Consider the following 144,179-nt stretch of genomic DNA (forward strand, 5'->3'; position numbering starts at 1 on the left):
TTGGGGGTGCTGGGCAATGAGAAACTGAACATGAGCTGGCAGTGTGCGCTCACAGCCCAGAAAGCCAACTGTATCCTGGGCTGCATTAAAAGGAGTGTGACCAGCAGGTCGAAGGAGGCGATCCTGACCCTCTACTCTGCTCTCGTGAGACCTCACTTGGAGTATTGTGTGCAGTTCTGGTGTCCTCAACATAAAAAGGACATGGAACTGTTGGAAGAAACCCAGAGCAGGGCCACGAGGATGATCAGGGGACTGGAGCACCTCCCGTATGAAGAGAGGCTGAGAAAGTTGGGGCTGTTGAGCCTGGAGAAGGGAAGGCTGCGTGGAAACCTCATAGCAGCCTTCCAGTATCTGAAGGGGGCCTGCAAGGATGCTGGAGAGGAACTCTTCGCTAGGCACTGTAGTGATAGGACAAGGGGTAATGGGTTTAAAACTTAAACAGGGGAAGTTTAGATTGGGTATAAGGAAGAAGTTCTTTACTGTGAGGATGGTGAGGCACTGGAATGGGTTGCCCAGGGAAGTTGTGAATGCTCTATCCCTGGTGGTGTTCAAGGCCAGGTTGAACAGAGCCTTGGGTGACATGGTTTAGTGGGAGGTGTCCCTGCCCATGGCAGAAGGGTTGGAACTAGATAATCTCAAGGTCCTTTCCAACCCTAACTATTCTATGATTCTATGATTCTAATATAAATGGCTAGTGCCTGGTACTGAAACATCCTTCTCTCCTCTCCAGTTAGGTTTAGTGAAACAGTCTCAGGTAATAGCTTTTGAGTAAAAGATCTATGCTAATACAATTTGGGTAGATTTAAAAACAGGTCTCATAAATCAGTTCTCCAGTGGTGTTTATTTTTGTCTTTTTTCCTGATTCTTGTCATGCAAACATTAGTCTTGTAGGATGTGTCAGCCTTTGTTATAGCCTTGATTTATTTCATGTAAGAGAAAGTAACTTGTCATAGCATTAAAAGTTAATGGACTCTTTAGTTTGCTATGCAAGTTTCTAAAATTTGAGCCAATAAGGTCCCAAATAATCCCAGCATGTATTGCATTACCATCTTTAAATATATATAATTATATTCTCCATTAATTAAAATGTTAATTTCACACATTCTGCAGTACTGTGCAGAAGAGCTCAGACTAACCTACAATAAATGGTTGGAAGGAAACTTGAAGGTGACACTGAATTTAGCTAGCACAGACATGAGGGACTAAGAAACAGAGAGAAAAGGCAGGGTTCCACTGAGCGCTGGGTGGCAGCAGAAAAAGATCTGAAGAGCCAAGCTTGTTTGTGACTGTTACTGCTGACTGCCAGTAGCAGTCAGCAGCTGTAGTTGGTCTAAAACCTTGCTTACCCCATGGCAGTAGTAGCAGCTTAACAGAAACAACAGCAAGGCCCACTTCTCAAGGACCGGATGTAGGCAAAACAGATAGTGGTAACATTGCTGTTCCATTTCCAAAAGTAATGTTCTAATTCAGACAGCTGCTTCCTTCCTTCTGGCTAGGAATGGTTTCAGGACAGATGAATCTGATTCTGAATGAAAACTGCCAGATGAACAGCTCTAGGACATGAATTTCTCATACATCTCAGGACAGGTGTAGCATATACAGTGGAAATATATGCTCCATAAATGAGCTCTGTTTGAAATGTAACCATGGAGAATCTGGGTTATGTAAGTCTAATATTCTTAGTCCAATACCTTATGCAGTGTCAGCCATTCTGACTTGGTAATTTTTGCAAGGGTTTAGATAGCTACTTCTGCATGACATTCTGTCAGGGAATGTGTGCCCTTAAGGCATAAGATCAATGATCTTCTAGAAATGTATATATTTTGGCTATATATATTAAAAAAAAAAAAAAAAAAAAGAAAAATGGACAAAACATGTAAAAAAATTATCTCTGGTCCTTCCTATTCCACAGTATTTATTTCTTGCTGCTGAAAGTCTTACATCTGTAATACAAAAATATTATACAAGATTAAGTGATTTAAGTCAAGTCACCTGGCAAGGCTGTGTCAGAAATACGAAAATAATGTCAACTTCTTACTTCCCAGTTAACTGAATATATTTCTAGATTATTAAAGAATCAGGTGTCCAGCATGCTAGGCTATCTTATTCAAAATCTAGATAAGCATACCTTACCCTGAGGAAGTAATATCATAGATAGCATGTATGAGGAATAGACAAGGTCAAAGTTGCATTTCTCAGCAGAATTAATTCTTACTTATTGTGTTTACCATTCTCCCTAAATATGTGTGTAAATCCTCAAAAGTGCACTCTATAAATTACTTCAGTAATTTTAAATTTGAGGTCAACCATCCAAAAGGACTAAGATGCACAACAGAAAAGCACACGGCCTCCAGGATTGAGCATATCTTTTCTGAGTCTGGTTGTACATGAATTGTTTGTAACACCTCTGATTTAACTTTGTATTATTGTCCTTGTTAGGTTTTTATGTCAAAATATTGGTGTTATTTTAAAATACCATTATCCTGAGGGTGTTCCTGTGAGTACATAACGCACACAATAAAAAGGTCGATAATGACTTCCAGCAACACCATCAGCCTGATTCTCCAGGGCTGTTAATCTTCTACATCTACTTAAATTTGTGTCAAGAGCATACAAAATGTTACAATGGGCATCAGTGAGTAGAGAATACTCACTGGGTCATGGACCACAAACTCTCTGCCTAGGTGAATTACAGAGTCTCTTCACGCGACTACCTAAACTGAATGGGAGCAAAGAATGAGGCCTATTGCTTCTGATGAGGCAATTACAGAATGGTCACAATATTTTATTTTGCTTTCCATCAATGTCTGATTCCACTATTAAATCTTGGAAAGTGGTAGCTAACCATCTTACTGATGGGCATGTGTAACTTGAACTCACACACCTAGGAAGCCCCAAAGAATATAAGGCTGCTAATTCCAAAAGTTCAAACACTCGCTCCGTAATGGAAAAGCAAACACAGGAGCAATTTTATGGGCTGTCATTCTTGTTGGATTATCTTACGCACTGAAGCCATGCCACTCTGCTTAGACTGACAAGGCAACCTGTGATTATATAGTAAATTTACTGTTTGAATAGGATGAGCATCAAAATGGCAGAAAATGCCACTGACTGCAGTTTCAAATTCCAATAAAGCCTAGCACACTCCACTGCCTATGAGCATCTCTGAAGTAAAACACTGTAGTTAAGCTTTCACCTTGCATGCTGGTCAAGAATTCATAGAAAGAACAGGAAAGAAATCATAATAAAAAGCCCTAGCTATTGTTCAGATTTACTGTTTTACTGTTGGTGAGACAGCATATTTAGATGCTTCTCAGTATTCACTTTTTCACTCTGCTTCCCTCTCCTGACCTCCACTCTTTTAAAAGTATTGTCTATAGTGCAGCCTAGAAAACATAGTATAGGGTGGAAATTTGTTGGGTAAGGGGTTCAATGTCTTCCATGTGAAACAAGCTTAGTAGAAAACAATCAGCATACAAAACACCCTATTGCAGCAATTATAGAACAGAAAGACTCTCTAGATATAATTTAGTTACTTATTATAGACTACTGGTAGCCACTGAAGATAGTAATGCAAACAGAACTATTTTATCATGTTACGATGCTATGTAAGTGTGTATTTTTCTTCTTCACAAGATGCTATCCAGTGACATAGTAAGATCTGATGAGCCCATACTGTCTTCAAACTGCTAAGGCATGTCCTCCATCGTCCTCTAATTTAGACTCAGAAAAATCTTGCTTCAGTTTCCATGGACAAACAAGCCAGGATTTCAGTAATAATTCCCTCCAAATCTCAACCCACCAGTATTCTAACTTTACTGAATTACAATGTAGGCTGAACTGAGAACAGCTGTACAAAGCCACTGCTGATTAAGGTCAGATAGAAAAATATAATTTTCTCAATTATATAAAGAAAAGTTAACTAGGAAATTAAACTGATGGAAACTGTAGATGCCCCATAACAAGCACCTACAATTATGCAACACATAAATTATACAGCTGAATTCAGAAAACCCTGACCTATTTTCTTGCATGCTGCCTCTTTTTCCAAGGTGACTATACTATATTTCCCTCCATTCCAGGTCATTAAATGGTTAGCAAAATATATTGGGTCATAATAGAAGGACAGCAAAACATAATCTCAAAATTACAAATCTGCATTTTAGAGTTACTTTATTTTCATTCAGGCTTCAGTTTCCAGACATTTCATTAAGTCATTCTCCACTAAACAGCCTTTTCCTACAAAGTACTTTTTTATTTTGAAAATACTCATACACTGTGAGAAATGCCACCTCTCCATCTTCCCTGGTGATCAACTAATTTGGCTAACCTCTTTTGTGTCTCTCTATTAAGTAATAATCTCCAATTCACATACATAGATGTTTTGTTTCTGGTTTTGCACTGTCAGAAGGTTTTCAACATTCTTTTGAAGAACATGAGTACTGGAACTTCACACAGAATTTCAGTATCACACTTACCTGTAGCAAAAAGAGATGAAAGTCCTTCCCTTCTCACAATCTCCACTGTAAACAGCCAAGGACCCCCTTAAACCTCTTTCCATAGCTTTGTCTTGAAAGCTCATTTTTGTTTATCCACCTGGACATCTATATTTCTTACACAATTAACCTTTTTAAAGATAGAAAGACTCATATGGGATTAATATTCACCATCCACACCTAATAAACTGATGAAATTATTTTTCTGATCAGAGACAGAATAATACAATGTAGCTTAGGTAATTACTGATCAAAAAGGCAGAAGTTGAGAGCTCTTAATATTCTCCCATAATTTCTCTTTAGCACCATACAATACTCTTGGCAGCCATGTCTTGTAAAAGTCAACATGTTAATAAGCCAGGGAGGGATGGAAAGAGGAGGAAAGGAGGAACGAAGGACATGCTGTGTCACGAGGCTGTCAAAAGAAAGCCTTCCTACCTAAACCTCTGCTTAGGCAACCAATTTAATTTATTTTTTTTTTTTTTCATAGTATCTGGCCAAAACAGAATTAAGGGGTTTCTATGAAGAGAACTGGAAACTGGGTTGCACTTGGCAGAAAAGCTATGCTAGTAAAGAGGTGAATTCACATGGGTCAACGAAACAGTTTGGATAGCTTATTTATTTCCCTGTAGAACAAGGAAAAATAAATTAAAGGAGAAAAAATTAGTACTGTATTTGCTCACTACCTCTTTCTGACACGACACAACATAGTATAACTTGGAGAGACCAAGGATAAGAGTGAGTCTTGAATACTTTCAGTGATAATGGCTTGTTTAATTAAGAGACACCATCACCATTCTTAGCTCTATATAGCCTGTTGAAACCACCCAGAAAATGACTCTATAAGAGATGAAGAAACATCAGCTATCTTTTTGTATGTATTTCTCTTGTTCTATGTTTTTGACAAAAATCAGAACAGCAAGAATGTTTCAGTGTTCCTGCCTCTAAAAGGTCAAATGGGTCCCCCAAATCCATCATCTCTCTTACTTAATGTCTTCTAACTAAATAAGCATAGATTAGTTCCATTTTACAACCTGTCACATGTTTGTATCAAAGTTGCAAGAATTTAAGCCTCAATTTGAGCTCAAGGTAGAATCATTTCATGTTTAAGTAGACCTCAACAGTTAAGTACCATGAACCAGAGGAACCAATAGGGAAATATACTTCATGCACAATGCTGTTAAAGGTTAAAATGACTGAAGCATGACATCAACCTGAGAAATAGTTGTCTTTATTCTCTCCAAAAGTACTTACTTAGGAGCACCTCTTGCTGAAAAGTCCTAGCCAGTCGTATTAATTCTGCTGCTGCAGCTAATTGTCTGGATCTGCTACTTGTTTCCTTCTCCAGTGGCATGGACAGTCTGTGTGGTATGTATGTATGAGGGTCATTTCCACATCTTATCAGCTGTTTTTCAATCAAAAAGTTTTTCAGCTGCTCTATTAACAAAGCATTCTTCACTCAGTTGCTGAATACATAAATAAGTAATGTCATGTTTGAACTTGTCAACTTTTTATTCCTTTCAAGTTCTTTAGATGGTTGATGCCACAATAAATGCAAGGGTATGGAGTGGACTCATTCTTTGATGTTTAACAAGTTATGTGGTCATGAAAAAATAAATAACAATGATTCTAAATTCATCTTATTTACAAGCGAGGGATAATCAAGTAGGATAGCCCTTTATTATTCTGACACAGCTAAACGACTTCATTCTTTTGGCAGGATCAGTTTTGTGACTGGACAATGGAGAAACAGTTTTTCCATATATTTGCCTGGTATTTATTTTTAATTTTTATTCTCCAAACAGCCTAAATGTCTGTTTACTTTTTCATCAGACAGGGAAGAACGGAAGAACAAAAGAACTGTCTAAGCTTCAACACTCATAGATCTTCAAGTGTCCTTTTCAGAAGCCAAAGAAAAGGCAGTTTTTATGGAAAAATCTTCCCTCTTAAATCGGAGAAAACTCCAGGAACAAACTTGCCAACAAAGTTTTCAAGTTGACAAGCAGGTATTCTTTATTGCGGCGACAGGAGACACAGGGGATAGCTCCTCCTAACATGTGTCCCCCTACTGCTACACAAGCCATCCTTATATAGTCACTGGGCATACATACATATTCATGAGTTTATGTATGGATTACATAATTTTCCAGAAAGTTCCCTGTATGCGTACAAAATTGTGGTGGTGGTCTCTGAGGGTCGTTTACTTCTTCCAACAATCTTCAACACTTCTGGCAGCCTTTGAAACACGCACAGTAGATGCTTATACCAGCTTAACTGGTTCGTTAGCACCACAGACATAATAATCCTCCTATCCTCCTACTTATCAGTTAGCTTAACCGCAGCCCATCCTGGACACCTGCCATTCTCAGATACTCCTTATCCCTGCGTCCTGTTCTTCTAGACTGCTTTTCTTACATTCATTTTGTACTAAAGGTCATAGGGCCTAAACCTACGCCAACTACAACAGTTTATCTTATACAAGAATTCTCAGTATGTTCTCTAGCTGTACTCTTATTTCTTTTCCTGTGAATCATGCACCTCAGTAATTTTCTATTGCTACTGTTACAAAGCCATCAAACTTAACATTACTTAAAAGTGATTCTAAAGGTTTATATATTTCATTTTGTAATTTTGTGTCCCTCCTTGTCTCACTCTGTGGTAGGAGGGTCAACACTTATCTCTGTCAGACATCACTCCTTTCTCATTTTTTTTGAGTACATTTGCAAATTGCACTGCAGAAAGTACAGGCTGAACACAAGAGAAAAATATTTTTACAGGAAGATAGCACAGCACTGGACAGGTGACCAGAGAGACTGGAGGATTTCCAGCTTTTGAGGTTTTATGACACTCAGATAGACAAAGCCTCAAGTAGCCCGATCCTCTGTTGTCCGAAGTCCTATTTTGAGCAGAAACTTGGACTTCATGATCACTAAAGATCACTCCTGGTCAAAATTTAAATGATTCTGTGTAATTGCAGGCAAACCACAGGTCCAACATAAATTCCTCTTTTGGCACATTTCCAAACCTTGACTCAGACAGTCGTAGTGCAGCCTTCCTTTTCTGCAACCCAGATTTAGCATATTTAATCTCTAATTTGTGCCTCAGTTTCTCTATGTGTAAATTGGGATTGATATATTGCCCAAGAGCAGCTCTCAGGATGACACAGCTAAAGAATGTGAAGTGCTTTGATGCTTCGAGTCTTTCTTCCAAAAGGAATTTGAACTCTCAACCCACCTATGCCACAGCACTATCATCATTATATTTCAACTGCTTGGGGAAAAGACAAAACCAAAGGATTTAAAGGTGGCAAACACTTTCTTTTCACTGACCATTGGTAGTACAGGAAAACACAATTTCTTTACAGAGACTGATGAACATCTCATCATACCCACACAACCTGCAAAATTCCTGAGGCATTCACTGCACATACAAACATGTTCTAACACATTTTTTCATTAAATATTTTTCTTAAAATAAGGCAAAATAAGTCACCTTCCCCCCAAAATAAACTAAACCACAAAAAAAAAAAAATTGGACAATAATTTTTTTTTTTAATTATTGCTATACTTAGAAACATAGAATGATTAGGGTTGGAAAGGACCTTAAGATCATCTAGAGCCAACCTTCCTGCCCTGGGCAGGGACAACTCACACTAAACCATGTCACCCAAGGCTCTCTCCAACCTGGACTTGAACACTGCCAGGGATGAAGCATTTACCACTTCTCTGGGTAACCTGTTCCAGTGCCCCACCACCCTCACAATAAAGAACTTCTAATGGGAACTTCCCCTGTTGAAGTTTAAACTCAATACCCCTTGTCCCTATCGCTACAGTCCGTAATGAAGAGTCTCTCCCCAGCATCCTTGTAGGCCCCCTTCCGTTATTTTGGAAGGCTGCTATGAGGTCTCCACACAGCCTTCTCTTCTCCAGACTGAGCAGCCCCAACTTTCTCAGCCTATCTTCATAAGGGAGGTGCTTCAGCCCCTGATCACCCTTGTGGCCCTCCTCTGGACTTGCTCCAACAGCTCAATGTCCTTCTTATGTTGAGGACACCAGAACTGTACACAGTACTCCAAGTGAGGTCTCACAAGAGCAGAGTAGAGGGGCAGGATCAACTCCTTCAACTGCTGGTCATAATCCTTTTGATGCAGCCCAGGATACGGTTGGCTTTCTGGGCTGTCAGCACACACTGAAGCTAGCTCATGTTCAGTTTCTTGCCTAGCAAGACCCCCAAGTCCTTCTCTGCAGGGCTGCTCTGAATAATTTCTCTGCCCAACATGGAGCTGTGCCTGGGATTGCCCTGACCCAGGTGCAGACTTGTTAAAGTCTGTTTGCTAATTTACAGGCAGCCAATATAAAGAAGATGAGAGGTCTAATCTGCTCAGGATTGTTCAGGACCAGAGAACAAATATGTCCTTGAATTCTGAAGAAGCATAACCAGAGCAGCTACTCTGCTGGAAGCCTGACTGAAGGGGAATTGCAATAAATCAAGCACTGTGCTTATGAGGAAAATGTCTTGCAGTTGCCAGGTCAGCACAGGACAAATAAGAGCACAGGACAAGCAAAATGTACTGAGAAATTTTCATACCACATCAAGCAAACAGGGCTTACCACAGAAAATTTTAAGTGACAGAAAATTATACAGTGACAGAAAATGATAAGATGACTGCAATGTCAGTCTTCAGTAGTAAAATAAAGTAGGCAAACTACTACATTCTTTACATATCTATAGCATCACTATTGTTTGTGTCAAAAAAGTCTTGTGTCCTTGCAACAATACTCTGTAAGCTTGTCTGGGCAGGGAACATGCATTTATGTATCCATTGATAAAAGACACCCTGAATGACCTCCCCTTAGCAGCCAGGCTAATGTTTTTGTAAAACTAAGAACAAAATAATTTGTATGCATCCAGATGGCAATGTCATGTAAGCAATTCTCCAGAGAAGAGACTAAGCTCCACAGGGTACAAGATACACAGCTGTGCATTATGAGAGTGCTGATGTTATTCTATGCTGTGTTAGGAAACAATTTTGTCTAGAGGCTTCACATATCCTTTGAGCAATAAAGGTTTGGAGACATCTTTGAAATATGTCATTTTTCATACCTCTGGGCACCATTTCCACAGTTTGATTATTTCTCACTGGTCTTGAGAGGATAAGTCCTAATACTCCAGAAGCATCTCTTAGTTGCTGAAGCAATCACCCATGATGAGTCATATCAGATGTTGCTGAAGCATCTGCTCTAAAACACCTATATCTTTTGAATCTCCAGTTAGATGGAACACCTGCCTGAAAAGCTGCTGGTGCCTCAGAAGTGATGAGTAAAGAAACATACTCTCTTTTTCACAAAGTGAAAAACCTAAGCGGAAACTGATAGACCAATAGATGGTTTCTGAGCAAAATGTCAAGGTCCTTGCTAAAAGCTGTCAGCATTATTCCAGCTCTCCAGAATACATTTTTAATGTATCATGGCCATTTTTTCAAGCAGCTAAGTATATACCACAGTCAGAACTGCACATACCACACCTCTTAGTTATTTTTCACTTCTTACTTGCCCATATAAAGCCAAGCAAATCTGAACCTCCCCTGAAGGAACTTGAGACTATTTCCTCTTGTTAGTTGCAAGAAGAGACTGACACCCACCTCGCTACAACTTCAGGTAGCTGTACAGGGTGGTAATGTCTCCCCTGAGCCTTCTTTCCTCCAGACTAAACAACCCCAGTTCCCTCGACTGCTCCTCCTAAGACTTCTGCTCTAGATCCTTCACCACCTTTGCTGGTCTTCTTTGGACACACTCCAGCACCTCAGTCTGGTAGTTACGGGACTAAAAGTGAGCACAATATTCAAGCAGTGGCCTCACCAGTGCTGAGTATAGAGGGACAACCACTTCCCTATCCCTGCTGGCACACTATTTCTGATACAAGCCAGAATACTACTGGCCTTCCTGGCCACAAGCTGGCTCATGTTCAGCTGGCTGTCAACCAGCACCCCAGGGCCTTACCTGCAAAGCAGCTTTCCAGCCACTCTTCCCCAGGCCTGTAGTGTTGCATGGAGTTGCTACGGCCCAAGTTCAGGTAGGAGCATTTTGCCTGTTGAACCTCATACCATTGGCCACAGCCCATCTATCCAGTCTGTCCAGATCCCTCTTCAGACTCTCCCTACCAAGATCAACACTGCCACCCAACTTGGTGTCACCTGCAAACTTACTGAAGGTGCACTCAATCCCCTCATCCAGATCACCGATAAAGATATTAAACAGAACTGGCCCCAATACTAAGCCCTTGAGAACACCACTTGTGACTGGGCACCAACTGGATTTAACTGCATTCAACACCACTCTTTCGGCTTGACCATCCAGTCAGTTTTTTACCCAGTGAAAAGTACACCCCTCCAAGCCATGAGCAGCCAGTTTCTACAGGAGAATGCTGTGGGAAACAGTGCCAAAGGCTTTACTAAAGTCTAGGTAGACAATACCCACAGCCTTTCCCTCATCCACTAAGTGGGTCACTTTGTCATAGAAAGAGATCAAGTTAGTTAAGCAGAACCTGTCTTTCACAAACCAATGCTGACTGGGCCTGATCACCTGGTTGTCCTGTATGTGTCACATAATGGCACTCAAGATAATCTGCTCCATAACCTTCCCGGCACGGAAGTCAGACTGACAGGCCTGTAGTTCCCTAGACCCTTATTTCGGTCATTCTTGTAGATGAACATCACATTTGCTAACCTCCAGTCAACTGGAGCCTCCCTCATTAGCCAGGACTGCTGGTAAATGATTGAAAGTAGCTTGGTGAGCACCTCTGCTAGCTGCCTCAGTACCCCTGGCTGGATGCCATCCAGGCCCACAGACTTGTATATGTCTAAGCGGTGTAGCAGGTGACTGACTATTTGCCATTGGATAATGAGACTTCATTCTGCTTCCTGTCCCTGTCTTCAGGGGGCTGGGTATACAGACAACAACTGGCAAAGACTGAGGCAAAGAAGGCATTATGCACAGGAATAATTTAGACATATCTGTGTTGTGTCATGGGCACAGTTTACCCCAGAGTGGATACAATCTAAATAAAAACCACTGTAGGGAACCCTTGGTTACCTACCTGGCCAAACACAGACACATTTAATTGCTTTGTGGAACCTATATTTAACTTGTGAAGTGTTACACACATAAATGAGTATGCATGAAGGATGTTATTATTTACCTGATAATACTACTAAGATCCTAGTTGTCAGCATTTTCAAGTGACTATTTTTCTTCTTTCTTTTTCCTCTTGAGACTTAACGTAGAATATCTCCTACAAATTACATTGAGGAACTGTTTCAGGGGTAATTATTCTGATTCTTCTTATTCATCACCTGTCACTGGTCCCGATTTTCAAGTAAAAAGAGTACACAGATCTGAATAAGCTTACACTTCTTTTAAATAGAAGCAGTTAATTCAGACAATAACCACACAAGAATGGATCAGAAATAGTTAACTCCTTTAAACCAAAACCTTGCCATAATACAAATGAACTTTAGCAGATTAGACCTTCAGTATGTTCAGTTTCACATCAATGACAATCCTAAGATCTTGTAGCTTGTGAAACAGCAGGGATGAAATGTGAACATTCAACCACTGAAGGAAACTGGTTTGACAGGTGCAGGGAAGTTAAAAAACATAACTGCAGTAACCACAACGTCTCTAGTCTTAAAAGTATTTTATACATTAGCACTTCTACAGAATTACATTGAAAGTCTTGGCAGTAGGTTACTTAGAAGGCTGGGGCTAACATTTACAAAAAACACGTAGATCCCCCAGCAGGACGTATTTTGCATCTGGAGCACAGGGCAAGATCCTGAGAGGACTTTAGCCATCTTTAACGCTGCTGTGCCATTATGCATTCTATCAATATGCATACAATTTCTTTCAACTAAGGAACAGAATTAGTCATTAAAAACATAATACAAATAGGCTCTACTCAGAAGCAGAACAGTTTTTATTCTGGTACCAGAAAGAAATGGACTTCCAGCATGAACAATTTGAGAAACCTTGTTCCCGTACTGTGGTTTTGCTGCCCTTGGCATTGGTTGTGGTACAATAGCACTCTGTCATGACTTGCAGTTTGAGGCACATGCAGAACGGATCACAATGATATTAAAATAAAATAATTAAAAAAAAAAAGGGCAACAACAAAACAGGGGTGAGAAATCGAGTGAGGCACCAGCTCTGCTAACATAATAAGCTCAATAGTGACACCTGCTGAAAATAAGTTCAAAGTATTTGTCTCTCTGTGGCCAGTGGCTCGTTCAGACAGTATGCCTCATTTTACGCCATCCACACTGCTCATAGTTCTATCTTTTCTCAGTTCTGCTTTGCATAACATACCACAATTAGGCTCCCTTCCCCAGCCGGGTTTCATCCTCTTTTAGAGGTGAACAGACACAAATGAGGACAGCATCTATCTAGCAGTTGTCTAGAAATCAGTCTCAGCTGAGGTGCAAATGAGCTGCGGATTGAGAAGGTGACATGCTATCTGTGTCTTCCTCACATTACAAGAAGAAGTTTAAAGGATCTATCTTCAAATCAGTCTTTATTCTCCTCTCTTAGCTTAATCAGGCTTTTGTCATCGTATATTAATAATGCTAGCAGCCCAAGGAATAGGAGCTCTTTTCCTTCATTACTGCTAAGAGACAAATTATTCAGAGGAGGATACAGCCAGTGTGCATGAAGGTAAGGAAGGGAAACAGACACAAAACATAGTTTCCACTGTCAAGCTCAAAATTGAGAAGACTGCAGATCTCCTTCTGTAAGTGAACGCTTATGTTTTCACATCAAAAGATCTCAATCTAAGTCCACACTGCACAGCTTCTACACCAGTTAACATAGCCCTCCTATTAAACCTCAAAAAGAGATTCTTATAGTTAAGGTCATGAATCCACAAAGGGCAAATACTGAGCTGAAGATCTAAATCTTCTTCGGGGCTGGACTTACTTCACCCTAGTGCCATGGCCACTCAGAAACAGGAAAGAATATTTTCAAGCACCTGAATGGAGTCCATGCATCAGAAATTTTGCATATCTCCAAAAGATATGGACTACTCTTTGTAAGACATAGCCTGCTGTTCCTATATGCCATATACTTAGCATTACCCTTGACATAGATTGCCCTGGAAAGGATGGATAATTCAGGATCCTGAAGCACATACATTTTGCTTTTTGTTCCCTGCAACATCTTCTCATGGTTAAGTAAAACAAAAGGGGGGAAATCCACAAACAACATTATCTCTTTTCAAAGTAATGGAACTATAAAGAAGGATGACAAGGCTACAGACAGAGTGATCTGTTTCACAGTTTGCAAACTGTGCTTCCTAGTGTGGAAATGAAGCCTACATGAATACCCTATTAGCAAGTCTAACTCAGGAAATGTTCTGAAGAGAAAAATCAAGTGCAGCTCTAACAGTTCACAGTACACAGCTTCTAGAAGTATGAGGAAGGGCATCTTAACCCACACATCTGAAAATGAAACTGGTAAACTCAGTCAACTGCCAGGATCTATCATGCCATAGAAACCTGCAGAAAGCACCCTGTTTCGGGGGGGGGGGGGGGGGGGGGGGTTTGCTTTCAAATACAGTGTTCCAAAACTCACTTCACCAAAACTGCTTGATCCCCTCCTTCACTATGGCACTTTTAAATTGTTAGTCTACAACACCATTCAGAGAGAAAAAGTGGTTATTTCCCATAAACATGCAAGTTCTTAAGTGGCAGTCATGTACATTGACGATACCTGCAAGTTACTAAGTGAATTATCTATTGGAGGGTGTACTAGACTTGGCCACGCTCTTCACTTACTAACAATTCTCCTGAAAAAGTAGTCTTCTCCTTTTCTGATGTGATGAATGAATTACAGTCTGAAAGCAGATGCCAAGAGTGTGTTGACTATTTATATCAAATAACAGGCAGACTACCAATGATCTTCACGGTATTTTCCTAATCTTTCCAACTTTCAGGGTACCCACAGGAATACAGTGTGTGAAAGCTTCCAAATGTGATGTGCAGAATTATTTTCATAAGTATTTTGAATTTTATTATCTCTGGTATGCCATGTAAGATATCCTGTATTACAAGAAAATTTTTTCAAAGGAGGAGAAAGTCCTGTTGTGCCATGAGTCTTCTGAATTCTCTCACTATATGCAAGCAAATGCAATGCTATTTTGGAGAAGCATTAATCTGTCAGGCACATGCTCCTTATTTTCCAAGACATGTTTCAATCTGCACTAATTCTATCTTGATGACTATTCTTGTCAAAATACAATTTCCCCTTTAGTTTCATATGATGAGGAAATTTTCTTATAGCTTTGATCAGGATGACACTGTCAGCTTACTCTGATTTGCTTATGCAAATGTGAATGTACAAGTAAACATGGAATATATGCATTGAAGTGACCAGCTAGGCAGGTAACCACTAATTTCTGTGGGACAATTTACATAAAATGTTATCTTAAATAATAAACCAACACATCTATTCAGTTCCATGCCAAAGGCATCAATAGCAAACTAGTAAATTCTGTACCCTATAAATTGTGTGGTGGAAACGTAAAGGTAGAACCCAGAGATCTACATTTCCCTGAGAGGTAATACATCACCTAAGTGGGTTGCTATGTGTTAAAGTTCCCTGACATACATCTAAAAAACCAATAAGCAAGCTCAAACTTTGGCTTACAATTCAAGTCAGTGTTATTTTTCTTCAGGCTGTTTAAGTAGCTTCTTCTAAGTCAGCTGCATACCTAAGACAGTAGAATTGCGGCCTCATCATTTTGCCTAAACTTGCTTTTTTATTCGCTCTATAACACCTCCAGAATTGCATAGTACTATTCTGCCAGAAATGGAATAGAGGATAAAGGGAATCACATCCAAAACAGCGAGGACAGATGGAATAATCTTGAAGACATAATCATACAAAGTAACTCCTAAATCATCTCTTTCATTTATGACTTGGTTTTCCCTTACACTTCCAAAGGGGACAATATGAATTTGTTTGAGTTCAATATCATTTAAACCTCAGGCCTCATTAGTTGTCAAAACAATGGTAGAGTGAATCTTTTAAGCCTTTTGGCCTTGAAAGGATTTTTCTGCTGATAGGAATTTAAGGGAAATTTTGCAAAGAAAAGTTTCACTCATTTTTCAAGATAACTTTTTTCTGCCTCTGGATGGTGCTGGCAGAAGGAATAAAAAGCTTCTCTGTATGAAATTTTTGCTCTCCATACTGGTGAGAAATTTTTGCTCTCCATATTGGTGAGGCATGCAAGCAGCCTGATGAACAGAATCATGGAAGCATCTGTTCTTATTAACAACTTTAATATATTTAGATTTCCAAGAGAACATAAAAAAACATAGTCAGTGGATGCCAGGGCTATTTATATAAGCACATTGCCATGAAATGCAGACGGATGTTCTAACTCAGAACAGCAGTACCAATCATGCTAACAGCCAGAAGGACCACGCATAGCTGGGCATTGAGAGGCACTCAGTAGCTGCCCTTTCACAACAGGTGCAATACTTGTACTATTCCCACTCTATAAACAGCACTAAGCCATAGAACCTAAGTAATTTGCCAGAGGAATCAAACCTTTGATTACAGCTCAGACAAAGGCTGAGCTTAATAAATTAGATTTCAATTAGATCACCTCAAATCTTAGGCGTTTCAGTTCGATATGGGCAAAGATGCACCTTTTGACAAAATTCTGTACTTTCAGAAAGCTGCCCCTACCACCTACCAGAGGATGGCTGTTCCCACCCCACAATTCTCCCACCCCCACCCCCTTCTTCACATTCTACGCCCAATGCAACTATGAGATAAAATGTTCCCAAAAGATTATTTTGGACTGTTGTTCTTCACTATTATACCAAATTAGATCAAGATGATACAAATCATGGTTATAAGGGCTAACCAACTTTCAAATAAACCAACACATCTTTGACTTTTTTAATATCCACCTATAACACTTTCCACTGATCTGTTCCTGATCACATAGTAATTTCATGGGCAACAACAACAAAACACTGTAATATTTAAATTGGATGGATGAAGGGACAGAATTATCAGACTCTAGAAAGCAACAGCAAGTCCAGCTCTTTTTGGTGTACATGTAAAGCCAGCTACTCGTCATGGCTTATAACCAGCCAGCAACTAAGTACCACATAGGGCATCGGTGTGTTACTAGCATTATTCTCAGATTAAAGCCAAAACACAGCCCTGTACCAACTACTAGAAGAAAATTAATTCTATCTCAGGCGAAACAAGGACTTTACATAAAATATCCAGATCCACTCCAAAACTCCTTATAGGACTCATTCAAGTTCTATTTCATGTCCTATTCTCAGGGCTGAACAGCACAAACACACTGAATATGCGTTGATCAGCAAAGTCACCACATGCAAAGAAAAGTGATCATACCTTTAAAGACAGTGAGAATATTTATTTTGTTTGGTAACAAGAACTTTCAAAATGTGAGGTTTCCCTGCAGAACTTTAATAGAGAACACGATTCTATCTAAATGTTGCTTTACCTGTACTCAGGATTTTACCTGAACCATTTGTCCTTGCTATAAAATACCATATGATTGCAAAACCTAATAAATTTCATCTACTAAATTTTATCTAAGATCACAAGCAGTGTCCTCACTGCTGTGTTTGGGATTTTGTCACCAGCTTCAGTAAGGACTGGCTTTACTCTAAATTAGTTTTAAAGCCATTTTTGTTCCATTACAATGGATGCTGCAAGACTCACTCATATTAAAATGTCCTGAACAATATTAGACTAGAATATATATTTTAAAACCATGTGGATAAAAGAAATGAATACTTGACTGGAAGAAGCCAGGAATGTTCTCAGAGGTACTCATTAAGAAGGATGTGTTTCCGGAGCCTACACACTGAAAATAGGGAAGAAGCATGAACAATAGTAAAGTGCATTATCAGATGTGGAGACTGAATGAGCCAGGATAAGAGCACCATGATATGTAGTCATGAGGACTTCATTTGAAATTCAGTGTTTCTATTTACCCACTCACACTAAGGGGACAAAACAGCAATAACCCACTTACTAGTTTATAGTCTTTCTAGATCAGGGTCTTTTGAGGAACCTGACCAGGAACATCCACCCACTAGGAACATCACATATATTAAACACACAACATTCCCCCCAGAAACGCTAGTCAACAAAGTTCTGTTATGTGATTAGCCATCAACACTACTTCCACAGCTATGTAATCTATTATTTTGACAGGCCTGTAATCTCCCCAAATCTGCAAACAGAAGTCATAGTACAACAGCTTTGGTGTTGTGTAAAGGAGACATTCACCCTACCATTCATTCCATACCACACCAGAAAATTATGGAACATTGGCAAATACTAGAAAGGAACTTGGAACAGTATGAAATCACAACTACAAACAGCAATGCCTATGAAGGCAGGTATGCAGTGATCAAAAGTCAATGTTACAAAATCGATTATCCTTCACACAACTGGATGTGAGAAAAAGCTGCAATATATCAGGGACATCTCGTACGGTACAAGGTTTCATCTTGCAAGCTATTGGTGACTACAGTTAGGACTTTCCCTTTTTTTCCAGTTTCCCCATTCTTGACCTCATCACAGACATTTATCAGTTTCCCAGGCTTCTTTGGGAAGATTTTTTTATTTCTAAATCTAAAGTCAAACTACAGTGAAAGCTTAGGGCTTTCTTCCCTGTTTTGGCAATAGACATATGTTAATTGTTTGCCTTTTCTTTTTTTTTTTTTTTAAAGATTGTAACTTTGTTCTTTTTGAGCTGCTTAAATATTCAGCATTGTCTAACTGGTATTCAGTTAGGGTTTTTTTCCTATGTGCCTCCAAGACGTCTACTGAAGTATAACAGCGATTACCTAAAACAATACACAAGATCTTCCCAATTCACTTTCAGTTCTATTGACCTCACTTTGCTGGCTGCCTACAGAAATTCTTGATGGTAATAGAAGTAGATGAAAGACTGTAAGAATTCTCTATGTAGAGGCTCAGGGCAGATTGAAATCAAATACACAGGACTCCCAGAGAATTGATTAAGGGTCTTGAGCCTCAACCACGGGTATTAGAGCCAGATGAAATAGAGGAAAACAGCTTGATTACTCTGTGTTCTAGTCCCAGCCGAAGCAGGATGAAGCTATGTCTCTATTATGACAACTATCCCAGGCACACCTACAGGTTGGGCAGAGAAGAGATTCAGAGCAGCCCTGCACAGAAGGACTTGGGGGTGTTGGTTGATGAGAAAATGAACGTGAGACAGCAGTGTGCGCTCACAGCCCAGAAAGCCAACTGTATCCTGGGATGCATCAAAAGGAGTGTGACCAGCAGGTCGAAGGAGGTGATCCTGACCCTCTACTCTGCTCTCACGAGACCTCACTTGGAGTATTGTGTACAGTTCTGGTGTCCTCAACATAAAAACGACATGGAACTGTTGGAACAAGTCCAGAGAAGGGCCACGAGGATAATCAGGGAACTGGAGCACCTCCTGTATGAAGACAGGCTGAGAAAGTTGGGGCTGTTCAGCCTGGAGAAGAGAAGGCTGCGTGGAGACTTCATAGCAGCCTTCTAGTACCTCAAGGGGGCCTACAAGGATGCTGGGGAGGGACTCTTCATTACGGACTGTAGTGACAGGACAAGGGGTAAAGGGTTAAAACTTAAACAGGGCAGTTTAGATACGGTAAGGAGGAAGTTCTTTACTGTAAGGGTGGTGAGGCACTGGAATGGGTTGCCCAGAGAAGCTGTGAATGCTCCACCCTTGGCGGCGTTCAAGGTCAGGTTGGATGAGGCCTTGGGTGGCATGGCTTAGTGTGGGGTGTCCCTGCCCATGGCAGGGGGGTTGGAACTAGATGATCTTAAGGTCCTTTCCAACCCTAACTATTATATGATTCTATGCTACTGTAGTATGAACTTCATAACAGTTGCTTGTAAGCATGTTCTCCAAGAATGTAGGAATGCAAATACCCAAGTTCCACTACAACTACTTCAAGTATCAACAGCTGCATGAGACTGCAGATAATACTCATAATGACTTCAGTATGTAAGAAAAATACACTGAGCTCCTCAAGGTATTCTTCTAAGTAATGTTTCATTCTTCACTTTAATGTCAGCTAAGCCAGCATAATTTACTTATTTTCAGTATTTTCATGATGCATCTCTACAGTTTCTCAGTTCACCAAGCAAAAAATTAATCAAAGGGTTCTTGAATGTTATTAGTCTATAAGTATCATTCTGAATGATTACCCATTTGGCTCATACTGAATGAATGTTTAGCAAGGTGCAAGAAAAAAATCTAGTCTAGTTAGACTAGTCTAAAGCATGGAACTATTTTTATATTACTCTGGGACTGTTGTACACATACCATCTCCTTTCTGTATTAACTATTAACAATATCCTCTAGGTTAAACGTTCTCCCTTAGTTAATTTTATGAATGAGACACTAGTTTCATTTTGAAGGTTAGTTAACATACCTTCTTCCTATATAATAACTGAGATTTCAGACTGAGAACAAACAGAATTAGTAATTCCACTTGCCCGTCTCCAACACAAGCATGTCAAAATTCATAATTACAAAAAATCACCGAGTAAAAAAGCTCTTAATAGAAACAGCAATTACAACAACAGCATGAAGAATTTTTGAAGTCCTTTTACAGTGCTAGGCTATCAAATCAGCCTCTAAGATGCACCGACTGCAAATCACTGAAATTAATGGAAGCAATCTTGAGATACTGGTTGATTCAGACAGAAATACTGCATGAAAAAACAGCACCAGACTGCAGCGGCCTGAAAGACATGGACTCAGTGCATGATCTAAGTCATTTATTCTTTTTCTCTTGTCCTTTTTATAGGTACAGTCGAGGATCTTGACTATGCAGCCATACAGGATATTCACGTACTCAGCAATCTCACCTCCTCAAAAACATGCAAACATTGTTCCAGTGTTCTGGAATAGAAAGTCATCAGTTTTGCCCCAGTGTTCTAGAAACAGGTCAAGTCAGCACAATAATCACACTCTTTCTCACATGTTCCTACGCACACTCCTTTTACACACACAGCTGTGCACTTTTGAATTCCTGATAGTGGCTGGCCAAGAACCCGTTATTATCTATAATCTTGCTTGGTTTTAGAGAGGTCTGAGAGAGACACGACTGCACGTCCTCAGTTTTGAAACATTCCCACACCATACCTTTTCAGCTGTCGTTCTCCATGTTGTTATGATGAGGAAGAAAAAAGTCATGCTGTAAAACTGCAGTCATAAGGTTTCTGCTAGGAGCTATAAAGAAGGTTTTCTGTCTCACATCTCCAGCTTGAAGAAGGTCCTCTAGTGAACACATGAAAATTAATGATCGTATTGATTTACCATCCATAAAGCCACGTTAATGTTTCAGAGAACAGTAGCTTTTGACTTAACATAAAAATTGAACATGTGGCTTGTAACATCTGATGTTACCAAAAAGAAGAGTGTTTTGTCTTCAGTATATCTATGCTCTTGCATCTATCCAGGCACATCTTAGTAGAAGCACATTGTTTTACAAGAAACTTTAATTTCAAGGCCTAATGAACATGATGAAGTCTTGGGTAATAAAACATATCACAGCTTGAGTGTTGTTCTTCTCTTTCAACACATAAAAAGATGTTTGCTTCTCAGTTATCAGAAATATGAACCCCCACAGGCTAGAAGAACCAGTTATTGTAGCTGTAGCCATTTGTTCTATTGAAGAATTTCTGAAATGTTGGAAAGAATTTTCTCAAAATTAACAGTGTGATGAAAGACCACATATTAGGAGAGTGGAATCAGTTTTGGAACGCTGGAGTTGAGTTGGAAAACATAGGTTTGGGAAAAAATACTGAATTCTCCAAACATTCTCTGCTTAATATTAAAAGCAGAAATTAAGCCTTTGATGTAGAAATCAGTATTTACAATTAAAGTAGGAGGCTATTATTATCTTGCTTTCCTTTCTTAATTCAATCCTTTTGACTGAGCATTCTGAAAGAAAAATAACACATTTTATCTGAACTACTGGTGAAAGACACGATTATCCATTTTTAAGTTTGCTTTTAATTGCTGCTTAATGTTCATTAGTTATTTCCATGTCTAAAAGGCTTTTTCTCCCCTATAATGCTAAAGCTTAATTCCAAGATAAACTGTAGCTCCTGAAAAGGAAACCTTGCATATCAACTTTGTTTGTCTTAGTGTCCATGCTTCTGTTGTTATAAGTTCATGTGAGAAATCCTCAGATTGTGTACACTGACACAATTCAACTGATTCTACGGAAGCTGGACAACTTGCACTGAAGGTCTGACATTTCATTATGAGAATTTGCAAAACTCTGTTCTGTTGCAAGACTCCAACTGAGTTCTCAGTTCAGAATAGAGTATTGGCTATTTCTAGATGCCTTGCTCCAAGCTGTATATTGATAATCTCATTAGTCATTGGGATTGTTTCAAAATAAATCCTGCTTTTAGAGTGCTTTGTCTAACCCTGTAGCAATCTCATCCTCCCACAAAGATTCTCACTGAAAATGAAGCAGTGGTCAGAATACCTTAGGGAAAAAAAAAGTTGACAAAGATTTGCTTTATTCCCTTGCAACTGATACATTTCACCTACAATAGTAAAGCCACAGGACTCTTGCCAGAGCTTCTTAAGGGCATACTTTCCCCCCATTGTGACAAAATATTAACTAGTGTCAGTCACCATTTCAGCACATTAAAAAAAAACTCCGATATTTAACTGATCTTTGAGTTGATCTTTGAGTTGAGATGAAAACATCAGGAACAGTGCTTTGACACCACTCAGCCAGGATTACCATCTCAATATACTACCATGCTTTCTTGAGGTCTTATGCAAGACCTCTGTAATTTTCCTTGCATGACATTCAGAGATATGATTTATATATCAACATCAAGCGCTTAACAGTTTTCCCTGACCACCCTTGAGGACTTAGATATGCTCTGAATCATTTTCACCAAATACTTGCAGCAGGCTGAATATACTGAACATATACTTACTCCTTTGCTCTCACTTTATCTGCTTGCACATATCCACTGACAATGGCTAGGCTCTAACAATGCAGGCATTCTTCTTTCAATTCTTAAATAAATATTAGCAAATAATCACCCATGCAACAACATTGTTGCTCTGGCAATTTAAAATAAGAACTACAAATTTAGCTTTTGCAACTTCATTAACTCATGCTTTATTATTTTGATATCACTTTCTACCATCTTACTAAATGGGATACTTCTTGTAACATGTATTTCATTAAAACCATCTTAATTTACCCACTAGATTGTGATCTAAAAGCAGACTACATCAAATGCATGATATCTAACAGAAATACAGACATCCCTGTGCTCTTGCTCCCCTGTCCCTGAAATATGGAAAAGGCAAACAGTCTGTTGATGGTTGAGGGATTGTGGGCCGTGTTTGCAGTTCCAAATTAATTTATACAAACTACACAAACGGTCTTAGATTTACTTAAGAGCAAAAATCATTAAATTACTGTAATTAGATAATTCAGGCTGGGAGTATGGCTTTTCTGTACTAACAGTTTGCAGTATTTTCTGCATGCTCTTATCCTGAGAAGGAGGTTTGGCTACTTGGCAGTCACAGTCAGAGCTCACATTTTTCTGAGATACTTCTGTTCATTCCCTTCTTAAGTTTAGGATGTGGAAATGAAAATAATTAACCAACATTCTGTACCTTGCAAATTCACTTACATCTATGTATAATGTGGAACCTTAGCAAGTAATTCATCCATTTTACAGTATACAAGTAAATTTCCATCTCTAATAACATTCCTTTAGGTATATTTTTAAAATATTGATCTAACAAGATAGTTCTGAAAATTTTATATTGTTCTGTGGGCTCTATTCTGCTTTTTCTGAAGTTATTTTCTTCATATAAAGATTTTAGGGACTACCTGAATACATGCAGGCATGCATACGCAGCTAGTGATAGCTAGGAGAGAAATGCAACAAGCTTGCAAGGTAAATAAAATTACAGCTGTAAGGAGCTCCCCTAGAAACATGGATGTATACACTTGTACCTCTGGATCAGAAACCAAACCTGATTTTTAAGGAAAAGTATGACTGAGATTTCAAAAGCAGAAGGGGAAAATATTAACCTATTTTTAAAAGAGTAAAGGAGTACCTGAAAATCACAGATCACCCAGCCTTATCTGATACCTAGGAGGATCCTGGAAAAGTTGCTAAGCATTCTCACAATACTGGTAAGCAGATAAAATAATCCCCTCCATGATGTATGGTCTCATCAAAAACGTCTTACTAGAACAATTAAATTTCCTTGTAGGTAGCTTAATGAACAAAGTTAAGCAGTAGTTTCTCGAGACCTCAGTTTCAGTGAGGTATTTGACTTTGTGACATTATAATAAAGTGGAAGTATTTGCAGAATGGTAAGCAAAATAGTAATCTCAAAAGCTAATAGTTTATGTCTAATGACTAACAGTCATTAGCAGACTGAGGTCTGTCCTGAGATATTTAATTTTTTTTTTAACTATACAAGCCTTAATATCTGTAAACTATTTGAGTAATGAAATAAACACATAAAATTCACACATGGCATTGTACTGGGAGAATTTACAAACATTTTGGAGGAGATGATCACAATTTGAAATAACCCTGGTAGATCAGAAAAATGGCTTAAAGTCAGTAAGGTAAATTCTTTTAGGATTAGTGTGAAGCACTGCCCTTAATAGGAAGGGGAAATAAAGCACATAAATACAAAGAAAGGAAACAATCATTATGTCAGGAAAGAGTCTGGTTGTTAAGATTAAACCTGAAAAATGTCAGCCATACAGGACACTTATTCTGAACTGTACTAACAGGAATATTGCAAATTTGAAATAGAGCAAATTGCTTTGCTTTTCTTCATCCTGGCAAGGGCTCAGCTAGAACACTGACTATAGTTTGGCCACTCTGCTTAAGGCAGACAAGAGCAAATTGTCTGAGTCCTGAAGAGAACATTAAGAGTAATAAAAGGTTTTAAAAATGTGAACTAAAAGGAAAAGCTGAAAAAATTCAGTAGGGTTAGCCTAAAGAAGAGAAATCTTAAAGGTAACATGGCATCAGTTCTCTAATGTCAAGGTAGGTAAAGATGTTGTATATAAATTGCTCTGCATTCTCACTGGAAGAAGGGAAAGAAACAAACTCTGGTTGCAGAAGAGATTTCAGCTAGACACTGAAAGAAGTTTTCTAATTCAGAATGTTTTTTGTGTTTACAGTGGCCAGAGAACTTCTGTCACTGCTTAGACAATGAAAGACAAAATAGCTGTCATTACTCCCATCTCATTGAAAGGAGATCAGCTACATAAAGGTCCCTTACTAATGTTACATTTCTAAGATTTGTATGTGTTCTTTCACTAAAAGACACAAAACTAAACACTGAAAAATACTGTACAATACAGGTATTTGCAGTTTTGCAGTTAACATGTCAAGCAGCTGTTTCTCCATCTTAAAATAACTGAAAAGTCCAGATGGTCCGTGAAGCGCTCAAATTGTATTGATCTGTTCTGCATACAGACTACATTGCTTTGCACATTTAAAGTGTGAACACCATATACATTCATGCAGCTTTACAATAAGAATGATAGGTAATAGTAATCTTTGGTTAATGCATATGCCACTCCTGAATAGAAATTTTGACCATAAGAAGCTTATTTGCTTGCTTCTAAGGCTTATTCTTAAGTCTTTGAAAGAGTTTGTGTAACAGCTAAGCCATTTTCTGCTATTCAAAACAAATAGTTTAAATCTGTCTGGTGTTTTGTATGTGAATCTTGTAAAAAAAAAAAAAAAAAAAAAAAAAAAAAAACCAAACCAACAAAAAAGTACAATGTATTCACAGTGGACAGGTTCTTTTTTAAATCCTGATTCACAATGTCCATTGGTATTGCATATATGAAACCCATAGAACCTGATGCTGATAATGTTTTTTCTCTGTTTAATTACCTGTGTTTTGAGGAAAAACCTGGTTTTAATGTTGGTTTCTCAGGTAAATGACAATACCATATAACTTCTTTCAAACGATATTTGGGGGAACAGTGCCATTTTCTTAATTCTTAATTAGTAAATATGATTAATAATGCTATGCTATTCAAGCCATTATGTCTTAGCAGTCCTGTGGTGTATTACAAACATACTCCCAAAATGCCGGGCTGTTTAGCAATCTTACTATCTGTCCTAGGTTCAGCTGGGATAGAGCTATTTTTCTTCCCAGCAGCTGGTGCAGTGCTGTGTTTTGGCTTAGTATGAGAGCAGTGCTGATAACACACCCATGTTTTAGTTGTTGCTAAGTAGCACTTACCCTGATCAAAAACTTTTCAGTCTCTCATCCTCTGCCAGTGAGGAGGGGCACAAGAACCTGGGAGGGAGCAGAGACAAGACACCTGACCCAAACTAGCCAAAGGGGTATTCCATACCACAGCACGTCATGCCCAGTATATAAACTGCAGGGAGTTGCCCAGAAGGGAGCGGTCACTGCTCAGGTCAGGCTGGGTATCCATCAGCGGGTGGTAAGCAATTGTATTGGGTGGGTATCACTTGTTTTTTTTTCCCTTTACTCCTCTCTCTCTTCCACCTGCCCCCCCCCCTTTTCATCACAACTGTTATATATTATTATATTTTAATTTATTTCAATTATTAAAATGTTCTTATATCAACCCATAGGTTTTATCTTTTTCCAGTTCTCCCCGTCCTTTCACTCTCCATCCCCTCTGGGGTTTGGGGAGCAAGGAGCCATCAAGCAGCTGCATGATACTTAGTTGCCGGCTGGGGTTAAACCATGACACTGTCTCTGCAAGTATTCACTGAAGATATGCAAATAAACAAACATATATGGCTGCATTCTGTTGATCACATAAGGAGTCACATCATCCTCCACTGCCAAACACCCTCCAGTTATTCCCTTGATTAAGTTAATAAATCGCAGTTTTTCTCAGTTAGGAATCTCTTGATCAAGTTGTGGGAGAAAGTCAGGAGAACATACCAAAAACAAATAATAAAAAACCCTTCACAAAAAAAAAAATCTATTGCAGCTGGTACAGTGCGGTGTTTTGGATTTAGTAAATAAATCTATTGTTTGTGTGGTTTTATTGTCTTCATCCAATCTTGGTAGCATAGCCAGAGGGTTACAAGGTATATTAGAAAAATGAGTTGATTACACAAATTCAGTTTCTCTGAATACAGAAGTAAAGGAAGGGAGGAAAAGAGAAAAAACTTTTATTCAAAACAGTCAACAGCCTGCTAATTATTAAAACAGCAACTTGATGTAGTAGACCGAAATTCAAGTTCTTCTTTTAAGTCACCTTTCAGTGGTCTTCATGGAGTTAGCTCTTTTCAATAGTCATTACAATTGTGAAACCCTGAGTAACCTTCTTTCACATTTTTAATTAAACTTTCAAATACTGAAATGAATTTGAAATATCAAAAATAAAAATAGTATTTTTAGTCCATCACAGTCTTCATGAAAAAAAGAAATAGCTTTCCTAAGAGCACTTACCTAAAGACCTTGAAAGCTTACACTATTGAAAGAACAACTCTTTGCAGAGATAAAGTAGAAGAGAAGAAGCAGCAGCAACAAATGAAAACGGGGCAAGAACTTTAGCCTGACTCCTAGATGAAATTACTGCTTAGGGACTTGCTAGCAGAGACTGATTTTTCTTTTCCTTTCAGTCTTTGACGATTTTTACCTCACACAGAAGTTTCCCATATGTTCCCATCAAAAGAAAGAGAGAGAATGAGGAGAGGTCCCAGATTTACATCAGCCAACAGACGTACTGGTGGGACAAAATGGCACTCATAGTATCATAGAATAGTTAGGGCTGGAAAGGACCTTAAGATCATCTAGTTCCAACCCCCCTGCCATGGGCAGGGACACCTCACACGAAACCATGTCACCCAAGGCTCTGTCCAACCTGGCCTTGAACACCGCCAGGAATGGAGCACTCACAACCTCCCTGGGCAACCCATTCCAGTGCCTCACCACTCTCACAGTAAAGAACTTCTTCCTTATATCATTCCTTGTATGTCCCCTGAGGTACACCACTCATTACTGTTTTCCAGCTGGACACTGACCCGTTGACCACAACTCTTTGTGTGCAGCCATCCATCCAGTTCTTTATCCACCAAGTGGCCCATCTATCAAAGTGATGTCTCTCCAATTTAGAGACAAGGATCATCTTTTCCATCCCACCTGAGTACCAGGGCTCTAGCAGCTGTTATCCTCTAATTGCTCCACATCCACTTAAGGGTGAAGCAGCCAAACAAGATGATGCATTTCTTAGCATTCCTCTCCTTTGTAGGCAAACACATTTCTGTTTCTGCACAACCAACTTCTTCTCTACACATCACTGGATCAGGAGCAGCATTTACTGTTTTGGCAACACATCCCTGCATCTTCCCAAAAAGAGGGTAGTGGGCCAGATAGATAGAAGCTCTATTCTCTCTCTTGATTAGGCTGGCTTACAGCATTGCATCTGTGTACTATATTTAATATATGCAAAAATTATCCACCAAAAGGGAGACCATCAATTCAGCATTATTGTTGATAACCATATTCCAGATACTTAATTTTCCTTAGAAGCTCAAATCAAGATGTGTTGAGAAGCATTTTATCAAATAATGAGGAAAAAAAGACTGTTGAAAAATGACTAAAGAGTTTAGATGTCCCAATTTTTCACCTGAAATCATTTGAAAGGATTTGTTCTGCAAAGCACTAAAACCTCACGAAATGTCTCTAACTAACAAAACAAGGCAAGGCAAAACCACTTATCATATTTGAAAAGTTGGGCTGTAGTATGTTCCCAACCAAGACTGTGCCTGAAATATACACTGAGATACAAATATATGAACTTGTAGAGCGCTGTCTGCCAAGATGATCAATCCTGTGTGTTATATTTCTTGGAAGAAAATATAACCATCCTAGCTCATAAATGGGCACTGTTTCTACAAAATAAGTTTTGTCTTGTCCTCTGGCTTTAATTTCATAAGCATAACATCAAGTGCAAGCCAAATGCTATTAGAATATTTAATTTAAAAGTGTGCTGTCTGCTTGTCTCTCAGGTAGAAGGGTGATGAGAAAGTGAACTCACTTGCATTTCAGTACCATGCCTTTTCCATTGACACACTAGCTAAGGAGGATTTTGTGCCTGTCCCAATTTTAATGTGATCAGAAATATTTCAAGTAGCTGTGTCTGCCAAACCCTGAGAAGATTTTAATTGTGAACATTCAGACAAAACCAGAATGCAACCTACTTGACTCCCTGCCTGTCAAAACTACACTCATCATGTATTTGGTCAGTTATGCACCTTTGTCAAATGTTAGCAGAATATTGCAGCAAGGGTTCCCTATCTTGTAAGAAGACTGTACTCCAATATATGTATTTGCAAAACAAAGCCAGCTACAACGGGATGCTACAGTCACCCAAAAGTCTCCTATTATATAGATTAAAAATGTGGAAAAAAAATTATGTGCCAGCCTGGTTTGGTAAAATACTGTTTTTAAAGATGTGGTAACTAGCCAAAGTACTGGGATTGTGCAAGCAGGACAATCTCAATTCAGCAAACTTGTCTCAGTGACTAAACCTCTTGAAAATTTGAATAAATACTATCATATACAAAAATGGGTTTAGAAGAAGGCTTACATGAAATATATTAACAAAGACTTGAGAATAACTATCACTGTTGAATTACACACATTGAACAAAACCAAGAAGCACGTTGATGCACCTTAAAAAAAAAAAAAAAGAAAAAAAAAAGGAAGAGAAAGTGGAACAACTCTGGCAAAACCTCTTCCCTCTTTCTTCCTTCTTCACCTTTGGCCCACCAGGAGTTTCGTGACTCCAGCATTATGAGTTATATATTATCATCAAGCTGAGCACCAAAAATGATGAGCTGGGCTTAACAATTCATGCCCAGTGTCAGAGCCAAGTTAATACATACTCTCTTAGTTCAGCATTTATGAGCTTAACTCAGCACTATGCTCACTGACTTCAGATCTCTAAGCACAGAGGAATATATTCATGTCTGCTTGCAGCAGGAATATGCAAAGAGTTTGCTAATATCCATGTGAATAAGGATATTTAGACGATATTATATGCTCATTTTCAGATTCTGTGCACTAGTCTGAAAAGGAAAGAAGTTAGATATGCCAAACTTTAGAGAGAGTTAGTTTTTCAAAGCCCTTCTCTTTACATCAGTTTTGATGAGGTTTTAACTACCCTTTTCTTTGAGCACTGCATACCTTTTTACAAACTCAATAATTTAAATTTTAATAAATTAATTTACAAACTCAATAATTTTAATGTTTGTGTAACATTAAAAAAACCCTCTTAGCAAAGCAAACATTTGGCACCTAACATTTTGTATTAAAATATTTAGTGTTTGACTTAAAATTGTGCCATCGTTAACTTATTGCTGTAGTGGACCTTCACTGGAATGAAGCCCATCATGTAGCAAATGCTCTTTCCAATTCTGTTTCCAGCCCACATCCAACTGCCTTGTTCTACAGGTTGTGGAAACAGATGCTCATGGCAAGGTGCCATTACAGTTTTCCCAGTATACCAAGTTCGCCTGCACAGCCACTCAGAAGGTTCAAACAGCATGTAAGATCTGCACTGATTGTGGGCTCAAAACAGTATATAACATCTGCACTGATTGTGCACTCATCTTCTAAATGGGGCTGAATTTTTCTCTGGTATGACAAGAGGACTAGGCAATGTCAAGAGAAGAAAATAATCTAAATCCCTATGTAGGAAATTAATTTAAGCTGAGCATTATGTTCTTTAGAGACATTATATGCAAGGCATAGACTATGGAAATAGCTTGACATGCATTTACTTGTATACCTTAGAGAAGCTGTTGTGGTGATCATCAAACCTTAGAGCCCCATTTTTAAACCTTAAGCTCTGCTTTCCACATCTTGCATACTCTCTCATGGAGTTATTTAAGTAAGCCCAGCCCTAGCTGTTTCCAACTCTGCTTAAGTGTTAAATGAGACATACCACTGCAATCTTCTAACCTGTACTTGTAGCAGAAAGTGTATCGAGATTCAACTCTGCAATACACTGTCAACATTACTGACTGCTCAATTATGGACCATGACTGAAAGTTTAGAAGGAAAAAGAAGGTAGAAAAAAAATCATAAAATACTTTCAGGAACCATAAGATTGGCAAAAAAAGCTGTGCAGACAGTCCAGGCTTTAGTGAAGTCAACCAGAGGTCTACTAACTTTCATCAGGAGCATGGAATATGTTATAAAAAAAAGAATGTATATGATTGAAACTTAGCTACTATTCATGAATCTGATTTTAAAATATACTGGTATTTGAGAACAACTTTGACGCACAGTTGTGGCACTGCTTTACTCAGACTGGATCATTTCTGGAAGTCATAGAATCACAGAATAGCTATGATTGGAAAAGACCTTAAGATCATCTAGCTCCATCTCCCCTGTCATGGGCAGGGACACCTCACACGAAACCATGCCATCCAAAGCTCTGTCCAACCTGGCCTTGAACACTGCCAGGGATGGAGCATTCACAACTTCCCTGGGCAACCCATTCCAGTGCCTCACCACCCTAACTGTGAAGAATTTCTTCCTTATATCCAATCTAAACTTCCCCTGTTTAAGTTTGAACCCTTTACCCCTTGTCCTGTCACTACAGTCCCTAATGAAGAGTCCCTCCCCAGGACTCCTATAGTCCCCCTTCAGATACTGGAAGGCTGCTATGAAGTCTCCACGCAGCCTTCTCTTCTCCAGGCTCAACAGCCCCAACTTTCTCAGCCTGTCTTCATACAGGAGGTGCTCCAGTCCCCTGATCATCCTCGTGGCCCTTCTCTGGGCTTCTTCCCAACAGTTCTATGTCCTTCTTATGTTGAGGACACCAGAACTGTACACAATACTCCAAGCAAGGTCTCACAAGAGCAGAGTAGAGAAGCAGGATCACCTCCTTCGACCTGCTGGTCACACTCCTCTTCATGCAGCCCAGGATACGGTTGGCTTTCTGGGCTGTGAGCACACACTGCTGTCTCATGTTCATTTTCTCATCAACCAACACCCCCAAGTCCTTCTCTGCAGGGCTGCTCTGAATCTCTAATCTAGATTTGTCTCAAATCTACACAATTTTGGTTCAAAAATTTGAGACACATTTCCTTTCAAAAACAACTGTGTTTGAAGGCCTCTTCAAATTCAAAGTAAACACCCAGAAACATGCAAGTTACCACTCAATAACTTGCATGTTACTGAGTGTTTACTTGTAAGCAACAATACCTAAGGTGTAGTTAGGAGATGATTCTACAAGATCACTTTCATCATTACTCTTTTGGCAAAAAAATTACAGAACCACTTACCTCCTGGTAAACTTTTTTTTTTTTTTTACAGTTATATTTTATGAGCTCTCCTAATACTTCACATATGACTGACTGGCTAGCAGCTTGCACCAGATAACCTAGACTTGCCCTTTTGAGTTATTCATTCAAGGACAGCTCAGTTCAGGCTGATGACCTATGGAAGTTAATGTAAGATGAGCTGTCTCACATTAATAAGATTTCCAGTAAACAGCTACCTAATCACCAGTCAGAAAACATCAGCAGGTAAGTCAAAAGCATAAAGCCAAAATCATCTTCCCAGTTACAAAATCTACAGAACCTTGATGAACTGTACATTAACATGGTACTGAATGCTCAAAACTGCAGTTAAACAAGCTTGCATTCTTCAGTCCAACACCAGTGCCTATCACTATGCTCACACTTTGTCTTGAATATCACCACATTTTCACATAGTGGTTTTTTCACTGACTTTCTCTGCTTCTCGTACGGGTCTAGCTTCTCTGCCAATTAAGTCAATGGGAATTTTACAGCTGACCTACATCGCAGAAATACTGGCTTCAGACCTACTGAGTTACAATTTCCATACAAGTAACAATAGAGAGGTGGTTTTTACACTTCAAGCAAAGTAGAGAGCATTTAAGGAATATGTGTAAATGAATAAGGTAACTAAGCACATGATTAATTTAGTTACATTCAAGGTCCTAGTCAGAGCAAAACAATTTCATAAACAATAATAGACTCTTATTCAGAAAATAAATGGTACCTGAACACATATTAAAGGATTTTGTATCTTTTACAGTGATGAAAGATAGGGAATTAAGAATATCTTTAAATAGTTTCATTTAAAACACTATTAAAATCAAAGTAAGTCCCTTGTCCAGCAGGAGTTTCTAAACCCTTCATTTGAGTTTATTAGGCATGAAAAAACCCCAAAGATCCATCTTGCATTAAACTGTATTTTGTTTGGTGCTGGTGGGATTGCTACAAGATAAAAGGTTTGTGAGGATATGGATTTGAAGTATTACGAATATCAAGACCATTTTTTTTGATAATGAGGGATTTGCTGACTATTTACCACCGACATTTGGAGCTGTTGTTCTGTAATCCAAAATGATCTCCTACTGTGCAGCATTCACTTTTAAGCTAGGATCCAGAGGGAAAAAAGTAGGCTTTCAGCACAGCGTAGCATTTTGATATATTCTGAAGAGTTATTAAAGGACTTACCATCTAAAGCAGCAGGATAGATTATAAAATACATAAGGACATTTTCATTAAGAGATTGGCTGTTCTCAAAAAGCTCAAACATTTTTATATGAAACACAAGAGTTCTGACACTCATCTGAAATTGTTTCATGGAATTCACATCTTTGGGGTCCATCAAATTTATTCCTAGAAAGGTCTTCTTTTGAGACTTCCCATTCTTTATATATCTTCTTGTATGAGACATTTAACAAGTTGGAAAATTTAGATAATAGCAGACTTGCATGGATTTCCAGGAGTTCTGGATCAGGCAGGCGCTAACAGAGCATTCCTTAAATACTCAGTTCAAAACTAGTAAGAACCAGGAATTTAGGAGAGCCCAAGGGGAGACTGGAACTGGAGGCACTGAGCTTTTCTTAAACTTCAAAAGAGTTCTGGTATTGTTATATATAAAACCAGAACTACTTCAGTTTGCCTGAAATTGATTTCCTTTGTTTAACTAAATTATCTGAGGGTTTTTTTTCTCTACTTTTCTACAGTAACTTTTCTATAATTACTATTCTAGTACAGTTTCCAAAAGAATTCTTCAAGCACACTTTAATGGTGCACTCAAGTGACTAAACTTACTGGCAACACTAGACTGTAGAAAAAAAAGCCATGAGAAGAATCAAGAAGTGGAAGATATCTATATCTCTGAAAAAAAGCAGAAGATCCTGGGCCTGGAAAACTGAGCAACAAGAATAATCAAGTAGAAACACTGAACCAGTTCATAGGCTGAGTTGTGCTACAATTAACTGTTTATTGGTCCAGAAAGCATAGCTCCTTTTATAGTCTTACGATTACTGTTGATGAGGAACTCCCATAATGTGTGTCTAAATAGATAGGCAAGAACTGTAGCACCTTCTGTACCTCAGTATAGGCTCAAAATTTATTATTTTACATTTATACAACTAATTTTTCCAATATGATGCACGTACATTGTACATACAAAGTTATATACAATGTCTGAGACTTCAGTTTGGCTACTTCTATTGTGGTGCCAAAATGTGAATTTTGGATCCTAGATCTGGACATGCAACTAAGACTTTTTTTTTTTTTTACCATAGTATAATGTAATAATTACTTATGTTCCTTTAGGAAGTAAAAGAACACAAGAAAAACAATAAACAAGATGTCAATTTCACACCACAAATTCACTGCCTGAAAGGAAAGATCACCAACAAGGAAGCTAATAACACTGGTCTACTAGCCTTCCTGAGACATCACTCAGATGCTAATATAAATTCATTGGGTAGACATAAATCTATTGTAATATTTATTTATTTCCCTATTGTCAACAGTGACAAATTCCTTCCTTGCATTCTCTGGCTAGAAATGGGCTGGGTTTTTTGTTTTGTTTTTTTTTCTTATTTACCTCCTAAGACCCCAGGCACTTTCTCAGTCACATCTGTAGCTGTTACAGAACTCATACGTAACAGTATTTTATCAGAAGTGCAACAACAGCAGTCACTGTAAAATACACAGCTTAAAGAAGAAACTCCACCTGCTGCACTAAAATGAAGCCTTCAACAAATCCTCTGTTATCCATCAAATATGTTTTTAAATAATAATAAAAAAAAAAAAAACCAAACAAAAAACAAAAAACAAGACCTACCACAAACACCTCTGTATCTCTATTACATAAAAATTATGAGATTTAATACTGCAAACATGCCAAGAATTCCCAGCTGGCTTCTGTAAAATACTTTTCAGCCTCTTTCAGTAGAACTTCTGCCCCTATTCACACACAATGAATTCTAGCAGCTCTAGTGTAATCTGCGATAAAATAAAAAAGCATATGGCAAAACCTTTACTGAAAGATGAGCTCCAAGAATAATCATCTGAAAGAAATTCACAAGGACAGATATGAAAATGTATTGGTTATACCAATAAATTAGCTATAGTCCTGAAGATGGAAAAATAAAATAATCCCAGAATCTGAAAGATTAAAATAAAATTGAGCAAACTTCACACAAATCCAGGGAAGCCATCCTAAAATTTTAGTACAAACATGACTTCCAAAGACACCCTATAACCTTAAATTATTTTGTGATTCTACAATCCTTCCATTCTGAGCTAAAAGGAGTTTCCTTTCTTTCATGTCATGGGTGACTTTTTAACTCATGTTGTGCTGTGCAAAATGAAGGCAGGAGATTCTTCATCTTTTACCTGATGTTTCTAATCAACTACAATTACAATATCATATGTCTACGTTTCATTTTCTCTGTTGTACTCCTTATTTTGTTGAAAATTAAATTAACATGGAAAAAAACCACAAAATATTAAATAAGTATCAACATTTCATCTGAACTATTTAAGAAGATGCAACTTCAGTTAGATATTCTCTAGCTTGTTCTTCCCTACTGAAAAGATGCATATTAAGATCACCTTAGAAAAAGAAATCAAAACAGAACAATGTCATTGTAAAAAACAGGCATCACTATATTCTTGGTAGCTATTTACAATATTTCTTTTTATGCTCACGCTTTATTACTGAGCATTATTTCAGTATGTATTGTTTTTTGAAAGTTTATAAACTGTATCAAAGCATGTCAAATCAACTAGAACATAATTGTTTGCCACCCTACTTTCTCTACCCCAACAATTCTATTTTAGCAATTTCTTATTTTGACATTTTCAAGTCTTTAGACAGTTTTCCCTCTCCTGTATACAAAATTGGTTTTAGTGCTGTGTGGAGCAAGGTGTTAGTGATAAGATTTAAATTTGTATTTTGAGAGACTGATACACTTTAATTCGTTGAACAGAAACAGTTCCATTAATGGAAACACAAGCCGCCCTGATAAGTGTGTGTGCCAGCTGTGACTGTGAAGTTGAGAAGGCAGATTTATCTTCTTTTGCATTCAAGGTCTCATCCAACGCCCACTGGAAACATTGGAAAACATTTGCATTTTGTAACTATCCTCAATACTGAACTAATATTTGATTTTGTTTTAGTGACTCATGGACATACAAACATGCTGGATTTTTTTTTTTTTTTCCCTTTAGATTCTTTCTACATCAGACTTGAACTTTAGACCTGGTTAACACTTGGGCCAGTGAACACTAACCTCCTTAGCAATGACTGAGGGGTTTTCTGTTTCAAAAATCAGCCAGTATCTTTCCTGCATTCCAGCACCATTACCCTGGCAATTCTAGGAAGTTAAGCCAAACAACAACAAAAAATGCATCTTACCTTTCAGTCGACCTGAATCAGGTTAATATTATTGGAGAAGATGGTTCCTTCCCCTTGTCTTTGGAGGCAACATAGCAGCTTCCTTTCTTATGGCCTTCCCATTCTTGTTGTGCAGCCACAAGGAGCACAACTGAGTGAGTCTTCTTCAGTAACTAAAGAGTTCTTTAACCAGGATAGTTCAGCATTTCTCCATGTATTTCCTACTGCCAGTGTTATCTTGTCAATCTGTAAATTATCAGCTGAGAGAAATCAATCCATGAAAAAAGCTTTTATCAGGCCTGCATTTCGGGCTCAGTACATAGGAGGCTTTTGGCATATGAAAACTACTGTTGAAAGTTTTCTCCAGTAAACCGACAAGACTAAGCCCTCAACCTCCGAGGCTTCACTTTGGAGCATTCATGAGCAAACTAAGCCACAACACCTCCAGCCCTCATCCTCCTCCACTGCTTCTGTGGCCACCAGCTCCTTCAGCCACCCTGACAGTTCTAAAGCACCTCATCCCAAATTCAGAGTGACAAGGCTAAGCTAGAGGAAGCAGCTAGAGGACGCAGTTCCTCCGTGCAGCTGCCTCACTGAGACACTGGGGGCCAGGGGACCAGGAGAACAAAAACAGCCAAGTCTGTCAAAACCGGTGACACAAAGAAAACCTGGCAATCAATCCAGACAAATCAGGTGAATTTAAGTCAATTCAATTAATTTTACCCAATGCAAAACAAGCACTGTTTTACTTATCCCTTTCTTTAATCTTTCAAAAACGCTGTTTGTTTTGTTTTCATAATGGTTAAAATAATAACAGATTTCAAGCGTTAAGCCTAACGGTCTCATTTGGGAAAGGCCAAAATGAAGTGGCCTTTCACAAAACGCACGTGCTGCGGGGCTCCCGGCTGGACGGTGGGAAGGACGGAAGGAGGAAGAAAAGGACGGCACAGCCGACCCGCGCTTTTCAGCTGAGAGACCTGGCAGCCGCGCGAGGGCGGGGAGGGGCCCTTGAGGGGCGGCCGTCAGCCGGGCTGCGCGGGCGGGGCCGTTCAACAAATAAATAAGCTTTAGCACTCAAAACCTAATTGTTCTCAAAAAGACGCGGAGGAATCTAAAAGCAACGGAAAGCCGCGATTTGTGAGGAGGTTTAATTTTAAGGAACTCTCCAGAAAGACTGTTTTGCCCGCATCATGCCGCAGGCTGATGCTGCCCTCACGTTTTACGCACTAGATCTTCCTCGTCAATGAGCCTATGCCCAGCTCTGCGATCCGCTTGCCCTCAGCGGTGCCACCCTGCTGCGCCGGTGCGCCCCATGATAGACAACACGCAGCCGCAGCTCTACCTATGCATGAAGTTGCGTGCAACTTGCAGCATAAGCCTGGAGCTGTCAGGAAAAGGTTTATACTTCCTCCTAGGCTATTTAAGCTTGAGTAGAAGTAATTTTCGTTTGTCATATGCTTTTTAGTCATCTATAGTAGCAAAATTAATGAGAAATCCCATGTAATTACTTCACATGGCTTTGAGGACCACAAAGAAATCATTTCTACAAGGGAATGAAATAGTTTAGTTGCTTTGCTGTACAGATGGCTCCAAGACAATGTAAGGGTTGTTGGAGCTTCTCAAGATCTGTAAATTTCTTCATCTGAGATAGATACAGACTAGCAGGATTTAGGCAGTGGCAGCCCAGGTACCCCCTCTGTGTTGAGTTGACAGACAAGACAATTGTACTTCACAAACTGTTCTGAGGTGGGTGCGATGGTTGGTATTATTCCTGCAGTGCTGTGGGATTATTCTGACAACAATACAGGCTAGTCCTGCAGTTTTAAATACAGGAACTGAGTTCATGACCTCGTTGTACTTCCCTCTGCATGGTTAATTACTGCATTACCTTGGAGAGTTTTATACCGTTTCAGATCCTGCCTGACTCCCCAGGTAGTACTCCAGGAGTTAGTGTGTTCCTTGCTACATCTGTGCAGCATTTACATTTACAAAGATCCAGCTACCAGCTTCAAGCCCCACATTTTTCAATTGTCTCCCGCATTTCTAATGTTAAACTAAGTTCATTAATGCATTTAATCTTTATTACAGCTGATCACAAGGATGCCACCATTGTGCAGAAACAAAGTTATCAAAGAAAAAAATCTGAATATTATCCTTCTAGTCTTTGAAAATTTCACTTGAAACAGGTAAAGCAACATTAATTCAGTCTCAAGCACTCCATTCATTGATTTGCTGTTGATACAAAATGAACCACCAAAGACATTGATAAAAAAGCGTTACAAACGGATTTGGCAAGTGATCATCAATTACTAAAGTGTAACTTGAAATGAACTTTAGCACCATGGGGAGGTGCAGACACAGTTTTACAAACAGAGTATTAGCCAGGAGGCAGGTTCTCCTTGGCTGTTGTGAATTTGGTTCATTATTGATAGGTCTGGGGGAGGAGGAGAGGAGAACATAAAATTAAAAATAAAAAAAAAGAAAGCCTTGGTGCCTATCTGCAGACTGTGGCCCAAAGTAAATGCATACAAGCCTTTTCAAATCACCTTGACTGTCTCCTTGGCAGACAGAGTATTTGTCGTGGTTTAAGCCCAGGCCGTAAATCAGAACCACGCAGTCTACTTCCCCCCCCCTCACTCCCCAGAGGGATGGGGAGGAGAATCGAAAGAATGTAACTCCCACGGGTTGAGATAAGAACAGTCCAGTAACTCAGGTATAACACAAATCACTACTGCTGCCACCAATAATAATAATGATAAGAGAAATAACAAGGGAAGAAAATATGATACCGCTCGCCGGAAAAGAGCCCGACCGAAAAAAGGACGTGCCCTTCCGGGTAGCTCCCAGTTACATCCCCGGGCATGACATGCTGTGGTATGGAATACCTCTTTGGCTAGTTTGGGTCAGGCGTCCTGTCCCTGCTTCCTCCCGGCCCCTCCTCCTCCCTGGCAGAGCATGAGACTCACAAAGTCCTTGGTCAGTCTAAACATCGGTGTTATCAGCTCTGTTCCGAGGCTGAAAGTCAAAAACACAGTGCTGCAACAGCTACTAAGAAGGAGAAAAACTGACTGCTACTGCTGAACCCAGGACAGTATTTTTAGTCCATCGGATTTTAACAACTTCCCAGAACAGCTGGGTTAGCACTTCACAACTGTATGTGCAGTGCTGTAGAACAGAATGAATAAAAAATGACCCAACTGTGAAATCCTTATTCCCCACTTAGTTCTCATTGACTTCAACAAATTGTCTAAATGTCTACTCATCAATAGGAAAACAGTTTCACAAAGCCTCCTTTTTTTCATTTGCAAACTGACTCTTATCTAGGGTGGGGAAGAGGAAGTTGGCTTTTTTTCCTGTCATGGAAATATTCAAGTTTTCCAAAGTTTTCACATTTTCTCCTGACCCCTTGTCTCCTCAAATAACCAGTGATCTTTGACAGAGGAGCTGATACCAGACTGACCTGGAACTCTGGATGAAGTCAGTTTCTAGTCCAACCCTAAGGTGAACAGCTGAAGTCCAAGCTATTCATTTTTGCTACACAGCAGTGGCTATTCTATGGGATGTTTTGCATTTGCATGCAACTGTTTCCTTGCAAATGTTTCTATTTGGTATTCAAATTTGTAGTCAGAACTTTCTATTTCTTAATCAGAGACCTTCATCCAGGAGGAGATACCTGTTGTGGTCAGTCACAATGACACTTTAGAAAATTAGATCCTTCTTCCTGCAAAAGTTCATGAATAGGCTTAGTTTTTCACATAACCATAGGGTTGATTGATAAAATTAGTCTTTTTCAGAGAAACTGGAATAGCAGACTTAATTTCCATTATGTTATTTATTCCATTTGATTATTTTTCATCACTTACACTTTTTAGTAATGTATAAATGGAAATTATACTGTGAGGATCCAAGCATGTAACACAAAATATTCAAAACTGAGAACAAGATACATCAGTTCTTTTTTTCTGAACTCACTTGCTAGATTGATTTCGGGGTTTTTTTGAGGAAACATCATTTGGGGTCTTATTTATAACTTCATAAATTTATTTCAAGCATCAAATTGGATATTTAATGGGCTTGACATTTTGAATAACTGTTCCCTGGGTATTTCCATTCTCCTTTAAAAGGAAATGCATTAACGAAGAGAATGGATACCTAATGAAATGTCAAAAACATTGCATATCTGTACTGACTTTGGAGCCCAATGCAGCATGTTTTCTTTTAGGGCTGACTGAAAAATGGGGGGGGGGGGGGTATGTTAAATTTAGGTATACTTTTCATATTTTCTCCAATTAAAAATGCCTTCAGACACTTATAATCTTTTTTACACTAAAAAATTGAAACAATTTCATGAGGGTTTGCATTTTGGAAACAGAATGTTTCTCCATTAAAAAGTGTCAATGGAAGATTTTAGAGTACCTCGGTTTCTTTCTGGGGGAAGTGAAAAGTGATTCTCACAGGCAATGCTTACAAAAAAAATCTATATTATTTTTTGAGAATTTAAGAACTCCAGTGGATGTTGTAGGGCTCAGCAGTGGAATTTGGTGAACATTTTCCTCCCATAGAACAGTTTGCTCACACACACAGCTCTTTACTGTTTTGTTATTTAAAAATGTAGATAGGTTCTAATGTAGCACATAGCATACTGAAATTCAAAATGAACGGTGTGCTGTGAGTACAGCACATAAATGGTAACAGAATACTGTCTAGCAGTCAGACCAGAACTGTATGCATTTAGTCATATCTTAGATATTTCCATTTTTTCTGGGATTCCTTAAGGACAAATGTTAATGGTAAAAATTATAATGAAACATATACCTTAATACATCTTCCATAAAGCTGGATTTGAATGACTTACTTACTTACTAAACCAATATTTCTCATTAGCATCAGGCTATCAAAAGCAAGAGGAGTTTGAGAACCAAGAACAAGCAGAAGTGCAACTCTTACTAACTGGAGTTTTACTAACTGGAGTGCAGTGTTCAGCATATGGCTCTCTGAAATGAATTGGTGTAATATTTAAGTCCATTATTAAGCTTAAACTCCTAGATGAGAAGACATTTTCCTGTCTACAATATTAAGTGCATTTCCTACATAAGAGGAGTATAACTGGGGATAGGCTTTATTGTTTGTTGAGAAGTTAATTATGCTTTATGCGGTGAACAGTGTTTAGCTTCTACATTCTCATATTCTGATAGTCATGCATAATACAATTTAAAGTTCTCTGCCCAAAATATCATGCAGTAATGCTTATTAACTCTTTTCGAAGACAAGTATTTCTGATTTTTCTTTTAGGCAATCTATGTTCCATGAATTTGCGGAATAGGAAATACATTAAGATTGGCTATATCTTCACATGCATTGACCATTAATGACAATTGTATAATTAAAAGAATTAACTTCAACCAAACATGAATTTCTAATCACTCCTAGCTCTACACACATATATACAAAATATGTCTTTACCATGTTCTTGATCTGCACTACTGTGTCATTCCACTCCATTTGGGCCCTTTTCACATCCAGTATGAATACCCTCCTGTTGCCGTTGTGTAAGGGAAAAGCAGTGATGATAGGTCTCAGAGGCTCTGAATGCTAAGCAGGAAGAACACTGCATCCTAGGAAATACTTTATTGAAGACTTTGCCTGCTCTTACATGTAAAATTCCATGAAATAAGACAGTCCTATCTCCTCTCCTTTCTCTCCATTGCTCGTGAGTGTATGATCTTCTCCCACATACCGTTCTTACTAAAACTAAGAACAGGGAAGTAATGGCAGCTAAACTTTAAAGAACACATTCACATGATAAGTGCTTCCTTTACACATAGATCAAATGACACGATTTGGACCAAACTAGATGTCCAGTCTCTTTTGAAGTTATTTCTCCTCCATAAGAAAAATCAGCTACTGATGTTTAATAAAGATACCATAAAATGATATTATCTTCATTTAAAACTACTGAAAGAAATTCCAAGAGAGAAGAAACAAACTCATTGAAGGCTCCAGTCTAGCAGAAAATTCACATTAGCTATGGGTCATAGTGTAAATATGCAAGCTACAGGACTAATCACTAGCAGTAAACAAATATTTGAAGAGAAGGTTTCACACATACTTGCATGGCAAGAAATCAGCTATAAACATCAATTACACATCATTATCATTAGACAGTATGTATCTGGAAGGTTCATCTCAGGAAACACAAATCAAACGTCTGGTCAAATGCAAACACCTTATTCTGCAATTGATAGCCCATAGAGGGATGCATTATTACTTCACAGAGGTCAGTAGCATTGTCCTCTTGGGAAAGGAAAAAGGAATCTTAAAACAAAGGCATAATGAAACAGAAAAGAAAGCCAGTCCTTGGAAACCATTGAAAAATAAACTCCAACCTGTAAAATAATTTGCAAAATAAATTGCAAACAAATTTATTCATACAAAGGAAGAGACAAATTTCTCCCACTGTGAACTACCACATTTCACCTGAGACCAGGTTTGTATTGTGACATTATGTAAGAAGAATAATTTAGGCTGCAGTGAAATGTGGTGTAACTCCATTATTGTTCTATATTCAGGTCTGTGGGGATGCAGGGGAAGAATGAGCAGAAGTAGATTCCTAGTTTGTTCAAAACTGAATTGTTTTACTGTAGTCAGTGTATTAATCTTGGCTCACCTCAGCAAAGAAATAGGCTTTATTCATTCGATTCAAAGTAATTTAAATCCAGTGGAAATTCTTACTTTGAATCTGGTCTTTGGAAACAATTTCTATTCAGTAAGTCTGAAAATAATCTCTGTTATATCTAAAGGTTTTAGATATGTCTTTCTTGAGGCAGGAGTTATTTTCTTTTGCTCAGTACTTGTTCAGCACAGTAGGGATTTAGTACTTAATAGTTGTCCTGTATTAGTCTTTTATAAAAACCAATATGTAAATACTCATATATAATTATTTCATTACAGTAATTATAATAGGTAATAGGCTGACATCTACATTATTTGAGTAGCCTTGAAAATCTCATCCATGACTGCTTGCCCATTTCTTAGTTTTTATTGTTATGCTGGTTTTGTTTGGGTACAGGTCATTTTTTGCACAGCAGCTATATAGGGATATATTTTGGATTTGTGCAATGTTGCTAACACAGGGACATTTTCTTTGTTGCTGAGCAGTGCTAACATAGTGTCAAGGCCTTTTCTGCTTCTCACCCCACCCCACCACCGAGTAGGCTGGGGGTGCACAAGAACAGCTGACCCCAACTGACCCAAGTAGTATCCTAGACCATACCAGATAAGAGCAGATCATGTTCAACATATAAAGCTGGGGGAAGAAGGAGAAAGGGAAGGACGTTTCGAGTGAGGATGTTTGTCTTCCCAAGTAACCATTACATGTGATGGAGCCCTGCTGTCATGGGAAAGGCTGAACACCTGCCTGCAGATGGGAAGCCGTGAGTGAATCCCTTGTTTTGCTTTGCATGTGTGTGCAGCTTTTGCTTTACCTATTAAACTGTCTTTATCTCAACCCATGTATTTTCTCACTTTTGCTCTTCCAATTCTCTCCCCAGTCCCAATCCAGGGGTAGTGAGCAAGAAGCTGAGTGGCACTTAGTTGCCAGCTGGGGTTAAACCACAACAGTTCTCTTTCAGAGAAGACAGTGGTATTAAACTGGAGATGCCTATCTACAATAACAAATTAAAACAAAATTAGAACAGATGCATCTGTGGATCTATGAAGAAGCAAGAATAAATCCTCAAGAGCTGCTTTTTTCAAAGATACATGCAAACAAGCTTGGGACCTTGTGTGCCATATTTTATTACTGTGAAACAGGTATGAAAAAAAGTTCAATTAATTTAAAAGTCTAAAGTTTCCTTTATTGCTGTAGCATTTTTCCTTATGAACTAGAATTACTGTAATAGGCCTCTCAGGTACTCCTGGTGGTCTCATTGACAAGAAATATAGACAGGAAATCTTATAATGAAAATCCATAACATACACCTCTTACAATGCAACAATAGCTACCACTACAAAAACAGATCAGAAAGCAAAACCTGAAGGTCATTGTGTAATAGAATAAAACTAGCCATTCCGGACAATAAAGCTGCAGCACTAAAAAGATTTTGTATACAGTGATGAACAGCTTCAGAGATCACTAAATATAGAGGCAAGCAGCGTGAAGCAGATGCAGCATTCAGGGCTGCAGTATGGACCAGCCTAAATCTTACAGACTGTGAGTGTAAAGTCTAGCTCCAAGGTAAATTTAGCTCAAAGCTGAAATCTTGGAGACTTGCAGAGCAAAAGGGAGGTAGCGGTGCCCAGTCTTCCTCCCAGAGTAGCAAAAATCTGAAATGCCTTCAAAACAACAGGTTTAGCACATTTCTCCCTTTTTATTTTCTTATTTTTCCATATTTACTCCTTTACTGCTTTCCCTTCTATTTTTGTACAATTTGGTTACCTTTTCATAGTACATTTATTTCCTATGTAAGGCAACAAGAAGCACTTGCTGCCTTAGAAAACATCTGCACTCTTGTACTTCGCCCACAGCTCTCAAGTGTATTGACAGCAGCTGCATGTCTCTATCAAGGAAAGCTTCTGTTCTTAACTTCTGCTTGCTATGATCTCCTTTTGTTTCCTTCAAAATTTATCTTCAGTTAAGTTGCACTGTATTTTATTGCTGCTGCTAGTTATGTATTGTTGAGTTTTTCTTTCCTTGTAACTCTATGAATTGCCTGGCTATTTTTCATTATTTCTGTGGGGCTATGGAAACAAAAAGCAATTCCTTTACTTGAGAATTCTGACATTTATTAGCATAATAAAACTCTTAGACGAAATTGCAGTTTTCCAAGTAATTTCATTTGCAGGGAAACTTACAAGGGATTTATTTTAAAGCCAGGTAAAACCTAGAATGAGAAATTGATGGAATTTGGACAGAAACATTCAGAAAATTTGAAGTAGGAAATGTGCTCTGGAGTGAAAATGAGGATGCTGTTGTGATGTTAATTACATCACAAAAGGACAGAAACTCAAGAGCTGATGTTCCCAAGCCTTTGTATCAGCTAAACAAAATGCAAGCAGTTGCTGGGAAGTGTGTCACCAGAAATAGCTAGCTGTATTATTATCAGTCTCTGAACGTGAATTCCTTATGGAACAAGTTGTTCAATATCCTGTCTGTAAACACTCTAAGAATTGTGTGCAATGCAGTAATCTTCCAAAACCTTTGGAAATTGCATGTCTTCTTTTCTAGCATGCCTAGCACGTTTTCCAAAGAAAAGGCAGCATTTTATGTCCTCTCTTTTTTATTTTTTACAGTACGTAAAGGCAGAAGAGTCTGCAAAGATATCTAGGTGTCTAAATACCGCCTTAATTACTCAGTACCACCTTTAGACCCTCAGTCCTATGCAGCCATCTACTGCTGTCTGGTCTTAGAGGTAAATCTGTGGATACATAGATCTTTTTTAACTTTAAATGGTCCATTCTCCTGTGAAGTAGGTGGTGGAACATGTGCAGCTTTGAATAACCTGAGACTGAGGTGGTTCTTGAGATGCCTATATAGAGGGAGCAAGCGCAGAGCCAGCTTCTCAGAGGAAGCGGCTGGTAGATCCTGGCGCTGTTTGGAGGAGGTAGATTGCACTTACCAAATGTTCTCCTGGAAAAAAGCAACTTTGTGATTATTTTACAGAGTTCACATTTGAAGCAAAAAGAATTACTCTGTGCTGAGGTCCACATTCTGGCAGGTGGATTCAACAACTGTATATACCCAGTACCAGCTGTATTCTGATCTCGGGTCACACACACAAGGCTTCTTACTTAATGAAGAAAATAGATCCTACAAGAGGCCTACATAAATGTTACTATGTTTGGAATTGCAGAGACGCATTCCCTGTCTGGAATCCAGCCCGTTGTGACCTGCAAAGGATCACACTTTAAAAAAATTTCAAGACCACTTGGGTATATTGATCCTTTATCTAGCTGCCAAGTCATTTTGTTTCTTAAGGTATCAGACACATTGCTAAAGAATCTCCTACCTCTGTAAGCCTACCTCCTATGAAAAGCCCAGCTGTCTTATCTGAGCTCTGTGCACCAAGAACAGCCTGCTCCAGCTAATAAGCATTGCTTATTTGCAGGGTACTGATTTGCTTTGTTATGAGGTGCTAACAGTAACTATTTAAAACCTCCTGAGCCAGTGTCTCAAGTGATTAATACAGAAACTCTAAGTCTCTGTGGAAAGTTCATTACAACTTTCTTTTCATGGGTCACAAGCATTGATGGATTAAATCACACAAAAAGCAGTGTTAATGAAAGAATATTTTCTTGAACAACAATGATGTTTGTGTGCAAAAATCTGTATTTTAATATGGGTTAACTGTAGAATTAATTACAAAAAATTGTTGCTATTATTACCACAGGTTTTTATTATTATTGTAGCACCTTAAATGTCCAAGCTTATAAAGCACCTCATACAAGACAAGTGTCTTTTCCCAGATGAGCTTACCATTCAGATTGCGCAAAGTATAGAAGGGAACAGTGATTCAAGAGAAATGACTGTGTGAGGAGAGATGGATTTACCCAGGTTTCAGGAGGGAAGTCTACAGTGGGATTTGAAAGAGAACCACACAGGAATTCAGGGACTGCCCAAAGCAGTAGCATATAGAAGTACACATAGTGTGCCTTTCCTGTGTGTTCAGAGATTTCCAGGAAAAAATTAAGTGTGAAGGTACAGTAACACATATGGATTGGTCCACTTTACATCTCAAAATACACATTATGTATGAAAAGGTATTGAGAAACTGCTTATTAAGAGCATGGCTATAAGACTAACCAATAGGTTCACAACTGCCTCCATCATGTCCCACTTCACTCTTGAAACAAATCAGTTGCACAGAAAACTGTCACAACCCTGTTATTTGGAATATTGCCCTGCGAAATGAATGTTTGGAGCTAAAATGAACATTTCTATACCCAGCAGTTTCTACATAGCCATTTATGGGAATAGAGCAAGGAGCACAGGAGGGTAATAGTAACAGTTTTGCAGTTTTTCACTCCATTCCCTGAATTGGCTGCCTCAGTAGTATCCAGCTTACCTGTGAAACAATGCAGGACTGCATCAATACCATGTGACAGCCAGATTGCAAGAACTGCTAAGACACAAATTTCAGGAGAGCATATTGACTACTGTGATGAGAGGAGCTGCTGTTGGTCCAAATCAAACTGCTTTCATTAGAATAAATTTCATTAGAATAAACTGACCACTTTCTGGACAGGAAATTCTTTCCAAGGCTGTTGCACTGCATGAAAATGTAAATAAAATGTATATGACCTTATACTGTCTCTGCTGTGGTGAAATTTGTAGGTTTGAATTCAAAAGCACAATGGCAAGTTTCCAGCTACATCTAAACATTTAAGCAATTACAAACTTCAAAAAGATGTTTTAAGACTGCTTCTCTTATCAGAAGTGCACTGCCAAGTAATGAGATTGTCAACAGAAACTGACAAAGACTGCTTTGGAAAAAAGATTCTAATCACCAATATTGGTACTTCATTCAATACTCTATGAGTAGTTCCCAGTCATACTTCTTGCTGCATTTTGTTTTTTCAGACATTAAGAAAATTAAGATAGGAACTTAGCATTCAGCAATTGGCCATGACCCCTTGAAAAATTCCTGGGAATAGTCCTCATTTGTAATGTGCCAGTAACTTCTCACATTTGAAATGTCAGCAATATGAATAACGATGATAGTTCAGACGCAAAACAGAAATATTGTGAGCCTTCTAATGAGGATGCATTTTGGCCACAAGACCAGTGGCATTGGAAGTTCATTAACTAGTTTTCAGTAGTTACTTTTTGTAGTTATCTATTACTACAGCTATTCAGAATGCATTCCTGTTAGTCCTGAATCAGTTATTCAAATAAAGGGCTGTAGTCTGGTGGATTCTTCTGCTGTCCACATGGCTCCAGTAGTAGCTCCCCACCTGAGGATGTGATGATTTCTTCCTAGAAAGACAAAATCAATTAAAATATCAAAGGTCTAAGCTATTCCCTGTCTTCTAAAAAAAGCAACTGATAGGAACAAAGACCATCACTCCACTGTAATTGGTAACCAATTATGAATAAATGCTCGATAAAATAAGTACAGGCCATCAACTATTCATATTCTTCATGCTTTGTTTATCTCTTACTTATGCCAGTAGTAACTTGTGATAGTATCAAACAGTGAAATCAAGCAGTTGGCGTACAAGAAAGGCTGTGATATGTACTACCCATAAGTTCCTACACTACGTAAAAGAAACAGCTTCAGATGCCTACAAAGGATATTCTCAAGGGTTAATTTAACAGACATATGCCAGTCCTACTATGCTACTTCCATAGCCATTGGGATGAAAGAAGCTTCCCCAGGCAGACTGAGCAAGAGCTCAATGTTGAGTGCTCCCACATAACAGTAACAGCTTTCTGACTGATTATAGAGAAGTGAAAGATACTAACCTTGCTAGGATAAAGACAGTCTTTACAAATAGCACTTATTCTCATTAAATACCCACATGGCAAGCCTGTCATTTCAGTAATTGATTACCAACATAGATAAAAAAAAAAGAAAAACTTACTGGAAAAATGGAGAACTTGGTCTTTGCACTTATTCCTACAGTAATGATAATTCACTTTTTTTTTTTTTTTTGGTAGAAGTTTGAGATTTCTAGAGGCACCAAATTGAGCCAGAATCCAGAATTATATTGACTAAAATAGCAATCCTTCATCTGAAACTTTAGATCCAACTTATGGATCTGTATGGGCCTAACGTTTTCAAAACTCATCCAGTTTCTATTGAAATTCAATGAAAAATTTGCTGTCTCATATATTCCTCAGAATATGTGGAGGCTCCCTTGTGTGGTTCCATCCCAATCACTACCTCAGACTAAGAATAAGTACAGAAAGTTACTACTCAAATTAAGTGCTTATGAGAAGGTTATGAGGAAGTAAATACAAAGATTTAACAATGATTTTGGGTATGTTATTGCTGCTTTCCACACAGTATTTAAATGCAAATTATAAGAGAAAATGCTCACTTACACCCTCTTCTGTAAGAATTTATTTTCTTCCAGCTAATGGTTAGCACCCCCTTGTATCTGTCACCTTGAGTGATCTTTTCTCAATTTTTTAAAAACAAAATGAAGCAGTGTTAGATGAATAAGTGTAAGCAACTAAAAAAATAGTTATGCCAGCTATGCCAGCCATGCTTATTTTCATTGAAAGTGAGAAGGACCCTCAGAGAGAAGCCCGTGCAACTTTTGGGGTGGGGAAGTGTAATTTTGCCAAAAATAGTCGTGAGGAAGCAGCAACTTTTCCAAACAATATAGCAATAGCTACAAGAGAAAATGTGCCTGCAGCACAACCATTTACATAAAGATTGCGTAGCTGGTTACAAAAAGGCTTTGGGACACTTGACATTGTACTCTACCAGAAAGGGCAGGCAGAAAAGCTTCAAAGAACACCATGCAAGAGACAGGATAAGATACCTCCTGAAGTGATTGCCAAAGAAACCAGTTTTAATATAGCTATTATCTTAGACAGTTCAAGGAGAAATGTGTGGGGACTTTCAACCAATTCAATTGGTTCTCCAATTGGCTTACTGCAGAGGGAGCTATTAACTATTGTCAGGGGACAGGTAAGAAAACTTTTGCTTGCTTTAAATGTTAGAAACTAAAAGCCATTCTGATTCTGACAAATACTCTGTTGCTGTCTGCAAATAGGTGTGTTTCTAGTGCAGTGACTGCCTAGGGTGAGCTGTGATGAAAATATGGGAACATAGCTGGAACAGAGATGGCTGGGATTGGTTGTCACCATCACTCCTCCCCAGAAGTATATGGAATACTACTTTAGCCAGAGCTCCTACATCCAGTGCCTGATAGTCTGCATTTGGTGTGTTGTATGTGTGCTTTTCTTTCCCTGGCATGGCTCTGGTTAGACTCTTTCCAGTTGTCCTGGGTCTGTCTGGGATGGAGTTAACTTTCTCCACATCAGTCTGCATGGTGGTATGTTTTGAATTTGTGGCTAAAACAGTGTTGGTTAACACACTAATGTTTTGGCTATTGCTGATCTGTGCCTGCACAGCATCAAGGCTTTCTCTTTTTTCCACTCAGGTGCTGCTGGCAGGAAGTAGGCTGGGAACAAGTGAGAAGTTGTGAGGGGACACAGCCCAGCTGTTTGACCCAGATGATCTTTTTGACCCAAATACAGATATTCTGTATCATAAAATGTCATCCTTAGCAATAAAAATAGGATTAAGGAAGAAGAGGGAGTGGGGATTGGCTTCCAACATAGCCTTTGAGAGAGAATTTCAGCAAATTAGGGGAGGGTGTATTTTTTTTGTCAGATATGACACCTAGTATCCTCCCATGTGGAAATACAATTTGTGAAAATATAATGTCATAGTGATCTATGAGGGGACACTAAAACACTCAAGAGATGTTGCAAACTAGCTGAAATAAAAGAAAGATTTAAAAGAGATGGAAAATTGAAAGAAAAATAACCACTGTTTAGTGTTTGTGAGACTGAATAATAAAAAAAAATGAAGTCTTTGAAGAAAAAGAGGAGAAAAAAATTCAACAGAATTAGTTTGAAATGAGTAAGAAAAGGATAAGAAAGGAAAGGGACCTAGAAAAGAGAGGATGAAGAGAAATTCTGAGGGTGGCTAAGAAAAAAGCAGAATTAAAACTGCATCTGAGAGAGATGCGACATGATGGAAACAATCTATACTATCGGAAAGCTGAGTCACACTCTGGCAACAAGAAACACAAATCAGAGGCAAAATAATTCAAACCCATCTAAAGTCAAAGATGAGTAGTAAATTACTCTTGCAAGATTGTTTTGGGTGATATGGAGTGACCTTTACAACATCCCCAAAAGAAAACCCCTCCACGTTCCCTTCTTTACTGCAGGGCCTCACTCCATTGCTTTTGCACATTCAAAGTGCATCACATCAAAGTTTGGAAAAATGCTGAAATTTCATTGAAAGACCTTTCTGTGGTATTTCCAATCCAGTTTTGCACAACAAAGATGATCCAAATGTTAGCTGTGTCAATCCTTATTAGCCCATTTTTAGCCCAGAAGAGCGCACATTGTGTAAGAATCTACTTAGAAGGGGACACAAATAATGTTGAAGCATTTGACTGAATGGTAAAAGCCTTCTGATTCATTGCAACAAAGACACAAACTAGAAATGTTACTAGAAATGCCAGGCTAACTGCAGAATATATACATATATTCTTTCCCCCACTATGGTTGTTACTGGTTTCTGATGTGTTTTCAAATTACATGGTTCCTCTCTAAATTATTAATCTGTTCCACTCAGCTATTGATCTCTACCTAGCAAGTGTTACCTTGTGAAAATCAATAAGATCTGTCAGTGTTGCATGTCGGTTTGGATCTACCCCCAAGAAGCTGTAGAAATCCCCCGAAGCATCAATGAGAAAGTGTTTGAACCCACTTTGCTGGCGATAAGACAATGCATAGCCCCAGATTTTCTCACTGACTCGCACAAGGAATGTTCCTTCAGATTTATTCATCAACAACTCTTCTGCCTCCTGGCGGCTGATAATACCTGGCAAGAAAAGAAATGCACAAAAACTAAGGTTATGCAGATAGCAGTCAAGGTAAATCAAATGCAACAAATACAGAGCAGAAGTGAAATTCAAATGGCATAACTTCTCAAGATTTAAATGTTTATAGGAGGAGTTAGAGCTACGGAGACAATGTTTATGCCATTTGTTTCTGAAGAATAGCTAAAAGGGTTTTGATTGTGTCTAGTGAGATATGCTTTTTAATTGTCTGATTCAGAATTGCTTACTGCTTTTTCAAAGGAAGTGCATAAATGCAACCGGCCTATCAGACTAGCAAATTCTGTACATGGGATCATTTAGCAGACTAGCATGGTTTGGCATTGCAATTTGAATTTGCAGTACACTGCTGATATTGAATTGCAGTATATCTGACTTGTTGCCTTACAACTGTTTTATAGGTCCTGAAGAAAGAACATAAAGCAAGTGCTAGGAGAAAAAGCATTTGTCTGCTTTTGTACACCCCTACACATATGCATCCCTAGATGCATATAAATAAATTGGAACACAAAGAAAGAAAATCCTGCAACTAACAGAGCTGCTAAGAGAGATGAGCATGTTAGATTACTTATTCACAAGCTTGCATTTCTAGGGAACATTGTCACAGAGGAAAACAAGAAACAAAGAAAGCTCATAGCCCTTTCCTTCTGGGACCTTTCAGGCTTGATATCAGAGAAAGAGTCTCCTCTAATTAAAAACTGTAGCCACGAGCTAAAGCAACAGAAATATTGAATATTGCATTTGTCAACCAGAAGCGACAAATTCAAACAAATTCTTTACAATTCATAATGAACAATGAGTTATGCACCTCGCTCTGGGACAAGAGAAGACAAAATTAATTGGGGCTCCTTGCAGTATGTAACTATCATCCTGTGGTAATTTTCTCTATGAGCCAACTTATTTCTCTGGACAAACTCAACCAGGGAACAAAGTCTTTCCCCATATCCTGGACACCAAGTGGTTGTTTTATAGATGAATTAATTCCTTTGCTGTATGACAAATACATTTGTCAGGGCCAAAGAAGGATCACAAATTTAGATTTTCAGAGTAAACAAGAGAAAAAGTGTAACAGGAGTAGAACTTTCAAGAATTTTCCCATTTTATGCTTCTGTGTTAGAAGAATCTTCATCTCTCTTTTCCTTTCTGATCCGTGGATGCAACACAGAAGTTGCTGGTACTTCTGCCTGCAAACAGGGTATAGCAAATAAACCCTATTCTGATCACACTCCATGTAAAAAGGTGTGATCAGGATTGCACCCAGCACTGAACCAGGTCCATCCACTTAGAGACCCTGGTTCAAATTTGCCTGGTAGGCCTAGAGAGATGAGTAAGCTCATCTCTCATAATTATCTGTGAAATACCAGATGCTCACTTTAATCAGGAACAGATGTTGAATTAGGCCATCCTGAATGCGAACATGGCACAAATGTCGATAAATAATACATGTACATGTTCCAAAGTTACTCTCTGTGAAGCTAAACTTTCTTGAAACAATATAATACTGCTTGTTATTGTAGAAGCTTACACATGTCCTAGTGAGAGTTCCATGGGGTCCAGGTACTGAAAAGCCACACTGGTGTAGCATAATAATAACCATAGCCCAGGGATTACCAATTTGTACAAAGAAGTACCTACCTGAAAGACCAAAGTTTGGGATGTTTTAATTAAGCCCACAAGGAAAATTATGCCTCTGGGAGACACAGGAAGGAACTGAGGAGATCTGGGTCCTAAAAGCAAGCACTGTGTGATGTTAGGAAACAAAGAAAAGCATCTCTTTCTTTCAGTTTTTGTCTACTTTGAGATAATAAACTCCTTTTACAGTTTTACTTGGTGCAATGAGGAACACAACAAGGGCTCAATCTCAGTGGGGCCCAAAGTTCCTTCCTGAAATATCTTCAGTAATTATTAAGATGAAACATACACATATATACTCTGCTGAATAAGGTAAAGCTTCTGGAGGATATTGCATCATTTTTGCATCAGAAATGCAAAACAGGCAGCAATCATGCAAACATAAGCTTTTGTTTAGAAACAGCAGGCAATGGCTCAGCCAATAGTCAATTGCTGCACCTTGCAAAACTAAAAACAGTTTTATTGGAGGCATTCCAAGATTAATTGTTTAAAATTCTTGAACTCTGTTCAAATGAAAAGATAGTACTAATATGAATCCATATGATACAGCATATTATGTGAAGCTGTATCACTAGCATCCCAATACTAGGTGCCCTGTGCCAAGAATTACACAAAAATTGATTCTGAAATCATACTATTTGTTAATCCACTCTTCTCCCAAATTGCCTTAGTTTAAATATACAATGAAAGGTTTCATTAGTGATTATGATGCATACTTCCTTGTTAAACCTTTGCTAGAAATACATGTAGACAAGCCACACTAACAAGCTGAGAGCATTTAATGATACAGGAAAGGATAAACAATTCCATTAGCAGCAAATGCGACATTAATTCCAATAATCAAAATTTATACTGTAATTCTAGATTGAAACCATGCTGTTAACTTTCAAGATAGGAATTGGGTGCTGTTACAACTACCCCTTCTCTAAGCAGTGTCAGAATTGTCATGCAGCCCTGCTAGGGAGTGAGGTGGCATAGACAATTTGCCACTTAAAAAATAAAGGGTTTATAAAAAAACAGAGTTGTAAAAAAGAAGGTTTGTATTTTATGGTGAACATTATTCTTAGGATATTTCTAGGGTTAGAATGACCATCACTATCAGGCATATAATACAAAATTCATTTAGCACCAATTAATTCAATGCTAAACAATCCGTTCACCTGCTTTCAACTCCCACCAGTAGAACTAAACCACTGCAGGCTTCCACATGATGTTATATTCTTTGCCAGACCTTATTTTTGTTCTGGGCACTTTATACCATTGAGTAGATGAGAAATGCCACATTGCTCACAGCTAAGTTCTTTTCTGCTTTAATTCTCTTTTCTGCTAAAATGGTGTAATAAATTATCAGCCAGCTGTTTTCTTCCCTTTTTCTCTCCTGATTCTGTTAACAGCTCATGAGAAACCATCTCTCCCCACCACCTCCTCCCTCTCTCTGCCTTCCAGTTATTTTATTTCTGGTTCAATGCTTTAATGTGTGGTGATTGCAGCAATGAAAGTCTCCCCTCACCCTTTAAAAAATGGTATGCTGTTCTCTAGACAACTAGAAAAAGAGCGGCACTGTTCACTCCTGAGACAGCTGTAGGGAAATACACAACATCTGAGAAAACCCTACATGAGCATTTAAAACTGTTTGAACTGAAGTCAGGAAACTGGTTTCCCAGGGCTCTGGTAAGAGGTTTAGAATCACCGATGCTCTTATTTGTGCTCGTTAGGATATTAATTGGAAATATTATCTCAAAAAGAAACCACTGAGGCTTTGAAAGCTAATTTTCCCCTCTCGCTAATCCTTGCTAATCTCTTAAAAAAAAAGGGAAAAAAAAAGAGGCAACATCTTCACTTGATATAAAGCAATGCTGTGTTAAACAAAAGCAGTAATCCTGTAATGTCAGCACAACTTTGCAAACCAGTCATTCAAATAAATACCTCACAATTAATCAATCTATCATCAGTATCATTATTTTAACTCATCATGTGACCATATACACAAATACAGAGTATTTGGATAGCAGTTAGCAACCCCACTGAAACTCCCTTAGATCTTCTCCCTGTCACGCTGAACGATTTCTCCCAGAGTGTACAAACTGCTGTTGTCTATAACAAAGTGTAAAAGGGCAGTAGGATTTTTTCGATCCTCTGGGAGAGGATCAAAGGAGTAACTAGCTCCTCTTAAAAGCATGGAAACTCATCAGCTGGTTTGAGTTTTAGGCCCCCCTCCCAGATTCACAGTATGCATCTATCATGTTGCATGCATCTACCTGTCCATTTTAAACATTCTAGTTTTGCAGTGTTTATTAACGTAAGTTATTAAGTTAAATGTTAATATTCATTTTGCAATGCATATTAACATTTTGGGTTCTTAGCAAGAGAGTAACATTTTGGAAGACAGTTATTTTAAATCACAGGACATTCGTCATCAACTGACATGTTCCTCATTAACATTTTCATTTTTAAATACAGTGCCTGTAATGAGAATTTGTGGATGACAGTCAATTCTTAACATTTTGTTGTAATTATGGTCTTTTTACTGCTACCAATCTTCAGTCAGCTGCTCCAAAAAAGGAAAAAGAACATCCTAACATTTAGGGTATGTTAAGCCCACATGGGAACTAGAGAGTCCATTATAAACTTACTGGGCACAGCTAAGAAATCTTGATACTGCCTTCCAAGTTTACAGCAGCCTCAATAGCAGAAAATGCTATTCTGAAATGTTATAAGATGACACTTCAGCTTCCCACTCTTCTCTCAGCATTATCCTACCTACATCCTTGAGTGAAACTCAGGAGATGAAATACATAAATATTTGCTAAGAGAATGCCATAACAAGCATGAATTCAAACTACAATAGCTGATAAACTTTGCCAACAAGGCAAGACTATGTATTAGAAGTCTAAAGTTATTTTTTTATTATACAGATAAAATTACATCATGTCCATTGTTGTCATCTATCTGTGGTCTAATGTGCCACATGTAATAACAATGTCAATACATAAAGATAATTTGGCCTTTAATGATCATTATACTTTTGACATGGATAAGTGCATTTATGTATGCCAAGAGGTTAACTAAGACTGGAGGGACAGCAGGTACAAACACAGCCCAGAAGCATTCATTTACCCTCCTGCAATAGAAGCTATTTGCTTAGTCAATGTTTTCTCTTTTCATATTTTTTCATTAGACTGATCTCAAACACTCTAGTGCATGAGGCTTTATTTACAGAGCAAAAGCATCACAAATACTGGCATGAATAAATAGTAATGAAAGCGTTCATGCAAAAGTGTTTTCATGACCATTATGGAAAGCCTTCTATTTCACAAAATTGATTTGTTGAACAATTATGAATATACACAGGTAATCAATAAAGAGGAAAGAGACTCATCCTTTTTATACAAGTTAAGACATCTAGCCAGGAAAGTGTGTGATTTAGGTCACCAGCCAAAACTAGGATCCAAAACACAGAGAAGCCAATACCAGCATCTCTTCTGTTTTCAACAGAATTAGGTCAAAGCCCATGTATACAAATATTCCTAGCCATCATTATGTGAATAATTCATATGCTAAAGGTCATACAAACGCATTACACCTAGAGCAAGTGTAAACAATAAATAAATGAGTAAATACAAGGAATTTTGAAGAATTAGGAGATAATTCCCAAATAATGTAAAGGACTATATTTGTCCAGTTATACAGGCAGATCTAAGTAGTAATTTGAAAGGCAGTTATAAAATGGCACAAGGGTTAAAAGGATCAGTTTTCTAAGCACCAGCCAATTCCTTCCAACTTTTGGAACTGAAAAACTAAGCTAGACAGACATACTACTATAACTATACCAATTGGAATAAAATGTTTCTCAAAAGAAAATACACAAGCAAATATTCAAAAAGTTTCCAAATAAATTTCCTCTTTCTAAGACTTACTTTGAGAATCAAAAGTTGGATTACCTTGCAAAAAAGCTTAAATAAATTTCAGACAATGGCTGTAAAAGCCTGAAAAGAAATATGGATTGAGCAGATTTTTTGTCTTGGGTACTTTTAATTAAAAGAAAAACGTTCCAGTTTGAGAAGAGGAAAACACATTACAGGTTTTTCTGCATACATCACTATAATAATAAAAATCACGTAGTTGGAATTAAAGACCCCACCCACTTGGGACCAAAATACAATTAAAGGCAACCAGTTTTGAAAGAAATAATCAGAAATGTAAACAGAAATTCAGATGGGATTAATCCAGCTGCAGCCAGTGTGGTTTCAGAAGAGCTGACAGCCTGTGATAGCATGCCAGCATTAACATAAATCACTGTCAGGAAGTACAAAAGCAGCTTGTAAGAACACTGGTCTATGAACCTAATGGAGGGGGTCATAGATTTCAGAGTTCACAGCAAAGGAAGATATACATGAGGAATAAACACAAACTAAGATGAAAGCTGAAGCTGGAGAACTAAGGTTTAGAATAAAGCTGACCTTTTATGATCCCATAAGGTGGGACAATAAAGGCTTGAAACAAATTGTTGAATTCATGATACTAGAAACCAGCTCTGGTCTAGGAGAAGGTGAAAAATCCATCTCCTTCAACCACTCAGAAAGATCAAAAGCATTAAAGAATGGAAGATGAAATGATTGCTTCCCTGCAGTGCAAAAACTAGAGCAGCTATAGTTTACGTTCTCAAGGAAAAGCAGTCTCTACATCACTCAAAGCAATAGTTTCCTAGGGCTGTTTTTTTTTCAATTCTCTCCCACAGGTGCAAGTCTATATGTGGACTCTTAAGCTGAGAACATACTTATGGTTGTTCATTGGAAAGGGCACAATTAGTTCACAAAACTATGATGTTTAGTCTGAATATGTTATGAGAAAACCAATGCCATGTATAATTTATAGATCACTGTTATCAGTTATGGTGGTTTATGGACTGATCTGCAACTGAAATAGCTAAAAGATAATGTACATATCTAGGTCACACCTTCTCATTTTTCCAGGTGCTACAGCAGGAGTAGCATGCACAATTACATGCATAAATATTTGCAGGAGTAGGCTTTTACAGTATGCCACTATTAAAAAGGTTTCATTCTCTCCTTCCTTTTGGTCACAGTACTTTTTTGGGTAGTGCAACAAAACAAGTAATGAAAAGAGAAGATCAATAGCATTGTGTGAGAAAAGCTATGGCAGAGAGATAACAATAGCTCTGCCTATGCTATTTCAGAATGGAAGCATTAAAGACTGAAAAGCAAAGAAAGGGAGTAAATCAAAGACGGCTGGTAACAGAAACAAAGCTGTTGAAGCTATTTATCATCTGCTTTTAAGGCAGGATAAACTCTCATGGGACTAGATCTTCAAAAGAGTTCTGTTCCATTTAGGCATTGAAATAAATGGCCAGGCTTAAAAAAAAAAAAAAAAAAAAAAACAAAAAAAACACACAAAAAAACCCCCAAAAAACCCCAGCACAATGACTGAGATTTTGTGGTTGGGTTTTGTTTTTTCCAAAACCTGGCCAAAAGCGTCACAGCAAGAGCCCAAGAGCTGAATTCCTATGAAATGCTTTTCCTTCTTACAGCTGGTGAGAATGTAGATATTTCATGCTGTGCTGCATGTTGGTAATCTGATTTAAGTCCGAGTAAATAGCACAGTATCCATAAATATTACTAAGGGACTATAGGCCTCTGTGCTGGTAATAGAGAGAAAATGCGCAATAGGTTACAAAAAGCAGAACCTAAAATACAAGTAAATAAACTAAAACCTCCCTGTCTGCACATAAGTGCAATGGGAAGCAAAGCTTGGATGCATTTAGAAATCAACAGGTAAAATGCATATTTGAAATACAGTGGCCATGTCACAGATAAGTTTATCTGAGTACTCAGTGGTCAGTACAGGGCTGGTCTCCTCCCGAAGCTGCACAGGCAAAGTGAAGTGACACTGGTTAGAGAGTCTGGAGAGATCTTTCTTTGTTCCACATTCACCTCCTTTTCTTCTGTGCAAGCTCAGGAACAAAGCATGCAGCATTCCATACCTAAGACAGAGATAGATCTGTGCTTTTGAAAGGTAAGCAGGAGTCCATTACCCATTCTTCACCATTCCTCTCCTTTGTCACCATCCTGGTACATTTAAGATACATGCCATATTGGGAAAAATCACACCAGTGAATTTCACCTACCTCACCAGCAGGCCTTGCTCAGTATAGAAAGTATCCTCTGGGCTACAAACAGAAATATATAGAAAACAAAGGCCCAGAGGAATAATGCTTTTCTAGCAGCAAGAGATCTCTTCAGGCAAGGATGAGGTATATTGATAATATACCATGCCCTAAACAAGCTCTTCTTGAAGACTTATGTGGTGCATAGTACTATCTTGATCCTCTATACAAAGGAGAAATTCACCAAGGAAAAGCATCATATGTAAAAAAGTATAGGCCTCTCTGGTGGTGTTTTGTATTTTGTTGGGGTTTGGGTTTTGTTTGTTTTTGTTGCTGTTGTGGTTTTGTTTTGTTTCTAATAATATGCATTAATCTCTCTGCTCTGTCAGCATAAAGCTGTTCTAAGAATAAAAAAAAATTATACCTCAAAAGGTTTCTTAATTCCCTAAGGCTGAGATTCCTTAAAACAATTAAAACCCTCCTGAAATTCTGAAGGAAATGGGTGCCTTACTGCCCTGGGTATCTTTGAAAATGCTACCTAAAGGAGTAATGGAGTTATAATGAGTCTTTTTCTTCAGGTTTACAGAAATTCAGATGTGCTACATCCATTGTTGCTAGTGTGGCTTACAGTTAATTCCCTATGCACTCTGCAGAAAATATACCCCTTAATTGTCTCCTTTAAAGTTCATTCTATATCCAAATTCTCAAGTACTGTAAAAACCCTTTATACCCACTGTCAAAATATTTACACCAATGATATATTCACTAATGAGCAGTGCAGCACAAAAAGGTAGGTCTGAATACACCACGGGTATAATAGAGCTATAAATTTTTCTGCTAATGCCTTCTCAAAGCATAGTGTTGATTTCTTTCTTTCCTTCAAGATCAGCCTAGACTGCATTAGAGAGGAGGAAAACAAATATTTCAGACTGTCTCTTCTCTTGGTACATTGTTAATTGTCATATGTTAGGGGAGAAATGTAGCACAAAAGACCTTTAACCTTTTATCTCAGATATATATGTCTTGATTTTTTTTATAAAGATGGACTCTTCTGCCCTGAAATCCCTGCAATAAGCCTCTGTTAGTACCCTTTAATTTTTCTGAGGTTTCTCTTACCATCTGAACAGCTTCTGAAAAATCATTTTAAAAAATGGAACAGTTAACCATTCCATTTTCAGTGGTTTCTCAGGCTACATTCTCTGAGTGTAGTTTACCATGCATGATCAGTAAATTGACAGAAATTGAGGGGCAAGAATATTTCATTTTGTATTGTTCTCACTGACTACAATTGGAGGCTTCTATGGTCTAGTGAAGTCAATAGAAGATCGACATGGAGGTTCCAAGCACCTAAATAGGATGCCTTACATAAACAGTACAAATATTCTTGATAATGATGTTATTTACTTTGCTGATAGGCTGACTGGATAATAAGAAAATGATTGCTTTAAAAAAAATAAAATTAAATCAGTAATACTCCCAGGCCTATATAGGCATCCTAAATGCTGTTATAGATAGTTGACATTTCCTGCAAATAGCATGGAAAGTAAGTGTACTCATAAGGATGTCTGCAAACTCCAAATAAGAAACAAACATGCTTTGAGAAAATATTAGTACACTAATCCAAATAGGGAATTTTGTTACAAATATTATTCCTGTAGGATGCATTCACATTCTTACAGTACAGATGGGATTGAATTTTTATTTCTTTTATGTGTGAAAAAGATAGCCAACTATACAGACTATCAATCAGCTCTTGTGATAGATGCGTTACATGACACATGCAAAGTAGATATTAAAACCTTACTGGATCTTCCAAAACATTAAAATTTACTTAATCAGTAAAGCACACAGAAATACCCTTCCAAAGCAGCCTAACAGGGCTAGAAATAGTACAGTGATGTAATACATAACCTACTGTAGAGCCAAGTACCTGATTTAAGCTCTGATCCTGGTCCAGACAAAGAGAAACACATCAGTTCTGGTACAATAGTCACTGATACTCTGTTTTGTGTGAAAACTGAAAAGCATAGCAGTTTTTTTAGAGCATTAGTGGCCAGTATTCACCATCCTTTCTCCAGGCAGACAAAATATTTGCATTCAGTCAGTCTTGGTCTTGCAAGCAACAGAGAATAAAGAAAGGGAAATTCTAGCTTGTGGGCATCGATTACAAGCACTTCTTATCCACTTCACTTGTTTACATTACTCACCCTGTTACTTATTTAAATCCTCAAATATTGCTGAATTTGAAAATGAGAGAGAAAATCTTCTGGTATGCAAACAAGATCTAAATCAAAGAACAAAATGAGAAAGTTGATCTGTGAGAAAGAGGATAAGAGCGCAAAATCCCTCCTGGGAGCTATATATATTCTTGTAACTCCAGCCATCATAAGTCCTTGTTCCTTTGAAATACTTCTAAGGGCAGCATGGACGTTAAAAACCATGGAAGACTGAGCTTTTGCCAAACCAACTGCACAATGCAAAATAAAGCCCATAGTGAAATTTTTGTTTGCTTTAGATTTCTGTGAAAAGGCAAACTAGAAGAATTAGTTAAAGGTAGCCTCTTTGTAGACCTTTCCTGGCTTTGTAGAACCCATTCTGAGGCAACAATGCCAGGTGACACTCCAGAGGGAACACATGAACCAAAGGCAATAGCTACTAAATAGCCTTGGCTAGGATGACATTCCTGCAGAGGCATGTTTTCAAAGAGCCCATTACTGGCTAATGGATAGTTGCTGATGAAGAGTGGGAAGGTATAGTTCGGAACACACAGAAACTGAGAGGAGTTTGTAAGGTTGGAGGGAATTCTTTCTTGAATAAAGGGCTCCTTTAAAAAAGAATTTAAAGAAATAGTCATTTAAAATTAGAAATTATTTGCCATTCAAACTCATCAATTGCTGGACACTTTAAATGCTGAAAGCATTGGCATTAGAATCAGATTTGAGTGCAAGTTCTCTGATTTGCCATGCAAACTGAATTGGAACTCAAACCTTTACACACCTGCTAACTTAGTGAGTGTAAATGTTACCATTTCGCACTTTCTGCAAGGAGAAGACAAGTATGAAAAATTGAATTAAAACTACTGCCAGTCTCAGAGTGCTTTTGGAAAAAACATGTCAGATTTTGATCAGCTTGCTGCTTCTCCCTTCACTCAAGTGTATATATGAACATTTAACCACCACAATTTTCTTTAAAAAACAGTGCCAGAAGAAATACTTGTACTTGCAAATCAACAGGTGTTTAATCTCAACAAGACAGTCAAGTCAAGACGAAACTTCTACCTAGAAGGATAAATGATGCAATCCTTTAAACCAGCGTACATAATTTACTAGCTCTGAAATAAGCATTTCTGACTGGAGTGTGGAATACTTCACAAAACATGCAATCCCATAAGAACTATTTAAAAAAATAAATGATAAAAAATGTACAATATATTTGTTTTAGCACCAGCACATTTTAATATACTGATGTTTCTTTAGGAGCAAGAAGTTTCTTTCAGTCCTCAAAAAATCTTTGACATAAGAAAAACACAATATGCTAAACCCAATTATATATGGTTCCACTTACAGTACTGGTATATAAATCATTTTTGATGCTTCTGAATTGTGAATACATGGATGCTTAGGCAAACAACCATTTTTGTTTGCAAATACAGACAGGATCCTGTGCGTAACCATCCCCTCCTCTCATAACATGGCCACATTTAAGGGTGTATAGAACAGAGAACAATAATGCACGTTCATTAAAAAAGTCCACTGTGATTACTCCCCCATTTGTATGATCTGTCATGAATATACCATTTCTAGAGGAAAACGGGATTTAATTAAGTGCCTGTGAAATTCCTAATGTGTAGGTTGTGACTACGATTTACATTTTACTGAACATACCATAAAACAAATCAACAAACTCCGACAGAACAGTTAGGGCCTGATTTGCTTTTGCCTTGTATATTGTGCAGTCACTTATTCTGGGATAGTTTTGTGAGCTGTTATACTAATTTTTGCATCATGTAATTGAGTACAGAAAATACAGAACATTAAAAAATCAGGCTGTCAACATAGACTGGACTAAGACAACTGTCTGCCAAAAAGCTTTCTAATACTAATAGTAACAGATTACTGAGAACTGTAATATGCTACGATTTTATTTCAAAAGAAATAAGACACCAACATTGAGTCCTAACACAGTTTTCCTGTGCCATTATTGCCATAGCTGTAAGTACCTATGAAGCATAGCCACTGGATTTACTAAAAAAGTAAAAAATTAGGTACTAGGAAGCTATGGGCAAATTTCATCAAGCCAAGGGAGAAGTAGCAAAATGAACAAGAAGAAGATTCTTAAATTATGAGTCAATTGCACTGGAGGCTGCATGATGCAGAAATTGACTATAAAAAAGACAAAACCAAAATAGCCCAATCTATATCACCACATTTTATGGGTACTTCTGCCTTTATCAGAGCATCTCCAAAACCCATGCAAAAAAATACAGCAGAGAAAAACAGCACATTCAGTCATGAGCTAAATTGTAAAAAGCCTGCTATTTTTGATGGTTAAAACTCAGAAAAAATTAGCAGTGCCAAATTCTCAAACTCATTCCTGGGGGTGGGGGGAGAATGGAGCAATTCTCAGGCATTCTTTCCTTCTCTATATTGCCATAAAGCTCATTGACATGGCTTGCACAAAAGCGGTATATTTTCTTCATTACAAAACCAAAACACATTAAAGAATATCTTCAATTCATACTTAAGTTTCCCACATTTTTTGTGAATTAAAATAAAGCCCAACATTTCAAATTTGGACTTAGAAACTGAACTTACTTTCTTTATTAGAGGGTTGATGTATTTTATTTGGGTGCAATAAAGCAACCAAAATTATAGATTAAGCTTCAGGCAATCAGGAAACATACCCTAGCCATATTTAGAATAAAACTTAAATAAATAAATGAGATGTACTGACACAAAGCACATCTTAAGAATATCTGAAAAGCAGTGATTATGTTAGTGGCAGAAAAAGGAAGACAACTGAATTGTCTTTAGGCTAGCAGATGTCACTGGTACTTCTATGGGTCCAGTTTTCTATACGATGCATCTCTGCAAGAAAAAGAATATTTAATAAATACCTACTGAATAAATACTGCAAATTAATATGCAGATCTATCAAAACCAAAGAAGCTTCACAATTACAACTGTGAAACAGAGAAGTAAGATTTTGACATGAGTAAGGACTATTAGGTATTCAAAATTTGCTTGTATGTAAACTGAAAACCAAATCTTTTCATATATCCATACTTAGTTTTATGCAAATATCAAGTTTGTATGAACAAACATCTTGAATAGTGTAATACAAAATGCACAGCTGTTTGGGAAAGGTTTTGTAATTCCACTGGTTAACAAGAGAGAGGTGATATCTAGGATGATCATGTTTTTGAGCATTTAGAATGTTCAGAACCTTCTTCATGAATCTTCCTGGTATATCGCTAGTTTAAGTGGCTTTAATTTATGCTAGTATTGATTTGTCATTCAGTACACTGGGAATGCATTATGAATACAACTTCACTAATTTAGTGGGCTCACTGTAAGAGCATTTGCCCAATAGATGGACACTGAAATGTTCAGAAGTTTATTGAGTTACATGGCAGCAAACAGAATATCACATTACAGCCTCTGACAACTTGCTAATTTGCTAGAGTTGCTGATATTTTCCACTGGCCTTTTTGTATTGATGCTGATTTCTATTGATTTCCTATTGATATTCTGCTATTTTAATTTCAATGTGCTTTTTATCTGAGTATATGGAAGCTAGATTTCATTCTTCGTTGCACCCAACAAGGCTTATTAAACCTCTAGTTCAACCTCCAGCTCCATAAACAACAAGAGTTGACTTTCTGTTTCTGGGGTCCATTTCTGTTGCATAGGGTCCATTCTATATCAGCTTTTTAGAGCTGATGTAGAATGGACTCCTAGAAAGGCACCCAAGGCTCATTCAGGTGGAGAGGGACCAGAACAGCATTGTCACTAGGGTGCAGTAAACTCCAGCTTCTGTGTTCCCATGGAATATTTTCTAAGGGTTGCTGTACATTTCTAGCATGAAACCATTAATTTCAGGAAGAACCTAGACCATTGTTATAAATTTTCCCCACAGTTTACAGCTAATTTGACACACTATCATAAATACAGTCAGTAGGTATCAGCTGATAATGGTAATTATATAGTGCAATAGGCTCTGCAAACATCACAACAATTTGTGAGTATAAGGTATAATAACTTCTCAGGAGACTTTAACAATAACGTTCTTGATTGTGAATTAGAAGAAAAGCAGTTCAATGTATTCTCCATTTGTTTTTAAGTATCAAAACCTCCCAGCCTTGGTTATTAACCAAAATATGACACACACTCAAAAATAACCAACCAACCCTTCTCCATTTTTAGAATCAGAATCATAGAATAGTTAGGGTTGGAAGGGACCTTCTAGTTCCAACCTTCCTGCCATGGGCAGAGACACCTCACACTAAACCATGCCATCCAAAGCTCTGACCAGCCTGCCTTGAACACTGCCACGGATGAAGCATTCACAACTTCCCTGGGAAACCCATTCCAGTGCCTCACCACCCTTACAGTAAAGAACTTTCTCCTTATACCCAATCTAAACTTCGCCTGTTTAAGTTTTAACTCGTTACCCCTTGTCCTATCACTACAGACCCTAATGAAGAGTCTCTCCCCAGCATCCCGATGGCCCCCCTTCAGATGGAGGCTATGAGGCCTCCACACAGCCTTCTCTTCTCCAGGCTCAACAGCCCCAACTTTCTCAGCCTATCCTCATACGGGAGGTGCTCCAGCCCCCTGATCATCCTCGTGGCCCTGCTCTGGGTTTCTTCCAACCGTTCCATGTCCTTTTTATGTTGAGGACACCAGAACTGCACACAATACTCCAAGTGAGGTCTCACAAGAGCAGAGTAGAGGGGCAGGATCACCCCCTTTGACCTGCTGGTCACACTCCTCTTGATGCAGCCCAGGATACAGTTGGCTTTCTGGGCTGCGAGCACACACTGCCGGCTCACATTCATTTTCTCATCGACCAACATCCCCAAGTCCTTCTCCGCAGGGCTGCTCTGAATCTCTTCTCTGCCCAACCTGTAGCTGTGCCTGGGATTGCTCCAACCCAGGTGTAGGACCTTGTACTTGGCATGGTTAAACTTCATAAGGCTGGCATCAGCCCACCTCACAAGCGTGTCGAGGTCCCTCTGGATGGCATCCCTTCCCTCCAGCGGATCAACCGAACCACACAGCTTGGTGTCATCGGCAAACTTGCTGAGGGCGCACTCAATCCCATTGTCCATGTCACCGACAAAGATGTTGAACAAGACTGGTCCCAACACCAATCCCTGAGGGACACCACTCGTTACTGGTCTCCAGCCAGACACTGAGCCATTGATCACAGCTCTTTGCATGTGGCCATCCAGCCAGTTCTTTATCCACCGAGTGGTCCACCCATCAAATTGATGTCTCTCCAATTACAGAGACAAGGATGTCATGCAGGACAGTGTCGAACACTTTGCACAAGTCCAGGTAGATGACATCAGTTCCTCTGCCCCTGTCCATCAGTTCCTTAGCCCCATCATAGAAGGCCAACAAATTGGTCAGGCAGGATTTCCCCTCAGTGAAGCCATGCTGCCTGTCACCAACCACCTTGTAGTTTTTCACGTGCCTTAGCATGCCTTCCAGGAGAATCCTGATGTTTGCTGGAAGGACTACTCAGCTACCCAGCCACAGTCCAGGAGGTTGCTCCAGTGTATGGATGATAACTTCCTCATCCAAATGGTGGATGAGCCAACCAGGAGAGGAGCGCTGCTGGATCTCATCCTCACTAACAAGGAGGGTCTGGTCGAAGCAGTAAAGGTTGAGGGCTGCCTTGGTTGCAGCGACCACGAGATGGTGGAATTCAGGATCTTGTGTGGTAGGACCAGTACAATAGCAAGTAGAATTGCAACCCTGGACTTTAGCAAGGCAAACTTTGGCCTTTTCAAGCAATTGCTAGGGGAAATCCCATGGGCAAGGCTGCTTGAAGGTAAAGGGGCCCAAGATAGTTGGTTGGCATTCAAGGATTGCTTATTCTGAGCTCAAGAGCAGAGCATCCCGACACGTAGGAAGTCAAGGATGAGGGCCCGGAGACCTGCGTGGCTAAGTAGGGAACTACTGGGTATGCTCAAGTGGAAGAGGAGAGTTTACAGGTCATGGCAGGAGGGGCTAGCCACTTGGGAGGAATATAAGGCTGCTGCTAGAGGATGTAGGAAGGCAGCTAGGATGGCTAAGGCCTCCTTAGAATTAAATCTGGCGAGAGGGGTCAAAGACAGCAGAAAGAGCTTTTTCAAATACATGGCAGATAAAACTAACACCAGAGGCACTGTAGGCCCACTGGTGAACGGGATGGGTGCCCTGGTGACAGAAGATACTGAGATGGCAGAGTTATTGAATGCCTTCTTTGTCTCTGTCTACTCTGCTGGAGGCAGTCCTGAAGAGCCCTGTACCCCTGAGACCTCAGATGAAGTCAGGTCACTGGAGCAGTTTGCCTTAGTCGATGAGGAATGGGTTAGAGACCAGCTGAGCAATCTGGACATCCATAAATCCATGGGTCCAGATGGGATGCACCCGCGGGTGCTGAGGGAACTGATGGAAGTCATTGCTAGACCACTCTCCATCATCTTTACCAAGTCTTGGGAAACGGGAGAGGTGCCTGAGGACTGGAGGAAAGCAAATGTCACTCCAGTCTTCAAAAAGAGCAAGGAGGACCTGGGTAACTATAGACCGGTCAGCCTCACCTCCATCCCTGGGAAAGTGATGGAACACCTTATCCTTGATGCCATCTTAAGGCATGTCAAGGATAAGAGGGTTATGAGGGGCAGTCAACATGGCTTTACCAAGGGGAAGTCATGCTTGACCAACCTCATAGCCTTTTATGAGGAAATAACATTGTGGATGGATGATGGCAGAGCGGTGGATGTGGTCTACCTTGACTTCAGCAAGGCATTTGACACAGTCTCCCACAGCATCCTCATAGCTAAATTGAAGAAGTGTGGTCTGGATGATCAGGTAGTGAGGTGGACTGTGAACTGGCTGAAGGAGAGAAGCCAGAGAGTTGTAGTCTATGGGGCGGAGTCTAGTTGGAAGCCTGTATCTAGTGGAGTGCCTCAAGGGTCAGTACTGGGACCAGTATTATTTAATATATTCATCAATGATTTAGATGAGGGAATTGAGTGTACTATCAGCAAGTTTGCTGATGACACTAAGCTGGGAGGAGTGGCTGACACGCCAGAAGGCTGTGCTGCCATCCAGCGGGACCTGGACAGGCTGGAGAGTTGGGCAGGGAGAAACTTGATGAAATATAACAAGGGAAAGTGTAAAGTCCTGCATCTGGGCAGGAACAACCCCAGGTTCTAGTATAGGTTGGGGAACGACCTGTTAGAGAGTAGTGTAGGGGAGAAGGACCTGGGGGTCCTAGTGGATGGCAGGATGACCATGAGCCAACACTGTGCCCTTGTGGCCAAGAAGGCCAATGGCATCCTGGGGTGTATTAGAAGGGGGGTGGTCAGTAGGTCGAGAGAGGTCCTCCTTCCCCTCTACTCTGCCCTGGTGAGACCGCATCTGGAATATTGTGTCCAGTTCTGGGCCCCTCAGTTCAAGAAGGACAGGGACCTGCTGGAGAGAGTCCAGCGCAGGGCAACTAAGATGATTAAGGGAGTGGAGCATCTCCCTTATGAGGAAAGGCTGAGGGATCTGGGTCTCTATAGTTTGGAGAAGAGGAGACTGAGGGGTGACCTTATTAGTGTATATAAATATATAAAGGGGGAGTGTCACAAGGATGGAGCCAGGCTCTTCTCAGTGGCAAACAATGATAGGACAAGGGGTAATGGGTACAAACTGGAACACAAGAGGTTCCACTTGAGAAGAAACTTCTTCTCAGTGAGGGTGACGGAACACTGGAACAGGCTGCCCAGGGGGGTTGTGGAGTCGCCTTCTCTGGAGACATTCAAAACCCGCCTGGACACATTCCTGTGTAACCTCATCTAGGTGTTCCTGCTCCGGCAGGGGGATTGGACTAGATGATCTTTTGAGGTCCCTTCCAATCTCTAGCACACTGTGATACTGTGATACTGTAATCTGCTCCAAGATTTTGCCAGGCACGGAGGTGAGACTGACTGGTAATTTCCCGGGTCATCCATTTTCCCCTTCTTGAAAATGGGGGTTATATTTCCCTTTTTCCAGTCATCAGGAACTTCACCTGACTGCCATGATTTTTCAAATATGATGGGCAGTGGCTTAGCAACTTCATTTGCCAGCTCCTTCAGGACCCGCAGATGGATTTCATCAGGTCCCATGGACTTGTGTACTTTCAGGTTCTTAAGATGGTCTCGAACCAGATCCTCTCCTACAGTGGGCCTAGGGTCTTCATTCTCACAGTCCCTGTGTCTGCCTTCCAAGACTTGGGTGGTGTGGTCAAAGCCTTTGCCAGTGAAGACCGAGGCAAAGAATTCATTAAGAACCTCAGCCTTCTCCAAATCCAGGCCAGCCAGTTCTCCCGATAGCTTCCGAAGGGGGCCTACGTTGTCCCTAGTCTGTCTTTTATTCACTATATGTACCTATAGAATCCCTTCCTTTTATCCTTAACATCCCTAGCCAAGTTCAATTCTAACTGGGCCTTAGCTTTCCTAACCTGGTCCCTAGCTTCCCAGATGACATCCCTGTATTCTTCCCTGGCCGCCCATCCTCACTTTCACCTTTTGTAAGCCTCTTTTTTCCTTTGAATTTTCCTGAGCAGCTCCTTATCCATCCAAGGAGGTCTCCTGGCCCTCCTGCTGCACTTCCTTCTAGTTGGGATGCAACACTCCTGAGCTTGTAGTAGGTGATCCTTGAATATTAACCAACAATCTTGGGCCCTCCTGCCCTCTAGGGCTTTATCCCATGGAATATTACTAAGCAGGTTCCTGAAGAGGCCAAAGTCTGCTCTCTTGAAGTCCAGGGCAGTGAGCTTGCTGCACGCTCTTCTCACTGTCCTAAGGATCTTGAATTCAACCATCTCACGATCGCTACAACCAAGGCTGCCCTGGAGCGTCACATTTCCAACCAGCTATTCCCTGTTGGTGAGCACGAGGTCAAGCATGGCACCATTCCTTGTCGGCTCCTCTATTACTTGCAGAAGGAAGTTGTCTTCCACACAATCGAGGAACCTCCTGGATTGCTTGTGCTGGGCCGTACTGTTCCTCCAACAGATGTCAGGGTGGTTGAAGTACCCCATGAGAACAAGGGCCTGCAAGCGTGAGGCTGTTCCTATCTGCCTGTAGAGTGCTTCATCCGCAGGTTCCTCTTGATCAGGTGGTCTGTAACAAATCCCCATAATAATGGCTCCCATAGCTGTTCTCCCTTTAACCCTGACCCACAAACTCTCTGTTGATTGCTCACCCGTCCCCAGACAGAGTTCCATACTCTCCAGCCTATACCTAACATAAATAGCAACTCCCCCTCCCCGCCTGCCAGGCCTGTCTTTTCTAAAGAGCCTGTAACCTTCCATTCCAACACTCCAGTCATAGGAGCCATCCCACCATGTTTCTGTGATGCCTATTATATCATACCCCCGTAGACATGCACACATCTCTGATTCCTCTTGTTTGTTCCCCATGCTACGGGCGTTTGTATAGGAGCATCTGAGCTGAGCTCCAAATGAAGCCAACTCACTGGCTGGAGCGGCTGGAATATCTCTACATTGCTCCAAGCATTTATTATAGGTGTTGGCACCTGACTGGGTGTGTTGGGATGGAATGATGCTCCTCTCCCCCAACACATCTAGATTAAAGCATCCTCGACCAGTCTGGCAAGCCTCCTACCAAAACCGCTCTTCCCCTTCTTTGTCAGAGCAGCTCCACCAGCCCCCAGTAGACCTGGCCTACTAATTTGGCTCCTGTGTTCAAGGCACCCAAACCCCTGACTATAGCTCCACCCTTCTAACCGTTTATTAACCTGGCCAATCCTCCTAGCCTTTTTGGGGTCCTTCCCTGTATCCTGGAGAATTGCTGAAAAGACAATGTGAGCACCAGAGCCCCTAACCACCTCTCCCAGGGCTCTGTAGTCCTCCTTTATGTTCTTCAGGCTACTGCTATCTATATCACTAGCACCCACATGGATCACTAGAAGTGGGTAGTAGTCAGTGGAGCTTACTAGAGCAGGCAGCCTCTCTGCAATAATTTTTTTATTATTTTTTTATCTCTGCAATAATATTTTTATAATAAAAATAACAGATCTAATACGTAGGAAAACTTCACATGTACACAAATACATTCACATGCATGTTATGGTTTTCAAAAGCACATATATCATACAGCTTACATAGAATACTGTAATCTCATAGGCACCAAATAAGCTGTCAAGATACATTTTCCATGAACCTAAATGACAACTGTAAGAGTAAATCACAGTGTCAGCAGAGCTCACTCAATAAAAGGAAAAAAATAGAAGTCAGTGTTAACATGGAGCCCTGGAATTCAAATTTTACGGCTGGTGTTACAGACAGATAACTAAGCAGAAAATATATTGTGTTCTTTGCTTTTCATGCTTTTTTCATTTGTGAAGAAAAATTATTTTGCTTCACATATATTCCATCTGTGTAAGGTTTAAGAATACATACATTGTTTAGGTACATTTGCAGTCAAATCTGAAATCTTGAGTATCTTCCAAATGACATCAGTGATCTTAGAAGAAATCTTTCTGCATGTTTTAGAATATCATTAGAACTTGTATTGCTAAAAGGGATGCAAATTTAAATCATGCTATATCTGGAGTATTTTCTTATATTTGAATAAAAATAAGAGTTCCAGATAGATTTCTACAAAGCAGATGGATGGTGGTATTTTCTGTAAGAACTTAAGAAACTATACTTCTTTATCCAGCTCAAAGAAAAATAAATCTTGGGAAAATATTGATAACTAATTTTTCTTCTCAGACACTTGGCTAGATTTGGGAACTTTACGCTAACTTTGTTAATTACAGTGCTTTCAAGCTGCTTGCAACATTCTTGCATATTGATTTAGTGTACTATGCCCCAGGGGAAAATGTTACCTTTAGTCGCTCAATACGCCAAGCCAGACACTGAAGCACTGTTGAAAGTCAAATGAGAGTAACACTGGGATAGTTAAAACTTCATGCCTAATGAGTGGCAGTATAATAACCACGTGCAGCTCTTACAGTGATCCAGTTCTGGATATCCTCTGGGGTTGACCCAGTTCTCAGTTAAGACACTAAAAACCAGCCATTAAATAGCCTCATTTCCTATCATCACTGGAACTTAGTGAGCTAGCAGCTAGTTCAAACTCACAGCAGGATAATCTGAATTAGGTTTTTGAAGCCACTATTTAGTAAGCAGAAATGGCTTCAATGAAGGGACCAATTTCATCTGAGGTTCTGAATGTTACAGACAGAAGCAAACTGAATTTTTTTACTTAATTTCTAATACAAAGTCTAGAATTAATCTAAATTTCACCAATAGAACTATTCTAGTTTACATGATAAGGGGATCTGGACACAGACAGCAAGTGTGCAGACTCATTTGTTGCTTCCACCATCTTAGCTCTCAAAGCTTCTGTCCCCACGCTCTAAACAGTAGCATGGCTAAGAGAGAAGATAGGAAAGGGAGCTCTATCCCATGACTATGCTATTACTTTCTTGTATCTTGGATTGAAATATCTATAAATGTTTGCAGCTTATTTCAAGTACAAAAGATTCTTTTCATCAAGCATACTGGAATGAATTTACAATAGCCACATGCACTCATGAAAGATCCATGCTGTGTTTAATTGTGAGAAGCAGTGCTAACAGCAGCGGCAGAATGTTCCATGGAATTATATATAATTTAGATCTGAGTCCTCCCTGTCATGGGTTAAGAACTCTTTATGTATTATATTACAGATGCTAACCTCAGATAGAGAGGTAGGGTGTGATCCAGTCAGAGCCAATACCTACCAGCATGCTAATCTCCATAGCAATTTTGGAGTTTTACCTCTAAAAAAGATTCATGAGTTCGTGATTTGATAGTCCCATTCACTGAAAGGCCAGAAGAAGGAAGAACTGACCTTTCTGAAATCTGAGAGGGAAAAAAGGGAGCTGTCATTCCCTTATCTTTTGCAGGAGAATGGCAAATGTGTTTCCCACACTCCACCTCACTCTGTCTCCATGCCAGCATCACATGATGAAGTTTCACATACAGGTTAGTCACCTACAGAGTCAGAGAAATCTTTTCCCTTTATTTCATATAATCTCCTACTGTTTATCTCCTGTGGTGAAAGCAGCTTAAGTGGCACAATCTCCTCCTAACTGGGTGAAGTTAAGCAAAACCAGCAACATAATTTTGTACAGTCACATGCTTCCCCCCAGCATGACTACACACCATACATGCTGATACCCTGTTTGAGAGAGTTGTGTTTACTTAGCAGGAAAACAGTATTATTTCAAAGGAGCTGTCAAAGTCATAACTTGTAGTCTTTTGCCTTGAGGCTGGGTCAATAGGATTGCGGTTTCAATATTTTGTGTAGCAAGACTGAAGGACCAGTAAGAAGGGCATCTGCTGGGAAACCAGTAAAATTTTCTGGCCTTGGGTCTGCAAGTAATTGCTGTGCTTTAAACAGAAAATACTGCAGACAATAAATATAGCTTAGTCAAGCATAAGAGGAATACAGAAACCTGTAAAATAGAGAGCATGTTATTGCACGAGTGCAGGCAAAGGAGCAAGAGCTGGAGGCATGGCGATAAACGGTTAGATATGGACTAAGAAAAAGCAGGATATCAGCAATTCATCCAAAACTAACAAGGTTCTACACAGGACACCTGTGGTATGCTAAAGGGGGTGATCAGGTAACATCGAGATACAGTATTTAAAGATACACAGTATGAGCTGAATGTTCTGTGCTGGTAGCAACTGACATTTCAGTGCGCCTTGTACATGAATAAACTAACCATTAACACATACACAATTGACACTGAAAGGAGAAAGCATGATCCAGTATGTATGGAACAGACTACAATATATATAAAAGGATACCATAGCTCATCTGTAGGCAGATGAGCAAAGCCTTCTGTCTGCACTTTGGTCGCCATAAACAGTCATCATCATTTCTTCCAGTCTTAGTATAAGCAACACATGTAGATGTCAGGGATCTTTACCTGTATCTAACATTCTTTATTTTCTTTAAATTGGGTCAGTTTTAAGTCTTACATGCAATTTCTTCCAAATAACTCATGCTTTTCTATCACTTGTTTTTTATAAATGATGCTACATTTCCAAACGCTAACAGCAGAGCTTTCCACTCAGGAACACCTCTCCCTTTTATGTAATGTGGTAAAAAAACCTGACTGAGGGAGCTGCAGTCATAGAAAAATGCACTCGCACACAGCCCACTTCAATAAGGAGACAGAACACGGAACTGTAACTTAAAATCACCAGTAAACACATTAACCTACCACGATGGCTTAATGAATGAAAACATAATTTCTCACTATGTCATGCTCTAACAGTAGCACATGGAGAAGAGAAGAGTTTTAAATAAAGGGGCAGAAGCCTTCAGAATGTAAAGCAATTTGATTTTCAATTGCAAAATATTTTTTCATTAAGGGATTAGTAAATTCACTTGGAAGTAAATTCTATGAAAAACATGGTGCATACTTTTCACAAATGCAAAGAATTGTCTGGCACAAACTTGAACTTGAAAGGATTTACTTTTTTTTTATAATAAACTTTAATTAGCAGTGCACTGTATGGGCACTGCACCTGATCTGTTTGTATCCGTGAAACATTTCATCAGAATTGTTTCCCCTTTGTGGTCATATGCTCTTTATGGCCTCTAATTTTTAGTGTCTGACATACTTGTTCAGAAAAACTGCTGGCTTCTATCTTTAGAACATGCCTAATCTTTAGTATATAGCTTCCAGTTAAAAAGCAGTCAAGAAGGACAATGTATTGTAAAGAAATAAGAAAGCTCATTTCACATTAGCAATTAGCCTATTTACATTAATTATTCAATTGCCTCATTCTACAATTTCCCTGCTGTTCTTTGTGCTTCCTTTCTCCTTGCAGCATGTTACAGCTCATGTTACCTCACTTTGATACTTCACTCCATTCCAAAGGGAGCCAAGAATCCAAAACTTTTGTTTGCTAATACGCTGTTTGTGTAGACATTTCTAGTGCCACTTTTGCAATGGCACTAGAAGAACAATTCTGAAGTTTTCAAAAGAACTGACAGACTGATACAATCGTATAACCCAGTGGAATGACTTAGTATATGAAAGATCATCATATTTCTCAGAAAACAGCATCACATCTCTCATTTCTTAAAGAAGAAGCTAAGAACTGAATTAGAGCTGAGGAAGTATTTGGTTTTTGTTGTGTTATGGGTCTGCCTTGAGACATCCGTAACTAAGTATCAGAATCTACCATAAGATCTAAAGACATAATTCGAATACTGCAATATCTTTGAAAAATACTATCGGAACATCCAGTAGGTGTTTGATAGGAATATGTGAAGGAAATATATAGCATTTCATCTCACAAGAAATAAACAGATGATCATGGCTGTAATAATATGGGTGTAAAACCACCCATATGGAGAATATATATAAAACTGCAAGGCCAAACTAGTTCATGTATAGTGCCCAAATAAAACCTGTGTGTGTAGGTTATAAACATTGCTGCTTTATAATTATTTCAAAGTAAAGTAAAATTACAGAATTATTACTATTTAAAGGCTATGGTGCAAAGCCAGAGTGAGCCTATCATCAGTCCTTCAAATGCTAGACACAGATTTTCCAACTTGAATTGCCTCTTCAATGTTTAGCAACCCCTTTATATAATAAAATAGAGGGCTCTCATTCATCCTGCCATAACCACTGTGATATGGTTATCATTCATCACTGTGTCTGAATTCAACAGTGATGAAAAGCACAGTTCTAAACAGCCTTGGAAACCAGTGTACTCTGTTTAAAGACAGAATAGGGACAATAGGGGTGACAGCAACACATGCTTCCCTAATCAGGGCTAACAGTATGCTTCAACACATTCTCTAATGTAAGGTTATGTGATGAGGGTGTAATTTGGCATCCAAATTTGTTCTATATCTGTTCTTCCTATGTATCCCAGCAAAGGTAACACTCATTCCTAACAATGGTGGGGTTTTTTTGAGAAATCCACACAGATTAGGAATGATGATTAACGCTAAATGACTGTGGCATTACTTGTTTTACACAAAATAAACCAGGTGGCAATAGCTATCTCCTGTGTCAACCTAGTTATATCCTTGCAGCACTCACAAGCCACAAAGCCTGTTATTCAAAGTGCTGGTCACAAATGCGACAGCCCACTCCTTGAGAACAGGCTGGCAAAGTACAAAACAGAGAAATCTACCTTTATTATAAACAGAATAAGACATAGTCTGTTCTAAATCTAGCAACTTGAAAGTTGTCTTTTTTTAATCCTTCCCAGACAATTGTTCAAAATGTATTTTTATATTCTGTAACTCTTTTAATCTTACACTTCCCCTTCTTCATGTACTTGAGTAACTTGGAGACCCAGAGCTGTCCTGCAAATGTGTGCAAGATAACAGGTACATAATAATTGAAAACTTTTATTTTAGTTGGTTTTATCGCTTGAGTCAGGAATTCTGTGACTCCATTTCAGATGTTTCCCAATCAAAGGATGTTTTAGATACCAGACTTCGCATGTAGCTATTTTTTGGATGTGTCTTTCAAGGCCTGTGGAGGACAGTGTAAAAGCTCTCGATTAATTCAGGAGGTTTTTAACAAGATCTGGCATCTTTTTCCCCAACAAAGTATCCCATCAACAACAACTGTAGAAGGGGGAAAAAAAGCAGACCCTGGGGCTCAGTTCACTTAAGCAGAGAATCTATCTGTGCACTCTCTCAAATAGAAGTAAAAGCCAGATAATGAGAAAGCAGTGAATTAGAAAACAGATCATTAATATCAAGAAGGCTGTACTTTGGCTGGATTTACAACACTTGCTTTACATCTTCCTAACATGCATTTATTGAATGACTGGAAGGTTCTTCTTCAATAGCAGAAGAAAAAGTGTTCTTTTATGTTCAAAGCAGCAAACTGTATTCACTCTTAGATGTATTTCAAACCAAACCACTGCCATTTCTGAGTCCCTTAAAAATTAATACTACAATACCAGCTATATGAGGTATATTTCCCACTATTCAGCTACACCAATATGCCTAGTGTTGTCACTACTGTTGAAGGACTCAAAATTAGTAGAGGCTCAGAAATATTAAGTTTGCAATCCTTTACTGAGATCGTCTGATTTGCAGAACCACTGACATTAAGTCTGCTAGATTTACCTCCTCAAAATGAGTTTCTTCCTAAAAACAATATTCACCATCTGAAATTAAACCTCAATCTATAAACATTTGCAACACAATCCCGTTAAACTAAAAATTGTCTTTCCTGCCTCCCCTGACCTCAGGGATCACTCAGCTTCTATTTCTCTCAGCATTTTTCAATCCATCCTTCAACATACTCTGATCAGCTTCTTCACAGCTTGCCACTCCCTTAGCTAGTAACTGCACTGCCACTCTGATTTCCCTTGATAACATAGTTCTCCACAACAGGAACCATACTACAGCAATTACAGTTTAAAGGTACAACGTTTAGGGCAACTACCTCATGTTTCCAGTCAGTGATATCAGCTTCTGAACATTCCTTTCAGCCTGAAGGCAAGTAGAGTTCTGATAGGGCTACAGTAGATGCTTAGCAAATATGCACAGAGCCACCTCACTGACAGGCAATGAATAAACTCCTCATTTGGTCATACTGTATTATAATCACTATACATCTAACAGATCCCTTGTGGATAAAATCAACAACCATAACCTGTTGGTCTCAACTTATAGTTGGGGGAATACTTAGATAGAACTCCACCCTGCAAACAGCAACCCTGTCCTATGTTCTGAATGGAAAATAACCAAATACAGGACAGAAAATGTGAGAGTGAAAAGTCTAACACCTGAAGTAAAACAAACAAACAAAACAAAAAAAAAAATCAAAAGTAACATCTGACAAAACAGTGGGAATGAAAAAAATGCTGAAACAGATTTCAAGTAAAACAGGACAAATGAAAGATAGAACAAACGAATGGAACTATTACCTCTTTCAGCTACCAGCATCCTTCTGTGAAATACTTCAGGAAGAAAGAGGCCTCTAGTCTTGTTGCTATATGGAATTCTGTTCCCATTGTTTTATGTCTGCAGTAAATTGAAAACTACAATTTGCTAATGTCTATGATAGAGTTTGGAAAAACTCTTCAATATATAGGGAAGGCTGGTAACTTTCCCTTTACTTGGCATGAGTTGCACAGATCTTTGAAAAGAAAATTCCAGTTCAAAGCTAAACTTGGCCAAAACAAAAAGCGTCTCCCTTTCTAGCCTTCCCATCCTAAACATCAAATTACTTACCAGCTTTCAAAACATACCAGCAACTGAGATCTTGGCAAAGAGTGTTCTTAATTCAGATATTTTTTTAAAAAAAATCATACATCTTGATACAATATAGGATGCACTTGTAAGTTAGATTCATCTACCAAGATTCATCAATTAGCAGGTAAGAATTCAGAATTTACCTTTATCTAAATTTAGACCTATTAGTTTCCATAGTCAAAAATTGAAGGCATAATTCTTTCCAATGAAACCTAAGGCAACTATTAGGTAATACAAAAGAAACAGCTGGGTTTTGTACAAAAGATAGACACTGATCTTCTTATATCCCAAGATAGCGTCAGAGGCACCTTAATTGCTTCCTCCAGTTCTCCTTTATTTTAGCAGTTTCAGAACTGAGCACCATTGCACTGTAGCCACTAAGTGAGCATAGATAATTTTAAAAAAGGTTCATTGGGTCATCTAATTTTATGATTTCCTAAGGGGATAAATGCACTTTTAAGTTATGAATAACACTTAAAAGTAGATATTTAAAAAATAAATGTTCTTCTTTACCAACTTAAAAAAAATCATCCTATATTGAAGGGGTAAACAATCCAGTTGGTGGCAGGGATCTATTGCTCAAACATAGCCAACATTACACCTAAAATTCAGCTGAACAGTACAGTTTGCATCTTTAACATATTAATTATTTAATCAAGAAAGCAGTAAAGCCTATTCAAAATGAGCTAAAAACATCTCTCAGTGGAGTTCAGATAACTGATGATAATTTCAAGAGATAGATATGAAGTTGAAGCTGATACTGGTGTAAGAAGTAACATTTTGTGAATAAGGAAGGAAATGTGCATACTTGAAAAAGAATTTTCTTTATTACAGGTTTTACCACTTTACTTCAAATGAAACATTTTGTACTGATACTTCAAATGAAGACAAAAGGAAAACTTCAGGTACTTTAAGTATGCCATAGGTTTCCCTGTTTCGCATACCATGAAAATGCCCTAGATAATATATATTTCAAAACAGAATCCAGATCAGTTTGATGACTTAATGTGGGAAATATGCCAAATATATGAGATTAAAGACATTTTTGCAATATTATTTGGACTTTGTTATTTTACCTAAACATATCTGTCTCAGACCTTCATCTCTTCATAATCAGAAAATATCATGTGTCCATACTACAATTTGAAGACAGTGAATCAGCTAATGCTAAACTTTAGCTAAAAAGCTAAACCACCTGACTGTCAAAGCAAGTAAGCAAAGGTCTATTAACCTTAGCAAAACCATGTAACTCTGTAAGAAACTAATATCTGATTTTTTGGTATGGCTATCATAGATTTCTCACTGTATTGCATTCAAAAAGCCTTTAACGTGAGGCAGAATATTATACACCTATTTTATGGTCCAAAACTGGAATATAACAAAATACAGAAGTTATTCAAGGATGTGAAAGACCAGATTATACCTGTTTTGAGAGATGCTTGAGGTTTTGAGAACCTGCCATCATAACACTAGAAAACATTAAATACTAGGCAGCAGTTCTTTCCACAGAAACATCCACATAACCAAATGATGATTTTTATACTTGCTACATTGGGTTGTGTGGTTAGCTGTAATTCTGGGCTTTGAATAATGGCTTTCATTTGTATTGGCAATTTCTTACACAAGTCATATATAGTCCGCTGTATTTTATTCATACCCCAAAAACCCATATATAATGTCCTGGTTGCCTGAATACAAAACACCACCACACAGAAGATCCTAAATAGGCTTATACAATAGACATCAAAATCTTTATTTGAATGAGTAATAAAGAATAGACAAAAAAAAGATTTTTGGCTGGATTAAAAGTGGCTTTGGTTGCCTTCTTCTTCCCACCTCACCAGACTGGAGGCAAATTCAATCATGAGGGTTTTGGTTTGTTTTCGCTCTGAATTTTTCATTTATTTTTCTTTCCTCAAAGTTTGTCTACATCACAAAATATAACATAGATAGCGCATAACACTACAAATCATTGCTTACTGCATCTGTAACAACCTGATGTTCAATTTCCACAACTCCAGAAGAGTTACAAGGCACTTGAGTTGTTCACTAAGGGTTATGATGAATCTGACCAGGGCTGCAGAAGTTAACCAGCCAATCAGCAAATAAGTACAAAAGGAGCATTCATGTGGATCTCTGCAAAGAAAACCACTGAGCTTTATGTTTGGGATCTATCTTAATTAACTTTGCCAGGCTCTGAGTGGGAGAAGGACAAATGAGGAACTTTGCTCACTTTCATAAATGTCATTGGATAGTCAATTTCTTAAGATAAGAGCAGCATGACCTGAGAAACTAAAGAAAGATCACTAATTCTTCAGTTCTTGCCATGATTAACATAGTAATCCAAAACCACAGAAGTTAGACTGCACAAGCCCAGATGCCGTCTTAAGGCATGAATTATGTTCATCACTACTTGTGTCGATTTATATGGATGTGAACTTCCCACAAGCAGAAAAAACATTTACCACAGGTGATGCAGAACGATCATGGTTGAAAATACTTTTGAAAAATGTCCACATATGAAATTTTAATCAGTTTGTCTCTCAGAAAAAAAACACACAAAATGTCGTTTGTAAGAAAATAAAAAACTCTGTTTGTATCAATGCTCCTGCTTGGCTTGCTATTAAACAGCAAATATCTTTTGGCCAAAATATTGCTGGGGAAAAAAAGAAAAAAAAAAAACCCACAAAATTTCGATAGTATGAATCACAAACTAGTGTACCTAATCAGAAAAAAGAAAACTGGAACATCATGTGCAAATAATAGGAATGATGCAAAAATTTTAACAGGCACCATGTTTCACAATGTCAAGTAGATGTTCCTTTTTGTGATGAAAGCTGGCAGGATTCATTTCCTGAGTGTATGCTTACAACTCTATTTCAAATGAAATGAAGGATCAGTGTATTACCATGAAACCATTGAGCAATCCTGTTGGTGTTCCTCTCAAACCCCGCACGTCGAGGGATCTGCTCTTCTTTGAACCAGCGAATGATGACATCTTGGGAAAAGGGTCTAGAAGGACGCTCCCAGATGTTACTGTATTGAAAGGCAAGTAATTACAGAAAAGAGTCATACAGAGAATTAGCAGTACGTAAAACCAAGGGACAATAGAAATATTAATCTGTTTTTTACATACTTACAAAACACTCAGCAAAGTAAGACAGACAAGTAAGAAAAAAGTGAATGGAAGCTTTCTAAAGTATATAGAAATTATAAGAAAGAAAGATTTTAAATAAAAATAAAAGAATACTATTTTCTAGTGACTTAAAAGAAAAGGCAAGGCAAAAACTAAAGGAGCTATGCTTCATGCTGAAAAACTTCAGAGACATAACACCGAACCCACATTCCCTTGAGGAAAAAATCCGTCCCACACTACTGGCAAATAACAACAGATTGTGCATCTCCTCCTTGACCTCTCAGGTCACTGGCAAAGTAAAATTTTAGATACACATCTATTCCTGCTCAACCATACCAATGTTAGGTGTGAGAAATTGAATTATAGACATTTAGGTATATTCACTATTAAAGTATGTGTTTAAAGCAACTTTTATTTTTCTTGATGCTTTCAAAATCAAGCCAGGGACAGACAAAGAGGGCCCTTAAGAGATAACAAAAAAAAAATATTGCCTGGTTTTTGTAGTATAGGCATAGGTTAGAAACAGATAAGTAGTACTGAACATGAGCTTGAGAATGATCAGAATATTTTTCAGCTTTTTTCATGCCCTTTTTGAAAAGGATCACATCTAGCACAACAAAACTCTATAGAAAATAATCTCACAAGCTCAGAACTGCAAGTCAAAGTTACGGACTGCCTTTTCAAAATCTGCCACTTTTAATAGTGTTTTTTCTACTGCAATTTGAATAACACTTTAAGTAGTTTGGACAAATAAGAAGATAATTCCTTTGACAAGTTGAGTTGGTGGTAACTTTAAAATCCTGGTCTCTCCAAGACTGAAATGCTGATTGCTCCTCAAACTAGGAGTTTTGGCTGCTGTTACAGGAGAGTTTTTGTCTTGGCACAGTAGAGGAAAGAAATTCTTAAAGCACAATACATTTCCAAACAATTCTCACTGGTGCTACAATGCCTGGTAAAGAAAAAAAAAAATAATGTAATAGCACTCTTTCCTTTTTGATCTTGGGTATTTGTTGTTGGGACTATTTTACTTATTTATGTGGGTTTTTAGCATTTAATGTTACCATCCTGCCAGTGCTCACATTGCCTTTATCATCACATGAAGCCAAATTACTGGTATAAGAAATACCCAGGAAAAGAGTAATTAGTCAACTTTCTAGCACCCATCTGACAGTTTGGATTCTTCCACTCTGCAATTCATGGCACTCCCTAATAGTCAGATGAAAGAATGATAAACACCAAAGATATCTGATTTTTCCTGAAATAAAAACCTGAACTCCCTGAAACTTAGGAGTATGGCAGCTGTCTGTAAAATTTTTCAAAGAGCTGTGATTCAGCAGGCAGTGTTAGGCTTATAACTTGCCTAAGAATTTGTCCATTTGACTTCTCCATATCACAGCCCTGCACACTAATCAAATACTGGCTTTTGAAGGATCCATCTCTCTGTGCGAACTCTAAGAAATCTGTCTGAAAAATAAATGGCATTTAGTTTACATTAAGCATTCATCTGTTTTCATTTTTCTTTAAACATTCTTTTTCTAGTTGTAGTGAAAGAGCAAGACTGAGAATTTCCAACAACTGAAGAAAAGCTTGGTTTTGGAGAACCTTGGAGAAGGACCAATTCAACAGAAAATTATTTCTAAGTAAGTGACTTGTGTACAAACCAACCTGGATGCTGCAGAGAGAAGCTGCGAACAACTTGCACTATTGTTCAGTTTTATCTCCTGATCATTATTCAGGCTCGTCCCCTGGAACAAATTACTCAGGCCAGCCACTCTTCCCTTCTGAATGGCACGCAAGGACTGTCGTCGGTATTCATCCCTAGCCCTGCGTGCTTTGTGGCTCCTTTCCTCATCCGCAGCTTTGGAGCGGCGCACTGGGTGAAATGAATGGAAAGGGTGAGGAGGAGAGACTTTAGAAGTACAAACAATCATTTACCCTTTTCCTAATAGAGCTACTTTTATTCTTTATGTGACCTGGTATTAAGAACGTTCAAATTACAATGCACTATCAAAGAGATGGGTAACTGGATGACTTCCCTGATGCTTCAGATACAGGCTCACCATTAGAAAAAGCATGCCAGACTTGAGCTATCAATGATCTGATGACTGCTGGCAATAACTGAGCCTCTACATAGTGCAATTACATCTGACACTTGCTTTGTCTGTAATAAGAGAAATTCTGCTTCAGGACATCTTTTCCACTGGCAGTGAAGCAAGTTTTATGTTTCAAGAAAGAATGTTAACTACTAATTAAACTTAAATCAGTGTTTAACAGAATTCTTTGCAACTACGCACATAACTGGCATTGTAGGAGCTATTCTCAAAATTTACAGTTAGATAAAAACTAACATGTAGGTCACACTTTTTGTTGTTACTGTTGCTTTCTTTCTGGAAGGCCTATGCTATCTTTGTTACAGTACTTAAAGTCACAGAAGTCTCCATCTTGAAAATTGCAGTCAAAAAATATTTTCAGTAACAATGGAGAAGTTAATAGTCTTTGGAAAGGGCATGCTGATGCTATGGATGGGGTTGTCTCACATTTGAGTCTTTCAAATTGCATATAGAGAAACAGAATCTGTACTGGAATATTTAATACACATCTATCAATGGCATTGACCAGGGAGTTAAACATTTCCATAACCTGAAATGAGATTGCTGCTCTGGCCCTTGCAGGTCAGGCATCTTTAACTAAAGCTTCTTCATTTTAAAACTAACGTACTAAAAATCCTGTCTTCAAAAGGGTATATCTTAAATGGACCAAGAATTGTACTGCAAATGTTTATCATCTATCAGCTCTTTTCTGGTGCCTCAAGCCCCATTTTGATGATTTTTTTTTTTTTGTTTTTATTTTTTTTGAGATAGAAATAACTTCAGGCAAGCAAATTATTCCAGTGCAAAACAAACCTTTAACATCCAGTGAAGCAAATATTAAAGCAGCAAGCTATTGCCTCCAGTAGCAATTATCAATCCTGCCATGACTATCCTGGCTTAGATCATACCCAATTCATAAAGTGAACAGACTATTTCTTACTCTGCTGTGATTGCACCTGTGACTAGGAATGCATGATATAAAACCAGACAGATGCATTTCATTAGGCTGTTTGCATGCCTCTGGTTCACACTCCTGATTTAAAGCAAGCAGAAGTATAAATGGATTTGTCCAAATCATAAAAAGGCTTCATGGAATCAAGGAATAAAAGTACTCAAAACAAAATGACATGAAATAAAACCCTTAAGTGAGGGAAAAAGACTTTTAAGCTAAAAGTTATATAGTATCATAGGTAGCAAGATATACAGGACTAAAAGCTTAGCAACATAGCATAATAAACGTGTCATAGATTCTTCATGTGTATATAACTGGCAGGATTTCAGTTTCACTTAACTACATACAGAGCAGGTTTTGCTAAACACAATACCAAACAACTGTACAGCACAGAAAATTTGAGTAACAGATTTCACTATTTATCTTACAGAGTGTTATTTTTAAGGGTAGATAATGTCACCTAAATACGCTACTTCAATGGCTCAAGTGTACTAGTTACAAAAAAAAGAGTTCTGTGACTTATCATTTGTAAAGCCACTCAGTAATGGCTGCTTCAAATATGGACTTTGTATTTGCAACAACATGAGACAGCAAGAAAGATGAGTGTAATGCAACTTGGTAAGACACTTAGAAACCAGCCACCGGTTGTCATAGATCAAGGTCAGACTGCCTGGAGCTTTCTGGGATTCTATTCTACTGATGTACAGGCTGCCTGGTAGTGAAAAAGGCAAGTTTGCAGGAAATCTACAGTTCAGCCCAGTCCTGTTGTTCCATCTCCACTACCAGTTTTTCCTTAAGGTGTTGGTGATACCAAAGACACGTACATCCTCCTTCAGCACTTACAAAATTAAGCATGCTTCTGCCTTGATGTAATTGTGTAGCAATGCCTTTATATAGTTTAGGTTTATAGAGAGAACTGTTTATATATTTTAGGTGCCAATATGATTGTGGCTGCAGTAGAGCAGGCCAAAAATGAGTTATCAAACCCTCCTGGAAAACTGGTAAAAATATTGAGACTAAGGTTTGTGCTGTCATGATTACATGGTTATCATTGCTAGAAAAAATAGTTTAAGGCCAGCTTAGACATGTCTACATGACCTGCAGTGTCATGTAGAACATACTCTAACAAAAAAACACACAGCTTGTGTGTGCAATGCCTTTCCTGATCCTATAGGTCTCACTGAGTTTGCTTTGTTTTCCTTGAACAGTTTAAGAGAATCTATTATTCTTCTATGCTAATCTAAGTTGTCTTTTGAGTGAAAAAGCAAGATTTCCTTTTGTATTTTTCTCTTAGGATTGTGAAATCCCTATTAGCAGTCCTGGCAAAGTTCTAATGCCAAATCATTGATACAGATGAGGATTAATCATGCTTTGCTGCAGCTGAACTTGATCACACAATTTGTGAAAGACTAGGAACTCTTAATTTTGTACAATCTGTTTTGTGCTTTTGAAGACTGTGAGTTACAATCAGAGCTATATGAAAGCAGAAAGAAACCCATGTGCTATGAATATGCATCCTCATTTTTAAATTATTTTGTTTCAGCTTTACCCTTGTTAAAAATTCTTGGAAGCTTGTTTATGAGCAATTCAAAATGAGTATTTAATAGATAAAATTCAATCTTTAAATTTTCTGAGTTTGCATACAAATCACACGGTGTTTTCCCCTTTCCTAATTGGAAAATAACTTCACAAAAATACTCTGCGATATGGTCCAGTTCAGCAATCTGCTTATCTGAAAGCATGTGAATAATCCCATCCCTATTCAACAACACACTCTGTGACCTACTGAAGTTCAGTGAGCACATACTTAAGGTTGAGTACTTTCTTGTCAATGCATAGCTGAACTGGGGACTACTCACTTCAAAATTCAGCACTTTCTCAAATGCTCCTGCCAGTAAACTCACTCATTTGAATTTATGTGGAAAATAAGTACCAAACAAACATGAATTCCTTTAAAATTCAGACAAAAATAAATTCATGGACATAGTTTGTAGAAGAACATAAAAATGTAACTCTACAAAAGAAGATATAATGAGTCAGCCTGGTATCCTACTTCCAACAGAGACCAAAAGTGGGTGCTTTGGAAAAAGCATAAGAATAGATAAAGTCAGTCAACTCTGTTTACTTTTTTACTGGAATAAATTTTGTTTGGAGATGAGTAAAGCTGGTCAGATGGTATCTGAGCACTTCATTGTTTGATGCAGTTTGCAGGGGGTTCTAAGTGTATTAACAGAATGCCTTTTGCAATATTCAATCAGATGAATATTTATACTACTGTTTTTCCTATTATATTTTGCAGATTCCTTTTCTGCTTTCACAAAGTGCCTGCTCTCACACTTGGAGACTGTGATATACAGTATTGTTTACTGAATACTCTAGAAACCTACAGAATAGAACAGCCTGTAGAAAGGTCCAAAACTAGTCAGAATATATGCACTCCTCTATCCAAGCTTAGCTTTAGTTCTCACTTCTCAGTTTCAAAAAAAAAACCTAAAAGAACAACTTTGAACAGTAGACACTTTGATTCAGTCTTTTCCACTATTCATCTTCTCATTTGCCAACCGATATACTTCACATATTAACTCACAATTACCATCTAAAACAACATATATCTATTATATGAAATCAAAGTGTCTAATTGCTCTTACAACACTGTTTTTTCCTTTTAGTACCAATTTCTAAAGTTATTCTACATTTGTCATTTAGTACATTAAAAAGCACTAAAATTATGTATTTCAATTAACACAGTGGTTCTATGGGCTTTTATTGTTATTTGGCATAATCAGGGAAACTGAACCAAGCAACAGGAGCTAATATTAGCAACACTTTGCTTATTGCCTTGGCAATAAACAACTGAGGGATAATGTGATGAGGAGAGATGAATCCTCATCACATTCTAAATTCCATCTACTAAATAAATTAGTACTGTCATCAATATCATAGCTACATTTGCTCTCCACAACAGCTGCTCTAGCACTACTTTTCCTGTTCAGTACTGACCCCCAGCACTGTTGAATATGAAGGGCTGACTTCAAGGAGGTAAGACACAAAGGAGCCTGGCCTTGTTCCTAATGGGCAATATGGTTTCCATTGCAGGTGTTTAGAGACAAAAGATGTTAATGTTACATCTGCTTGTAATTCTCTTATACATTCATGAATTTGTTTATTGCTTAGAAAAGATGACAGCTTTGCCTAACTTCACTAAATTTCCTCTCAGTGTCCCAAAGGAATATTTGAAAACAAAATGAAAGGACTGTCATAAAAAGGGGGAAAAAAAATCTGGAACTGAAATCAGAAGTAAACAGTCTGGTGAACCTGAAGGACTAGCTCCATAGCAATTTCAGATGTTCCCACTTCCTAATATTTGTTATTGCCTGTCTGCTGGGGTTTCCGTCTCCTGTTAAGGAAATGGAAGATGTTAACATTCCTGAGGAAGCTCAATGCAGTCTGATGGCATAGTCTAAACCAGCCAGGAACTGGTTTCAGATGAGGCACTAAATACTGCATCTTCATATCTTAAGTCATCACACCCATTTGCTAATGGAACACAGTTCTAAGCTGTCAAACCAACTGGATAAATTGAGACACTGAGATAAGCATAAGAGGATAAACAAGGATGTGATACACTCTAGTCATTAGTCTGCACTTAGTTTAATGCTAAATCAATTAGTGATAACAGCATAAACTCTGGCAGCATGGAATTTATAGTAGGCTGCAAAACCCAACTGTGGTGCCACCAGCTAGAAGGTGCTGAGCTTTTGGTTTGCCATGGCAGCACTATTATTGGTGACCAGGCTAGATAGCTTGAAATTACTGCAGTCAGTAACCCTTTTGACCACAAGCAGACAGGTCTATAAGTACTGAGGCACACAGACTGACAGTGATAGAATTCCTTCAGAGCATACAGAATACTCAAAAGGTTATACAAGAAAAAATACTGATGGCAGATTATATTCATCAGCATATGATGCAGTCAAAAGTGTTTTGACAGATCAAGAATGCCATTACAGAAATCATGGTCAAAACCTTTCAGACCTTATTCCTTTCCTCTCTGCCTTTTCCCATAATTCGCCTATTGCATTTCTGATCTCTGCCTCTGTATAACCACCATTCCTTAAGAAAACAGAGGCAACAGTTGAAAACCTCAGTTACGTCTGTAGTGCAAGAGTAAGAAAATAAGTCATAGTTACAGTATATAGTTATAGTAATCATAGAATCATAGAATAGTTAGGGTTGGAAAGGACCTTGAGATCATTTAGTTCCAACCCCCCTGCCATGGGCAGGGACACCCCACACTAAACCATGCCACCCAAGGCCTCATCCAACCTGGCCTTGAACACCGCCAAGGATGGAGCATTCACAACCTCCCTGGGCAACCCATTCCAGTGCCTCACCACCCTCTCAGTAAAGAATTTCTTCCTTATATCCAATCTAAACTTCCCCTGTTTAAGTTTGAACCCATTATCCCTTGTCCTGTCACTACAGTCCCTGAAGAATAGTCCCTCCCCAGCATCCCTGTAGGCCCCCTTCAGATACTGGAAGGCTGCTATGAGGTCTCCATGCAGCCTTCTCTTCTCCAGGCTCAACAGCCCCAACTTTCTCAGCCTGTCTTCATATGGGAGGTATTTTGTTTTATTGCCAATTTCAGTGTAAAGGAAGGCTGGGGTTTTTTTTGTGTGTTTGATGGTTGTTGTTTTTTTTAATAACATGGTTGCTAATATATTTTTTTTTCTTTATATATCACCAAAGAAATACTAAAGCACATAATATCATCCTCTGTGCTATGTTGCCAGCTGATGCTAGTTTTCTACTATGGCTATTTTATTCCCACCAACTTGTTCTGCTCTTAAGCACCCAACATACAGAAAGCTACAGTTTTCATTTCCAAATAAACACATACACATGGATTTAGATAATTCTCCAGGAAATAATTGCCTTCTCTTTATTGACAGTGTTATATACAGAGGTTTTATTGATCAAAAATGAGCATAGCCTGCTATGAGCCTGGAAAATGGCAGTAGTGCATCTTACACAGATTTAATTCATGTTGTACGAAATAATTCACTATCACATCAATTCCAGGTAATAGGACTCCAGTAATCAGTTCTCAGGAACTCCTAAAGTGATGACTAGAACCATAAAATAAACTCAATGCATTTTTTGAAACATTTCTTTTACTTCTGTTAGGAAATATGTAACACTACAGCAATATTTTTTCCTACTTCATGAGGTATTTCATGCAACACATACTATCAACTCCATATATCTCCATATTTAGTATTAGTTAATGAACCTTTGTGTTATATGTAACTAATATAATAACCCCACATTAGCTAAAACTTTCTAATTGTTACATTTCCTTTTTCTGCAGAGTAATTAAATCAGTATAGGTGTGGGAAATAAAAAATATTCTTCCCCCAACAAAAATACACAATTCTCATTGCAAACAAATTTCCTACTTCTAAAGCCACCTACACAACAGACATCCAGATGGATACAGATGTACACTTTATTCATAATATCCCATTAAGTCTTATTTACTCATAATGTGGAGCTTTACTTACCTACAGTATGCATATATACTTATATATGTAGGAATATATTTGTTCTGTTCCTTAGAGGTTTTCAAAAATCACTAACTTATTTTTAAATTAATCACAAAAGTGATAGGTACAGCATCTTTAGTAGTGAGAGCATCATCATGATTATTTTCAGGGCAACAATCCAAATATTATTTATTGCAATTTTTTGCAATGAAGTGAGTGTCAGTGCTCATATAATAGCTTGACTCCATTGCCATATGGAAATAATTAAAATACAAATGAAGACAGATTTTACTTCTTCAGAGACAGTTGAGGACAAGCTATGAAATAACTATCTCCAGAATTCTTATTAAGCCAAAATTGTTAATTAATGACATTAGACAAAATATTAATGATCTCAGTCACTGTACATGAAAAAACTTCTATAAGACATTGACATCAATTCCCATTCAGAAAGGAATGTGAAATTGGTAAACTCACTGTAACTTCTGTTTGTGAGCTCAGGCTGGTATTTTCCTGAAAAATAATGCAGCATTTTGCATTGCTCCATGTAGAAGAGATTTTCAGCAACACTATTTTCCATTCTACCAGTCTCCTTTATTTGCCTTCTGAAATGCATTAATTCTGTGAAGGTAATTTTACTCACACTGTTCTTCCCACTCCTGGTCATCATCGCTGTGTTGACTATGCTGCTGAGCTTGCATGAGGCTCAGATACAACTCTTTTGCTCGGATTTCTTCCTGTTGTTTTATTTGTTCTTCACCTTTTTGTCTTTCCTCTTCTTCTCTTTTCTAGGCAAAATGAAGTAAAATATAGGTGAGGAAGAATGTGCCAAAAGTTAGAACACTGCTTCAGTTGCTTCCTCCCACAGGGTAGCTACATTCCCTTTGACAAATCACGCTCTCTTCTAACTTTGGGTTTCTCACATATCGCAACAGGCATAATAGAAGTTTCCTACCTTTTAGGAATTTCTGATAAAGATATGTTTTGAGATGCACAGGTATTAACAGGAATAAGGAACATATAAGTACCCGAGACTTGAAGTCCACATGGAAAACATGTTTTGTCATGTGGCACCAAAGCCTCTGCTATCCTGCAATCCACAAACAATGCTTGTTTTAAGTCCACATGTACATTGGACATATCCCTGTCACTCAAGCAGTATACACATCATCTACAGAATCTATAGAATTCAGTAAGTGATTTACCGGTGTTCTTAATTTAGCAACTGTCACCATGTGTCACTCTCATCAATGAAGAGAATAACTTTTTCCAAATATCAAGATAATTACATTCTGGATGAAAAGCCAGATCTTTCAGCACATACCAGTTGCTTTGCAAAATGTAGCCAAAGGTAATGGACAAAAAAAGTTCCCTTCCAAGAAGACCAGGTGAAAATCTGATAAAGATTGCCTCTACAGCTGGCCTTAAACATACTACTAATAATGTAGGAGCTTGATTTGTGCAGAAATAGAATCCATATCTGTTTTCTAAAAATCTGCTACCCAAATTCCTTAGGTAGCAGAGAGGCAGATTTAATTCATTATTCAACTGAACACCCCCCCCCCCCAAAAAAAAGCCGAAACCCAACTTCATGAAGTCTTATTCATATTATTGAAATAACTTGAAATATGAAAAGAACATTTTTGTATTTAATTTTACAATGGAACCAACACTATGCCCTTTTGGGTAACGAACTTATGGATAAGAATTTCGTTATAAGTCGCTGAGTAAAATCACCCTGAATTATTAACCTAGTTACATGACCTAAACTATAAGTAAAGGGTGTCCAAAGTAGATTGTGAGTTGTTGCAAAATGTTAATGTTATCAAACTTCTAGTGTGAAGCAACTGACATCTAGCTGAATAAAATCTAGTGAAACTCTAAGTTTTACATTAGGAGACCTGGGGGAGATATTTCTGGCTTCGTTAAATAACTTTTCTTCATTAAAGGTCAGAAGTGGGATTTCACCAGATTTTGCATTTTCCTAACTGTTCTCCATTTCAGTGGGATTTTAATGTTTCATTGCAATGGGACCAGCAAGAATTGAGTGAAAAAAACAAAAAAACAAAAAAACAACAAAACACCAACACCACAAAACCAAACAAAACTCGAATCCAAACCAAAACAACAATAAAAACAGCAAACAACCTCCCATGATTACTTTAAACTGGAAAACAATTTTATCAAATGCACCAACACATTCTGTCAGTCAGCTGAGGTGGTGTATTTGAGGAAATGTTTTCAGCCACAGATTTTGTACTGGTACTTTTTTTTTTTTTTCTTAAGACATGGTATGTTCTAAAGTCTAAAAATTCTTTTCAGATAGGATTGCTCCTGATCACAAAGGGAAATCACATGTATTTATCTTCCTTTTTATTTTATCATATATTTGCACTGTGAACTTTTTGTAAGGGCATCTTTTGTAAGTTTGAAATCAAACTGTCACCACAGCAGGATTCACAGCATGACCAAAACAGTACATGGTCTATTTTAATAAGTACTACAAATATGAGTGGAGACAAAACCTGACCTCTGTTATTCTCTAAACTTAGTCTGTAGGTTCAGGAGATGCAAAACTGAACTTGCATGAAGTTGCTCATAATCCTGCAAAAAGTAACTTGCTCACACTATGTATAAATGGCTGTTATAATTCAGCCTCTTTTTAGGCTGAATGGGTGGGAACTATCCAAAAGCTGTATTTTAATTCAATAAACATATACATAAATTAACACTTCCCTACAGTAAATAGTTCGTGTTTTATAATACATTGGAAAACTTATTCAAAGGTGATCTGTCCTATCTTAACACCTGCCAGGGCTCAAATAGCAAGAGCAACCTGCATATAGTAATATGAATGTCCAAACAATGTCTAGCGCCCCTAAGAGAGACTCATACATGTTTCCACAATGGCTGACCAGGTGTCTGAAATGTATGTCTGGGAAACATGTCCTTCCCCATGGTATTCTCCACCATGGGGAAGGAAAGGTGCTTTTTGATCTCTTCTCCCAGCCCCAGTTCTCTCTAGCTCTGCAGACATTATCTGTTGTTAACCAAACATCTGGAATTAGAGGAAGACAACTCCAATTCTTTTCAGAAGACTGCTTTCCAAAGCAAACAATATTGCTGTTCACAACCTCTAGAATCAAAGTGAGGGCCAGAAGCAACAAAAGGAAAGAGGACTCTGGTTGTTCTGGTCATGAATCGCACAATGGCACATTTAAGGAAGAATGACAAAAAGACTGAAAAGAAGCAAGCAATGACAAGCAGTGACAAGCAACACCATCTTCAGAGTGAGAAACCAAAACAAATGCAAATCTCCATCCTTTGAAAGAATTCAACCACTTCTCCATTTCCTTAAGTAAATAAAATCAACATTTCTCCATTTAACACAGCTGAGCTCCACCAGTTCACACCAGCAGAGGATTTGTCTTCTTTATAACACAACAAATCGAAAAACCTGAAATATTGGGTATTAATAGTATAATGAATAATAGCTCCATAACACACATGATGAACAATAAATTAAGCTGCCCTTATTATTTCCAAGAAAGAAAAGCCTAGTATTGTCCTTCAGTCAATTTGTTCTAATATCTTTGATTACTTCTAACATCATCCTCCCATTGTTATCTCCTAAGTCCTAAAAAGATTAGTTTAGTGGGTAGTTCATTATTTTTGAATAGTCAATGCTTTTTGGAAGCACTGATTTCAAAGCCCAGTGGCTTCTTCAGAAAAATAAAACAAAAAAAATGTACCTTTTTTAATAGAACTAGGGATTCCATATTTCAGCTGCTAATAAAAGGCTCTATTCCTTTCTTGGAAAAGCTATGCAATGAGATATTCTTTTTTCTTATGAGAAGAATATTTATTCACCTAGCTTCACTATCTAAAATATCCAGTTCATCTAGGCTATCTTTAGGGGAAGATAGAGAGACACAGGGGTAGTCCTGGGTTATCAAGATGTCTTCTGTTCAAGCTCTCAAATAACAAGGTAAACTTAAGGGAGGGGGAGATTTAAGTCAACACTGACACTTGATTATGAAGTCACAAAAAAATTTCATATAATTCTCCATATTAAAGAAAAAAATAAAATTCTATTTATTCAAATTAGTACATGGATACACGTGCAAGTATATTGTACAACTCCTTAATGTGTGGGTGAGGAGAAACAACTCTTGTTAATATGCCACAGGAAAGAAAAGTCATCCTTTTGTGAAATATGAGTAAACCCCATATGTTTGTATTTAAATTAATAACTGAACTTGCCACACTTACTCCATTGGAAGAACAGAGCAACCAGTTTATCTGCTTCTCCCCATGAACCCAATCCTGCACATCAGAGCTGAGAGTAAAGAGCAACGATAACCTAAAAACACTGCCTTCTGCCTGACAGTAGAGAGATTGTACTTTGTGTCATGACCCTTTCAGCTCTTCCAGAATAATTAGAAAGGTGACAATTCAGTATTTAGTCACAAATTGCCAAGAAATACCAACTTGCTGCAACAAATCACGATGATAGTTCAATAGGCAGCAATAATCCTCTCTAGCGTTAACTCCACTGGAGAATTTGAACATGCTAAATGATCCTATGTAGCCTCTGGCAGTTGAACATTTACCACAGATCTGTTATTTGTTAACCGCAGATGTCTGCTTCACAACGTTTGATAGTTTTGCTACGGCCAGCTCTAAACAACGTTTGATGCGTGAACCACCTCTGAGCCAGGGTAGACATGCAGATACCTACCACAGAGCTGAGAGCAGAGTTCATCTTCAGATCTAAGCCCTTAAGACTTCCTGCTCTGAAAGAGGGAATCTGGAAATCCTGGGTTCCAGGTTCCAGGACAGCCTGCTCTCGGCAAGGTTGACGCAGCAGGCTGAATTCAGAGATCAGTTCTCCGTAAACTCACCTGACAGTTTCCAACACAGCGTTGACTGAGTATCAGCAGAAATATACCTAACTCCTTCCCACTCTTTTTCTGAGAAAATTCTCTCACTTGCATCAGAAAAGGAAGCAGTTGCAGAGACATTATTTTCTTCTCTACTACCAGTGTCTCAAAAGGAACACAGGGTTTGCATCATTTCATGGTGCATCTATTTGCACTGAGACAAATGTATAAAATGCATACATGCTTTATGTAGAAGTTATGTTTCAGTCATGCATATGCTCCAGGACATGCTATTCACATATGGCTCACATAGAGAGGTGACAATACACTCTGTTTCAGAAAGACCCTCTTTTAGATGAGACAGAAAACAAAGCTAAGGACTATTCCTGGTTGGGAGAGATCTAAGATTTATTGCACATGGTGGAGCAGGCCCTGCTTGTGTAACTTGCATAGATCCAGTAACAATCTACTAAATGCTTGTCTCTGAGGCTTGAATTCACAGCTTGAATTCCCTGTATGCAAACTATGCATGGAGGATTAGCCATGGAAAATATCAGAGCTTTGCTAGTTTTTATTAGCAATCCAGAATGAAGACGGTGGCTGCAGCAAGTGCAATTGCCACTGGGGAAAAGATTTTTTTTAAAATTAATATCACAGTTCCTCACAAGTAGGATAGAAAGACCTGACTGCCCGATTCCCAGCAGCAACTAACAACTGCCTCACTGAGACTGGATTGAGAGCAGCTCAGAGCAGAAGGACTTGGGGGTATTGGTTGACAAAAAAGCCCAACATGACTTGGCAATGGGACTCTGCTCTTGTGAGACTCCACCTGGAGTACTGCACTCAGCTCTGGGGACGCCAACACAAGAAGGTTGTGGACTTGGTGGAGAAAGTCTGGCGGAGGGCCACAAATATGTGATCAGAGGGCTGGAGCACCTCTCCTATGAAGACAGGCTGAGAGATTTGGGCTTGTTCAGCCTGGAGAAGAGAAGGGTCCAGAAAGACTTTATAGCACCTTCCAGTGCCTAAATGGGGCCTACAAGAAATCTGGAGAGGACTTTTTACAAGGGCATATAGTGACAAGACAAGGGGTAAGGGCTTTAAACTGAAAAAAGAGTAGATTTAGACTAGATATAAGGAAGAAGTTCTTTATTGTTAGGGTGGTGAGACACTGGCACAGGTTGCCCTGAGAAGCTGTAGCTGCCCTGTCCCTGGAAGTGTTCAAGGTCAGGTTGGATTGGGCTTTGAGCAACCTCGTCCCATGGAAGGTGTCCCTGCCCATGGCAGGGACATTGGAACTAGATGATCTTCCAACCCAAACCATACTATATCCTATGAGCTTGCATTAAAAAAAAAATTAAATTGTGGGAGAAAATTATAATGCACTATTACTCTGTTGTTGCCTATCAACAGAATAAGGATTATTTCTCCTTAAGTGCCCACTCTCATTAAAATTCCTACTAAATAATTTTGATACATGAAGAAAAACAATACCCATAAAAGTTGACATATGCAAGTTTCAGTTAAAAATATTTCATCTCCCAAGGAATTTTTAAGAAGCAATCTAGTTTTACTGTGAACCATGCTTATATTATTAAATGTGTCTGATCTTGTCATATAGATAGTACTTTAACATTCTCTTGCTTTATGTAGACCACATGAAGAGCAAGCTGAGAGAGAATATTTCTAAATGTAGATGAAAGATACTTCCCATGCCTGGCTGGCTGACATTGATACCTTGAATTTGTCCTAGCTCTGCACATTGTTCAGGACTCCTAATGACAGCAACTGATTACAGTAGGAAATTATGCCTGTGATCTCATACCCTTTGTAAATTAGCAAAAAGATTAACGATAGTAATTGGTTCTCCTATTTGTCCTTTGCATTAGATTCACAAAAGAATAGCTGTCCTTAAGCTACAAAAATAGAGCAGTCAACATTTATATTCTAGCATCATAAATTAAAGGCATTTCTGCGTAAGAAACACCAAGGAAAGCAATACTTTTCTAACAGTGTTGGAAAAGGAAACAGCGATCATCATTCACTTTGATATGTGAGACATCATTTATCTAGAGCAGACAGCCCTAAGTCCCACAATAGGTCAAGAGGAATAAAATCTCTTTTAAAAGGACTGTGGGAGATACAATATGTTTAGAAATTAAACACATCAGCAGAAAGGACAGTTTCAATCTACCAGATCTCCCAAGTCGAAATCCTTCAAGAGGATGAAACATTAGCAGAAACTCAAGTTTTCATACGCCATTTTTGAAACTGCTTTAAACATGGTCTGTTCATCATCACAGAAGGATGATTACCAGTGCATTAAATATTTTAAACCTGTTAAAGTGGGCTTGCTAACTGATCTGCATCTCATTCCATACCCTGAATCATTCATGAAAGGTATATTTTTTTGTGATTTCAATGATTGCAGTCATACATGAGTAGATTTATTAATTCATCTTTTTCCTAACACCTTAGTTCTATTCTATTTTTGTAGCTGGATGTAGATGCTAGAAACATATCTTCCCGTTTTCCTGTTTAGGTATCTTTCTACTCATTCAGCTTGTAAATATTTCATGTACTTCTTCCACTGCACAAGAATAGTTATAAAAAGAGTAAAATGTGACGGAGAAGGAAAGCCAAGTGAGTTTAAATGAGCCAGTGGATAGAGAAGTTAAGTTCCCCATATTAGTCTGTGAGATTCACTTGTCTTTGAAATGCCTTTGCTGTTTTTAAGAATTTCTACAGTCCTATGTATAAAAACCTGCTCTTTCAAGACCAAGTAATAGATCAGCAGCTCTTCTGAGCAGCAAAGTTGTGGTGCTATAGTACCAGGGATGAATCATATATTTGGATTCTCTGCTATGTTAGTCCAATTCCCAACTAAAAGATCTCAAATTATAGACCTAAATGAAGACCCAGGGCTGGAAGTGTAATTAAACTATGTTGTATTAATATAGCAAATGCTGGGAGCACAGTCAGTAAAGGGGCATTTAAGAAATAACCACTGAATAATATCTTGTTTCCAAAGATGTTAGTGTTCTGGTTTCAGCTGGGACAGAATTCATTTTCTTCCTAGCAGTTGGTGCAGGGCTGTGTTTTGTCTTAGTCTGAGAACAATGCTGATAACACGCTCATGTTTTAGTTGTTGCCAAGTAATGCTTACGCTGGTCAAGGACTTTTTAGTCTCTCATGCTCTGCCAGTGAGGAGGGGCACAAGAAGCCAGGAGGAAGCAGGCAGGATACTTGACCCAAACTAGCCAAAAGGGTATTCCATAACACAGCATGTCATGCCAAGTATATAAACTGGAGGGAGTTATCCGGAAGGAACCAGTCACTGCTCTGGTCGGGCTGGGTATTGGTCAGCGAGTGGTGAGCAATTGTATTGTGCAGCACTCTTTGTTACTGGAGTTTTTTTGTTTTCCTTCCTCGTTTTAGGTTTATATCTCCTTGTTATTTTTATTAATAGTAATAGTATACCATATTTTTTAGTTATTAAACTGTTCTTATCTCAACCCATAGGTTGTGCAGCCGCAGAGATATTAAGTGAACATCAGTGTTTGTTCAAGAGGGCTTTGCTTTCCAAGAAGCAGAGAAAAGAGCATTTAATTAGTTGCTCTGTTCATTATTCATACATTAATAAAGCAATTGAAAGATATAGTTTCACTACTTACTGACATCAAATTTCAAAGGCCCTGTTCTCACCTATGAATTCAGATTAATTGTGCAAAGGTAAATCAGCAACTTTGTGCAGGAACCACCCTTGTTTTATTCTACCCTATAATCACTATAACAACCCTCGAATTCCAAGCCCACAGTTCACAGAATGACAGGTAACATGCTGACTCTAGTTTGTAATCAAACCACATAAATTTAACATTCAGTTTTTCAGTATTCCTCCCTTCACAGAGGGACAAGGTGAGAGTCTATCTACACTTTCTACACTTTTAATCACTATGCTGGGAAGGGAAAAATGGCATAGCAAGCCATCAGCAACAGAGAAGCATGTAGATGGAAGTTACTAGATGCAGATCTCCTAGGAGTCATATTTTGCTACACACTTTCTCTATGGAAACCCACCTTCACCATCTTGTGCAGTCCCAGTGCGCACATCCAAGACTCAGAAGACTGTGACAATTTCTCTGCACTCCAAACCAATTATATTTTAGTTTTTTCATTTTTAAACAAGTTTTTGTCTTTATAAAGTAATATAAAAAGGGAGACAGAAGCCATCTTCTTTTCAACAAGAGAGTGTAAAAACAAATGTTATTTCAAACAGTAAAATTCTGTAACTTTACTCTTAGAAACTTCAGTATGAAGTGAATAAAAATCAGGCAAATGAATGTCTTCCAGCAAAGCCAACTGGACTTTTCCCATATGCTGAGTAGGAGAAGGATCCACCCCTTGAAGAAAGTAGTGACAGAATTTTCAATTTAATTTCACATTAAATATGTGAACAACCTAGCCAAAATACACAAAATACATCCAAAGAAACTAACTTAAAATGCGACATTTCACAATTGTACATTTTTCCCCAGTATGATTCATTCCGCACAGCTGACTGAACAATTCTGTTAATGTCTGAGCTGAATAACCAGTTTGATTGTCCTGACACTTTTGAATGAGATATGTAATTTTTTTGCATAACTCACCCAGCTGTTCCTGTGAACACCATGTAGTTATTTGTAAATTCCAGGATGAAGAATTACAACTCTGGGTTTTAAAGTTATTAATAAACATGCACTGAAGGTGACAAGAACTTTGAATCTATATAAAAACCACTATTAAAAATGCTAAATTACTCTATGCAAACCTTCAGTTCCTCCTGAATTTTTTCCTCCTCCAATTTGGCAGCCTTCCGATCTTCTATTTCTATTTTCCATTTTTCTGCCACTATTCTGGCTTTTTCTTGAGCCATAGCATCCCGGAATTTCTTTGTAATTTCAGCCTCCTTTTGTCTCCTTCAGAAAAGGATTTGAAAATTAAAGTCATTTAAGACATCAGTTTTTTTTTTTTTTTAATTGAGGATATATATTTGCTCACCGGCTGCAACAAATACTTAGCATAAGACTTCATGAAAACATGCAAGGAAAGAATTAAAATATATTTAACAAGAGACATAGCACAAATCAGATTTGAGGAAACTATCCAGAAAGCAGATATTTTCAATTTTTGATAAATGACTAATTAAGATAGCACCTTCTAAATTAAAGAAGTATTTCTTGGATGTCTTCGAGTCGTACCCTGTATTTTTCCTTCCCTGGCTGAAAAACAGGTTTTTTCTGTCAGTCTATCAAAGCATGATTGGGAATTTACTGTCCTTCAAACATCAATACAAATGTCTGCCAAATTCTTACACTAGTTTTTTTTCTAAGTACTGACAATGTAAAAGGAATACAGAGTACAGGTTGCAACTTTTAATCCCTGCTTAAATATGCAATCACTATAAGCAAGAAGAATGTCACATTAAAAGAACAATATAGAATAATCTGATATTTAAACTGTCACTTTTCAGTGTTGCACTACAAAAGGAAGTGCAGGAGGCAGGTGGCCTATTTCCTAACAATATCAAGCACCAAAACACTTCTGAAACTCTCACAAAGCTGGAAGAAGCCCTGCTGGAAATACCAGCATAACACTTTATGTAATCAGTTTCTTAACTGCTGGGATAAGAATTAATACAAGCAATATGCAAATAAAACCAATTTCAGAAAGGATTTCATGTACCAAATCCCCATGGTGGGCATAGATGTGCTATAAAGCAAGCATTTGTAATTTAATCATCTCAAACCCAGGTTGTTTCATTCTTATTTATTTACAAACTGGTCAATGGTTTAGGAAAATTCCCCAAAAGCAAAATCTTTACTTCACTTTTTTTGTGAAAGAGGGTTTTGTTGTTTTTCAGTATTCAATAAAAATAAAATTACATTTTTCACGTGCTGTAAAAAACTTACACAATAAGTGAAGGCAAATGTTCACAAAACATACTTACCAGTTTTACCCACGATTACCTGCTGCCTTTCTACAAGGCCATGTCTCCCAATATGCCAAGTGGACCCTGAATTCAGATTCTTAAATCCTCACCATATTTCTTCTGCCTCCTTCTGTGCTTGTTGCCTGGCTCGCTCTGCTATTAGCTCCTCTGATATCTGTTCATATGGCTTGTCACCTGGGGCTTCTCCCATAACCCAGACCCAGACCTCACCATCCTTCCCACGGAGCCACTGCACATGTTTGCCATTACCTGCAACAGCCACCAAGAACAAATCAAAAATATAAATACTGGCTCAAAATACTATGTGAATATAGAAGATGGGAAATCTGCAATTTAGAAACATTAAGCTCGCAATTTACAATTCAGAATAAAACAGAACTTGGATGAAATTTTCATATCTGACCAATCTATGATGCTAGGGGAAAAAAAAGGGCCTGTCCACTCCAGATCACAATCTTAAAGGACTCTCTGTCCAAAAAAGTAAGAAATTAGTAATTCTGAAATGCATTTCCCATAATTTAGGTATTATAATCCCTTTTTAATTGTTGTAAGTACATTTTCTTGCTTCACTCAGTAAGAGATGAATGAAGAGAACGAAAAAAGAGATGGACAACAATAACCAGTGACATTGTGTGACTAGTAATGCTTCAGGACACAGAGAATGTTGAGTGTTGAGCATATAGAGAATTCCTTGGAACTCCTGCAAAAAACCCAGGAATTTCCTGCTCCCACTGTGTGGAGGAGGAGTTTCAGAACGCCTTCATGCTCAGGGCACACCACTCAATACTACAGAGGCTTTTCTGTTCAGGTAGGCAACTGAAAGGGATTAAGTTTCTGGTTCAGTTTTCATAAAAGATGCAGTGCAAAAATTTATGGTTACTGTGCTGACAGTAAAGAGTGATTTTAAAAACACCCCAAAACCCCTGAGTTCTTGTTACAAAATAGACTACATTTGGTGTACCTTCATGTCCAAGAACCAACTATACGATTTCTGGTGACTACAGAGGTTAGATCCTGCCTGATTATATTTTAATGGTCTTACACATTACCTGACTTAGCGTGACTTGGACTTTTTTTTCTGCTTTTATATGTATACCTCTTAGATATTTTATGCACTTTACAGGTTCATCATAAGGAACTGGTAGAAACATCTCTTATGCATCCATTTTTATGTTTTATTTCTTGCAAATTAGTTGAAACTGTTCTTCACAAAACAAGATTTCACCGTAAAGACCATTGCTCATGGACAGTGGATTTATCTTAAAGAATGTTGACTAAAAGGCCTTAAATGTTCACCAGTTCATTTTACTTCCTGTATATTGCGGTCCACTAGATTTCCCCCTCTTATCCAAATATTGAGGTTAATAAATCATGTGTCACCACATAGCTTCTAAAAGGAATATTGTCTCATTTGAAAACATGAAGAAGTGGAGAGTCTGCTGTTTTCCTAGGTAGCTTCTCTCTGATATTTCCATAAAAGTTAAAAGAAACCTGGTCTTATTTGCATGGCCAGTCTCTGCTTCCTGTTTTTCTACATCATCCTCTATTAGCATCAGCTTAGCTATTCTTACCTTCAACTACCTGTTGTTCTGTAATAGGACAGTATCTATTTAACCAGTTTAAGTTTTCCGATGCACATTCAATAGTGTTTTTGACATCCCAGACTGAAGAGAGAAAACTGCAGGAGGGAATGAAGTGTGGCTGTTGACAGCAGGCAGTGCTAATGCCAACCCACGCTCAAAAGTGTTGACAATACGAACTGAAGGCAATGAAAATATCAGATCTCTCAATGAAAGCTAATATTCTGTATTAAATTTGAAAATGTGATTTATAAGAATTCCCAGTGTTGGCCTAATGGTAGCGACTTCAAGGGGGGGAGGGTAGAAATCTAAGCTAATAATATTTTCCTTCAATAACTCTCAAAAGCATTTGTTCTTTTCACAGCCTATCAGATTATGTCGCAGGTTAGAAATGTGAATATATTCTACTACAGTTACTATTCAGTATGTTTCTGTGTTCCTGTCAGCACAACATTTTCAATATAACATTTGAACAGTGTCTGCTGAGAACTGATTGGCCATATTAGTATTTGCCTGCAAGGTTTTCACCTACTGCATTTCATGGTAAAGTATCCTGAGAAGTATGGAATGATTTCCCAGGAGCACTGATCTCACATAACCAATGGCAACTTTTGTTTTAAAAGTGGCCCATGTCTTCTTACCTTGGAGGAATTTGAATATCTTAGTTGCTCCTCCTTATTTAGTAGTTTAAATAGAACATTGCAAACAACATGCCTCATGTTAATTTATAACTGCTAGATACCAAATACTTCTAGTGTTCTGGGACAACTTCTGCTCATTTATGAGCTTATGAGATGGAAAGAGGACAAAAAAATAACTTTTTAGGTAAGCAGACAAATTTTATCTTTGCTTCTTTCTAGGTTTTCTTTGCCAAAGAGTTATTAATATGTTTCTCAGAGACACAACTTATCCATTACTACCCAGCCCCATAAAACAAACTGTTGATTTGTAGACACATCTTAAGTAATTATACACTTTTTTTTAACACAGTGGATCTCTCTTCTAAAGCTATAGACAGTAGATGTATAAACTCTTTTGAAAACATCATGATAACTTATGGTTGGTTCAGCACAAACTACTGTATGCTACACTACAGTATACTATTGTACATGTACCCATAGATTTAGTTGAAAAATAATAGCAGTATCAAGCAATCTGGCAATTTGAAGTTTCAGCATTAAACAGACAGATCTCCACATGTACAATTTTAAAACAATTCAAGTTGAGCACATATGCCTTTATTCAGGTTTTTCTTTAGAAGAGGAGGTTTTTTCATATCCAACCTATTTTACACTTCAAGAAATGGCACCTATGCAAATCTTCCCTTAAACCTACACTTCTCATGAAGTTGGAGAAGAGCTTTACTGTACAATCTGATCATAAAACTTGGAAGTTTCTTAGCACAGAACAACATTCAGTAATGAGAGTGAAGGAAAATAAATAAGCAGCACAAGGAGAAAATCTGGCATTGTAAAAAACTGAATTTCTGCCATATAAGAAGACTTTGCAGCCTGCAGAATCAAATTCATAGTGGGCAGCGTCAACTTTTCTAATCTAACAACTCTGGGCATGCACTTCTAGTTTAAACTAGAACCAATTGCAAGATCTGGGCTGAAAGTGCAGTAAATTATTTTCCTTAATATTTTTAGAAAACTAGTGTTCTCTGCTTTACAGGCAGAGAATTACCACCACTAAGGTCTGACTCTAACAAAAATAATTCCTGCTTTAAGATGCATCTCAAAGGTCCTGCCTCAGCAAATTTGAAATCTAGGTGAGAAAGAGACATGGGAACCTGACGTTTCCTGTTCAGAAGCAGGGTTCTGAGCCCAGTCATACAGCCTGATGCAGAGTCAGGAAATAAATCTCTTGGGCCCTAGTCTTGACCTTGACCACAAAAGTACTTTTCCTGGAGAAACTGTGGCAGGCTGCACATAATTACCATTAGAACATCAAAATTAGTCTGGATTGGAGAGTAGAAATGAAATGTTTCAAAAACAAATACTATTTTATCAGGAAATTATACTGAATAATTTACCAAGTCTTTTCCATTTCTGCTGTTCAGACCAACAATTTATTTGCTGCAGAATTCTGCAAGTTGAATTTTTTTTTTTGTCTAAAACAACTCTGTAGCACCACAAAGGTGGCGATATTAATTCTTGCAGTTCTTTTTACCTGTAGCTTCTCCCTGAATTAGTATTTCCCATGGAGTTCCCCTAAACCTACATCTATACTGATTTGAGACCAGTAAGTCGGTTTCTGTATATTGCTCCTTACTCCAGACAAATGCAAAATCAGGTATCTCAAATTTGCAGCACAAAGGGATCACAGTGAAAACTTTCTTCGGAAACCTACAGCCTGAACCAACAGTGACAAAAATTTGCACATATAAACACACACAATCAAAAATAAGACCAAATCATGTTTTCTATTTGTTTGTATTTATGCAGTCAATAAAAAAACAGCAACGAAAGTATAAAACAATGCCCAGGAGAGCCATAGTAAACTCAAGGCTCTTGCCTGTAAGAATTACTAGTCTGTACCAGGAGCACTACTAATCTCACACACACACACACAGTGCTGGAGTGCACCCTTGAATTGTGGCATACAGCACCACAGGATGCTCTTGCCCTTTGTGCTACCCTCAGGAAGTCCTTGGTTTAAGCAGGGTATCACTTCTGCCATGGCTGAATGCTGGCACAAAATACAAACACTGCCAGCCACCTTGGCAAAGAGAGAAAAACAGCATGTGAAGGTGCATGGGAGGAGGAATCCTGGCTGCATGCAATGCTCAGGCTAACTCAGGCTCCAATTCCAATTATCTCAGACTTCTACATTGTGACTAAGGCTTAAAACAAATTACACAAAGGAGAGCTGGGCCTTACGATGCCTCTGCTAAACAGGACAGAGGAGTAGAACCACAGACTGGGTTTGGGGGTTTTACAGGGTTTATTTTTTTGGGCTGTTTCTTGTGGGTTTGGGTTATATCTGGCTTCATTTTCATGCATGCTTCTAATTAAAAGTGCTTTAAAAATAACAGTAATCAGAGAAAATGGAATACTGCTGCAGTCAGCTTCCTTCCTCCAAGCTTGTTTGGCATCGCTGTAATGGTTACAGCATCCCCAACAATTCCCACTTGTGATCCATCTCCAGTGTTTACAAGGGAACTACTCCAAGGAGCATTAGAAGCCTGATTTGGTGTCAAGTCTCCCAGCTCTGCTGTCACTTAGCCACAGTCTGCCTAGTTAGTCTGACAAAATGACAGAGCACACCAAGTAACCCTGACTGCCTTTCTATCATAGGGAATATTACAGGCTGTGTCAAGTGTAAATTCAAAAAATTAGAAGATCAATTATTTAGAATAGCAGAAATATGGAATTGCCTTCAAAGTCTGCTGGAACTTTTTCAAAAGAGTCTTCTATTTCCATGAACAGCCTCATTTCTCTGAGGCTGGGCTTCCCACCGTAGTTTTCCTGCTTGGAAGCTACAGATATCTGCAACAGAAATTGACTCTCCTTCCTTACCTGCTGGAAAGCTTCGTAGTCACACAAATATCCTTTGACTCTCTCTGTAGACAATATTCTTTTTCTCTCACTGCACTAGAAAAAGGCTGCTGAAAATTATTCTGCATTTGAAACAGGCTACATAAATCATTCAGTGCTGAAATCAAGCTGATCAGTCTGATCTACTTTTGTCATTAAGAGATAAGCCAGATTGTCGAGTTTGGTTTGTTTGTAGGGATGGGGTTTTTTTTGTTGTTTTGGAGATTAGGTATGTGATATACTTTGGTCTCAGTGCAACATGGTTTACATGTGATTTTACCCTTGGCTTTCTGAACAAGTTATTTTTCTGGCTTCCTTAAAACAGAAGCTTGAATTTTCACAGCCTGCAGGTTAGATAAGGTTCCATTCAGAGTTTCATTAGCTGCAGGACATGTGTTAGAAACACATTGATTAAGACAAAAATGAGAATGTGAGTTTTAGGCTGGTTTTAGTTCCTTGAGCCTGCCCAGTACAAGTTTGTTTTTTTGTTTTGTTTTTTTTTTTTTTTTTTTGTACAAACACACACATATAATTTCACTTCTTTCTGAGGAGAAAACCTAGGAAGTTACTGTATATGTTTCGGAGATACCATTAAAAGGACAGAATGCACTTTTCCAAACATTAACTGCCATAAATCCGTTAAAAAACCCATATAGAATAACTAGATAGTGATGATGAAAATAAGGAAAATAACAAAATCCCACAATAAACTGAAGATCTGCTATAATTAATTCTGTGATCTGCCCCTGCTAATATTGATTGGACCATGAACACCTCTTTTTCAAGAACATGTTAAAAAATCCCAGTCACTTCAATTCTTAAAACAACAAGAAAATAGAGAAAAATTCTGAACTTCTATCTACAGCATCCTCCCAACATTTCAGTTTACAAACCCTCCAATTTTAGCACTGTGTTGTGTGCCTTTTTATTTACAGGAGGATTTGCAGCAGGAGAAAGAAATTCAGCCAGTTCATATGAATATATCAATAAGGGCTGCAGGATCTCAGCATTGCTGAAAAATCAGCCTTCACGGCTCTCCAGCTGCTTCCTGATCATATAACAAACTCAATCTTCTGTTTATAGAATTACAGCCTGTTACCATGGAAATAATTATGCTGCAATATACCCCTGCAGGATCAAATAAAGAAGGAGTGACTGAAGAGAGCAAACAGTAAGGGAGGAAACAATTACCCAAGACTATGGTAACTAACAAATGAAGCAAAGATAACTGTATGCAACACCCAAAGGTATGTGGGTTTGCATTAGCACATGGTATGTACGCATGCAAGATCTAGATACAGGTTTGCATATTATAAACCTAAAAAGAAGAAAAAAACCCCAACAAACACAGAAATAAAATATCATCTCTGCAGTCCCTATCTGCTACGTGCCAGATATTTTTGTGGCTCCCTGGCCAAGGCATGTTGTAAGAAGTAATTTTGTAATTTTCTCACTTTCAACTGGGAGATAACATTCTGAATTTGTTCTTCAAGACATTGTTTAACTCCACGTAAAATCTAAAGGTAGTCTCTTGTCTGTCCCCGTTTTGATGACCCTTTCACTGTTCATAGTATAAACATGCAGGAACACATCAGATCAGTCAAAGGTGGTAAAATCATACACAGGGCTCGGTTTCTCACACAGAGCTATCACAAATCATCCAGGTTTTTCCACTGATGGAGAATAAACAAAACCTAAGTCTGCGTGGCTACTTCAGGGTCTCTTGGCAACTCAGAAGGATAAGGGTTCTCTGCCACAGAATGAAGAGAGACCTGCTTTCTGCACCAGACTCCACTACTTAATGCAGCGTGGCAGGTTTGCACTGACTCCTTTTATCAGGCACGCAGGACCAGAAAATCAGGGAGAACTATACCACTACAGGCAGATTTTCTAGCACTACAGCATAAAAGTGCACTTGAATGTTACTGAACAACCACCAGTGTCTGGCTAATTCCCCTGCTGACTTGAATCCATTGAACTTTCCCATGTCTTCCAAATCCTGCTATCAAAACCTAGTGTCTTTGTCCTTGAATATTTTAGTCATTCATGCTAAAAACTAGCAAAATCAGCAAGGAAATATTGAATTAGGTAGGGCGAATCCCATTCTCCCCTTGGCTACAGTACTGCTCTTTTTCCATATCAAGTATTCATGAGCTTGCAGACAGTCACAACCTCCTATCATTACCAGAGCACTCGTATGTACAAGAAAGCCCATCTAACACCACTGTGGCCAGACAGGCTGAGGAACACAATGCTGCAAAGTAACACAGGAAAGCTCTCTGTGCCAGTGGCTCAATTAACCCAACAGCCTCTCTCAGAAACCAGCCGATGCCAGATGCTTCAGACAACAGGAGTGTTGAGAATCGATCCAATGTAATAAGGCCCAGGTAGCCAATAAAATTCTGCTGTCACTTTTCTGCAAAATAGAGAAGTCAGCTGCAGGGCAGGATATAAGAGGAAGAAGCACAGATTTATGGATCCAAATCCTAGGAAGGCAAAGAAGTCTCTCTGGATTTGTTCCATCTGGTACATATTTAGGTCATATGGTGGCTGGAGGTCTCTTTCTAGCCCCAGGTTTGGAGAAGTGAAAAGACAGTTCCGAAGCTGCTGTTTAACTGTATCTCAGTACACAGCCACACTGAGCACGAGCTCCAAGCAGCTGAATTCTGGCCCCAAGGTATACAGTGCTAACAAAGCTGCATCATATCACAAGCTGCTATATAAGTTGTGAATGTTATATTAAAAAACTTTTCCAATGACTTCAAATTATTTGGCTTAGTCCCCTAATAAAAATTATTCTAATATTCTCCTGTTACTTTTTCAGTTGTGTCTAAATTGGAAACAAAAGACAGAGCTCTACAGAATTCAAGACCACATTCAGCCAGAAATTTCTGAAACACTCAAGTCTGATGTTTCTGGTTAAAATCACATCCAATGATGCAGGGAAAGAGAACGAATACTGCCAGGAGCACACCTCTATAAGAGATAAAATCATAGCTAAGCACTACCAGCCTGTGGAGAGGCCTTAGTATAAACAAGGAACACATTTCTGAATTCAAAAAAAGAAAAAAATGTCACTGCTTGTACAGCCTCTCACTGTTCATACACATATCAAAACACACACGCACTCACTGGCCTTCAGATGTGACACTGATGTATTCTCCAACCACCTGCTTGTGATATGTGAAATACTCACTTTCAAATAACTTCAACTATTCTCAAGTGATTTTCTAGCACAAATGTGATTCAGATGAATAAATTCTTTTCTAGCCATACTGTGATAAGCCTACCTAATTTTCTCCCAGCTACTCTTGCTAAGGACAGGTAAGTAAGAGTGTTTACAAATAGCTCATGTCTGAACGTCATGAGCTGCAGTTCACAATAAATAAATGTCAGAATAAGCAGCAGCAGCCCAGCATTGTCTTCCCTCCCACATATCTGTCCTTCAGCTACCTAATGCTCAGTTGTTTTTGAGATCTCATTTTGAGTATGCTGACAGGTCTAGACACTACATCCAAGTCAAAATCCAAATTGGCAGGGTCCTTTGCTTACTCCCAGCTCAACTCTAGCGGTTAAAGGGCTCCTGCCTAATCAAATAGATACGTTTCTTTGTAAATTACAAAGCTGCCCATCAGTCAGTTTCAGCAAATCCCAAAGTGATTTTTAAATTTTGAGGAGACTTCCCTTAATGATTTTAGCACAGTAAGAAAAGGCAACCTGTTTTATTACAATTAAAGTATGTTCCTGAAAGACCTGCCCAGGAGTAATTTGTAAATGAAATGAAGATAGACATCCAAGAATTCAACTCACTTGTCAAGCTACTTCAGCACAAGCCAGCAGTCATGATTTAATTAAAGCTACAAAACACTTTTTTAATTTTGAATAAGCACTAAATACTGCAGTTTTCAGAAGACCCAAATGATGCTCAAATTCTAATAGATTTTTCCTCCCTAGTTCTGTAATTGTGGTTTCTGCAAGACAACACATCTAAACCTTGCACAAGAATCCCAAATCCTCAAGTCAATGTAGGAAATCAGAATTTGATTCACAATCATTGCTCTTTTGAAAAATCCACCCTTTTTCCTGTGCTGCTGGATTCACATGTACCATTGCAGGTCAGCTTCTGAAGTGATGGAGAATTGTACCTGTTGCAGAAAGGGAATCCAGATCAAGCCCAGGCACTTTTTGGAGCATTTTTAATTAGAGAAGTGCTCATTTTCATTAATTCTTTTTGTTCTATCTCATCCTATCCCAAAGAAGTGGGGCGAAATTTTCATACATAGCTATTCAAACTATGACAAAACTAGAAGGATTTGAAAGGTAGTCCTATAAAGATAATTCTGATTCAATTAGTAAAAAAAAAATATTTTATACAAATATTATGTTGTATTCACAAATATATACAACTGTATATTTGTATATATTCTGTCAGATAGAAAATTTCAAAAACTTGGCACAACATGAGGGATATTAAAGTCTCACCTCTGTTTTCTGCTATATGACAGGCTACAAAGATCTCTACAAAGCCAGAGTAACACTTTGCTTCAACAAAATAGCCTGAATATAAAACCTGTGCCATGCAGTAGAGGGTAAAAACCAAAACCTTGCAGGTGAAAGTGTTCAAATCTCTCAGTTTCAAAGGAATAAAGAACATGTAATTGCAGTAGCCTGAAATTCCTGGTAACCATTAATTTTAAACAGGAATAAAACCCTCTATATTCTACGCTGTGTAGCAGGGGCAGAATGGAAATTCACTTATACATCTATGGAAACTGAAAACTAAGCAGCTTGAAGGTCCAAAAAATGTTGATGCCAAAAGCCTTTTGGGGGGGGGAAAAAAAAAAAAAAAAATCACATTTAAGAAAAGAAAGGATTACTATAGTTATCTACTCTTACCCTTTGAGTCACCTAGGCAAGAATACTGCACAGTAAACCTTATCTTTTTAACAAGAAACTAGCTCCATTATGAGACCATTTACGAGCATATTATGGAACCGTAAGCAGAAATCTGTAATCTGTATAGTTAATGACCAGCATGCCTAAAATATGGAATTTTTCTTTTGTAACTGTCCCACATCAGTTCATGGAAGTCAAAATACATTTTCAACAGAACCAAATTTCTAACTTGCAAATCTGAATCAAATACTTCTCTGCAAAAACTTGGTAAGATCAGTTCTTTAGTACAGTTATGAAGGAAGTAGGAAGTTTCTAACAGCGGGCAAAAGTCAAAACTAAGCAATACCTTAAACTGGCAATTTAAGAAAGTAAAATGGAAATGGTATATTGTGAAAATTAACTCCAGGTATATTTGTGAATACTTTCGTCAGAGCAAATATAATCTATAGGTTAATCTGCTGCTCTCCTTTCTCTTGTTCTTTATAAATCAGAAAATTAATTACCCAGAAAATGGTCTCCTATAGTAGGAAGCTGAACATGTCTAATGTATAATTTATATATGGAAATCTAGGTGTCAACACTGTGAAAAATCATCACAAATATTTTTGCAGTTAGATTTTTCTGCATCTGTGTTCCCTAAAGAATGAATATAATACAGATTATCTCAAAGATATGAAGCTGTTCTAGTATATGGAGCTAAACTGCATTTTTAATTTCTTCTCAGCTACAAATCAATCAAAATAAACAAAGTTTCTGTGCTGTAGAAAGAGGTTATTTTGACACCATCCCTCTTAGGAGAGCACCATTCATAGTATGAACACTGACATTAAGAAAATAGAAATTAAACAGAACACGGTTTTCCAATGTACACCTTGCCATCTGTGAGTGGACATTTTAAACTCCTATTAGGGTTGATCAGGGTGGTCTGAACATGCCCCCTTTATTTTAAGGCTACCATTGTATCTTACTCTAGAGTAATTTCATAAAGGTCAAAATGCTTCAATGGAGTTTTGAAAACTAGTTCTGCTTTGAGACACTTTTAATAATAGCCTATGATTTAATAAGTATCTCATGGGCACTTTATAGGGTTCAAGGGCTGTCAACATTTGAAGAAGCCTGACAACTGAATCCAATAATTTATTTGCACTGAGGTTCTCTAAGCTTTCTACTATGGGTGTGTTAAGATGAGCAAGGCTTCAAAGACTTACTGCAGAGCTACTAGAGTGCTTTCTTAAATCAGCTGCCCAAAATTATTAGAAATTTTGAATATTCAAGTTTTAATAGACTTAAAGACAGGATAAGATCTTTGGCATTTCACAGGGAAAGGAGTGTTTGACATATCTCTGTGACATTTCCTTGTTGGGTAAGGAATTACTATGCCAACATTTCCAAGATGAAAACGTTATCTATCTTGAGTCAGCCTAACAACCTTCTGAAAGGGGAAAGAGTCGGAAGACACTTGTTGTAGAAGAGAGCAAGGAAATAGTATTTCCATTGATCACAAACCATTTGGACCCAAGACCAGACACTTGGAAATGACATCTGGAGAAGTTCTTTTTTGGTGTTTTCTTCCATGATTCAGCTTAATTCCTTTTTAAGTCAACACACATTTTGTGTCCATAGCAGCCTGTGGAAGAAGCTCCATAGTTTAACTACATATTGCATGAAAACACATTTCTCTTTCTTGTGTGTTTTGGGGTTTTTTTGGTTGGTTTTTTTTTTTTTTTTTCTTTTTTTGTTTGGTTTTTTTTCCCCTCTTTTGATTGTTGTTTTGTTTGCTTGTTTGTTTTATGTGCTTGCCCCACTATTATCCCATTCCCTAGACATAATCTTTTGGAGAGTGTTCACTAGTACAGTTGGAAATTTAGTCTTATATAGTATGGCTGTTCTGACATCACATCATATTTGCAAACAGCCCTTAATAACAAACTCAGATTTATGAATTTATCTCCTACTCCAGCCACCTGGTTACATTTAATGCCAAGTCAAGAAACCCCAACAGCACAAATAAGATCGCCTTTTGCCTGGCTGAGGGTGTTGGGTGGGGATAGTAAGTGAAGAAAAGTGCCTTAGAACTGGAAGATAAACATGGTCATAGTACATCTGTTATCACTAAGACTGACTCCTGACTGAAGAAGGCACTTCAGAACAATTCCACTTGCTCTCATGCTAAACTACTCCCCTGGAGGAAGAACCAGCCTTGAGGAACAAGGAGCAGGACCGTGGTGCTTTTGCTGCACCAGACTGTCTTTTTGCCTATGGGGACAGCTGCTACTCTTCCCTGTAATCTCTTCCAGAAGCATGCTGCACCATAGCCAGTTGCATGCCCGCCATCCCCATCTCTTAAGTATAGAAGGAGGTGACAAATCTTACTCTGGTTGCGCCTCGCTGTCTTTCTCAAGATGGCCTCCTCCATTCGTGCTTTTTCTTCCCTCTCCTTCCAGCGCCTCAGCTGCTCTTCTCTCATTTTGTAGAACAAGATCTGCTTTTGCTCTTCATTCAACTCTGCCAGGAGCTCAGGGTCAATATACATATCATGCAAAATTTGCTGCAGCATGATGACTCAAAAAAAAAAAAAAAAATGCAAAAAAGAGAAACCTGCTTCCAATTATACACTCACTAGAGTGACAAGACCCCACTGACAGCACTCCAGAAAGCAGCCTGCAGCAGAGGAGCTCTCCCACACCTGCCTGCCCAGGCGAGGTTTGATTCTTGCTCTGGCCCTCTTTGTGCAGGCATATTCTGCTCCTCGTCTCTTACAGGGACAGAGTTCTCTGCTTACCGCATCCTCCAAAGGCAGAGACAGGTTTCAAGCAAAAGGAAGGGGGAGTAACAGACAAAGGAAAGAAAAAAATGAAAAGGACAGGAGAGAGGAAAAAAAAAAAGTCACTTCAGTGCTCCTGACTGCAGACTGGTGAAAATAAGGGATTCTTGTCTGAACCCACCAGCTGAGCTCCCTTGAGCAGAAGTAAATCCAATGTAGAGAAAGTCTCAGACTTTCAGCTCAAATGCTTCCCTTCAGCAGCAATTCGCTCCCAAGGGTATAAGTGTCGCCCAGGGGTTTAAAGTGATGTCATGGTTAAAGGTATCACCTACACCAACAATATCTATGTCACTTCAGGAACTGATCTCTTCTGATAAGAGAGGAGAAACAGGTTTGCATATTATTTCCCAGCCTAGCCTAGTAACTAGTCTAAACAGAGCAGGTCATATTAGAGGTCCTATTTACCTGGTGTTGACAAATATAGTCATGCAAACTAATTAAAATGTCTCTAAAATTAAAAGTAGATGTAACAAAAGCCACAAGAATCTTGTTATCACATTATAAATAGTAAATAAATATTAATTAAACAAGAATAAGTTCTCAGCAGTTCATGCAGACTATGCCAGTCCTGCTGTTAATTCATTTTCTACTGTGTGACTGGAGAAAATTACAATGTTGCTCTTCAAGCAAATTCTAGCAGTAAAATAATATTATTTTGACACCAGGGTGAACAGCCACTTCATTATGAAAAAGCAAACCACATACACACACACAAAACCCCATAAAGCCAGAAAACCCCAAACCAAAACCACAACACACCAAAAACTGAAGTCATAACAAAACACAGATCACATTTACGTTTGCATCTCACTGCTTGATGTTATGCAAGAATAGAGAGCAGAAGCAGATCTGTACTCCCTCATAAGAAACCTGCTTTATAGATGGGTATCTGTTGAACTCTTGTGACTTCCATGATCCTCATATTCCAAAAAATTAAACTGTTAATGCATCTATTCATGTAACATTCTTTTCAGGTATGCAAAAGACTATCATCTTCATATAGGCATAAACTACATCAGATCTAAAATTCAAAAGAAGACACTGTATCACCTAGAAGTATGAATCCAAAGGTTATACTTGAGTGATGCCTTCAGCTGAAAGAGAATTTCATAACCCATTATGTTTGGGGTTTACAGAGTTCAGTTCACATGCATGCTATTCTGCAATTCAGGATCTCTCTGTGTACAGATTTTGTCTCCTAAAATAAAATGATTTTTTATTTTTATTTTTAAAGAAATACAATTTGGCAAGAAAAAAACCTCGGGTAAGAAAGACTTTCTTACTGCTTCTTTCTTCTGTTTCACTTGGACAGATATAAAAGGGAGAGCCGGGGGGGGGGGGGTTGGCCTTCCTTTCTCTGCTTTTATTCAATTATATTAGAGCTGTGGCTCCACATTTTGGCACTAATTGAAAAAGACTCACCTTTGCAAAGGCTTCAGGGCAAGCAGTTTTGCTGTTCTACCCATTTTTCATCTTTCTTACTTTATTTTACTTGACTCTACAGAACAGAAATCAAATCCTGATCAGAAATGACCACAGTGCAAAGAACAAACTCTTCATCAAGGATTATGTCCATTTAAGCATAATACGAAGAATCATTTCTGAACTGCATTTAGCTGCAGAAGTAGATCAGGATGGAGACACAAGACAGCATACAAACAAATTTTCAGGTAGCTACTGGTAATGTTCAATGAGTGATTTTGCAACAAAAAATAGCAAGAGCAAGCAGATGAAATGGATACTTCACAAACCACCCACTGCCTGAAGATTATTCACCAAAAATATTTGAGAATGGTAACCAAATGCTCAAGTGGAATTAATCTGTGTGGGATTTTTTTTTTTGTTTGTTTGTTTCCTAAAGGCAGATGTGGAAGTATTGTCATCTAATCACAGCGATGAATCTGATCAATTTCCTCTGTCATAGCTTTTCTTCTTCAGATTGCAACAACCTCAAAATAGAAAACCGTGAACATGCAAAGGGGAAGTAAGGAAGATAAAGAAATACTCCATCTTATATAAGCCAATGCGCTATGTAAGTAGAAAGACACATTTTTCTACTTCTGCTGTTAGTTTCTTGACCAGGATACTCTGCCTCAGAACATCTGGTCCTCAAAATCTCACATGGGTGGCGGTTTTTCCATCAATTCTCTTTGCTTTCACACATAGCTAAGTTTTGTTTAAGACTTATGCTACTTTCTCAAGGTCCTTTCCAACCCTAACCATTCTATGATTCTTTATGAGGTAGAAAATCCAAGAGGACCAATGGGAAGAATTAGTGTTTTAACCGGTCCCTTCCTTTTCCTTACTAATTAACATTTGATTTGACAACAGTTCAGGAATGGAGTGAATGGAAGGAGAGAAATAACTCAGTTGCAGATTCCCAAAGGTATAGAGATGTAAGTAAATACTACACACGCTTGAGAAACCATCCAATGTTCCACTTACCAGAAAAGACTAACAGAGGATGGTGTTCCAGAAATGCAAACTTAGAATATTTTGGGCCAACAGGATATTTGGCCCAAACCAGGCCTAGCTTGTTGGCTTCATCAGGAGCTCACAACACCCAATCCATCCATATGCTGAGCACCTTGCAAGGATATGAAAGAATCTGATGGCAGGTCTACCTTCCATATACCCTTACCAGACTAGAAGTGCCAAAGACCAATAGTAATTCAGACAATTACCACCACTCCAGTACCTCAGATCTTTTCTGCATCTAACACAAATCCTTTCAGAATCACATTTCTCCTCTCTGAAGAAATACTCTTGAAGAACTATTAGAAAACAATTAAATGATGTCTCTGATACAGACAGAATGACCACAAACATGCACTGCTAGGAATAAAAAACCCTGTCTACACAAAATGTAGTTGTCTGCCCCATTGTAATAACCATCATGGGGAAGACAGACTGCAGAAAAAAAAACCCCACTCATTCTTTTTCCATCCCAGTTTATTTCTAAGCCTCTCCATGTGCTTTCCTACCCACTGTGATGAAGCTTCTTATGAAGCCAGTTTCCTCAGCTGGTGGTCCAAATGTAAGAGCCTTCCTAGCTAGCTGTGACCCTTTATGCAGAATGAAAGAATATTTGTGTAAAAGCATTCTCTTTTTGCATTCCTTGTCTTCCTGTGGGAAGCATAATTTTAAAGGTTGAAGATCTCCTCACATCTGGCCTTTGGAGATCTTTAAATGTAGGCTTTTTTCACAGCCCACTCCAGTAACACATGCATGTCAGGATGACCAGCGAGAGGCAGGCATCTGTGCAGCTTTGCTTCCTGCTCACCCTCTTCACTCAGAGAAAGGTAGACACTCAATATCTCTATGAATAACAATCTCTAGAATGACCTCAGGTAAAAATTAATAGCTCCTGATACAAGAGGCGTCTGACAATCAAAAATTCAAAGAAAACACCATAGTTAAAAGCAAAAAATAACAGATCCTTGTATAACCAATGAGACAATTTCCAATTCTAAACCTGCCCCATCAGAGGGGGAGGAAGTGTCCGTATACACGAAAAGGATTTTTCTCTTAATTGAAGACACTGTCCTGTTAAAAAGACAAGAAGGGCTGCTTCTCTCTTGGCTATCTCAGTGAACCTGCTGTTTTATGAAACGTTTCCAGTATTATCCTATGCAAATCCAAGACAGGATTTTTAACCTAGTAGACAATGATCCTAATTATAGTTCACCTTTCTGTAAATATTCCAAATTAATAGTCTGAATTGTCACGAACTCTTCTGATTTCTCAGAAAAACTGGAAAAATCTATGAGGTCCAAAACTCAAAAGGCAACCTTGAAGAAATACCAAACCTAAGGTATGGATGAATTGATTGCTCAGAAGAGCAGGGAAATTTGAAGTAAGGATGTCTGCTTCCTGATTGTGGCCATTCAGCATCTTCCCAGCTTTACTGGAAAGTAGTGTGAATAGTTTAGAAGGATGATGACCTCTTCGTTACTCTTCCATCTTGGCTACCCCTAGTTCAATAATCAAAAAAAAAGCTAAAATCATTACATAAAGACATTGCATATCAACAGCCTATACACAAAATAAAGGATTACTATTAATGCAGTTCTTTATTGGCAGTCATACCTTCATGATAACTGCCACACAACTTGATGCCCTAATTAGCAGCAGTCCTTTCAAGGAGCTCAGAACTGTTTAAAAATATAAGTTTGGAGTTTCCTTTAATCTTTAACATTATCTTCTGGAACTATCCCATTCTGTGTTATAGCATCTTCCTGGCTAATCAGTTCTTAGAACTGCCACTAGGATTCATCTGCTGGGGAAGGGGGAGGGAGAGTGAGGAAAAGAAACATTTTAATTTCATTCTTAAGAAAAGGAGATGTGCTTAATCGGCCAAGGCCTGCAAACCTCCTAATCATGTACATCCTCTACTCCTTGAACTGAATAGCTCAGTTGCAATGCTGGTGAATGCTGAGCCATCAGAACAGCATTTTCATTTGGATTTTACAACACAGCCGTATAATCTACTTTAGCTATGGCACTTACATAAAAATATTCTGCTATAAGATGCAGATTACAGGGAAAGGAAGAGGGGCAATGCCTCCCCTGGCACAATTTGAGGCCATTTCCTCTCATCCTATAGCTTGTTACTTTGGAGAAGAGACCAACACCCATCTTGCTACAACTTCTTCTCAGGTAGTTGCAGAGCAATAAGGTCTCCCCAAGCCTCCTTTTCTCCAGGCTAAACCACCTCAGTTCCCTGAGTTTTCCAGACTATGAACTCTATAGCTTTAATCATTTTGTGGTGTCTTTTTTACATTTTTCATTGTTTAGTAAGCAGTGTACAATGTCTGAATGTTTTAAATCCTGCTGTGTCAGCATCAAAAGGACAACAGTAGAATCTGAAACTGAATGGTGTGGAAGAGAGCTGACCATGTGAAAAAGGAAAGGTAAACTTAACATTTGCTAGAGGTCTTCTAAACCATATAGATCTGTCACTAGAAAAGCAAACACATTAGGGAATTCACCACAACAAACCACCCTTTTGTCTAATTTTCATATTGCTGTCAATTAAAAACTAGGGAAAAAAATCCAGACACAATTGAGAAGAATCCCCTCCCCACCTCCTCTATCACAGATGAAAACCTGTCCAGTTTCCCTCCATTTCCATAGTCAAGTCTGTGGCTCCCTCTAAGGGCTAAAGCGAGCACCTTCACAGCACAATCTGCAACTGGATCAGAATGATCATTTTCCTGAAGCTGCTATTCCATTACAAAGCATCACACAGAGCAAGAATAAGGGTATGTTTTTCCAGATCTTCCTTTTTCATATAGAGTTAGTATAAGTAAATCAGACTATGAAGTGTTTTGGATCACGGACTGGCTTTGCATATTTGTTATCATCTCTGTACTGGTTCAATACTGGCATTTCTACAAGGTACTGCCATAATAAAAAAGGAAAAAAAAAACCCAACAAAAACCAACCAATTAAAAAAAACCCCACAACAAAAAACAACAAAAAACAACAAATCAAAAAGAACCAAACCAAAACAAACAACCCCCCCAAAAAACCACCAACAAGCAAGCAAACAAACAGAAAAAAAAAACCCAAAACCCAAACTTGAGGTCTGTATAGCAAAATAGGAATTAAACAGATTTAAACTTCAGCTTAAATGAAATGCAGTTGAAGAGATACGAACATATTAATGAGAAAAGATGTCTTACCAAACTGTCAGTCACATAGCTATGAGTGAAGTGATGCTAACTTGGGATTTTAATGGTACAACCACCATTTACAGTGGCAAGAATCTCATCAGATAGCTGGATTGGGTTTGTTTTGGTTTCTTTTCAGAATACAAATCTGTTACTTCTCAGCCCTCTCAAAGAAATTAGACAATCCCAAACACAGATAGCACAGAGAGTAGGAACAGAACTAACCCAGAGAAAGTAGTATTTGAAGTCCAGGGCTGCAGATAATACAGTGATCTGTCATTACTTCACTCTCCCAAGGCTAATTCTGTACTCTGCAACCCTACTTGCCCTTCAGAAGACATTACATCAGTGATTATTTTTGCTTGGCAGCATGGCAGTCCTACCCAGAAAGATTACTTTATGTCTATCCTTTTGCGTTCTGTGCTACAGCTGTACACACTGTTACACTGGAGGCTGTAATGCCTTCATGGTTCAGTACCATTTGTCAGAGACTTGGGGTGCTGGGTAGAAAGGGCAGCACTCCAATTTTTTCCTCAAGTTGATACTATTTGAAATAGTTGATACTAGTTGAAATTCGATATTTGGAATTCTGACCCTCATTACAAAGGTCTGAGATTAATGCAAGTTTGTCAAATTTAATTTTAGACTTGTTTTAATACCTCCACAGTAATAGACATGGATGCAACTCAAACTAGAACATTATGTATTTGATGTTTATTGCTATTAATACACTCACAATAGCAAGATACATCAAAGAGCTGGCAAGTCCCATCATAATTTTTCAAATGGAGGATTAAACATCCACCATTAAAATAATTCAGAGTGCAAACAGGTAACGTAAACCAAAGCGAAAAAAAAAGTCAAGTTTCCTTGAGAGAGTTCATCTGAGAAAACTTGGTACATAGGCTTGCAAGTAACAACTAGTGTTCCATAAGCCAAGCACTGTAAAGAGATACTTCACAGAGGAGGGGCAGAAAAAGAAGGCAAAACATACATACACTGCAGTTAACTAAGAGGTCTTGGTACTCCACCATCCACTCACTTGGATTGTGCTGTCTAATTCAATTGGTGTATATCTTATTTACAAAACAGTAATCAAGTTCTTCAAGTCAGACCCTCAGCCATAAATGGGATGTACTTGGTTGGCAGGCAGCAGGCTCTACTTAAGCAATTACAGCTCATTAAGTGTCTGTAGGGATCTAGCCTTAACATAGATTAAAAGGCCCACTGGCAACAGTCTCCAATTATTTTTTTTTTTTGTTCAAAAGATGAACAAAATGCACTGCCCCCAGCTCTCCTATTTACATTTCCTTGCTCATGTCAGACCCTGACGTTTTACCTTACTGTATTAAACGCAGCATGTGCTTACACTGCACACTGCAGTTCAGCTTTGTGCTGTGTAAGTACAAAATACATCAGTCCATCTGTTTCTCAGCAGAAGTCTCCGTAGCTGAGGGAGGCCATCCATGACTCTTCAAAGCACAACTGGTTGCCTTTCAACTCCATAGTGATCGACTTTTCTTAAGACGCTACACACCTTTTCTTTTTATTGATTTACCTCTATTTGATCTTTATAAAGAAGTGCTAACCTAGGACAAAACTCCAAGTACACACACCTACCTAAAGAATACTGGTATAGTCTTCTCTTCCCCTGCCTCTCAGCACACACCTTATCCAAGACTCAGCTGTCTGCAAAATAACAGGATACATATCTTCAAGCAGGAACCCAATACTCTCCTTTACCCAAATTATTCACTTTGTGTATTGGCAAAGCCCAAGAGACCTTTGGATTCCATGACCTAATTGCTACATGAAATTATTCCAGCATTTGGTACATTTTCAATGAAATTTCAATTTCAATTTCATTACAATAAGCTACCCAAAAGACATTAGGCTCTGAATTACACGAATTTCTTCTCTCAGATATGTATTAACTTATGAAGGTGCTCAGTAAGTTCACCTTTTTCCATCTAACTGTAAGTGCTTCAAAATGTATCATGCAAAAGCTAATTTTCTTTAACATACTCCCTGGTACAATTTAGCTGCATTATGTTTAATGCAGCAATCATATCATATCAACTTCACATCATATTAGACACTACATTATGGCAGCTAAATTGATTACTTGCAATTGAAGGCCACCAATAGGAAAATTTTTAATCATTTAAATGACTCATCAGCTTTATACATAAACTGTCTTGCTTTAGTGGAATCATGCAAGTGGTTGTCTTTCAGGGCATAGCATTTTGCCCATTTAAGCCACTTTTTATTCTCCTCATCTTTGTTCTTAATAACATTTTACAGATTTACAAAGGCAGCGTGCAATCTGCATGAAGACAACATTGATTTTCTTTTAACTACTGGACTCTTGTTTGCAAAACCTGATCAACAACCCAGCTAAACAAAGTTAGTTGCCATTCTGAATTGCAACTTCAAAATCAAATACTTCTGTTATGGGGTTTTATTTCTGGTTGTTTGGGTGGGGTTTTTTTTGTGAGTTTGGTTTGCTTTGTTGGCTTGCTTCTTTATATTATATTTATATTGTTCTTTAAAGCCCTTTAATTTTCAGCTTCACTTGCTGCCCACCTCTTGCTTCGCCCACCTGGCGAAGCCTCTGCTGCCAAAGAGCCCCAGTTTTCTGCTGCAGATCATACTCAGCACTTTCTATGTCTTGACACTGAGGTGCTACTCAAAAGAGCTAAAAAGCAGTAACTGAAGTATTCTGAAAATCCTTCTCCTTTACTTCATAGCCATTTAAAGACCTTCTCCACTCCTGTCACATACTGTGGGACAAAGAATGGCTCAGGACGTTGCTGAAAAACTCACTTGATTTTTTTTTTTTTTTTTTTTTAACTCTAATCATCTTCACAGTTTCAAATCACAAAACCTGGATTAAGGCTACTGACTCATTTCACAATACAAGCCTTAGCAGCTTTGGCATTTATGTCTGTGCTCTGTTCACCTGAGAGAAAACACATTCTTGAAAGCTATTTGTGAAATCATGACAAGATCCAAGTTTCACAATAAGGATGTGCCCCTGTCAATCCCTTATGGCAGATTTAGAAAGTAGAAGTAATAGCAGCACTATTTCTCCTCATTCTCCCTACTCATATCTTCAGTGATAGTAGTTGCCTCCTCATTATTTTCCAACAGTGCCACACAAGGCAGATCCTCACACTTTTCTTTTTCTCCTTTCTCCTGAGCTTCTGTATTTTAGATTTCTACTGCTGCTTCCTGCACTAAGCCTATATCCATCGTCAGTAGCTACCTCCTGAGAAAGACCAGCTCAAGTAAATTCATCCCTCTTCCTCTCACTGCAGAGGCCTGTACTGTGCCTGCGGTATCCCACGTTTCCTCTCTTCCAACAGGAAAATGAGCCCCTCTACAATCCACATGACCCACATATGCAAAGGTAATACAGTTCATTATATTAAATACATCATACAATGTGGCCACAAAATGACTAAAGTACTTGGATGACTGAGAAATTTCTTCCTACAGAACGTCTTGCTTTGAGAAAACTGCTACTCTACTATATAAACTAGTTTTTGTGAAGAGACGTTGGCCAAGTTTTCTAGCCGTTCTTGAGTAACAATGGATCAAACAGGTTGTGGCTATTGTTCCAGGTCTTTCTTTCCTTTACTAAGTCATTTTAAGTCACCTACATGCCCTCAAGGGGATATTCTGAGATTTCAAAAAATAAGATTACCTCCAATTTCCAAACAAGATAATTTTCATGTGCTCATTTTAGAATTCTTTAAGTGTCTCTTTATCTTACCATCAGGACCCAAGTGTGCTGTCCAGGCAGGAAGGAGTATGCTACTACTGTCGCACATTTTCTACTCTCTCACTGCAACCTGTATGGATCACCATCAGTTCAGAACTCTTCCATTCTCTGCAAAGTATTGAACGACAGAAGCTGCTGTCAGCTGTCCTCAGAAATCAAGTGGCGCTCAGTTAACTGCTGCACTTCAGTTATCAAAATGTGCTCCAGTCATGGGTATAGTCATGCCTGTAATGGTTTGTCTCCAGCTGAATGTCACTCACAACTTCCTACAGATCTATTTCCATTACAGGTAGAATAACTAGAGCTTCTTGAAGATTGTTAGCACATCACTGGTTCAGCTCCAGTGATATTTTCAGTAATCTGATGTCTCATACGAAGGCTTGCTTATTACACTTCACAGAAGTACTTGCATCCTGTCTTCTCTTCCACAGACCACTTGCCCTAACGACACAACCAAGTAGCTCAGAAGTCTCCTCCACCCACACTGCCATGAACTCCAGAAGCTTTAACCAGCTATTCTGCTCCAAACCACAAAGAAACTCATTGAGGTTTTTTTTCCATAGTCCTCTTTCAGTCCTCTTGTCACAACAGCCTGTCCAGGCCAGGCTGGCACATAATCTTATGACCATTATCTGTACAGCACAGCTCAACATACTAGCTGCAAGGCTGGCCCTTCCACAGAAGCTGGGCTTATGTTGCCCTTGACTCTGTTGCTATACACTAGTTAAATCTGTTAGACAGAAAAGATCATGTATTCCTCATGAAAGCAAGCAAACAAATCAGATAAGTTTATGGAAGAAAAGTGAGGCATAGAATCATAGAATAGTTAGGGTTGGAAAGGACCTTAAGATCATCTAGTTCCAACCCCCCTGCCATGGGCAGGGACACCCCACACTAAACCATGCCACCCAAGGCCTCATCCAACCTGGCCTTGAACACCGCCAAGGATGGAGCATTCACAACCTCCCTGAGCAACCCATTCCAGTGCCTCACCACCCTCTCAGTAAAGAATTTCTTCCTTATATCCAATCTAAACTTCCCCTGTTTAAGTTTGAACCCGTTACCCCTTGTCCTGTCACTACAGTCCCTAATGAAGAGTCCCTCCCCAGCATCCTTGCAGGCCCCCTTCAGATACTGGAAGGCTGCTATGAGGTCTCCACGCAGCCTTCTCTTCTCCAGGCTCAATAGCCCCAACTTTCTCAGCCTGTCTCCATACATCAGGGAATTTAGTCATTTATAAACTCTCATAGTTCGCATAACAAACTGCAGTCTGGCTCAGGGTCTGAACTATGCAGGATGACCTGATCCCTTTGATTTGACTGGTGAAATGTGACTTATTTACTACAGGAGAGAATTTTTATGTTAATACCATTGGGAGTTTCAACTGAGTCATCCACTACGTTACATTTTATGGATACAAACAGCTTCTTTGACTAAATTATACTGATAATCATTAGTCTAACAATGAGACTAGCCATAAACTAGTGTGAAGCTGAAGGCCCAGGTTAGCAGGAAGTTTTCAATTTCTCTCTACTGGCACCACAAGCAATTCTTTGTAAACTAAATTAACCATCCCTTCTGAGTGCTAGAGTGCTCCAGCAATCATGAAGCCACTCCATTGTCTCCTATGGAATTCAGAAAGACCATAAATCTGTTATATTCAGCCTTAAGAACAAATGCTAGTTTCAAATGAAGTTTCAGTGATGTGTTATGATTTAAGATGATCTAATAGTCCCTTCTGGCTTATTTACTATGAATCTATAAAATGAGACAGACTCCCAAGTGGAGTTGTCACCAAATAGCACAAAGAAGTTAGCACTTAAACATGGTAACTGCCAGAAAGCACTTGAGTAATGCAGCATTTGTGCTGATAATTTAGTCTTTACTTTGATCATATAATAATCCTCATAACCATAACTATTACAGAAATGAAAACAAAGAAGCTTTCTGTCCCTCTCTAAAAGTTATTGGATTTTCTTGCAAATTTGTCACCAGCAGAGTCTCTTTCCTTTGTTGGCCCAGCTGTTAATGAAAATATAGACTGAAGAAGCACTTAACTTTATACTGTGTAGTCAACTCCAGTGAAATCAATGGGATTAACTAGAGTGTGTAATATTAAAAAGCTTTGTAAGTCACTGAAGAAATAGGATCAGACAGCGCATCTCCCACAAAAAAAGCCCAGGAAGTACAAGGGACTATTAAGCGACATGCAGGGGGAACAAGGAAATACAAGCCAAACTTTTACCCCTGATATAGCTCTTGGAAGCCAGAGGGACCATACAACCATCTTATCTACTTTCCAAAGGACTCCACATTCCATAGATTGTGTTGCTCCATACAGTCTCTACAGCAGCCCACAAAACCAAGCAAACATCTCAGCTGAAGGGCAAGCAAAATGCTGTAGAAAAAGTAGCTTATTTAGAGAAAAAAGATGCACATATCAAGGTTCCTTTGGGCCAAGAATAAGGACGTAGAGCATTATGACAAGCTTCTCTAGACTACACGGGAATTTGAGCTGGCCAACTTCGCTTCCAGTCCTTCCCACAGACCCCAAGGCTATACAAAGAGTTCGGCTCAGCTAAACTGAAGACTATGTGTTTCAGACTGTAATTTATTGCATTTTCTTCCTTTCTACTTCAGCCTCTTTTCATAAAATTCTACAAAAGTAGTGAGAAACCTTTTTTTTTTTTTAGCTGATGTTGTTGCATTACAAAAGTACTGTGTTAAAACAAATAAAATCCATCATAAAGATGGACAATATTTGCATTCTCTAGGAGTGATACTACAGACATACAGTACATAGAACAAGGACTAAATAGCCTATTTAGGAAAAAAACCAAGCTACAGGAAGATGGAGGTGGCTGATACAGGAAGTAATTTTAAATCAGAGCTGCATTTAAAAAAAAAAAAAAAAAGAAGGAAAAAGGAAGAGCCAACAGTGTCATAAAGTAAAAATCCAGTAAACAGACTACACCCTGGTTTAATAAAGTAAGGTCCCAGATTTTAACCACAAAACTAATATTGTAATCTGGATCTGCAATCAAAACCTCTTCTTCTAGAAGGATTCCTTTGTGCCTTAAGGACTACCGGTGCTGGACAGGTGGAAATTCTGAAACTACAACCAATATCAGACTTAAATGATGTTTGCTTCCCAGAAACTCAGAAACTTCTAGACATAACTATGGCCTATTCTCCATTATGAGCAAGTGGGTTGAATACAAAGGCAGCTCTCTGTTACTGATATATCATTGTATTTTGCAACGGTTATATTTCAACGAAACAGCTTGTACCATTAATGATACTTCATCTTCCTGTAAGCAAAGATATTTTGTGGTCTTTGCTAAATGCTCAATAATCAAAAACATACATAAAGATATGTTTCTGCATTTATGTACTCCTTTATCATAGAAGTATTGTTAAAAATTATAAATGCAACTGCACTATAAAAGTAAAAACTGTAATCTCACAGCTTTATGTCTAATACTGTGTTGTCATCGCTGAACTGGAATGAGATGAGGAAAACCCACAATAGTCCCAGAAGAATACTAGCAGTTCTGAGCATCATAAATACTTGCACATATCCTTCCTTTGCCTTTCCCTTTTTAAGTTCATGTATACCAGCAAAAAAACACCCCACCTTTTTTGTGGATTTGCAATGCATTTGACAGGGTCTTCTATGACCTACAAAGTCAGACTTTCAGGTAGTTTCAATTATTTCATGTTTTCTTCTAAAAAAACTGTATGAATACAATGCAATTTTTTTAATTTCCAAGCAATTTTATAATACTATAAGCATAATGCACCAGCCCTTTTCCCTGAACAGTGCAGCTACTGGGTTGCTTTAGTATTCTTCAGATATCTATGGAAGAATGGGCAATTTTTTCTCAAATAATTCAGTATTTCATGCCAGGAAGATACCACAAGAAACAAGCATGGTTGGGTATTCTCCTAGAATTCCTCCTAAGGTCAGCTGGAATGATTCTACAATATCTCTAAGCAAGGACTCTGGTCACTTTCTATACAGCTGAGCTGTAGGACCTGTCTGCTCCATTCTCTTGATGTTGCAAGATTCACTGCCTCATAAGGCAGAGTTGGGAACAGAGATTTTTTTCAGTAGGCTTTGAATTTGTCTTTTGAGCCTCATCATGTACAACTGAAGGAATAAAAAAACCAACTCCAGTATTAATGAAAATTATAGTAAGCTAACCCTCAAATACTCAGAGGGCCTAAGAAAAGAATTGACACCAAAATTAATCTCAGCAGTGAAGAAGTTTCTCTGATCTCCATTATAAAATGAAAAAGAACAGCAGGATTTATGTAACAACAGGTAATTAAAAGTGGCATTGAAAATAGTGATGTTTCACTGATGTTACTAATTACAGTGGTGTCTGAATTCTGAAGTCAAGTATATTTTTTCTGAGCCTGACAGATAAGGCACAAACAACTATCTAATGCCTGCTTTTAAACACTTTCCTTGAGCAATAACTGTACTAATTGTAGGAAGCTTTCCTTTTGTACAGCTATACATGCTGTCATGCATGGACAGAAATAATTACAGATTATCAGAATGCTTTTGACTAAAATAAGTTCTGTGAAAGTCTAAGTATTTCAGAGACTTATTGTTAAGCATTTCATTAAGAAAGGGTGGTTGGGGTTGGGTCTAAGTATGAAAGTGAGACATTCTCACTGCACCGGCCCTAATATTGAAGTCTTTGATGTACTTCAATGAATTCTCATTGAAAACCTACTCCCAGCAGACAGCAGGCAGAACAGAAGTGCATATTGCCCATTCCCAAACCAGCTTTAGCAGCCTAGCTGGATATGTATGCACAGTCTTCGAATTGAAATCCCAAGGTTTCAATTCATGAGATGACACCCCAGTACAGCTCTGGTGGTGGAATCATGAAAGTGAAGCCAAAATCTTTCCAATGTAGAAGAAAAAGAAATGTCAAAACCTCAAAAAACTTTTATGAAACCAAGTTGGTGTTGTATAGACAGCTGCTATTGTAACATGTTATGAGGAAAATTATCTTTTTACTGATCCAGATGGAAAGAATGAAAAATCTGTAGCTAATTCAAAATCTGCCTGGTACACACAACACCTAGGACATTTTGCAAATGCACAGTGACAGAACAGTTCCCCTAAACAATGGATTTACTCAGTTATCTTCCAAGTCATCACTGATACGTTTAACCATTCCTTAGTCTGTGAAAAGGAATTAGAAAGTCTATTAATTTTCTCTCAGAAAGTTTCTTGACCAATAACCTGAGGGAAAAAGAATTTAAAAGTGAGTTATGTGGAAGGACATGACATCTCCCATGCTCAACAAAGCTAGATAACCTGTAGAAAAGTTAACATCCCTTCCATTTTCTTTCCCCTTCTTTTTTTATATTAATAAACTCTCACAGCAAACCAACAACAACCTAGAATTTCACTTTTTGCTATATGCTACAGCCATTGAATCAAGGAAGACTTTATTCATGATAATAAAGGATTCCTAGGTAAAAGAAAATTGTACTGGTTAGTATTTATACTTGCACTTTGGTTGCACAAGTCCACAGTTCTTGCCTCACTGAGCAGAGCTCAGTTGCATGCATATTAAGATAGTGTAGGTTTTACTACCTTAATGCAATACATAGGCTTCTAATTCACTACAAGTCAGTTTATTCACTACCTAATTAGTAAGGCCTCAATATTCCAGGGAAAGCAGGGGAGTATTAACCCCATTTTAACCCCTTTAACTTGAAAGCTGCAAACAAATCAATCTTGTCACACACCAGGTCAGAAGCAGCTCTGTATGTGTGAGACCATGCAATGGCCTTTCAAGCCACCTAAGGACTTCTACTAGCAGCCCTGGTACTAAACCACCAGACTAAACATATATAAGCAAGAAATAGTATCACAGTAAAGTACAAGACCAACAAATTAGAAGTGAAACACAAGAGTGTGAATGATCTTCTGAACTGAAACCACAGTTTTTTCCCAACTCCACTCCCTAAAATGTTATGAGAGTGAAGGATAGTAAATCCTAATCTAGTATGCACGGAATAGAGCTACTCTTCAGCAAACAGTAACTTGGCCGTCATCTTGAGACTAATGGTGCTTATGAATTACAGCTAATCTCAATTTCTTTCAGTGCACTGCTACAGCACCAGACAAGCCTAAGAACAGTGTTTTGACAACTCTGAGAAATGTTAGTACGTGGGCCTAGTAAGAGTGACTCACACAAGAAACCAAAGCATTGCATTGTTACCACCAACTTGAATCTTCACATGCAAGCTTCCTAACTGAAGTTAGATTCAGCCAGGATGATAAACTATCATTGTTAGTAATTTCTTTCCCTTCCAGAAGCATCTCTTTTAAAAAAGAGGACTGAAAATACTGGTAATTTTCATCTGCCTTTTCTTAAAAGGGGGAGTTTCTTTCTGATCCCCAAGAATCACAAACTTCAAACTTCCTTTGAGTATCTGCCCATCACAGAAAAACTCCAGATAAGCTTCTTTGAAATGTGAGTTAAGGGAAAGGCAGGATAATGGTGGTGTTTTTTTCCTCAGTTGAAAATATTCAGGCTGACAGCTATCTGCTGCTTTTCCACTTTCATTTGGTATTTTTACTCTAAAAATGCTTTTTATGTACTAAGCATATGTTAATCATATCAGCAACACACAAAATAGGAAGCAAAAAGGCATACATAAAATTTCAGCAAGGAAGAGAAAAGGCAAAACTACTGCCAAATTAATAGGCTTGAAGGATCTAGGTATTTAATAAATGCAGCAATAAGGGCAACCCTGCTGTCCCTGAGCTAGTACTATTACTATTCAAGTAGTAACAATGGGACAGGAAACAAAGACTGACTTGGGTAGTAAATCCAGATTTCCACACTTAACGCATTATTAGCTAAAAGATGTCCTTTTTTACATCTTATTCTCAGATGGGCCACTGCCTCTATTCCATAAAGCCTGGACTTTTTAACAGGCAGGCAAGCTTTTGGTGGCCAAATTCTTATCATAATATTGAAGGTGTATTGGCAAAAACTGCTTGAAAAGAGGTGGCAGTGACAGCAGCAATTCATACACTCTCACTGATGAGTCCTTTGTTGCCATCAGGAAACACTGTGCTTAATTTCAGAACACGACCATTAGGTACGTCTATAAGCAACCATGACCAAATTGCCAGAACTCCAGACATGGCCCCTAACTATGCACAAATTTGATCTCCAGCATGTACATTAGGACCAGACTGCTGGAGATAGATAATGACAATTTGCCCCAGATTTGGGGATATCTGAAGCCCATTCAGGGATGAAGTTACAAAACAATTTTGAACCATTGAGAAATCCAACAAAAACGGCATGCTCAGGTCACTTCTGATGTGCACAGGTGTACGTAAAGTAAATCCAGAGCACAGCAGATGAGTGTGCTGCTTTCCAGGAAATCACGGACAGAACTTTGGTAACTGTAGTTACTTGTTGTTTTTACAGATAAAAATAAATTATTATTTTCATAATAAATCAAAATTGTACCTCTAAGCCCAGTAATGGTATTCACTAGTATGGATTCCCCATCAAAGTACTTCAGAGTAATCTGAATTACAGAGAGTAATAAATCTTTAATAGTCTCTACACAGCTAAAGCAGCACTGCAGCATGCTGGGAGAACTGCAGCCACCTCTCTCAAAGCACTGTGATGTTGTGCACTACTCCTTATGTGATGATACAGCACACCATGAAAAAAATGGGACTTGCTGTGGATCTTAATGGGATGTTGTAGACCAGCTCATCTCCAATCCTTTCCAAAACAAGTTTGCTGAAGCACGACCACAGGCCCCAGCAATACTCTGCTCACCCTCTGCTTTAACTCCCCCACTTTCCCTTCTGTTCTGCTAGGTTTATTTTCATCACAGTCAGAGAAATTTCATGCTCAGCAAGTAAGCTGATGATAGTTCCTTTCCCAAAAATCTTTTGATTTTCCAAAAAATAAATGTATCTACTAGACCTGCGAACCAGACTAAAGTATCTTTTCAGTAGCACTCAAAGACAGTGAAGAAAAACAATACCATATATAGGAGCACTGTCTATTCCACAGTGTAAAGAATCCTTTCCAATATGTCTTTTTCTGGTATTTTACTGCTCAGAACATCACAAGAATCCACTACCCACTTGTTTTTTTTGAACAGAGGCCAGATTACTTGAAGCCGCAATCAAATAAATCACATTCCACCTTGTAAAAAATTTAAGCAACAGATTAATCTTCAGATGAGAGATATATCACATTATAGAATATCAGATTAACTGAACTTAAAGCAATCCATCAATTAAGAAAGAAGGAAACACTCCTCCATTTATTCTATTAATTTATTTTGCTGAAAGCTTTCTCACTGGCATCTGCAGAGAAAATGTTTTCTCCATGTCTGTTTGTCCTGGGACATGGCTAGAAGAAGAGGCAGAAACATATCACATGTCCGATAGGCAAAGCCCCTCATGACCAAGCTTTATTTCAGAAGCTATGCAGACCATTGGTCAGTTTCCGACCCAAGCACATTGCCCCTCTCAGCAGTGCTGACCTGTTAATGCTTCACCATAGAAGAGCTTGGGTCTCCCTCACTAGAGGAACACTGCTGGGTTCCCCTCACTGCCTCTGCCGCTGGCCCTCCACCAGGTTACTGATGAGGTATTTTCTGATTTTGCATTTTTGTTGTAAGCTTTCCCAGCACAAAAAAATCGCTCACTGCGCATTTGAACAGCACATAGCATAATCAGCACCTGATGCTGGTAAAAACCGTATGCAGTGCCTCTTACAACTGGCTTGCAGGATTATATGCGAACAGAAAGAGCATTTTAGCTTGACAGTGCTGTTCCATAAATTTGGATTCCCATACTGTCTTATTTTGCCATAATCTTAGTAACTGATTAGTTTGCATATAAAATCACAGTTCATTTGGCACAGTATTTCCATACCTGGCTGCTTGCCAGTGCTTTGTGCAATATTATGAACCTCTGTTCTCCCATTAGTATTCACTTCAGCAAGATGATGAACAACACTGAAGATGAGTTTATCTGATGTGATTTCTTATTGTCTTCATCCATTTACTGTACACCTCATTTTGTTTCCTTGGCTGTCTTCAGTCTTATACAACGGAAAGCTGGGTTTGTTGTTTTCTTGCCATTATTACCATTTTCTAAGTATCCATGAACCTGATCTAGTATTCCTTTGAAAAGCATCCCATTGACTTCAAAAGACACTGGAACTGGCCCCTGTGGAGGTTGAATGCTTCTGGCATACGTACTACTGCACAACACACCACCTACTTATCCCCTTTGTACTTTGTATTTTGTCTCTTTTGGGTCTTCACAGTTTTTCACGTCTGCCCATAAAGTGTTACCTTCTTGCTTGCATTTCAGAAATGCCACAACCTCTGCTCATGCTGACAGTATGTGGAAATCCTGTTTAAGACTCAGTTTGCACTCTAACCTCAACAAAAAGCAGTACCTTTGATTTTCAAAAGTGATCAAGAACCACTTAATCTTGTCAATCCCTGAACTGGCAGGCAGGTGTCACCATTTTGTACACATGCAGCTTAATCCATGACTGATCTTTGCCTTTTTTAAGCAGTCAAACATACTATATTCCATTTTTTCAGTATCTGTAGAACATAAGCAATTTTTCCCATTACAAGATGCAACAATCTTTACCTTACAAATTTTATTTTCCAATTCATTTGAAACTTTGCAAAATGTGCCACTGAGAAGATAGAAAAGAAAAAAAAAAAATTCATAAAGCATTCAGCTCACCTTCCCGCTCCATAAGCCCAGCAAAAGGGACGAGCTTTTAATTTATCTAGCAAGAGAGTCAGTAAAATGTCCCACCCTTCTTAAGATTCGATCCTCAGTCTCCAAACTCATTATCAGATCATTTTTATCTTTGAGTCAGTGATGTAAAGTCCCTCCAGTGTTATAACCACCACAGCTATTATAGATCCACAGTGCAGGAAGGTTTTAGAATGCTACACTTGGAGCCCACTGCTACCACCACAAACATCACCATACACAACCACCACCAGGTAGCACCACACTGGGAAGCTCAATCTGCTTACAGGAACAATCTGTAAATAGTATTAATTGGCAGATTGCATTTCCTCTAACTCGTAATGCAGCGACACTAGGGGGTTGCAATGCATCCTGAATAGCACATAGTTCATAAGCCATCCTGTAACTGGCTCTTATTTGTCAGAGGTTCAACTCTCCAATAAAGTGGGCTGAAAAATGCAATAACAACAAAAGTACATTGTAAAACTATTGCTTGAAAGACAGCAATTTTACTTTTTTAGTAACAGTTAAAAAAAAAATATTTTAAGTAACATTCTACTTGATCAGAAATTGTAACCCAGAAATGGCAGCTTCAGGCTGTAATGTTATCTTTCCAGAAAATAAGAGAATACTCCCATATGTTTCATCCACACAAACTTCAAAGGTGACTGTGAGGCGGAATGAGATGATTTTGGATCAGGCTTTCTCAAGCACTTAGCACCCACCAGTTAAGATTCAGGCACTGATATAGTTTGGCGGGAAGTAAATTCTAGGAGCCAGGCATTTTCTAAACCAGGCTGGTGTACCTAGATGCCAGTGAGGGATTTGGCCTGTCTTGGAAATCTGATCCTTACGATTCAATAATCACACTTCTGACAGACAGTAGAGAAAAATTCAATATAAATTATTTTTAAGATTTGAAAGGTTCTCTCCCAGCATGATAATTACTCTGTTTCCATTTCTGTTAATGACATCTAAGAACTGGAAACACAACCAGCAGCAGAGGATTAAGTAATTACAGAGTATTAGATGCATTTGAAAAGCAGGGTCACAGAAAAAGGAGAAAAGAGAGTGAGCACGCTGTGGGCTGCTCATCAGCTTGAAAGCTATAAGATATCCCCCCTTATTCACAGCTAGCTAGCTGGAAAGGACAAAGGCACACAGTACAGATCAGCTATTCTTTATTGTCCCCATTCTGGAGAGCTACAGCTTTCATGGGTAAGTAAAGCTCTTGTTAACTATAGATAGATAAGATCTCTAATATGTGATTAATTTTCTCTCATATAGGAATTGAAAATGTCTGTGATAGAAACAGAAAACTAATTATCATTTAAATATAAAAGTGTAGTTCTATGATAAATGCAGTACTATAGGTGACCTGAAATTCTTGTGTGTCCCATTTCAAACAATACTTAAAGTCAGATGAAAATTAAGGTTTGTTTAAAGAACATTAGCAAATTAAGAACAGCAATGAAAAATGAACTTAAAACCTTGGAAAATTATAAATTCTTATGAACTTCAGTATTTTGAAGGGAACTAAAATTCATCGCTCTCTATTGACAGTACAACATGCATCAAAGCAAAGCTGCTCACACATGCCTTTACATACTTATTTCACTTTGTCAAGTGCTACTGAAAAGACTAGAATTGCATTTAAGTGGTCTAGCCTTTGAATGTGTGTCTCTGACTCAATTCTTACCCTATGTCAAGCTGGGGCATAGGCCCTTAGCTTCCGTTAGATTAGCACTTGGTCCTTATGAAAAGAATGACATTCATACTGGATTTAAAATACTCCTCTGAGAATTCAATTTCTATTATTCTCCACATCATTCAAAGGTATCAGGTAACTGGATCAAAGAGTTCAGCCTTCCACCGTCATTCACATGATGGTAATTCATTCCACAATTAGACTTCATGACATCAGTGGAACTAATCTTAGTATTACTCAACATGTTTAAAGGTGAAACAGTCTGTCTCTGAGTATGACAACTGAGCAGCCATTTAATTATCTTCTTAGTCAATTAAATAATTACCCAGGTGAATTTAAACATCTCAGTAGTTTTGGGACACTGATAACAAAGCAGGACAAAATTTAATTTATTTTTTTTTTTTAAAGATTGTTGGTGACCTTGTGATGCAATGAGAAAGATGGACACAAACTGTAGATGGACTAAACCAGTACTACACATGTATTGCTTCTGGCTAAACCAGCTCTATCTGTAGAGGATTATTTCTGTAGGCCTGACTTCCTGTGGAGATTCAGATGGAGATAACTGAATGTGGTGGATTGTTTCTCCTCCTAATCCTACATCATTTGTGTGTACCTGTCCTACTTTCCTGTTCAGAAAGCTTACTCTTTTGCAGTATTTGCTGACTGTTGCTCCAAGGTTCTGATTCCCGCTTTTGTTAGCGCATTTTAAAGCAAGCAGTTGTTCACACAGCACTGTTTCTGCTCCCCAAGTATGAAACTTGACAGAAGACAAAGTACTTCTAAAGTACAGAGTTTTCAAACTTTCGTTTTCAAAAGAAGCACTTATTCATGCAGAACCATGTAAGAATTCAGGCAATGTTTAGATGTAAGCTGTGTTACTTTCCTTACAACTAAAAATATTAAAAGCCAGCCTGGACAAAATTACAAATTCCTGTGTGTGGTTCTCAGCATTCCCCAGCATCTTGCCATTTGCTTCAACAGCTTTATACCCTGAATATATAAATCAGATAGGGAAATCCCACAGCTGCTGCTTTTAATTCAAGCTTTTTTTTTTTCTTATAGATTTTTAAAGCATTGTGTCAGATGTACTTACATAAATTGGAGTCAATAAAGCTTGTTGCTTTCCAAAAACTAATGGAAATCCAGTCACTTGTTCTGTAGAATTAGAATCTAGACTGCACCAAAGTCAATAAAGCTATCCTGACCTGTATGGGCTGAAGAAGGGAAGACAAAGTTCAAATAAGCATGTTTTTGAGCAAGCTCCTCAAAGTCTCTCAGCCTCATTTCAGCTAGAAGTGCTTTGGACTTGAGGAAGGACAGTTGCTGAAGGCCCATATCCAGCAGCATTTCACTATCTGTGTTTCCATCTTTCCTTATTTCTAAACACTTGTTTGCATCACAAGGTCACCAACAATCTTCAGAGAAAAAAAAAAAAAAACACACACACAAAAAAAACCACCAAAAAAACCCCCAAACAAACAAAAAACAAACCCCACAAACACAACCCCCCCCAAACCCCCCAGAAAAAAAACAACAACAACAAAAAAAATAAATCACAAAACTGACCCACCAAAACCCCCAAAACCAACCACCACCAACAAAAAAACCAGAAAATGCAGAGTGAAAGTATATCGCAGATTCCTGTATGCAGTCTGGTATGGGGATTCTGCTAGGGTCCTTTGTAGACTGGAGTGTTAAATTACTGTCCCGTTTAGTGTAAAAATACTGGGGGATAGATGCTGCTCAGCTTTACTGAAAGACCTCTAGAAACATCTTCAAAGACATCAGTTCCAGAAAGAAAAAGTAAATACCCATTTAAGAGAAATTACTTAGCAAAAAATACCAGAAGTAAGTATTTGGAAACAGCACTGTTCAAACCATTTTTAAAAACATCTAGCACCCCAAAACTATTTAACCAAAAACATTTTATCATTCTTTAACTTATCTGTACAAGAAAAGTAAACAATAGAAGAAAACTAGCTACAAAGTACTTAGACCAAAGTGCACAAGCTCTTATTCTATTTACAGATACTTCCTTCTCCCCTTTCTTAACTGTTTCCTTTTTTCCTTTCTACAAATCCACTTCCATACACTTTGATATGCATTTTGGTATTTAAAAAACTGACTTAGGTAATTCTTCATGATCATAAGCGTTTCTTACAGATAAATGAGAGAACCTGCATAGACTTTTGAACCTGATAGTTCCAGGCACTCTCAAGAAAGCTTTTATAGCATTATGCAAACATAAGTTTGCGCATGAAAATCTTATTACAGCACTCAGCCCAGGAAAAGATATTCAAGATAGAAGCTAATCATGTTATCTAGGTGGCTGCATGGTCACACTCAAACAGTTGTGGTCAACTGCTCAATGTCCAAGTGGAGACCAGTGACAAGTGGTGTTCTTCAGGTGTTGGTACTGCGACCAGTGCTGCTTAACATTTTTGTTGGCAACACACACAGTGGGATTGAGTCTTCAGCAAGTTTGCCAATGATACCAAGCTGTGTGGTGTGGCTGACATGCTGGAGGGAAGGGATGCCATCCAGAGGGACAATGACACATTTGAGAGGTGGGCCTGTGTGAGCCTCATGAAGTTGAAGAAGGTCAAGTGGTCCTGCACCTGCGTCAGGCAACCACAAGCACAGCCACAGGTTGAGTGGAGACTGGATTGACAGCAGCGCTGAGAAATACTTGGGGTTGTTGGTTGATGAGAAGCTCAACATGACCCGGCAATGTATGCTTGCAGCCCAGAAAGCCAACTGGGCTGCATCAAAAGAAGCAGGAGGGAGGCGATTCTCCCTCCCTACTCTGCTCTCATGAGACCCCACCTGGAGTATTGTGTTCAGCTATGGGGATCCCAACACAAGGATGTGGACCTGGTGGAGAAAGTCCAGAGGAGGGCTACAAAGGGTCAGAAGGCTGCAGCACATTTCCTGTAGAAACAGGCTGAGAGAGTTGGGCTTGTTCAGCATGCAGAAGAAAAGGCTCTGGGAAGACCTTAGAGCAGCCTTCCACTGCCTAAATGGGGCCTACAAGAAAGCTGGATAGGGAGTTTTTACAATGGCATGTAGGGATAGGACAAAGGGGAATGGCTTTAAACTAGAAGAAGGTGGATTTAGATTAGATGTGTTACCTGAAGATACAGGGAAGAAATTCTTTATTGTGAGGGTGGTGAGACACTGTAACAGAGAAGCTGTGGATGTCCCATCCCTGGCAGTGTCCAAGGCCAGGCTGGATGGGGCTTTGAACAACCTGGTCTACTGGAACATGTCCCTGCCCATGGAGGGTGTTGGAACTAGATGATCTTTGAGGTTCCTTCCAACCCAAACATTCTATGATTCTATGATTTTGCTGGAGCTATTTTAAACATGAACTGTGTCTAAAATGTTTTCCAACTGAATGTGTGCCAACTGCTTTGTTAAATTTATTTCATTAATACAACCAGGATTTTTTCAAGATGTCAATCTGTATAAGCCTGCTCCCTTTCAAACAGAGGGTGATTATATCAAACAGTACTGTTTGATACCATCACACTGGCAGCAGAGAACAGCTACTGGGAAATTTCAGAAGCAAGTCCTCTGCAAAACCCAGGCTGCATTCCAGTCCTCCCCGTGTGTCACTTCTTCAATACCCAGGCAATGCCAACTTGTGCAGCAGAGCTCAAACCTATTCATACAGCACATGTAATGTAAGGTTAACATAATTAAATTAAAACAAACAAACATAGTCAAACTGAATTTTCAAAACTGTTCAAACTGACACCTGTGCCTTTCAACATACCTTTAAAATCTGATCCTTCTTATTCCACTGGAAACAAACACAAAAGTAACACTTTATAGGTATTATGGTACTAGTAAGCAGATTCTACTGAGCAACTCAAGTTTTGAAGCAGAGTTCTAAATATAGGTCATACATTACAGCAATTACATACACTACAATACTTGCATTAAGCACTGACATCTTCTATGGACAAACATTTTAAAATGTGTGTCAGACCTCAAAATCATAGTTTTTTTCAGTATGAGGTATTTTGTATCGCATAAAAATAGGCAAACATCCCACACACTAATTAGAAAAAACATATTCCTAGTATGTCCATTATGCAATCAACTTTGAGACTATCTTCTAAGAATCTTCTCATCCCTATGAAGTTGCAAAACAGGTCAAGCTGGATTGACACTGTAATACCGAGCACCACAAAAGCTTCACACAGTGCCCACAGAAAATGATTGTCAGAATTTACACAAGTTCCCACTAGTCTGTTTTATTCCAGAAACTTCTGAGATTAATATGGAACCTCAGTAACTGCACCAATCATGTGACACAATCATCTTCCTCAATAGTGCAGAGTCAAGAGCCTCCTCTCTCAACAGCTTTTTCCAGATCTTGGGTGGAGCCATACAAGCAATTAGCAAGGTCAAGATAGGTGCAGGTGGAGGATGAATTTAGACAAAAGCTCTGTCCTTTCGAGAATTACAGAAATACATTTTTTTTTTAGCATTATACCAGGGAAGCAAAGGAGAAAGGAATGTCCTTTCAAATCTGGTAACATAGCTTTGTACTATAGCCTCCGAAACCTACATGATGCACCTACCTCACAGTATTTACCACACACAACTGGAACAGACAACTGCTCAGGCCTATGAGCTTCTTTGCACAGACAACAACCACTAAACCCTCGAAGTTCATGAGTTTTAGTCTGGACTGTGGGACCTTTGTGTTGTGCCCATTTTTGTGGAGTCCAGGCACAAAAGACCAATAGTTGTGTTTGCTTAACTACTTGTTATCTGTCCACATAGCTTCCATGCTACTGGGTTTCCTGGTTAGACCTCCTTGCTCCATCAGCCGTGCCACATAACTGGGTTTCCCAGTGCAGACAGTCTTGTTCTCTACATGATGATGCTGTCTTCACTGCATACACACATTTTGGCTTCAGTTGTGCATCACCATGCTCCATACATATACACCAATCAAAACATCTACAGCCAACCAGATGGCTTTGCAACAAGGCCCTGTGGAGAACCAGATAACATGCACTGCCATGGCCAGGAATGAGACTTTTCTGCTTCACTGCAGAGGCAGCAGACAGCTGAGGGCAAGGACAGCACCTCTTCCTAGCTATCTAGCCCACCATTCTGTGCTCTACCTGCAACACCTGCCTGTCAACAGCTTTTCTTCTGACACTACATGCTGAGGTCTGAACATCTCCAGCTTATCGTCACTCTTTATAGTCTTTAACTCCACCTACACTCCCCCAACAGACTGTTTAGCAGGGATAGTTGAGGACTGAGCTGATGCTTTGGTATCAGCACAAAGGCTTATTTTTTCACATCTGTTCTTTTACTTGGCTGAAAAACCCCTTGCAGGAGTTGTCAGCCAAAGGAAATTAGTGTTTTCTCTGCTATGGAGTCTAATTGGTTTTTCCTCCACTGACAGCTCTTCAAGCTAAATTTAGGGAGCCAGGGAAATGAACACTGAATACTGTTTGGCTGAGACTACAGCCTACTTCCCATACACACATAATGCCCAAAGGGAAGAGTTCCTTTAATTCACTTTGTGCTGCAAAACTACAGAATGTGAGCAAATAGTAAGCACATCATATAAAAGATAGCCTACTTCAGATGTATATTAACTGTGTGATCAAAGGTACCTTTAGAGACCAACATCACTCATAAAAAATTCAGAAAACTAGATCTCCAGTGAGCAAGACAGAGGGATTTCACTCATTTCCATAAATGAAGTCAGTTAATTTATACCCAGCTGTCACAATTTGTCTGATTACCTATCTGTTCATATCATTGTAGTCAGCATGCAGCTTTGCCAGCTCAAACAATTTACTCCTATTTCACAATACTTGGCGAAATCAACACCTCCTAGAACTAAACAACTATGGAAGCTGAACTCTGATTTATACCAGCAAGTTTCCTGACCTCATGTTTACAAAAAAAGACCTGAATATGACCTAAACACAAACTGTTGCCCATGGAGAAAAGTAATTTTTACATGCATTACTCACTGGTTTTGAGTGTAGTACATTTGTTGTTATTTCCCCAAGTCTGACTTCTAAACCTGAAAGCTGGTGTTCTCCTTACCTTGCACAAGGAATTAGAGCATCTGGGAGCTCAAGCTTAGCATTAGCCTATGAAGCTGGCATCTGTCAAACAGACCTATTCTATAAGCACCAAGTGTAACAGGAATTACCAGGCACATAAAAAAGTGCATACTTGTACACAAGTTTATAACATTGATTCCTTTACAATAAAGTGAATTTTATTCCTATTGTCCAGCCCTCAAAAAATGAGTAAGTTTAGCAGAATATGATTAAGCAGCTTTTCATGCTACGGGTCATCTCTTCAGCACATATGTTCTCCCTGACTGAACTCTGCTGGCTTTCTTCTGACTTATCTCAAGGACCTGTTTTAGGTTATCCTAGGATAATCATATTTTTCCTCTTATCTGTTTTTACTCAGGGTTCTACAGCCAATTTTTTTCTTGACTCTACAGGGCACAGCATCAGCCACAGGCCAGAAGGATCTGCTTTCTATCCCTAGCTCTCCCCACACACAATCTTTCTTGTATTCCTTCCTTGGTGGAATTAAATTATCCAAGAATAAATTGGCCAGAAAACAAAAGTTCTTTTCTCCCTCCCAATCAATCTCCATTTCACACTCAATTGCCATTTTTCTCACCAGTGATAACACATCAATTTGTGATAACACATCAATTTGTGTTACCACAAGAAATATCACAATCACATTTACAAGGGCCTCTTCCTCTGAGCTGGAATTTACCAGTTTTCTGCAAAATATCATCTTTTAATCATGTGAAGCATAGCCAAGACTTACTGTCAAGAAAGAAAAAAGTCTTTGTTCATGCACTTACAGCTTTGTACTTCAGTCACTGCACTGTGGAACTCTTAAGCTTCAACCGTGTAATTCCCACCAAATAATGCAACATTTCTACATTTCCTTTAACTGCTTACATTTTCAAGTTCTTCACTCACTTATGTTTTGCTCATGTTAAAACTATGCACAGGTTCTCAAAAGAGAGGAGGACACGTCACCACATCAAAGAAGAACATTTGTGGCTGTCCTGGCTGATCTATAACAATTAAGAGAATTTTAGACATTGATTATAGAAAGTTTTCTTAAATCCTTACGATTAATAGAAAACATTAATGTAAGTACTAGCCAGTCAGGCTTAAATTCCTGTTTTCCTCACCCTTTCAACTTGCAGCTCAGGCTAAACAGTAAAAAATCTCTTTCAAAATTCACTGCATTCTCATGGTCTTTGAAGAGTAAAATGCTGAAAAGTGCATCCTACAATATCATACGCACTAAAAATGCTCAAAAGAGTTCAGGATGGACCAATGCAAAGTAGAAAGGCTGCAAAAACAATGGGCAAAGGCTAGTTTTTGTGAACAACACAGCAGCCTTCTATTTTTCAGTTCTTGGCAACAGGTGTTTTTAAAACAAGCACAGAAACTGTACATATCTGGCCATTAACATTGAAAGTATTTACTAATAGTCTAGTCCAGGAGAAAAGAATAGTGGGGAAAACATTTTTACATTGAGAGTGATAATTAGAGATTTCAATTCCTAGAGAATGACATGGGTCCAAGGATAACCTATGCTAGCCATCCATTCCTACTTCTTACCTCCTTGAAGAGAGTGGCCAAGGGATGCAGTGGCAAGAAAGATACGAAGGCTATATATGCCAACATGCTCGTTAACTACAGGACTTCTCAGGTTGAAGTAACTTTCATGCAGAAAAAACATAATTATATCTCTGTCACCCTTAGGATATTGGTTTTAAATTCTCTGTCCAGCTCCCTTTTAATCTAATGATTTTTCTCCTACATCTCATCACCCTTGACTGCAAAGACAAAGACACAAAACATTTTTCAACATGGCTTAAAGTGGCTTTTCATGGAGACATAGATAATAGCTTATCTGATTTATAGGACAATTTTCTTGCCATGGGTTTGAAAGTTTGAAGAGATGGAAGATCTGTGCCTCCAATGATTTACTTCATGCACCAAGATAAGATAGTTCTGTCGGAAAGAATATAAGTCAGCCCAGTCCCAAAACAGTTGCATGTCTTTGTAAAGACAAAACATAATAATTCACCACTAGAGAAATTAAAAAATACCTTTCCTCAAATTGAATGGCACCTCTCTCCTCCCTTCCCTGATAGGGCCTCCAAAGTCAAAAGAAGCAGCTTTTGCTTCCTTGGTTACAGCACAATTACTACAATGATACAGCTACACCATTCACAGCCAGCAGGAATATGAATACTTGACCTTTATTTGCTCTTAACACATGTACACTTACCAGCCCTTCTAGATTTCTCTATCTACAATTTACACCTTCATGTTTCACTATGAAGTAAATATTCCTAGATGAGGAGACGTGGAGGTTTGCTTCTACTACTATACTAATTCTGCTCTGCATGCACGAACCATTGTTACCATAGGTTTATATGGGAGGTGCCATGGACCAGGATTTATTTTTCTTATTTCATGGAAATGTCTTAAAAAAAAAAATACTGTGAGAAACAGAGGTTTAGAGCTACATGATTTTGCAGGCAGCCACACAAATACGAATGTGTTT

The 144,179-nt window shown here is 38.4% G+C and overlaps 1 protein-coding gene across 1 annotated transcript; it reads right to left on the bottom strand.

The window, feature by feature from the left end:
- Positions 1-48,168: 48,168 nt before the first annotated feature.
- Positions 48,169-114,934, bottom strand: SH2D4B (SH2 domain containing 4B; the record flags this gene model as incomplete). The annotated part of the gene is made up of 8 exons (XM_080621167.1): positions 114,141-114,934; positions 101,842-102,001; positions 100,571-100,718; positions 91,518-91,662; positions 83,952-84,159; positions 82,059-82,186; positions 51,642-51,862; positions 48,169-48,261 (listed from the first exon to the last, which is right to left on the bottom strand). The coding sequence occupies exons 1-8, from the start codon at positions 114,322-114,324 to the stop codon at positions 48,169-48,171; spliced, it is 1,287 nt and encodes a 428-aa protein (XP_080477293.1). The 5' UTR covers positions 114,325-114,934.
- Positions 114,935-144,179: the final 29,245 nt, after the last annotated feature.

This window comes from Psittacula echo (genome assembly GCF_963264785.1).
Source record: "Psittacula echo genome assembly, chromosome: 6".
NCBI lineage: Eukaryota > Metazoa > Chordata > Aves > Psittaciformes > Psittacidae > Psittacula > Psittacula echo.